Source organism: Orbicella faveolata, unplaced genomic scaffold (genome assembly GCF_042242905.1).
Source record: "Orbicella faveolata isolate gen_17 unplaced genomic scaffold, um_ofav_v1 contig_1, whole genome shotgun sequence".
NCBI classification, from domain to species: domain Eukaryota; kingdom Metazoa; phylum Cnidaria; class Anthozoa; order Scleractinia; family Merulinidae; genus Orbicella; species Orbicella faveolata.
The window spans coordinates 18,970,062-19,110,946 of record NW_028301536.1 but is presented as its reverse complement, the minus strand read 5'-3'; the positions used below and the strand labels follow the sequence as shown (position 1 = coordinate 19,110,946).

Below are 140,885 nucleotides of genomic sequence, written 5' to 3'. Positions count from 1 at the left end.
ATAATAAAATAGAAGTTGAACCGGGTTAAAAAAATTATTTTCAGCGCAAGTAGTATTCACTCTGGTAACGTAAACCTAAGCGCGTACATGTTTACATTTGTAATCTAATGAGAGTTCACGTCAGCAACTGGCATACGATGACGAAGATAAGCTGCGATTGGACTTTCCTTTCAAAGATCTAAAGAAACGGGAGAGCTGGGAAGAAATAATGGAACGGAATGGGGTGGGCAAGGTGGGTTGATTAAATCTGAGTTCCTAATTAAGAAAAACTAAAAATGGCGAGATTCTCTATGCTGTGCAAAAAAATGGACATCATATTCACTATCAAACAGTTTATTGTTAATTTAACAACAACAACCAGATTACAATGGTTTAGTTTCCGTAGGAAATCTTTCATAGTAGTTACAACATAATCAATGATCAGTAACAATTCTCATTATGGACTTGGTTTCTTCTCACAGAGGATAGTTAGGGTAGCTTAATAAATAAGTGTTAACTCTTTAGTGAACAAACTCGGACAGTAAATTGATACTTAAATATAATAAATAAGGTAGGTGTTCTCCTACAATACGAATTTTACACAAAACTTAATTAAAGTACAGTTAGACTTCTCTTTATCTTTCTTGTAATATTTCAAAATCGTCAATAAGTGGAAAACCTTTAGCTTGCTTCTACCGGAGAGCAATGCGACCTTGGGCAGATTAGATACTAATTACACACGTGTACACCTGGCTGATGGCGTCACGCAGTGAGTAGAGGATGACGTAGTTCCGATAGATCTTCACCACTTCATCAGTAATTACCAGACTCTATAAAAAGAAACAATATGATTCTCATCAACAGCAAGAAAACAACAGCAAAGCAACACTTTGTTTCTCCTTCTCAAAGGGATTTGTCACTTCTGGAAACAACATTAATTTCACTTACCACTAAATTATTATCGACGAGAGTTTGTAGATATTGACGAGTGTAATGATCCAGATCCGTTTCTGACACCTTTTGAACAGCGGGTGGTTGAAATTTGTTTTCCATGATCTTAAATTTGGCAAAAAGTAGAACAATTGAGCTTTACGTTGCTATTGCTACTTACGTTACAGCAGTCTGGGCACCTTTAAAAACTGTCACGGCATACTATTTCACATAAGGTTTAGTGATGTGTTGCGTTACTGATTGAGTTACTGCTAGACTTTGGTCGGATTTTGCGGTTTGCGACATTTGGAGGTCGCAGCAGTGAAGATGAATAAACATGCGTTAGAATGTATTCTTCAGTTTGCGACGAATCGTTGGCTAAACTTCCGTTATCCTTGTGTTGTGAACTAAGACTGTCATGCTACTCCTCCATATATCTCAAGGTATGCACGTACAGGTGCATAAATTAGTACTACTAACTGAAAATGCCGGGTATTCCACGTAGACGTAATAGTAAGAAGCCATAGCGGCTTCACGATGTAAAGTTATGTTTCATTGAATAAAAGCGATTGCTGCTAAATAAGTTATTTGACGATAAGAAATAAAAACGTGCTGGTCACTTACTTCGTGTAATAGAGTTGTAACGGTGCTGTTGAGATAAAAGCTTGTATCGTCAAGCAGATGCGCCAACTGAATGTGCTGAGGTCCTTGAATTTGTTCATACGAGTATGCCATGTATAGCGGACTGACAAAGTAAGACAGCTTCATGTAAGGGACAAAAAGTTTGTCTTTCAATGGCTGTGGAAGGAAAAGTAGAACAAAAAATTGAAATATTTATAGTTGTGTGTGACTTACAGACCCACAAGTACTGTCAATATCTATCTTTAATTTTTTTAGTGTAACCTTTACTAACATTAGAGCTGATAAATTAGCTTGATTTAAAAGATGAAGGAGCTCGTTGAAAATATAATCAGCTATTGTTCGTGAGAATCAAACAAAATCCTTTTGGGTTAGTGGTAGTTGTATTTACAGAGAGAAGTGCAAATTTTCAAGATAGTGAAGCATTCACGGAAAGGAGGCTTAAGGCGTGGGTCTACATGAAAGTCGCATTTTAGCTGGGTATTATGGTTTTAATGCAATTATCTCGTTCACGTTTCAAGCAGTCAAGAATCTCTCTGCTCATCCCAGGTATCTATTTTTTAAGCTGTTTTGTAAATTTTTTGTTGATTTTTAGGTATATTTGGAGATAAATAGAAAGAGATATTTTTCTTAGGATCCTTCACTCTTCTTAATCAACTGCTGAAGCAAAAACATTGTCAAAAAATACACAAAAGGTACCAGCAAATACCAGATTTATGGAGCATGCCGGTGTAACAACGGTTCCTAGAACTAGCATCGTGTTCTGGAGATTAGTGTTCGAAGTAATGAAGGGGTAGACGTTTTTCATCTGTAAAAATGACGATTTGGAAGAAATGAGCAGTTAGTGTACAAGACATCACGATGAAAATAAATTATCACCATCTCGGAGCCACGGCCTTCTCGCAGGCATAAACCTGACATTTTTAAATCATAGCGTTTCTTACCTCTTTAGTGGCGTTAGTGAGTTTTGGTGAAAGGCCAAGTCTGATGAGAATTTCAACTTTGCTTGGTGGTGAATTCAATGGAGCTGTACGAGCCACTGAGCTCAGTGTAACAACAAATATGGCTGCGAGTAGGATTTTGTAAACCTCCATTTCTAGTTAGAACAATTAGAAGTAAATTACAGTTAACAGTAAATTAGTAAGATAACGTTTCGTGGGTCAACGGGCATTGTTCGCTACAGAAGGAGTATAATCGCCTCCTATCGATCTTCTATTTTACTGAATGCTTAGTTTTCAAAGGAGTCTAAGTTCTTTTTAAAATATCAGCAATGACGTTAAAACTGAAACAAAAAGCGCTATTTAACTACAGAGAAACACATCATAATCGCTTCTTACCGTCTTCTTTCTTCTTTGTGGGTGAAGCTTTCTTAGTTGAAGTCGTCTTCGTGTTGCTTTGAAACTTTGACGACTGAGAGCATGTTGACTGTCTTATATATTACCACCAGAAGGGAAGTTAAAATTGTTCAAAAAGTTCCATGACTCATCTTCGAATTCCCTACGTGGAACACTCTCCGACAAAATCATTTTACATTCTAAGAAGATTTGTTAACTGTTCCTGCCGTTAGCTTGTCGTTGTATGTTGACGTTTTACGTGGCTGCAAGTACATGTGTTGGTATGCAATAATTTACCCCCCAAAAACAAACGTATTCGTACCCTATAAAGAAAGAAAACGCTCAAGTTCCACAATGGAGTTGGCATCCACTTGTCGTAGAAAAATGTGTTTCATTTTTTTAAAGGTTTTCACGGGAGCTCAGTTCATTTAGAGAACTTATCTTATCATCCCCATCTGATGATTGGCTCTTATCTGTTAAGAATAACCTGGCCATTCCAAAGAACGTAAGGAAAAAGTCATCCGGGGAAATTATATGGGAATCGGATATGATCGAGTTTTTTCCTTTAAGCCGCCAGTTCAAAGTTCCGATCATTCTTGACCCCGTAAACGTATTCTGATGTTTCTTGTTTCGTGACGTAAAGCCAAGGATCTATTGTTATTGAGTTCCTGGTTGCAGTTGGAAGGAACTTGTCCTTATTTGCAACTGACATCACGAACAGGGAACAGGATGTGTTTTACCCTAAGACAACCGGCTAAGATACGAGACTAGTCGAAGCGAAGAGTCGTCGACCCGAGAGATTTGCATTTCGCGGTATAACCCTTGCTTGCCGATATTCTAACATTCAAAGGGGCCTGCGAAATAAATTTAAACTAAATTGCTGTAGCTCAAACAACCAATTTTTAGAAAGTTGATCTTACTTGGATACATTTTAGAGGCACACAGGACTAAGGATTGTTCAGGGAGACATACGACACCTGGATTGTGGCATTACTGAATTATATAGTGCCGATTCCGCATAACAAAATATCGGTTTATACTTGCGCGTTAGTTATGAATTAATACCAGCACGAAAACACCTTCCTTCTATTCTTATTTTTAGCTGTTAATGTGGATGCCCAAGTCCGGCAAACATTCCCTTTCGTGCCATGCTTTTGAATTCAAACGAACTTCGTATCAAGCTGCTATTTGTAAATATAATGGCCGCGGCAAGAATGGCGACAAAACTGTCGCTGGTGTTCCTCGGAATATCTCCTTTTATAATTTACTTTCGGGTTTATTTCACCCGCAGTGTAAACAAGTAATTTCTAATAAACTGTAAAACCAATAGAGGGAGATTCCATGACCAACAAGTCTTCAAATAAAACTTTTAAGAAGGAATCTGTTAGAAGTTCGAGTAGCAAGTAGACAAAAACTTTGTACCGAGATTTTTTACATTGTATTGCAAACTTCTGTGCGACTGTTTTTTCAAAACATCTTCTCAAAAGAAATCATTTCTAACAACATCAAATGTCGAAAACAAATTCTGAAGTTCATGTAAGGCACTTGAAAGTAGCGGTGAAATGAAAGTGATGATGACATTTTACCTGTGAATTTGCACAAATTCTCTGAACTTTGAATTTTCTTTTCTCGAGTTTTCTTGGGAAATTGTTTTTGGTGTTATTTCAGGCAACTATTTATATCTTTAGCTTAAAGAAAATGTAAAAAGGACTGTAAAATACCTAAAATTATTCTGGTACAAGGTTTTTGCCCACTTAAAACTCGATTTCCTATCGTAAGGTTCAGAACAGGAGGGGGTGAAGAGTAAGGGAGGTTATCCTTCATACAGGATAATCACTCGGAGCCATTTTTAGATGAATCCCGGTTTCGGAAATCCCAGGGGAGGAAGGGGGCGGGGGGGAGGTACAAAAATAAACAACCCTGTGATGCAAACTTCGCTTTACGATTGTTTTCATCTCCTACGAAAACACTCACGCAACGCGCCTGGTAACATTATCCTTCGATGAACTGGGCAAAAATAGCTTGAAAGGGATTGCCGGAGATTAAAATGGTTGAAAAAATAAATAAATAAATAAAATAAAAATATCATCATTGGGGTTGAAAACTCTTGTCAACAGGTCATTTCACCCAGACATATATTTACGTACAGACTACGGTGAAAGCTACACCAGAAAACCCAGATGTTGGAATATTAAGGTTACCGTATGCCTTTAGAGCACCTTTAGAGGTGTGTCGCGTCCAAGCGATGCCGTAGCGCGGCCGGTATACAGGAAAGCATGCCGATGAAACTTCCCTTTTTAAAACATATCAAATACACAATGTTTAGAGAGAATAATTCTGCCTCTGGTCTAAGCTCTACTACGATCAGACAGATTTATAAAACTGTTTGTCTAGTTTGCAGAATTCAGAGGATGCAAGAGTACCTATTTAATTTATCGATGTTGCATTGATCTATAAAACCAGATAAAGTTAGAGGACGTTTGTACATGATCAGAATCGAAACTGGATTTGCTCCTTAACATGACTCCTTGCGTTTACAAACAAGTAAGAACTGTCTGTGACAATTTGATATAGTAAACAAATATGCTTTGCGCCGAGTACATGCTAAAGGCCTAACTCTTGTAACGCAGGTTCAAACAGTGTCTGCACATGTGAAACAAGTAATGTCCACTCTTGTAACGCAAGTACAAGCAATGTCCACTTTTGGATAGGAAGCACATGTAATGTTTACTCTACCAACGCAGCACAATAATCCTTCTTCTTGAAACGTAAAATGCTTATTCTGGTCACTGCAAAAACAGCAGTATAATAAAATAGAAGTTGAACCGGGTTAAAAAAATTATTTTCAGCGCAAGTAGTATTCACTCTGGCAACGTAAACCTTAGCGCATAGATGTTTACATTTGTTATCTAATGAGAGTTCATGTCAGCAACTGGCATACAATGACGAAGATAAGCTGCGATTGGACTTTCCTTTCAAAGATCTAAAGAAACGGGAGAGCTGGGAAGAAATAATGAAACGGAATGGGGTGGGCAAGGTGGGTTGATTAAATCTGAGTTCCTAATTAAGAAAAACTAAAAATGGCGAGATTCTATGCTGTGCAGAAAAATGGACATCATATTCACTATCAAACAGTTTATTGTTAATTTAACAACAACAGCCAGATTACAATGGTTTAGTTTCCGTAGGAAATCTTTCATAGTAGTTACAACATAATCAGTGATCAGTAACAATTCTCATTATGGACTTGGTTTCTTCTCACAGAGGATAGTCAGGGTAGCTTAATAAATAAGTGTTAACTCTTTAGGGAACAAACTCGGACAGTAAATTGATACTTAAATATAATAAATAAGGTAGGTGTTCTCCTACAATACGAATTTTACACAAAACTTAATTAAAGTACAGTTAGACTTCTCTTTATCTTTCTTGTAATATTTCAAAATCGTCAATAAGTGGAAAACCTTTAGCTTGCTTCTACCGGAGAGCAATGCGACCTTGGGCAGATTAGATACTAATTACACACGTGTACACCTGGCTGATGGCGTCACGCAGTGAGTAGAGGATGACGTAGTTCCGATAGATCTTCACCACTTCATCAGTAATTACCAGACTCTATAAAAAGAAACAATATGATTCTCATCAACAGCAAGAAAACAACAGCAAAGCAACACTTTGTTTCTCCTTCTCAAAGGGATTTGTCACTTCTGGAAACAACATTAATTTCACTTACCACTAAATTATTATCGACGAGAGTTTGTAGATATTGACGAGTGTAATGATCCAGATCCGTTTCTGACACCTTTTGAACAGCGGGTGGTTGAAACTTGTTTTCCATGATCTTAAATTTGGCAAAAAGTAGAACAATTGAGCTTTACGTTGCTATTGCTACTTACGTTACAGCAGTCTGGGCACCTTTAAAAACTGTCACGGCATACTATTTCACATAAGGTTTAGTGATGTGTTGCGTTACCGATTGAGTTACTGCTAGACTTTGGTCGGATTTTGCGGTTTGCGACATTTGGAGGTCGCAGCAGTGAAGATGAATAAACATGCGTTAGAATGTATTCTTCAGTTTGCGACGAATCGTTGGCTAAACTTCCGTTATCCTTGTGTTGTGAACTAAGACTGTCATGCTACTCCTCCATATATCTCAAGGTATGCACGTACAGGTGCATAAATTAGTACTACTAACTGAAAATGCCGGGTATTCCACGTAGACGTAATAGTAAGAAGCCATAGCGGCTTCCCGATGTAAAGTTATGTTTCATTGAATAAAAGCGATTGCTGCTAAATAAGTTATTTGACGATAAGAAATAAAAACGCGCTGGTTACTTACTTCGTGTCTTAGAGTTGTAACGGTGCTGTTGAGATAAAAGCTTGTATCGTCTAGCAGATACGCCAACTGAATGTGCTGAGGCCCTTGAATTTGTTCATACGAGTATGCCATGTATAGCGGACTGACAAAGTAAGACAGCTTCTTGTAAGGGACAAAAAGTTTGTCTTTCAATGGCTGTGGAAGGAAAAGTAGAACAAAAAATTGAAATATTTATAGTTGTGTGTGACTTACAGACCCACAAGTACTGTCAATATCTATCTTTAATTTTTTTAGTGTAAACTTTACAAACATTAGAGCTGATAAATTAGCTTGATTTAAAAGATGAAGGAGCTCGTTGAAAATATAATCAGCTATTGTTCGTGAGAATCAAACAAAATCCTTTTGGGTTAGTGGTAGTTGTATTTACAGAGAGAAGTGCAAATTTTCAAGATAGTGAAGCATTCACGGAAAGGAGGCTTAAGGCGTGGTTCTACATGAAAGTGGTATTTTAGCTGGGTATTATGGTTTTAATGCAATTATCTCGTTCACGTTTCAAGCAGTCAAGAATCTCTCTGCTCATCCCAGGTATCTATTTTTTAAGCTGTTTTGTAAATTTTTTTGTTGATTTTTAGGTATATTTGGAGATAAATAGAAAGAGATATTTTTCTTAGGATCCTTCACTCTTCTTAATCAACTGCTGAAGCAAAAACATTGTCAAAAAATACACAAAAGGTACCAGCACATACCAGATTTATGGAGCATGCCGGTGTAACAACGGTTCCTAGAACTAGCATCGTGTTCTGGAGATTAGTGTTCGAAGTAATGAAGGGGTAGACGTTTTTCATCTGTAAAAATGATGATTTGGAAGAAATGAGCAGTTAGTGTACAAGACATCACGATGAAAATAAATTATCACCATCTCAGAGCCATGGCCTTCTCGGAGACATAAACTTGACATTGTTAAATCACAGCGTTTCTTACCTCTTTAGTGGCGTTAGTGAGTTTTGGTGAAAGGCCAAGTCTGATGAGAATTTCAACTTTGCTTGGTGGTGAATTCAATGGAGCTGTACGAGCCACTGAGCTCAGTGTAACAACAAATATGGCTGCGAGTAGGATTTTGTAAACCTCCATTTCTAGTTAGAACAATTAGAAGTAAATTACAGTTAACAGTAAATTAGTAAGATAACGTTTCGTGGGTCAACGGGCATTGTTCGCTACAGAAGGAGTATAATCGCCTCCTATCGATCTTCTATTTTACTGAATGCTTAGTTTTCAAAGGAGTCTAAGTTCTTTTTAAAATATCAGCAATGACGTTAAAACTAAAACAAAAAGTGCTATTTAACTACAGAGAAACACATCATAATCGCTGCTTACCTTCTTCTTTATTCTTTGTGGGTGAAGCTTTCTTAGTTGAAGTTGTCTTCGTGTTGCTTTGAAACTTTGACGACTGAGAGCATCTTGTCTGTCTTATATATTACCACCAGAAGGGAAGTTAAAATTGTTCAAAAAGTTCCATGACTCATCTTCGAATTCCCTGCGTTGAACACTCTCCGAGAAAATCATTTTACATTCTAAGAAGATTTGTTAACTGTTCCTGCCGTTAGCTTGTCGTTGCATGTTGACGTTTTACGTGGCTGCAAGTACATGTGTTGGTATGCAATAATTTACCCCCCAAAAACAAACGTATTCGTACCCTATAAAGAAAGAAAACGCTCAAGTTCCACAATGGAGTTGGCATCCACCTGTCGTAGAAAAATGTGTTTCATTTTTTTAAAGGTTTTCATGGGAGCTTAGTTCATTTACAGAACTTATCTTATCATCCCCATCTGATGATTGGCTCTTATCTGTTAAGAATAACCTGGCCATTCCAAAGAGCGTAAGGAAAAAGTCATCCGGGGAAATTATATGGGAATCGGATATGATCGAGTTTTTTCCTTTAAGCCGCCAGTTCAAAGTTCCGATCATTCTTGACCCCGTAAACGTATTCTGATGTTTCTTGTTTCGTGACGTAAAGCCGAGGATCTATTGTTATTGAGTTCCTGGTTGCAGTTGGAAGGAACTTGTCCTTATTTGCAACTGACATCACGAACAGGGAACAGGATGTGTTTTACCCTAAGACAACCGGCTAAGATACGAGACTAGTCGAAGCGAAGAGTCGTCGACCCGAGAGATTTGCATTTCGCGGTATAACCCTTGCTTGCCGATATTCTAACATTCAAAGGGGCCTGCGAAATAAATTTAAACTAAATTGCTGTAGCTCAAACAACCAATTTTTAGAAAGTTGATCTTACTTGGATACATTTTAGAGGCACACAGGACTAAGGATTGTTCAGGGAGACCTACGACACCTGGATTGTGGCATTACTGAATTATATAGTGCCGATTCCGCATAACAAAATATCGGTTTATACTTGCGCGTTAGTTATGAATTAATACCAGCACGAAAACACCTTCCTTGTTGTCGATCTTCTATTCTCATTTTTAGCTGTTAATGTGGATGCCGAAGTCTTTTGAACTCAAACGAACTTCGTATCAGGCTGGTATTTTGTAAATATAATGGCCGTAGCAAGAATGGAGACAAAACTGTCGCTGGTGTTCCTCGGAATATCTCCTTTTATAATTTACTTTCGGATTTATTTCGCCCGCAGCGTGAACAAGTAATTTCTAATAAACTGTAAAACCAATAGAGGGAGATTCCATGACCAACAAGTCTTCAAATAAAACTTTTAAGAAGGAATCTGTTAGAAGTTCGAGTAGCAAGTAGACAAAAACTTTGTACCGAGATTATTCAGATTGTATTGCAAACTTCTGTGCGACTGTTTTTTCAAAACATCTTCTCAAAAGAAATCATTTCTAACAACACCAAATGTCGAAAACAAATTCTGAAGTTCATGTAAAGCAATTGAAAATAGCGGTGAAATGAAAGGAATGATGACATTTTACCTGTGAATTTGCATGAATTCTCTGAACTTTGAATTTTCTTTTCTCGAGTTTTCTTGGGAAATTGTTTTTGGTGTTATTTCAGGCAACTATTTATATCTTTAGCTTAAATAAAATGTACAAAGGACTGTAAAATACCTAAAATTATTCTGGTACAAGGTTTTTGCCCACTTAAAACTCGATTTCCTATCGTAAGGTTCAGAGCAGGAGGGGGTAAAGAGTAAGGGAGGTTATCCTTCATACAGGATAATCACTCGGAGCCATTTTTAGATGAATCCCGGTTTCGGAAATCCCAGGGGAGGGGAGGGAGGTACAAAAATAAACAACCCTGTGATGCAAAATTAGTTTACGATTACTTTCATCTCCTACGAAAACACTCACGCAACGCGCCTGGTAACATTATCCTTCGATGAACTGGGCAAAAATAGCTTGAAAAGGATTGCCGGAGATTAAAATGGTTGGAAAAAAAAAAAAAAAAAACTAACAAAAACAACAGCAACAACAAAAAAACAAGTGAAAGGAAAAAAGAAATAAAATAAAAATATCATCGTTAAGGTTGAAAACTCTTGTCAACAGGTCATTTCACCCCGACATATATTTACGTACAGACTAGGTTGAAAGCTAAACCAGAAAACCTAGATGTTGGAATATTAAGGTTATCGTATACCTTTAGAGCACCTTTAGAGGTGTGTCGCGTCCAAGCGATGCCGTAGCGCGGCCGGTATACAGGAAAACATGCCGATGAAACTTCCCTTTCGAAAACATATCAAACACACAATGTTTAGAGAGAATAATTCTGCCTCCGTTCTAAGCTCTACTACGATCAGACATATTTATAAAACTGTTTGTCTATTTAAAAATAATAATAATAATAATAATAATAATGACATTGACAATGATAATGATAATGATAATGATAATGATAATAATAATTAACGAATATTTATAAAGGATAGCCCTTCAGTGCAAGAGTACTGTTATCAAAGGGGTCCAGTCTAAATAACATAATATAAGGATAAAACTAAAATACGATAAGAATAACTTCGTAACTTATTTACTACACTATACAAAAAATTGATCTAAAGACTCCCTAAATAGTACCCGTCTGCTAATTTGCTTGATTTTTAAAGGTAAAGAATTAAAAGCTGAAGTGCCTAAAAAGTAAAAACTTCTCCCAGCACTTTCGGCAGAACAATGGTGGTCCCGCTGTTCCTCGTATGAAAATCGTGGGTTAAACATTTTGCAGAATTCAGAGGATGCAAGAGTACCTATTGAATTTATCGATGTTGCATTGATCTATAAAACCAGATAAATGTAGAAGACGTTTGTACATAATCAGATCAAAACTGGATTTGTTTTATGACTCCTTGCGTTTACAAACAAGTAAGAGCTGTCTGTGGCAATTTGATATAGTAAACAAATATGCTTTGCGCTGACTACATGCTAAAGGCCTAAGTCTTGTAACGCAGGCCCAAACTGTGTCTGGACATGTGAAACAAGTAATGTCCACTCTTGTAACGCAAGTACAAGCAATGTCCACTTTTGGAAAGGAAGCGCATGTAATGTTTACTCTACCAAAGCAGCACAATAATTCTTATTCTTGACTGAACGTAAAATGATTATTCTGGTCACTGCAAAAACAGCAGTATAATAAAATAGAAGTTGAACCGGGTTAAAAAAATTATTTTCAGCGCAAGTAGTATTCACTCTGGTAACGTAAACCTAAGCGCATAGATGTTTACATTTGTAATCTAATGAGAGTTCACGTCAGCAACTGGCATACAATGACGAAGCTAAGTTGCGATTGGACTTTCCTTTCAAAGATCTAGAGAAACGGGAGAGCTGGGAAGAAATAATGGAACGGAATGGGGTGGGTAAGGTGGGTTGATTAAATCTGAGTTCCTAATTAAGAAAAACTAAAAATGGCGAGACTCTCTATGCTGTGCAGAAAAATGGACATCATATTCACTATCAAACAGTTTATTGTTAATTTAACAACAACAACCAGATTACACTGGTTTAGTTTCCGTAGGAAATCTTTCATAGCAGTTACAACATAATCAGTGATCAGTAACAATTCTCATTATGGACTTGGTTTCTTCTCACAGAGGATAGTTAGGGTTGCTTAATAAATAAGTGTTAACTCTTTAGGGAACAAACTCGGACAGTAAATTGATACTTAAATATAATAAATAAGGTAGGTGTTCTCCTACAATACGAATTTTACACAAAACTTAATTAAAGTACAGTTAGACTTCTCTTTATCTTTCTTGTAATATTTCAAAATCGTCAATAAGTGGAAAACCTTTAGCTTGCTTCTACCGGAGAGCAATGCGACCTTGGGCAGATTAGATACTAATTACACACGTGTACACCTGGCTGATGGCGTCACGCAGTGAGTAGAGGATGACGTAGTTCCGATAGATCTTCACCACTTCATCAGTAATTACCAGACTCTATAAAAAGAAAAAATATGATTCTCATCAACAGCAAGAAAACAACAGCAAAGCAACACTTTGTTTCTCCTTCTCAAAGGGATTTGTCACTTCTGGAAACAAAATTAATTTCACTTACCACTAAATTATTATCGACGAGAGTTTGTAGATATTGACGAGTGTAATGATCCAGATCCGTTTCTGACACCTTTTGAACAGCGGGTGGTTGAAACTTGTTTTCCATGATCTTAAATTTGGCAAAAAGTAGAACAATTGAGCTTTACGTTGCTATTGCTACTTACGTTACAGCAGTCTGGGCACCTTAAAAACTGTCACGGCATACTATTTCACATAGGGTTTAGTGATGTGTTGCGTAACTGGTTGAGTTACTGCTAGACTTTGGTCGGATTTTGCGGTTTGCGACATTTGGAGGTCGCAGCAGTGAAGATGAATAAACATGCGTTAGAATGTATTCTTCAGTTTGCGACGAATCGTTGGCTAAACTTCCGTTATCCTTGTGTTGTGAACTAAGACTGTCATGCTACTCCTCCATATATCTCAAGGTATGCACGTACAGGTGCATAAATTAGTACTACTAACTGAAAATGCCGGGTATTCCACGTAGACGTAATAGTAAGAAGCCATAGCGGCTTCCCGATGTAAAGTTATGTTTCATTGAATAAAAGCGATTGCTGCTAAATAAGTTATTTGACGATAAGAAATAAAAACGCGCTGGTTACTTACTTCGTGTCTTAGAGTTGTAACGGTGCTGTTGAGATAAAAGCTTGTATCGTCTAGCAGATACGCCAACTGAATGTGCTGAGGTCCTTGAATTTGTTCATAGAAGTATGCCATGTATAGCGGACTGACAAAGTAAGACAGCTTCATGTAAGGGACAAAAAGTTTGTCTTTCAATGGCTGTGGAAGGAAAAGTAGAACAAAAAATTGAAATATTTATAGTTCCGTGTGACTTACAGACCCGCAAGTACTGTCAATATCTACCTTTAATTATTTTAGTGCAAAATTTACTAACATTAGAGCTGATAAATTAGCTTGATTTAAAAGATGAAGGAGCTCGTTGAAAATATAATCAGCTATTGTTCGTGAGAATCAAACAAAATCCTTTTGGGTTAGTGGTAGTTGTATTTACAGAGAGAAGTGCAAATTTTCAAGATAGTGAAGCATTCACGGAAAGGAGGCTTAAGGCGTGGGTCTACATGAAAGTGGTATTTTAGCTGGGTATTATGGTTTTAATGCAATTATCTCGTTCACGTTTCAAGCAGTCAAGAATCTCTCTGCTCATCCCAGGTATCTATTTTTTAAGCTGTTTTGTAAATTTTTTGTTGATATTTAGGTATATTTGGAGATAAATAGAAAGAGATATTTTTCTTAGGATCCTTCACTCTTCTTAATCAACTGCTGAAGCAAAAGCATTGTCAAAAAATACACAAAAGGTACCAGCACATACCAGATTTATGGAGCATGCCGGTGTAACAACGGTTCCTAGAAGCAGCATCGTGTTCTGGAGATTAGTGTTCGAAGTAATGAAGGGGTAGACGTTTTTCATCTGTAAAAATGACGATTTGGAAGAAATGAGCAGTTAGTGTACAAAACATCAAGGTGAAAATAAATTATCACCATCTCAGAGCCATGGCCTTCTCGGAGGCATAAAACTGAGACTGTTAAATCATAGCGTTTCTTACCTCTTTAGTGGCATTAGTGAGTTTTGGTGAAAGACCAAGTCTGATAAGAATTTCAACTTTGTTTGGTGGTTGATTCAATGGAGCTGTACGAACCACTGAGCTCAGTGTAACGGCCAATATGGCAGCGAGTAGGATTTTGGAAACCTTCATTTCTAGTTGGAACAATGAGAAATAAATTGCAGTTACAGTAAGTCAGAAAGGTTATGTTTCGTTAATCGACGGGCTATAAATTAAGGGAGAGTTGAATTGTTCGCTACTACTATTCTCAGTCGCAGACTTCTTGTAAAAGCAGAAGGAGTATAATCTTCTCCTATCGATCTTCTATTCTACTGAATGGTTAGTTTTCAAACGAATCTAAGTTCTTTTTAGAATATCAGCAATGGCGTTAAAACTAAAGGACAAAAAGCGCTATTTAACCACAGAGAAGCACATAATCGCTGCTTACCTTCTTTTTTCTTTGTGGGTGAAGCTTTCTTGGTTGAAGTTGTCTTCGTGTTGCTTTAAAACTTTTGATAACTGAGAGCATCTTGACGATCTTATATATTACTAGCAGAAGGGAAGTTGTTTAGCTGTTTGACATCATATTTTTGATTAAAATTGTTCAATAAGTGCCTGTTTTAAAGTATACGTTCCATGACTCATGTTCGAATTCCCTGCGTTGAACACTCTCCGACTAAATCATTTTACATTCTAAGAAAATTTGTTAACTGTTCCTGTCGTTAGCTTGTCGTTGCTTGTTGACCTTTTACGCGGCTGCAAGTACATGGGTCGGTATGCAATAAATAGCCCCCCCAAAAAACAAAGGTATTTGTACCCTATAAAGAGAGAAAACGCTGAAATTCCACAATGGAAGTGGCATCCACTTGTTGTAACAAAAATGTTTTTCATTTTCTTTAAAGTTTTTCACGGGAGCTCAGTTTATTTAGAGAACTTATCTTATCATCCCTATCTGATAATTGTCGCTTATCTGTTAAGAATAACGTAACCATTCTAAAAAGCGTTAAGGACAAAGTCATCCGGGGAAATTATATGGGAATCGGATATGATCGTTTTTTTCCTTTAAGCCGCCAGTTCAAAGTTCCGATCATTCTTGACCCCGTAAACGTTTTGTGATGTTTGTTGTTTCGTGACGCAAAGCCGCGTGTCTGTTGTTACTGAGTTCCTGGTTGCAGTTGGAAGGAACTTTTCCTCATTTACAACTTACACCGTGATCAGGGAACAGGATGTGTTTTACCCTAAGACAACCGGCTAAGCTATGAGACTACTAGTCGAAGCGAAGAGTCATCGACCCGAGAGATTTTGTATTTGGCGGTATAACTCTTGCCTGCCGATATTCTACCATTCAAAGTAGATTTAAACCAATTGCTGTAGCTCAGGCGACCAATTTTTAGACAGTTGACCTTACTTGAAAACATTTTTCAGACACAGAGGAAGACATATGACGCCTGGATTGTGGCATTACAGAATTATATAGTACCGATTCCGCATAACAAAATATTGTTTTATACTTGCGCGTTAGTTATGTATTAATACCAGCACGAAAACACCTTCCTTATTGTCGATCTTCTATTCTTATTTTTAGCTGTTAATGTGGATGCCCAAGTCCGGCAAACATTCCGTTTCGAGTCTTGCTTTTGAACTCAAACGAACTTCGTATCATGCTGGTATTTTGTAAATATAATGGCCGTAGCAAGAATGGAGACAAAACTGTCGCTGGTGTTCTTCGGAAAATCCCCTTTTATAATTTACTTTCGCGTTTATTTCGGCCGCAATGTGAACAAGTAATTTCTAATGAACTGTAAAACCAATAGAGGGAGATTCAGTGGCCAACAAGTCTTCAAATCAAATAAAACTTTTAAGAAGGAATCTACTCAGTAGAAGTTTGAGTAGCAAGTGTACAAAAACTTTGTACCGAGATTATTTACATTGTATTGCAAACTTCTGTGTGACTGTTTTTTTAAAACATCTCAAAAGAAATCATTTTTAACAACACTGAATGTCGAAAACAAATTCTAAAGTTCATGTAAAACACTTGAAAGTAGTGGTGAAATGCGGAAAGTGATGATGAAATTTTTCCTGTGAATTTGCACAAGTTCTCTGAACTTTGGATTTTATTTTCTCGAGTTTTCTTGGGAAATTGTTTTTGGTGTTATTTCAGGCAAAAAAAAGGACTGTAAAATACCTAAAATTTTTCTGGTAGAAGGTTTTTGCCCACTAAAAACTCGATTTCGTATCGTAAGGTTCAGAACAAGACGGGGTGAAGAGTAAGGGAGGTTATCCTTCATACAGGATATAATCCCTCAGAGCCATTTTTAGATGAATCCCGGTTTCGGAAATTCCAGGGAAAAGGAGGGAGGTATAAAAATAAACAACCCTGTGATGCAAAATTTATTTTCCGATTGTTCTCATCTACCACGAAAACATTCACGTAACGCGCCTGGTAACATTATCCGTCGATGAACTGGGCAAAAATAGCTTGAGAGGGATTACCGGAGGTTAAAATCGGGGAAAAAGAAAATGAAAGGAAAAAAAGAGAGAGAGAGAGAGAGAGAAGGAGAGAAGATCACTTAAAGCCCAGAATAAGACAAGATCAAGCCGATCGAAAGTTTGTCAGAAAACATGATTGACGCCACAGTTTGGCGCCATCTGTGATCTATTAATGAAAACACACTCGGCAACAAGGAATCTATTTGTTAAATACAGTAAAGGAACAAAAAAGATATTAATAACATCAACTATACGTCTGTACTATACGTCTGTCATTCAAAATGCGAGAATAATTTGATTTATTATGTAAAATGCTCTAACTCTATTGCAAAGGGGTGTTGAAAACTCTTCCAACAGGTCATTTCACCCTTACATATATTTACGTACAGACTACGGTGAAAGCTACACCAGAAAACCTAGATGTTGGAATATTAAGGTTACTGTATTCCTCTAGAACACCTTTAGAGGTGTGTCGTGTCCAAGCGAAAACAGTTGGGAGGAACATGCCGATTGAAAACTTGCCGATGAAACTTCCTTTTCGAAAACATATCAAATACACACTATGTTTTGAAAGAATAGTTCTGCCTCCGTTTTAAGCTCTACTACGATCAGACAGATTTATAAAACTGTTTGTCTATTTTGCAGAATTCAGAGGATGCAAAAGTACTTATTTAATTTATCGGTGTTGCATTGATCTATAAAACCAGATAAATGTAGAGGACGTTTGTACATAATCAGAATCGAAACTGGATTTGTTTCTTAACATGACTCCTTGCGTTTACAAACAAGTATGAGAACCCTCTATGAGCTGTCTGTGGCAATTTGATATAGTAAACAAATATGCTTTGGGCTGACTACATGCTAAAGGCCGAAGTCTTGTAACGCAGGTTCAAACAGTGTCTGTACATGTGAAACAAGTAATGTCCACTCTTGTAACGCAAGTACAAGCAATGTCCACTTTTGGAAAGGAAGCGCATGTAATGTTTACTCTGCCAAAGCAGCACAATAATTCTTATTCTTGACTGAACGTAAAATGATTATTCTGGTCACTGCAAAAACAGCAGTATAATAAAATAGAAGTTGAACCGGGTTAAAAAAATTATTTTCAGCGGAAGTAGTATTCACTCTGGTAACGTAAACCTAAGCGCATAGATGTTTACATTTGTAATCTAATGAGAGTTCACGTCAGCAACTGGCATACAATGACGAAGCTAAGTTGCGATTGGACTTCCCTTTCAAAGATCTAAAGAAACGGGAGAGCTGGGAAGAAATAATGGAACGGAATGGGGTGGGCAAGGTGGGTTGATTAAATCTGAGTTCCTAATTAAGAAAAACTAAAAATGGCGAGACTCGCTATGCTGTGCAAAAAAATGGACACCATATTCACTATCAAACAGTTTATTGTTAATTTAACAACAACAACCAGATTGCAATGGTTTAGTTTCCGTAGGAAATCTTTCATAGCAGTTACAACATAATCAGTGATCAGTAACAATTCTCATTATGGACTTGGTTTCTCCTCACAGAGGATAGTTAGGGTTGCTTAATAAATAAGTGTTAACTCTTTAGGGAACAAACTCGGACAGTAAATTGATACTTAAATATAATAAATAAGGTAGGTGTTCTCCTACAATACGAATTTTACACAAAACGTAATTAAAATACAGTTAGATTTCTCTTTATCTTTCTTGTAATATTTCAAAATCGTCAATAAGTGGAAAACCTTTAGCTTGCTTCTACCGGAGAGCAATGCGACCTTGGGCAGATTAGATACTAATTACACACGTGTACACCTGGCTGATGGCGTCACGCAGTGAGTAGAGGATGACGTAGTTCCGATAGATCTTCACCACTTCATCAGTAATTACCAGACTCTGAAAAGAAAAAAATATTATTTTGATCAACAGCAAGAAAATAAGCAATAGCAACAACAAAGTCAACACCGGTAACAAGATCAACAGCAACAGTACAACAACAACGCCAATATTACTCTTTGTTTCTCCTGCCCAATGGTTTCGTCACTTGTGGAAAAGAAATTAATCCAACTTACCACTAAATTATTATCGACGAGAGTTTGTAGATATTGACGAGTGTAATGATCCAGATCCGTCTCTGACACCTTTTGGACAGCGGGTGGTTGAAACTTGTTTTTCATGATCTGAAATTTGGCAAAAAGTAGAACAATTAAATAACTTAAAAACTGTCACGGCATACTATTTCACATTAGATTTAGCGATGTGCTGCGTTACTGATTGAGTTACTGCTAGAATTTGGTCGGATTATGCGGTTTACGACATTTGGAGGTCGCAGTAGTGAAGATAAATAAACATGTGTTAGAATGTATTCTTCAGTTTGCGATAAATCGTTGGCTAAACTTCCGTTATCCTTGTGTTGTGAACTAAGACAGTTACACAACTCCTTCTTATATCTCGAGATATGCACTTACAGGTGAATAAATTAGTACTACTAAATTAAAGAGGCAACCCTGACTGAAAATGCCGGGTGTTCCACGTAGACGTAATCGTAAGAAGCCATAGTGGCTTCACGATGTATACTTGTATGCTTCATTGAATAAAACCAATTTCCACTAAATAAGTTATTTGACGGTAAGAAATATAAACGTACTAGTTACTTACTTCGTGTCTTAGAGTTGTAACGGTACTGTTGAGATAAAAGCTTGTATCGTGAAGCAGATGAGTCAACTGAATGTGCTGAGGTCCTTGAATTTGTTCATACGAGTATGCCATGTATAGCGGGCTAACAAAGTAAGACAGCTTCATGTAAGGGACAGAAAGTTTGTCTTTCAATGGCTGTGGAAGGAAAAGTAGAACAAAAAATTAGAATATTTATAGTTGCGCGTGACTTACAGACCCGGAAGCACTGTCAATATCTATCTCTATTTTTTTTTAATTTAAAATTTACTAACATTAGAGCTGATTAATTGAGTTGATTTGAAAGATGAAGAAGTGCGTTGAAAATATAATCAAGTATTGTTCGTGAGAATCAAACAAAATCGTTTTGGGTTAGCGGTAGTTGTATTTACAGAGAGAAGTGCAAATTTTCAAGATAGTGAAGCATTCACGGAAAGGAGGCTTAATAAATGTTTTCCGGTGTACTTTATCTCTTCTGATCAGTTCCTTGCTGCAAATACAACAACTGGTGACAGACCAAAACTGGCCGTGACGATTTTGGTAATTGCAAGAAAGAGACTTATATTAGGATCCTTTACTCTTCTTAATCAACTGTTGAAGCAAAAATATTGTCAAAAAAAAAAAATGCACAAAAGGTACCAGCGCATACCAGATTTATGGAGCATGCCGGTGTAACAACGGCTCCTAGAAGCAGCATCGTGTTCTGGAGATTAGTGTTCGAAGTAATGAAGGGGTAGACGTTTTTCATCTGTAAAAATGATGATTTGGAAGAAATGAGCAGTTAGTGTACAAGACATCACGATGAAAATAAATTATCACCATCTCAGAGCCATGGCCTTCTCGGAGACATAAACTTGACATTGTTAAATCACAGCGTTTCTTACCTCTTTAGTGGCGTTAGTGAGTTTTGGTGAAAGGCCAAGTCTGATGAGAATTTCAACTTTGTTTGGTGGTGAATTCAATGAAGCTGTACGAGCCACTGAGCTCAGCGTAACAACAAATATGGCTGCGAGTAGGATTTTGCAAACCTCCATTTCTAGTTAGAACAATGAGAAGTAAATTACTGCTACAGTAAATCAGTAAGATAATCTTTCGTGGATCAACGGGCTATAAATCAAGGGAGAGTTGAATTGTTCGCTACTTGTATATCTCAGTTGCAGACTTCTAGTAAAAGCAGAAGGAGTATAATCGTCTCCTATCGATCTCCTATTCTACTGAATGGTTGGTTTCAAAGGAGTCTAAGTTCTTTGTAAAATATCAGCAATGGCGTTAAAACTAAAGGACAAAAAGTGCTATTCAACTACAGAGGAGCACATCATAATCCGGCGCTGCTTACCTTCTTCTTTCTTCTTTGTGGGTGAAGCTTTCTTAGTTGAAGTCGTCTTCGTGTCGCTCTGAAACTTTTGATGGCTGAGAGCATCTTGACTGCCTTATATATTATTACCAGAAGGGAAGATGTTTAGGTGTTTGACATCATATTTTCGATTAAAATTGTTCAAAAAGTGCCTGTTTTAAAGTATAGTTCCATGACTCATGTTCGAATTCCCTGCGTTGAACACTCTCCGACTAAATCATTTTACATTCTAAGAAAATTTGTTAACTGTTCCTGTCGTTAGCTTGTCGTTGCATGTTGACGTTTTATGTGGGTGAAAGTACATGTGTTGGTATGCAATAATTTATCCAAAAAAAAAACAAACGTATCTGTACCCTGAAAAGAAAAAAAACGCTCGAATTCCACAATGGAAGTGGCATCCACTTTTCGTAGCAAAAATGTGTCTCATTTTTTAAAAGTTTTTTACGGGAGCTCAGTTCATTTAGAGAACTTATCTTATCATCCCCATCTGATAATTGTCACTTATCTGTTAAGAATAACGTAGCCATTCAAAAGAGCGTAAGGAAAAAGTCATCGGGGGAAATTATATGGGAATCGGATATGATCGATTTTTTTCCTTTAAGCCGCCAGTTCAAAGTTCCCATCATTCTTGACCCCGTAAACGTGTTCTGATGTTTGTTGTTTCGTGACGTAAAGCCGAGGATCTATTGTTATTGAGTTCCTGATTGCAGCTGGAAAGAACTTTTCCTTATTTGCAACTGACATCACGAACAGGGAACAGGATGTGTTTTACCCTAAGACAACCGGCTAAGATACGAGATTAGTCGAAGCGAAGAGTCGTCCACCCGAGAGATTTGTATTCGACGGTATAATTCTTTCTTGCCGATATTGCAACATCCAAGGAGGCCTGCGCAATAGATTTAAACTAATTGCTGCAGCTCAGGCGACCCCCAATTTTAAGAGAATTGATCATACGTGGACACATTTTTCGAGTACATAGGACTAAGGATTATTTAGGTAGAACTATGATGCCTGGATTGTGGCATTTCTGAGTTATCTGACCGAACCCGCAGAACAAGCTGTCGGTTTATACTTGCGCCTTAGTTATGAATTAATACTAGCAACTGAATCACAAGGAAATCGTTGAATAAAAGTGTGGTTCTCGAAGCTTTGGTTTATCGAGAGGGCTGCTCTTAACTTCTTAGACAGTTGAATATGATTAAAAAAATTGCACGATCTTCTTAAAACAAAGAACCACTTTGTAAACCTCTGATCTTCTTGTGATCAAACATTGACCGCTACTGCTTTTCACTGGACGCTTTCTTCGTAAAAAAAAAAGAGACAATAGCAGCAGTTACCAAATAATTAAATTCGGCTGTTCGCGTAATCATGTCAGTGCTTCAAGTGGCGACGTATCTGTCAGCATGTTTCACTGAATTACACGATATAACGCATTTATTTTCTTCATTTGTGACCTTATGCACAATAATAAAATTATCACGTTGCTATTGCTCCTAAACACATTACAAGTATTTCATTCCCTTTGGTATATAAGAATGTGTTTCTTTATGTGTAAGATGATCAATTCCCTTCCATGGAGCTGTCTTTAATCGTACTTGTAAGAAGGAATATAATGATATTTAGGTTGATGACGAAAGGAAACGTAAAAAGACTTCATGTTAAAGTTAGTTACAGTATTGATGACAGCAAAAAAGTGTGAATGACGAAGGCAAAACGTGGCAAGTGAAAATGCTTTTTTTATAGTAATTAACTCTGAAATGGAAGCTAAAGATCCTCATTACCTCTTTAGTAAAAGCTCAGTTTGGTTAAGTTAAGACTCTTCCCCCCTTGCGTCATTTATTTTGAGCACCTTTAATTCTATTAATTATGGAAAGCAAAGTTCCTAGTATCATAGAATTCGAAATTGTGTCCGAATTTTGTCCCTAATCAACATACATATACATCCGTCTGAGAATTGTCCGTCTGACGATATATGTTACAAAAAAGTAAATAGTAGCCGTTCCTACATAACCTGAATGTAGACCCGTGCAACACGCGAAAGTTTACAATGTACTTGACATGACACGTTTATGATATCTACGTAACCTCATGCAAAACGACTGCACAATTAGTCCAAGAACGCGATGTGTGATCAAGAATTCCTAACTTCTGTTCTAAACAGGATAGAAAGTTAAGGAATTAATCAGTAAAACATTTCATGTATGTCGAACCACAGTGGGAGGGGGGCATACATAACAACTTTCAAATTCTGCTTCGTCGAGTGATGGTAACTTCGTCGAGTGATTGTATCAAAACTGTAATGCAAAACGCAAACGCGCAGGTATCAATCTCTCTTGTTATGTAGCCACAATCGAAATTACTTCTCGCCAACCAAAGGAAGCAATACTCATTGTTATTGTAATAAAAAAGCAAAACAGCAATGAAAGCGCAATGTTCACATTCATAACGCAGCACGGGCAACGTACGTTCACACTTGTAACGCAAGAACAAGAACGTTCATGGTTACAGCCCACAATTTATAGGGCACAGTGATGAAGCTAAAGAGCAGTGATGTTCCCTCCCAGGTCGAGGGAACAGGGCGGGGAGGAGAGTCCTGATTTTCTTTGATGCAATTAATTAGTAAAAGGAGAAGAGAAAAAAAAAAAAAAATGGAGTTTTGTGAACATAGAAAGCTAAACAAACTTCTCAATAGAAAGTGATTCAAACTCTGCACTGGGTAGGGGGAACGTGATAATTTTGCGAGCAGATCAACACTGTGAAAGAAATCATTACCATCAGAAAAACTCTCCAAACTCTACGTTGTCTAGTAGCACTCTCCATCAAAATATATTAAAAGGAACGTATTAAGCTTCTACGCTGTACAAAAAATAGACATCAAATTTACTCTCTTTTCAAACGGTTTATTGTTAATTTAACAACAACACGCGTACAATAGTTGATTATCAGAAGGAAATCTGTAACAGATTAACATATACACTGATCCTGATCAGTAACAAATAATAATCTCAATATGGATTTGATTTCCTCTATGAGGGTAGCTTAATAAATAACTTAAATCGTACACACTGTGTTTTTTGTAATCACAAAGCAATCGAGTTTTGAAAGAAAACAAACGGGAAAACGAAAAGTCTTGGTGATAATCAAGACTACCGGTAAACGTACGGTACGTGGATGTTCTACTTGAAATTGAGTGTTAACAAATTTAACACCAGTAAACCAGCTAATTACGATAAAATCATTCAATGAGGCAGTCCAATTTTACTACGAAGTGAGATCTAATGTTTTTAACTTACCAAATCAAAAAAAGGGAAAGCAAAATGTGGCTTTTTAATTTCCACCCATTCGTTATTTCAAAACATAAATTTGCTTATTATACGTTTGAATAGAATAAATAAAACTTTAAATTTTATCCTTACAATATTAGTTTGACCCGCAAGTTCTTTTGCCTAGAGTACACATACATATCGTTCTTCTAATACATAAATATCGGTAATAAACAGGAAAAAGCTTGCTTCTTGAGTAGAGCAACGTGGCCGTTGGGCAGATTAGATGCTTATTACACAGGTGTACACCTGACTGATTGCGTCACGCAGTGAGTAGAGGATGACGTAGTTTCGATAAATCTTCACCACATCATCAGTGATTACCAGGCTCTATAAAATAAAAAAAACCCGCATCATTGTTTAACATATTAGTAGTCTTTACTTCATTGTTATGGAATATCGCATTGTCAAAACGACTACATGTAGTACCACAATAGCATCAACATAATTACACTGTAACTAAAACAGCAAACAGCTTCATTTAGGCTTAAAATAATTTGCCATGAAATTTTGACATTCTGCCCATGTTCAAAGTCTTTCTTTTTCAGAAATTTTTTCTGAAGAAAATTCTTTAAGTTGCTTCTCGTTCTCATCATTTATGAAAAGAAAACTGCCACTTACCACTACTTTGTGATCGACAAGTCTTTGTAGATAATCACGAGTGTAGCGATCGAGATACTTTTCCGACACACTTTGACTGGTGGGTACAGGAAAACTGTTTTGCAGGATCTGAAATTTGAAAAAAGGTAGCAATTAATCATCGCTAAGTAATTTGCTGGTTTAATCATTTCGTGCATGAACGTAATTTGAAAATAAAATTGAGTGAACATGTTCAGTGACCGATCCAGACCTTGAGCTAAGGGGTGGCGGGGTGGGGAGGGGGAGAGGGGGTTGCTTGCCCTGCCGGCTTTTCTTCTTTCTGCGATTTTTGTCCCAAAATAAGCCCCCCCCCCCGGGCCTCTTCCCTAGATCCGCCACTGTTTTGGACGTACAAATGGTTTATCAATATTAAATTTCATTTCTCGTTCAATTTTAGGGTTTGGAGTCGCACAGCGTCGTCATTTTTAATTTTTGAGTGAAACCAACGGATGTTAAATTGGTTTTACTATGCATGGACGCAAATTAAAGCTCTCTAGTTTCTTACCTCATGTCTTAGAGTTGTAACTGTACTATTAAGGTAAAAGCTTGTGTCTTCAAGCAATTGAACCAACTGAATGTGCTGAGATCCTTGAGTTTCTTCATAAGAGTACGCCATGTACAGCGGACTGATAAAATAAGACAGCTTCATGTACGTTACAGAAAGTTTGTCTTTCAATGACTGTAGAAGGAAAAGTAGATATCTATGATCGCGTGTCACGTACAGACACACAAGTACTGCCAGTTAATGTAAGTTCAATTCATCATTTGTTTCTAGTTACCACTTTGGGAAAGTAGGAGGTTATTAGAGAGAAACTCAAAGTTTTAGTGAGGTTTTCAGATAGGGGTGGCATAGATCTTTAACTGTATGCTTTAGTTAACAATTCCGGTCTTGGTGAAAGTAATTAAACACAAGGGAATGTTTGGTTGTAACACGAAGTCACAACGTACGTAGAAGATTTTCAGTATCCTATAGAGTGTACACAAAATGACAAGAAAAGTTACAAACCAGTTTTGCGGAGCATGTTGGTGTGACAACAGTTCCAAGAAGTAGCATCGTGTTCTGGAGATCAGTGTTCGAGGCTATGAACGGGTAGACACTATTTATCTGTTAAAATAAAGTTTGAAAGAAAATAGTTTCTACGTTTAGAAGATAGGACGACAAAATACTTACGGCCCTCTCATAACCAACTGAATAAAACTCGCACTGGAAAATGATAGCGCTGGCGTTACTTACCTCTTTAGTGCCGGTAGTGAGTTTTGGTGAAAGACCAAGTCTGATGAGAATTTCAACTCTGTTTGGTGGTGAATTCAATGGAGCTGTACGAGCCACTGAGCTCAGTGTGACAACAAATATGGCAGCAAGTAGCATCTTGCAAGACTCCATGGTGCTTTCTAGCAGTGAAAAATGATGGATGGATAAAGAAAAGTTAAAAACTCGGTAACATTATGTCTCTTGACAAACAAACCTTAAATCAAAAGAGCTACTTGTCGTATGATATTTCATTTTTCATGGGTTTTCAAGTGTCAGTCAGTCAGTCAATCAGTCGGTCGGTCAGTCAGTCAGTCAGTCAGTCAGTCAGTCCGTCCGTCCCTCCGTCCGTCAGTCAATCAGTCAGTCAGTCATTCTCTGTATAACTTTTAAAATGTTTTTTTTTTTGGTTTCATGTCATAACGTTAGTTATGTTTTCCTTTTGTCAGTCGCTCTAGCACTGACTACAAATCCGTGAAGTAGAATGAAACGTCTACTGGAATCCTGTTGCTCGTTTTTGACTAATAAATCGATCAGTCGCTTGTTTTAAAAAATCGTGAAATTATTGATATTTATATTGAGAAATAAAGATGTTGTTGTTGTTGAAAAGAATTGAATGAGACAATTGTGTAGTTTGATACTTCGTAAATCGTTTGACATACTTATTGTCTAAGATATTTAGGATAAGTTAATAATTTATCCCTTACCTTTCCTCTTTGTTCTCTGTGGTTGAATTCTTCTGGGTTCAAATCTAGTTTGTGTTGCTTTCCAAAGCGTTTGTTAGTAGAGAGCATCTTGACTGCCTTTTATATAAAATGAAGGGGAAGTTTTTTTGCTGTTACATCATTTTGTGTTTAAAAAAACGAGTTTCTCCTTGAGGTGTAGCCCCATGACTCACGTTCCCTGTGCTGAACACTGTTAAATCAAGTCATGTGATATTCTCGGAAACTTCATCAGTTGTTCCTGCCGCGCCAGTTGACGTTTACATACGTTACAACTACGTGGTTTGGTGTAAAATAATTTTTTCAACAAGACAGATGCATTTGTATGCACGCTGTACGTCAAATAGTGTGTAAATGTAATTTACCCATTATGGAAAAAATAATTTGTAATGGGTTTTATACAGGGGGACAGTTTACTTATAAGTAGAAACGATACTTCACACCCGTTTAAAAATGCCCTTAGACAAACTAAACTGGGTGGGGAAATTAAATGACAATCGGAGATGATCGATAATTTCATTTACGCCACTGGTACAAAGTTACAACAGAAGCTTATAAACTTCTGGTTGCAGTTATCCTTGACCCGGCAATAGTATGCCGAGTTTCATTTTTCCGCAAAGCATCTCTTGTTAGTTCCTGCTTGCAATGCGAGGTAATGTTCCGTCGCTAGAAAAGGCGTTTCCTAATTTATAACTGATTTTGTAGATCGATGAAGACGTGTTCTTCCCGATGACAATGCGGCGACTGCATTGCGAGACCACACGAGTCGGACGTTTTCGCATTCCCCGATTAAACCCATATTCGATATTTGCGATATTCGATAACATTGAACTAAGTAACAGTACGCGATAGATCTGATATTACTGCTGTAGAAAAGACAGTCAGGATACTTAATCTTACTTGTACACATTTGTCATGTATATTGTTCAGTTAAAAATTTCATTATTTAGCCCGAGCTATTGTGCCTGAATTGTGGCATTGTTGTTTGACCTTTATGATAACAATGCTTAATAGTTTTAATTCAAGGTCATCCTACAATGATCTTGTTTAGTTGTTATGTGGGGTGCGTGCTATAACTCAGAAATTTTAGATTTTCTAGAACAGCTACATTGTAGAGGTGTCAGAAATGTCTCCGAAATAACTCCGCAAGAGAAAAAAAAAAATTTATTATAATTTCTTTTTCAGAAGAAAACATATATAATGAATGGGCTATCTAATGGTAGCTTTTTAAAATTTTGCAAAATACGATCCCGAAGAGGTTATCAGTAACCTTAATTTACCAAAACATCATGCTATCATGATCAGTTGAAGTTTTAGAATGTGTACAATGGTTAATTACCCGTTATTTCCGTGATAAACTTGCCGTTATTAAGCACGTGCACAAGGCATGCAACAACAGATTACCTAGGTCCTAGACTATTCATTACTGGCACCGCGTCTTAACACTCGCTGTATGAAAGAATCGTAGTCTACAGAAGTTCCGTGCTTTGGAACAGGCTGACTGGCGAACACGCTGTCTTCGTTAATGATATATGCCTCAAAGTTCTCGTCAGAGGCTAAAATCTTAGACACATTAAAATTTCGATTTTAATGTTAAGTCAGACCCGGTTACTACTTTTAGACTTGACAACTTAAATTGTAGAATAACTTCTCCAGTTGTATCCTTTCTATCCGCCTTTATTTCGATTTCGCAAATATTGACAGTTTTTGAATTTTTTGTATTTTTAATTTGTATTTTTACTTTTTAGCCATAAATCCCACAAGCTTGTAGCTTTTACAATTATCGTGTTAAAAGGTCAAAAAGGTTGTCTACTTATATCATCATACGTCAGAACCATTTACATAGCCCGATGCATGCGGAACTAAAACGACCAATTAGCGTGCGTTAAATGATCACACTTTATGAAGACTGATGTAAAAGGAAAGAGTGGAAGTTAGGAGGAATCAACATGTGCGGCGAATCTTAGGTGAGGGTACACATAACTACTTTGGAATTCTGCCAAACATCTCCTCGGTGTTTGCATGAAAACTGCAGCACAGATTTAAGCAGCGCCAACGTTTAGTGATGTAACGCAGTCTCAGGAATCGTCCACTATTGTGGCGGAAACGCAAAGCTGTATCACCCCTCCTCAATAAACAGAAGCAATGTTTATGTTTTAAATGGTAGAAAATCAAAATGTGTACTTTTATGGTAACAGCTTGAGAGCGTGCTATGCTCATTCTTCTAACCGGCGAACGTCAGCAATCTTATCGGTAACGTTTTCTTATGAAGAAAACACATTGTTCTCTCTTACAGCCGATCTTCACACTTGTAACACAAGCACACGGAATTTTCATGGTTGCAACGCACTAAGGCACAATGGTGAGGCTAATTAGAGAACGATCACACTCCCTTCCCAGATAGAAGAGGCAGAAAGCCATGCGGTATGAGAATCAGGGCGGGGCGGAAAGTCCCTTTGCAATTGTAACACAAGCATACGGAATTTTCGTGGGGCACTATATCGAAACTAATTAAAGGGCGATCACAATCCCTTCCCAGATAGAAGAGGTAGAAACCATGCGGGATAAAAAAATGAAAGAGAATCAGGGTGGAGCGGAAAGTCCCTTTGCACTTGTAACACAAGCATACGGAATTTTCGTGAGGCACTATATCGAAACTAATTAAAGAGCGATCACAATTCCTTCCCAGATAGAAGAGGCAGAAGCCATGCGGGATAAAAAATGAAAGAGAATCAGGGCGGAGCGGAAAGTCCCTTTGCACTCGTAACACAAGCGTACGGAATTTTCATGAGGCACTATATCAAAACTAATTAAAGAGCGATCACAATCCCTTCCCAGATAGAAGAGGCAGAAAGCCATGGGTGTTGGGAAAAGATTGAAGCAGGGCTCGGCGGAAAGTCCCTTGAATGACTGTAAAAGGTGAAAGAAAGAAAGCCGAGTTGTCGGGATACGTTTGGTTAGATACAGTTAGAAAGTAAAAGGCGCGTCACGATTACAGACCATCATAGGCACCTCACATTGGGTTGGGAAAACGCCAAAAATGTGCAAGAACATTTTTACAAGCGAGAACGATTAGAACAAAACCGCATATAGCGCAGATATTTTGGGGAGGACTGGCCCAATCCCCGACGCGGGGGTATGACTTGTAAGTTATAATTGTTATATTGTAGGCTAATGCACATGGACCAGTAAACAAAATGGCAATTGGCTGGTGTACAATTCATGTACACAACAGGGTGTGCTCTTAGGGTTTGAAAAGAAATTTGTTGATTCAGCGTTAATTGGAAACTAAAGAAACAAAGGTGACAATTCCTCTGCTTTCTTATTTGCCATACTCTTTAAGACAGAAATTTCCACCTCTTTCCACTGGTGAGAGACAAGAGGGAACCTATGCCCATCACCAGTTGTTTTCCTATTGTGTATGTGAGAATTATGTCATTCAGCATATGCTCTATCATACAAAATGTTCATGTGTGATCAAATTTTCAGCTATAAGCTGTACCTAGGTATATTTTTGCTTCAAACGCCAAATTAATTGAATTTCGACTTTTCTACTGTACAAACATACAAGTCTCACGCAGAAACTACAGAAATTGTATAAAGTTCTAGTAAATATTGCGGAACTAAATTAAAATTGACTTCATTCAAGACTACGCTATCTAGTACGTGCTTTGCAAATTGCAAACTACAGATAATTAAACTGTTATGGAATTTAAAATTTAATAACCTGCCTAGCAACACTTTTGTCATAATCTTTTGACATTGATTAGCTTGTAAAAGTGAATTAATGTACAGCTACAGTTGCTGGACCTGTACAAACAGCAAGTGATCAAGAAAGTACTTTGCAGCAGTAATTCATCAAACTGAAATTTTCAATTCTGAGTCCCATCTATGTGACAAACCCATGTCAGTGCAGCTCCAATTGCAATTTTGCAATCAACCACAGGGTAGTGGATATTGTGGGACGTCTCATATAAGGACAGTATTTGGTATCCTATCTGTCTGCATAACTTTTACACTGGTAAAAACTTGTCAAGTATGTTTAATTTATTTGTCCGTGATTGTGAACGGTATCTGGTCATGTGTCTGGTTAAATGAATGAGTGGTTATGATCAAACTTTCACTTTTGTCTCTCACCAAGCTGAAAGAAAAGGAAATCTCTCTCTGGCTGGGTATATTTGCCAAAGACCAAGGATAAAATTCCAGCAAGAGGTGTAAAAGTTTTAATTGATTTGTGTAAGCAGATCTGGCTGCACAGTGCAGTGTACATGGGTATAGGGTATATCAAACCCTCAGGAGGGGTCAGGTAGCAGTTCTCATAAGGTGTCACATGAATGCCTTCATACCCCTTGAGAGAACAATAGAGCAAACAACAGAAACAATGCCTCTAGCCTTAAAACAATAACAGCTACTAACAATGAAGAGAATAGGCCCTTTGCAGGATCCGGTCACATGGTGCGGAATTAATTACGCTGGGACGCAAGTTACGCAGTGGGACTTCCAAAACAAAGGAACTCGTACCAGTCCAGCCCGACTTTCCTTTGTTTTGGAAGTCCCACTGTGTAACTTGCGTCCCAGCGTAATTAATTCAGTACCATGTGACCGGATCCTGCAAAGGGTCTATTACAAGCATACGAGTACTCATAAGTACGGAATTTTCATAAGGCACTAGAGCGAAGCTAATTAAAGAACGATCACTATCCGTTCCCAGATAGAAGAGGCAGAAAATCATGGGTGAAAGAAAAAAAATGAAAGAGAATCAGGGCGGGACGGAAAGTCCCTTTGCACTTGTAACACAAGTGTACGAAATTTTCATGAGGCACTATAGCGAAGCTAATTTAAGACCAATCACACTCCCTTCCCAGATCCCAGATAGAAGAGGCAGAAAGCCAAGGGGAAAGGAAGAAATGAAAGAGAACCAGGGCGGGACGGAAATTCCCCTTAAGGAATTCGTAAAAGGTAAAAGAAAGAAAGCCAAGTTGTCGGAATACGTTTTTTGTTTCGTTGTATACAGTTCACAGATTTTTAGAAAGTTAAAAGGTGCGTCACGATCGCAGACCGTCACACACACCTCACACTGAGTTGGGAAAACGCGAACGTTATACATGAACATTTTGACACTGTGATGTAAACGAGAACACGATTGGAACTAAACCGATGTAATGCAGGACAAACGTAAAAGATATTCACAGAATGTTGAGTCGTGTCACATCTCTCGGGACTAGTCAAAGAAGTGATTTCTTCTAAGATCCGAGTACATCGTAAGAATGAAGAGTACGGTCAACACAATTCACTCTGAAAGACATCAGTATTATACATTTCTGACAGAAAGACCTTTTGAGACTGTACTTCGTCTAGTAGAGATCTTCTTTCGAAGTTAAGGTATAACACTGCTAGGTTGCACAGAAATAGACATCATATTCACTTCATTTTCAAACGCTTTATTGTTAATTTAACAACAACACGCTTACAATAGTGGATTATCAGAAGGAAATCTGTAACAGATTAACATATACACTGATCCTGATCAGTAACAAATAATAATCTCAATATGGATTTGATTTCCTCTATGAGGGTAGCTTGATAAAGAACTTATATCGTACACACTGTTTATTCTCTAAAATCTCTCAATCGAGTTATGAAAGAAGACGAGAGAAAACCTGAAAGCCTTGGGAAATTTAACACCAATAGACCAGCTGATGATGTTTATATTATTCAGCAAAAGAGTAAATTTGCATCAGAAAGTGAGATCAAAATGTTCCCCAAAATTTCCAAACTAACCTCTCTTAGTAACTAAATTTCAACAGATGGCTTGTTTGTTTTCCCATTTCTCCTTTAAATTAATTAAAAGATGTACTTGCTTATTTTACGCTTAACCTTAAATAATTATTATAAATAGTATTTTAAGTTTCCTGTTGTAATCTGATTTTTCACATAATTTCTTTCGCCGAAAAAAAACTTTATGTAACTTTCCTGTCATATGCCAATGTCGGTCTTAAATAGTAAATATTACAAATTGCATCTTGTTGGTCAGATTAGATGCTTATTACACAGACGTACACCTGGCTGATTGCGTCACGCAGCGAGTAGAGGATGACGTAGTTTCGATAAATCTTCACCACATCATCAGTGATTACCAGGCTCTACAAAATTAAAAAAAAAATCATATCATTGTTCAACATGTTAGTAGTTCAATTTTAGGGTGAAGAACATTGCAATGCAACAGCGGCAAGCATAATAATAGCAACAACATAATCAGTTGCAATAGCAAACAGCTTCATTTAATCTTAAATACTCTCTGCTTCACCTTAGAATTTGGACATTCTGCTCATGTTCAAAGTCTTTTTTCTTAGTTATTTCTTCCAAAGAAAATTCGTTAAGTTGTTTTCCGTTCTCGATGCAATGGTATTATTTATGGAAAAAAAGTACTACTTACCACTATTTTGTGATCGACAAGTCTTTGTAGATATTCACGAGTGCGATGGTCGAGAACTGCTTCCGACACATTTTGACTGGTGGGCAAGGGAAACTTGTTTTGCATGATCTGAAATTTGAAAAAAAGGTAACAATATCTTTAAGTAATTTGTTGTTTTTTTAATTTGACAATTAAATTGAATCAACATGTTGTTGGTAAAAAAGTGGCACAATCTGTCAGTCTCATGCACTGCTTAAGTTTGGAGTCGCACCGACAGAGACAAATCAATTTCCTCTGGAATGTATTCTTTTTTTTTTTCCTGAAGTAGATGTAAATGGCTTAACAAATATCGTCTTGTCCCCAGACATGTAAGTGGCTTAACAAATATCGCCCTGCCCCAGACCACTCCACTTTGCAAACTTCTGCGCCTTAGTCAGGAGTTTTAGTTTGTAGTGCTAAACTGAAGAGGCAAGCTGAAATAATGCAGATGCTAAATTAATTAGTTTTACTACCGGAGCTAATTAAGGCTCGCTAGTTACCTACCTCGCGTCTTAGAGTTGAAAATGTACTATTGAGATAAAAGCTTGTATCGTCAAGCATTTGAGCCAACTGAATGTGCTGAGGTCCTTGTTTTTCTTCATAAGCGTACACCATGTACAGCGGACTGACGAAGTAAGACAGCTTCATGTAGGGGACAGAAAGTTTGTCTTTCAATGTCTGCGGATAAAAACAGTAGAGTCGTCAAGGTTTTAAGGTAGTATACGACTCACAGACACACAAGTACTGCCAGTTAATTTACCTTCATATTCATTTTTATGCTAAGAATTTTTCCACATGAATATATTCCAGCTCATCTAGTTATCAGTTTATTAGTCGTTGTTTGCAGTTGAATGCAAATACCGAACCGTTCAAAACAGCAGCCATAGCACCGGTAATAACGAATACACGTTGTAAACAGACAAAGCCTTTGTTTTAGTATTGGTACTCTCCTCTTCATTTGCCTTTAGTTACCTCTTTTGGAAAGCAGGCGGCTTTTACAGAGAAACTTTGGGCTGTAACTGGGAGAATGCCAAAGAGGAATACCAGTGTTATAGACTTCTGATTGTATGCTTTAGTCATAAAAACTTTGTAATCAACTCCGGCCGTAGTGAAAATACGGCCAAAAAGACGGAACGATTAATTGTAATCCGAAAACATGACATACGTGTCAGAATTTTTACTAGGATCGTACACTGTTGTCAATCAGGTAGAGTAAAAAAGTTTTGTGACAAAATGCCAATAAAAGTTACAAACCAGGTTTGTAGAGCATGTTGGTGTGACAACGGGTCCAAAAAGTAGCATCGTGCTCTCGAGATCAGGAGAGGCTATGAACGGGTAGACGTTTTTCATCTGTAAAAATAATGGGTTTAAAAAAATGAGTGACTACGTCTAAAAGCCATGCGACAAAAATAACTTACGGTCCACTCAGGGCCAACTGAATAAAACTCGCATTGAAAAATGATAGCGTTCCTTACCTCTTTAGTGGCGTTAGCGAGTTTCGGTGAAAGACCAAGTCTGACGAGAATTTCTATTTTACTTGGTGGTGAGTTTAAGGGAGCTGTACGAGCCACTGTGCTTAGTGTAACAACAAATATGGCAGCGAGTAATATCTTGCAAGAATCCATGGTAGTTTCTAGTTTGAAAAGTGAAAGATAAAAAAAAAAAAACGGTTTAAAAATTTGGTGACATAATGTTTCGTGGGGGAACGGTTTATAAATCAAAATGGCTAATTGTATGTATATGATTTCTGAAATTTTAGGCTTTTGTATGTGCCAGTCTGTCACTGTATAACTCTTTTTTTTTTATCGTTTTTAGTCACTGTAGTGCATGGTACTTGGCCCCTCTCTACTTGCTGATTACTCAGTGATTTATAGAAGAAACACAGAATTCTCATCGCCTACCTTTTCTCTTCGTTCGTTGTGGCTGAATTTCTTTGAGTTGAGGTCTAGTTCGTGTTGCTTCTCAAAACGTTTGACAATTGAGGGCATTTTGAATGGCTTTTATGTAAAACGAAAGGGAAGTTGTTTTGCTGTTTTACACGATTTTTTTTCTATTAAAAACGAGTTTCTTCTTCTGTGGGGTGTAGTCCCGTGATTCATCTTCCCTGTGCTGAACTGTGTTAAAATCAAGTCATTTATATTCTCGGAAACTTTGTCAATTGTTCCTGCCGCCGCAGTTGACGATCTATAAATATTATATCTACAACTACACGATTTGGTATGCAATAATTTATTCAATAGGACAGACACATTTGCACGTAGGCTTGAGATCAAACAATGTGGACATGGAAACTTCTGATCGGGACAAAAATAGTTTGTTATAGGTTTTATGGAGGAGGTAAGTTGATTTAAACGATTCTTCAAGCTCCGTTGAAACATCCGGAGAAATTAAACGACGATCGGATATGATCGATATTTTCCTTAACGCCATTCGTACGCAGTTTTACGGCTACGTATTCGTGATGGTTTCCTTTCCTTTTGAAGAGTCTATTATTAGTTCCTGGTGGAGCTGTGTGTTAATTCCGTGTGTAGACAGACCGCTGTACCTGAGGTTCGTATCAGTACTACTACAATTGTCAAGAAAATCAAGTAAAAATCTATAAGAACTATTTAGTCCGAGTTCTAGCGAATTCGGATATCCTAAGACTGTACAAATCACTGTCGGCTTGCAGTTGCGCCTATTGAAATTTTTACCAGCATATGATATCAAGGGAAGCACCCCATTTTGGACTAACGGTTTCACTCTCTCTTAACTCGGGCGCCCGAAACCACTCTACTCGCCGCTCGTAGATCGTGCTTTCTGAACAGGCTTTACATCAAATACAAACTGTTGGGAGTCCTGTAAATTGTTTTAGTAAACTTCAGTTCTGGGCCATGGCTGCCAAAAACGACAGAAATTCTTGTGTAATAAACGATAGCAAATTTGTTTTGCCTTAATTTTTAAATAACCATATAGAATTCACGGTTCAAAATTTTACCACCGGCGTTTATTATGGGAGGTCCAAGCAATTCGAAAAATAAATATTTCTCTTTTGGGTATACATGCGATTTATATGGAGTTAATCTCATCGAAAACTATACTCAAGTGAACGTTTGACCTTGATTGGTATTTGAAAAGACAAGAGCATGTTATATCACTTAACAATACAATAGCTGATTAAGCACGCGTACGTTACAAAGATCGTGAAAGAACGTGCGGAGATTCTTAAATAAATCTATTATCCGTCGAAGCCCGTTAAATTTTTTTTTCCCTCTATCTAAAATTTAGTATTGTTCCTTAAACAACCAAGGGAAGTTGACCGACTGAGGATACCAATGTTCTGTGGTTGTGTTCTTTACTGAATTGTCTTTTCATAATATGTTTACCTATCAATTAATGACGTAGGAGCGGCAAAGTGTTCCTGTTATCATAACCCATTTCTGGGTAGGTTACTCAAGGGTCATCTTTACTGTTGTCAAAATGATAGTTTATATTGCAGCGATTCGTGCAAGAACTTACGGACAACAATATCAACACAGACAACTTCACACAACTTTCACTTCATATTTAACAGCAACGTATCCATCGAAGTAAGTGGCTGTATTGAAATAACAGTAAATTTTCACAGAGCCTCGAAGTACCGGCGAACTAACTATTATTTTTCATAAGTTGTCTTGCACACTCAGTTCAATTTTCAAATTAAATTATTGTCAGTAGAAGCGGCCTGGATAAGTAATTACAACATAAAGAATCTTGTGTATAACACGAAATGTACTTAAAATGCCCATGCATTCTTTTTTTACCAACAACAACAACAACAACAACAACGACAGCGACTAGCGGGCAAGAAATAAAGTTCCACCGAAGATTGAGGGCAAGGCTGAATGAACCGTAATTATTGGTACAACTGCAATGTTTCTTTTGGCGAGAGGTAATCAAGTCCTTTAAAAAATTAAGAAAACTTTTCCCTCACTTTGGTAGAAATTATTGTGTGTTATTGTATTATTTTTCTTTTATCCTAGATTTAGTGTGGTATTTCATTTCGGAGCTGGTATTGCTTAGTCAGGTTCTCTAAATGTTCATTAGTTTACAAACGTTTTACGACTTAATAGCGCGCGTGTTTACAAAACCTGATGTCAACACGAGATGAAGTTTACGCGAATTCGAAAGTTTAGATGCCAGCCACAGCATGCGAGTGATTACATACGTAATTTACTCAGACAAATAAATCCTTAATATTTTTAATTCAAGGTCATCCTACAACGGTCTTGCTTTATGTGGGGTGCGTGCTAAAAAAATTTAGATTTTCTTGAACAAGTACATTGCAGAGCTGCCAGAAATACTAGAAATGTCCAAGTTTAATTTACCAAAAGACAAAACTATCAGTTGAAGTTTTAGAACGTGTACAGAAGAGTCAACCATTTATTTCCATTATAGGTGATTAAAAAATTTCCGTTTTTAAGCACATGCACAAGGCACACAACGACAGATAACCTGCATTCCTAGGTAACTGTATCGCTAGGAAGCATGATCTTAGGCCATTCACCCGCTAAATGAAAGACACTGTACCCCAATAGAAGCTCCGTGCTTTGGAACATGCTGACTGGCGTACACACTGACTTGGTTAATGATATATGCCTCAAATGAAGAGGCCAGAGGCTTAAATCGTGAGACACTTTTAAAAATTTCAATTTTAATTTACATCAACCTCGTCTACTTTTAGATTCGACAACTTTAATTTTAGAATAACTTCTCCGGTTGTAAACTTTTTATCCGCCTCAATTCGATTCATATATTGACAGTTTCAGATTTGTTGTATTTTTAATTTGTATTTTTCATTTTTAGCCATAGATCTCTTTTCACGATCCGACAAGCTTTTATAGTTTTTATAATCGTCATGTTAAAAGGTCAAAAAGGGCATCTACTTATTTCATAACACGTCACAACCTATCGTTTACATAGCCCGAAACTAAAACGACCAATCCGCGTGCGTTAAATGATCACACTTTATAAAGTTTGATGTAAAAGGAAGGAGTGAAAGTTAGGAGGAATCAACATGCGCGACTCTAAGGTGAGGGTATACATGACTACTTTGGAATTCTGACAAACGTCTCCTCGGTGTTTGCATTAAAACTTGAACACGCGGGTAAGCAACGCTAGCGTTTAACGATGTAACGCCAACTCTTGTATCGTTCACTTTTGTAACGAAAGCGCAAAGCGGTATCACCCCTCTTCAATAAACGGAAGCAATCTTTATCATTTAAACGGCAGGAACTCATAATGTTTGCTATTATAATAAAGCATACGATTTTCACTCTTCTAACAGGTGAACGTCAGCAATCAGTAACGTTTTCCTATAAAGAGAACACATTATCAGTCTCTTTTACAGCTAACTTGTAACACAAGCACACCGAATTTTCACGGTTGCAACGCACTAAGGCACAACAAGTAAGCTAATTAAAGAGCGATCACTCCCTTCCCAGATAGAAGAAGCAGAAAATCATGGGGGAAAGGAGGGAATGAAAGAGAATCAGGGCGGCCGGAAAGTCCCTTTGCACTTGTAACACAAACGTACGGAATTTTTAGAGGCACTATAGCGAAGCTAATTCAAGATCAATCACACTCCCTTCCCAGATAGAAGAGGCAGAAAGCCATGGGTGATAGGAAAAAATGAAAGAGAATCGGGGCGGGACGGAAAGTCCCTTCGCACTTGTAACACAAGCGTAAGGAATTTTTACGAGGCACTATAGCGAAGTTAATTTAAGGCCAATCACACTCCAGGGGGAAAGGAAGAAATAAAAGAGAATCAAGGCGGGACGGAAAGTCCCTTTAAGGGATTCGTAAAAGGTAATAGAAAGAAAGCTAAATTGTGGAGGTATGTTTCTGTTTTTGGTTGCATACACTACAGCGAAGTTAATTTAAGAGCAATCACACTTTCTTCCCAGATAGAGGAGACAAAACCATGGGTGATAGGAAAAAATGAAAGAGAATCAGGGCGGGGCGGAAAGTCCCTTCGCACTTGTAACACAAGCGTACGGAATTTTCATGAGGTACTATAGCGAAGCTAATTTAAGACCAATCACACTCCCTTCCCAGATAGAAGAGGCAGAAAGCCAAGGGGAAAGAAAGAAATGAAAGAGAATCAGGGCGGAACGGAAAGTCCCTTTAAGGAATTCGTATAAGGTAAAAGAAAAAAAAAATAAGTTGTTGGAATACGTTTTCTGTTTGGTTGCATACATTTCACAGATTTGTAGAAAGTTAAAGGCGCGTCACGATCGCAGACCGTCATACACACCTCACAGTGAGTTGGGAAAACGCGAAAACTATGCACGAACATTTTTACACTGTAATGTAAACGAGACCACGATTGGAACGAAACCGCACAACGCAGGAAAAACGTAAAAAATATTCACGTTGAGTCGTGTCATGCTCGGAATTAGTCAAAGAAGTAATTTCTTTTAAGATCCGAGTATATCGTAAGAATGAAGAGTCCGGTCATTACAATGCACTTTGACAGACATCAGTATTATACCGATATATCTGACAGAAAGACCTTTTGAGACTGAACTTCGTCCAGTAGAGATCTTCTTTAGATGTTAAGGTGTAATACTGCTAGGCTGTACAGAAATAGACATCATATTCACTTCATTTTCAAACGCTTTATTGTTAATTTAACAACAACACGCTTACAATAGTGGATTATCAGAAGGAAATCTGTAACAGATTAACATATACACTGATCCTGATCAGTAACAAATAATAATCTCAATATGGATTTGATTTCCTCTATGAGGGTAGCTTGATAAAGAACTTATATCGTACACACTGTTTATTCTCTAAAATCTCTCAATCGAATTATGAAAGAAGACGAGAGAAAACCTGAAAGCCTTGGGAAATTTAACACCAATAGACCAGCTGATGATGTTTATATTATTCAGCAAAAGAGTAAATTTGCATCAGAAAGTGAGATCAAAATGTTCCCCAAAATTTCCAAACTAACCTCTCTTAGTAACTAAATTTCAACAGATGGCTTGTTTGTTTTCCCATTTCTCCTTTAAATTAATTAAAAGATGTACTTGCTTATTTTACGCTTAACCTTAAATAATTATTATAAATAGTATTTTAAGTTTCCTGTTGTAATCTGATTTTTCACATAATTTCTTTCGCCGAAAAAAAACTTTATGTAACTTTCCTGTCATATGCCAATGTCGGTCTTAAATAGTAAATATTACAAATTGCATCTTGTTGGTCAGATTAGATGCTTATTACACAGACGTACACCTGGCTGATTGCGTCACGCAGCGAGTAGAGGATGACGTAGTTTCGATAAATCTTCACCACATCATCAGTGATTACCAGGCTCTACAAAATTAAAAAAAAAATCATATCATTGTTCAACATGTTAGTAGTTCAATTTTAGGGTGAAGAACATTGCAATGCAACAGCGGCAAGCACCATAATAGCAACAACATAATCAGTTGCAATAGCAAACAGCTTCATTTAATCTTAAATACTCTCTGCTTCACCTTAGAATTTGGACATTCTGCTCATGTTCAAAGTCTTTTTTCTTAGTTATTTCTTCCAAAGAAAATTCGTTAAGTTGTTTTCCGTTCTCGATGCAATGGTATTATTTATGGAAAAAAAGTACTACTCACCACTATTTTGTGATCGACAAGTCTTTGTAGATATTCACGAGTGCGATGGTCGAGAACTGCTTCCGACACATTTTGACTGGTGGGCAAGGGAAACTTGTTTTGCATGATCTGAAATTTGAAAAAAAGGTAACAATATCTTTAAGTAATTTGCTGTTTTTTTAATTTGACAATTAAATTGAATCAACATGTTGTTGGTAAAAAAATGGCACAATCTGTCAGTCTCATGCACTGCTTAAGTTTGGAGTCGCACCGACAGAGACAAATCAATTTCCTCTGGAATGTATTCTTTTTTTTTTTCCTGAAGTAGATGTAAATGGCTTAACAAATATCGTCTTGTCCCCAGACATGTAAGTGGCTTAACAAATATCGCCCTGCCCCAGACCACTCCACTTTGCAAACTTCTGCGCCTTAGTCAGGAGTTTTAGTTTGTAGTGCTAAACTGAAGAGGCAAGCTGAAATAATGCAGATGCTAAATTAATTAGTTTTACTACCGGAGCTAATTAAGGCTCGCTAGTTACCTACCTCGCGTCTTAGAGTTGAAAATGTACTATTGAGATAAAAGCTTGTATCGTCAAGCATTTGAGCCAACTGAATGTGCTGAGGTCCTTGTTTTTCTTCATAAGCGTACACCATGTACAGCGGACTGACGAAGTAAGACAGCTTCATGTAGGGGACAGAAAGTTTGTCTTTCAATGTCTGCGGATAAAAACAGTAGAGTCGTCAAGGTTTTAAGGTAGTATACGACTCACAGACACACAAGTACTGCCAGTTAATTTACCTTCATATTCATTTTTATGCTAAGAATTTTTCCACATGAATATATTCCAGCTCATCTAGTTATCAGTTTATTAGTCGTTGTTTGCAGTTGAATGCAAATACCGAACCGTTCAAAACAGCAGCCATAGCACCGGTAATAACGAATACACGTTGTAAACAGACAAAGCCTTTGTTTTAGTATTGGTACTCTCCTCTTCATTTGCCTTTAGTTACCTCTTTTGGAAAGCAGGCGGCTTTTACAGAGAAACTTTGGGCTGTAACTGGGAGAATGCCAAAGAGGAATACCAGTGTTATAGACTTCTGATTGTATGCTTTAGTCATAAAAACTTTGTAATCAACTCCGGCCGTAGTGAAAATACGGCCAAAAAGACGGAACGATTAATTGTAATCCGAAAACATGACATACGTGTCAGAATTTTTACTAGGATCGTACACTGTTGTCAATCAGGTAGAGTAAAAAAGTTTTGTGACAAAATGCCAATAAAAGTTACAAACCAGGTTTGTAGAGCATGTTGGTGTGACAACGGGTCCAAAAAGTAGCATCGTGCTCTCGAGATCAGGAGAGGCTATGAACGGGTAGACGTTTTTCATCTGTAAAAATAATGGGTTTAAAAAAATGAGTGACTACGTCTAAAAGCCATGCGACAAAAATAACTTACGGTCCACTCAGGGCCAACTGAATAAAACTCGCATTGAAAAATGATAGCGTTCCTTACCTCTTTAGTGGCGTTAGCGAGTTTCGGTGAAAGACCAAGTCTGACGAGAATTTCTATTTTACTTGGTGGTGAGTTTAAGGGAGCTGTACGAGCCACTGTGCTTAGTGTAACAACAAATATGGCAGCGAGTAATATCTTGCAAGAATCCATGGTAGTTTCTAGTTTGAAAAGTGAAAGATAAAAAAAAAAAAACGGTTTAAAAATTTGGTGACATAATGTTTCGTGGGGGAACGGTTTATAAATCAAAATGGCTAATTGTATGTATATGATTTCTGAAATTTTAGGCTTTTGTATGTGCCAGTCTGTCACTGTATAACTCTTTTTTTTTTATCGTTTTTAGTCACTGTAGTGCATGGTACTTGGCCCCTCTCTACTTGCTGATTACTCAGTGATTTATAGAAGAAACACAGAATTCTCATCGCCTACCTTTTCTCTTCGTTCGTTGTGGCTGAATTTCTTTGAGTTGAGGTCTAGTTCGTGTTGCTTCTCAAAACGTTTGACAATTGAGGGCATTTTGAATGGCTTTTATGTAAAACGAAAGGGAAGTTGTTTTGCTGTTTTACACGATTTTTTTTCTATTAAAAACGAGTTTCTTCTTCTGTGGGGTGTAGTCCCGTGATTCATCTTCCCTGTGCTGAACTGTGTTAAAATCAAGTCATTTATATTCTCGGAAACTTTGTCAACTGTTCCTGCCGCCGCAGTTGACGATCTATAAATATTATATCTACAACTACACGATTTGGTATGCAATAATTTATTCAATAGGACAGACACATTTGCATGTAGGCTTGACATCAAACAATGTGGACATGGAAACTTCTGATCGGGACAAAAATAGTTTGTTATAGGTTTTATGGAGGAGGTAAGTTGATTTAAACGATTCTTCAAGCTCCCTTGAAACATCCGGGGAAATTAAACGACGATCGGATATGATCGATATTTTCCTTAACGCCATTCGTACGCAGTTTTACGGCTACGTATTCGTGGTGGTTTCCTTTCCTTTTGAAGAGTCTATTATTAGTTCCTGGTGGAGCTGTGTGTTAATTCCGTGTGTAGACAGACCGCTGTACCTAAGGTTCGTATCAGTACTACTACAATTGTCACGAAAATCAAGTAAGAATCTATAAGAACTATTTAGTCCGAGTTCTAGCGAATTCGGACATCCTAAGACTACAAATCACTGTCGGCTTGCAGTTGCGCCCAGTGAAATTTTTACCAGCAAATGAATTAGAACCTAAGCAAAAGGGTCCAAGGGTTCATGAACCTATGCCGTTCATTCTGTGCCGCAGCTCGTTAGATTTAATTTAAGGATAAACGAGTTTGGGTGTGTCTGCAGCTTTACAAACGATTTTCTTTTGCGGAAATATGTACCACCACTACTGTTAACTGAACTCAGTTGCTGTTTTTATGCAACGGCAACGAAAGCAACAGTTATCAACAGAAGCACGTCATGTGGACTGATGGTTTCAGTCTCTCTTAACTCGGGCGCCCGAAACCACTCTACTAGCCGCTCGTAGATCGTGCTTTCTAAACGGGTTTTACATAAAATACAAACTGCTGGGAGTCTTGTAAATTGTTTGAGTAAGCTTCAGTTCTGGGTCATGGCTGCCAAAAACGACAGAAATTCCTGAGTAATAAACGATGGCAAATTTGTGTTGACTTAATTTGTAAATAACCTTATAGAAATCAAGGTTAAAAATTTTACCACCGGCGTTGATTATGGGAGGTCCGAGCAATTCAAAGAATAAATATTTCTCTCTTGGGTATACATGCGATTCATATGGAGTTAATCTCATTGAAAAACTATACTAAAGTGAACGTTTGACCTTGATTGGTATTTGAAAAGACCGGAGCATATCATATCACTTAACAACACAATGGCCGAAGCTCTCGGAGGTTACGTATAAAAAGGCCGCAAATGAAAGAACGTGCGGAGATTCTAACTGAAAATAAAGCTATTATCCGTTGAAGCCCGTTAAATTGTTTTTCCCGTATCTACAATTTAGTATTGTTCCTTAAACCACCAAGAGAGGTTGACCGACTGAGGATACCAATGTCCTGTGGTTGTGTTCTGTAAATTGTCTTTTCATAATATGTTTACCTATCAATTAATGACGTAGGGGCGGCAAAGTGTTCCTGTTATCATAACCCATTTCTGGGTAGATTGCTCAAGGGTCATCTTTACTGTTGTCAAAATGATAGTTTATATTGCATCGATTCGTGCAAGAACTTACGGACAACAATATCAACACAGATAACTTCACACAACTTTCACTTCATATTTAACAGCAACGTATCCATCGAAGTGAGTGGCTGTAATGAAACAACACGGTGAATTTTTGCAGAGCCTCGAAGTACGGGCGAACTATCTTTTATTTTTCATTGTTGTCTTCCACACTCAGTTTAATTCTCGAATTAAATTACTGTCAGTAGAAGCGGCCTAGATAAGTAATTTATAACATAAACAATCTTGGTTCTTTTTAGACTGAAATATACGGTCGTAGCACACGTCGTAACACATGAAATGTACTTAAAATGCCCATACACTCTTTTATTACTATTTCCCCGGTCTACTAACAACAACAACAAAAACCACCAGCGGGCAAGAAATAAAGTTCAACCGAAGATTGAGTGCAAGGCTGAATGGACCGTAATTATCGGTACAACTGCAATACAAGTGTCTTGAGACGCTTGACCGTTTCGAATCGTTTTATGCACTGATTATGTTAAGTATGATTACATTATGACGACTAAATACTAGGGATGATCATTTAGTTTTAGTACCTACTTCAATCCATAATATTTTATGTTTCGTATTGTCTGGCTTAGAGCATTTAACTAAGCGATAGCCTTGTTAGCTAGCTATCCATATAAGCCCAAAATTGTTTGCCATAAATGCCTATTTATCTTCCGATAAATAGGCCTACCAAAAACGTCTTTTCAATGAATAGCACTCCAAATAACTGTGTAGGATTATTCATTGGGCAAGTAGTAAACTGCACTCTAATTTCACCGGAGAAAAGGAATCGAAGTTGCGATGCGTACGACTTAAGTTTGAGGTTTTGAAAGTTGAGCGGAATCCATGAGTCATAGAGGAGGTTTTCGTGAATCGCACAGTTCTTACGAAACGGAAAATTCTAGCATTGCGTGCAATGTATATCGGCAGTTCACATCAGACAGACTCAATATCGCGGCAATAACCTCCAAATAACTAGTTTCATTAGCCAATCTCAATACGACGATTTATTTTCAGCAGCGTGACTCAGTCTAAAGACGTAGCAGCAAGTTGAGTTCCGCAGGTTCCGCAACCGATGAATGCTCAGAAAGGCACCCGAATCTTTGATGATAAGACCATTTTTTCGGATATGATGCATGTTGATACTATTTCTACATCTAATATTCCTTATAGCACTCACTTTGGAGGGTATAATTCAAGTATGACAACAAAACGCTCACTGTCGATCGCCTCAAAATGTATTCACTGAAATACTTTTGGTATGTTGCGTGAATTAAGAGATGCAATTATAGATACAACGAGTTCCTCGTGAAGGCATGAACTTTGTTATCAGGCGTATCCTAAGCAACAAGCTAAGAAAAGAGAAGAACGAACTATGATAGAAGTTGCAGTGAAGTGAACATGGAAAGAAGTCGTTATGACTCAGAGCTTGGTACCAGTGCGCTATCAGCCATCATAAACCTCATCGCCGTCGGAGGACTGGATGGAGTTTTTTCCGCAACTTAGATAACTCAGATCGCATTTCACAAAGAAACTGAAAATTTTGCAGCCGGTTCAACCTATTCGATTCATATAAGAAACTTACCATAAGATTTTAATAAGGTCTTCAAATTCTTAAAGAAATCGCCCAGTTATAAAAATAGTTTGCTTTCAATTCAAACCCCAAGTCTATTTTGAGTGAGGGATTGACAGAGCTATATATATAGAGAGGGGTGTTTGAAGACAGGAAGCTCTTATTTTGAATCATAAGTGAGCGTACATAAATCAGGGAGGGGCGCTTGCTGGAGACAAACTGAGCGCTTAACAAGCTATCCCGACTTCTGCTGTTGATGATGTGTAAATATTGCAAATGAATATATGAAAGATCATATATTCTGTTGCCTTTCTTTTGTGGTAGGTGTGTTTAAACACAAGATGGCGAAATGGCGAAATGGCACTACGGTTAGCCTAAATAGCACTGACTCGGCGGTGATTAACTTTCAGTATAATTAAGGGTTACCCTTTCAGACACCCGTCTCCCACGTTCACTCTTACTCGTAGTGCCATTTCGTTATTTCGCCATCTCGTGTTTTGAACACGACCTTTTGTTGTATAAAGGATTTATTTTGGACATCAGTCCCACCGCCACGCCGCCACATTGGTGCCTCCAAACAAGCGCTAGAGAATTTCTTTCCTTTAAGAAGTGATTTTTTTCTTACGCAAACATTTTACAATTATAGGACGAGGTTAAGCAAAATATCTTGATTTGTCAGTGGCGAACAGATCAACTATTTGCCAACTGGCCGAAGGCTGAGGCAGATAATTGATCTGCGAGACACAATATTTTGCTATAACCGAGTTCAATAATTGTTTCATTATTCGATCAACAAGTTTTTCCCAATTTAAATCAATCTCTGACAGCTCAGGTTAGCGATATGCCGTTTTCTACCCGAAAGCGTAGTTTCAATTACGCATGAGCAGAATATTATTTGCAGCAAAATACATTTGGGCGGTACTACGCATGAGCAGGCGATTATTTGGAGGCAGTTATTTGCAGGTCTTGTGGGGAACTCTCGGCCAATGAAAAGGAATAAAACAGTGTATCGAATGATAATTCTTAATGCTTAGGAACACCAACTGGGCCTCCATGAAAACCTTCTATCTTTTTCAGATCTGCTGATATATGTTTCTTTCTGCAGTGAATTATGAATGAAATATGTACCGCTCAATAGCTTTTAAGATACGCTTCTGTACCTAGGAACTCTCAGTCACACGTCACTAAAACACTTCACTTTATTACTAGAAAAATTGACTATTTTAAAATTTTTCTTCAGAAAGTAAACTGCTCTAGCCATCCTCCTTCCCTAACCGAAGCGTTACATTCAAAGAAGTACGTAAGCGAGCGAGAGCTCTTTGTCAATACCTAAAGAAGACATTATACACGCTGATCGATATCATATTGTAGTTAGGGTTTGTTGAAAAATTAATGAGGCAGTATGCAACATATTTCTATGGTTCGGTCGGCTCAATTAACCACGCAGTTTTTTTAGCCATGACTTTGAGCATTCGTGTCGATCACTTGTGATTTGCCGTCATCTCAAGTCCTCTTCCGTCATCCCGTTGGGTTAAGCTCTATTATTGTGATGAAATACTTAAGACTCTTCCATTGTTGTTTACTGATAAAAACTAAAATTTAAAAGCTATTGACTTATAACGACAGCGAGGAACATGTTCAGTTATTGTCGAAACTGCTTTTTTTTTCCCGACTACGTCTTGCTTCCTTGTAAAAACTGATTATTATAGCTACACAACGATACAGTCTATGGTATTTGTTACACTAAGAGAAGATTGGATACTGGCGCTAATGTAACCGTGACGTAAGCATCTGCCAGTCTCTCCAGCTTTCGCGCCAGCTAAAAACAAGGACCAATTTCTTTGATGACGTCGTAAAGCGTGTAAATAATGACGTAGTTGCGGAATCTCTTCACCACATCATTTGTGATCGTCAAAGTCTATAAGAAAAGAAATGAAAAAAGTGTTAAATACTTGTATTTTATATTCAGGAGGTTACCATCAACCATCAGGAGGTTACCTTCATTCTCAACCAATGAACCAGTCAGAACCTGGTACCTGAAGCTTCCCCTGACTGCGGTCTCTGTCCCAGGGCCTCTCATCTTCCCTACCTCCCGGAACGAGAAAGGAGAGACCCTGGGAACCAGGTTGCCCCTTACTGAATTATAAAAGCTGTTCACAATAGTCCATGGGCCAGGACCCTGGAAAGAGCCATTTGGTACCAAAACGAGGGACAAATTCTAACACTTATTTTTAACAACATTGATTCCTCTAGGTTATTTTGGTGTATGATAACCATGCCAAATGAGTAGCTTTACTAGGATTATCACGTGTTTAAATGACGTCACTCGGTTTGGCTGAATAAGCAGAACTGGTAAAAAGATGCCTAATAACAGTGAAATGCAAACCTGAAAATGTTACGTACATTGATTTATGGTTATTGCAAACTTCAAACGCAGTTTTCAGACCTAATTCCAATAACTTATAGATGACTTATAGGTATTATCCCTGAATGGTTTCCATGGCAACACTTGTCAAATTATAAACATGAACAATAAGACGGAAAATGTGAAAAAAAAGAAAGTGCTCGTGTAAATTGCATTAGTTACTTTCGATCGCTCGTTCTAAACTACATTGACTCCTCTTGCTTAGTTTGGTATATGATAACCATGTCAAATGAGTAACTATACCAGGTGATCAATTGCAAATGACTGGGTTTGGCTGAACAGATAGAACTGGTACAAATGTGATTACTACGGTAAAATACAAACATCTGGTAAGCTTCTGACTTGAGATTAGCACACTCATCTTCTACCGATTCGCCACAGCCAACGGAAGCCCCAGTGGGACTTGCCTCGGCCCTACTATAGCCCTCGTAGCATGTCCTGTGGTAACAAGCTTCAGCTGCTACGATTTCACGCGACGCAATTGCGAGAATCCCGCTGTCCTTCTTTTCCATGGCTGATTTCCTAATTGAGTGATCTGCACGCAAACCTCTGCATTGTTCCAAGGGTTCCCGATTTCTTGTTCCCTTAAGATATTGACTCTTCTTTTCACAGAATATGCAGACATGTTTGTAGGTCGTGCTGGTGGTAGGGGACTATCGGATCGAGGTCCTCTTAGCTGCCGTTGGTTGTTGGTTGTCAGTTTAGCTTGTTGCTTTGAAATTATTTCCAAGAGCTTTTTCATGGTAAACACGCCACGACATTTTCTGTGATAGTTAATGTTAGGATTTGTCCTTCATTTAATGTCTCAGCAATATCAAGGTGTTTGTGCTTACGAACAGCAGCTGCTCGCCTCTTACACGTGTACTCCACGACTCCTAATCTTTTGGTCTAACTAGTTCCGTATCATCGTCAGTGCAGTGAATAGTACATGCACAACTGGACTGTTCTGAACATGATCGCTTTTGATCGATGTTTTGTTTTTCAGGCCTGACACTTCCTCTTTTTGTACATACATACATACATACACTTTATTTCAACTCGAATTATCAGAGTAGCTCTATTGAGCTAATATCTTCGAGAAAGAAAAAAAAATACATAAATCAATTAAATTATTAAAATACAGTAATTAAAACTACTACTAATATTATAATTTATAACTATTACTAAAAGTTCATTTTATTTATAACTGTCTTACCTATTCAGTCATGCAAGGTTCTACGTCAATATTAAGACTTAAAGGTTTTAAACAGCCATTTTTAACCCATTTAATTTAAGCGCCGAAGTTTGTATTTATTTATCCAGGTGTTCGTTCTTCACCAAAAGTGATTTTATATAAACAACAGAAGTAGCACAAAAGACCATCCCCACTGGTCATTGTAAATTAGCTTAGTCACTATATATGAATGAAATCATCTTTAGCAATGTATGGAATGACCCTCATATCAAAGGAAAACTATCATTTAATATCATTTTCCTTTTAATGCATTTCAAACTCTATATTTTTCCAATCTCTCATTATGTCATCTACTGCTACACCTTTCATATAAAATAACGAATGATATATACTCGAACGCCTATTTCGAGGATCTGTAAGTTTTTTTGTCAAAAATCGAGACTATCAGCTTAATATTTAGTTAATTGATTTCTCTAAATGTTTATCTAGATGCTCACTGTTTAGTTATCCCCTGAAAACATTTCTCGTTTCTACAAGCAACCGAAATTTTTGCACAAATTAGCCCTACACACCCATGATGCAATGTAAATGACACCGTTGGTTGTTTTTTAGATTTCCGTGTAATCCTGCAACAAATTTTCTACTTCTAACAACTTCGAGGAGAAATACAAATGTTTTCCTTTTTTTTCAAATATCTAAAGTACTGATAAAACGTTCGTGACCATATATTTAGAGGAGCTTCTTCTGAGCCTCGTTTCCATGCTGAAACCATTTTTTTTTTGCGAAATTTTAAATTAAAAAATCTCGCACAAAGCTACTCATTCAGAGAGGTTTCATACAAATTTGAAAACAATTTATGCAGTAGTATCAGCTGATACTGGACTACTAGTAAGATTAATTTGTTGCTACTTTCTTCAGTGCATTTTACCATTGGATCTTTCTGGATTACCTCTGCTATTTCCTACACTTTATTTAGCTGCGCACCAGTCTTTATGTGATTGAAACAGGTATGTCTGTGCATAACTTACCACCAGATTCCTACGCACCAGAGCATTCAGGTAAACACGAGTCAGCTCATCAAGCTTTGCTTCTGAAATCGTGGGATAATCAGGAAGTGACCATCCTTTGCCTTTTATCTACAAAACAAAATGCGTAAAAAATAAATCTTATAAACACTTTTAAACATAACTATCCAGAAGGGAAACTGAGTTTTGCTTGCCACGAATCTCGTTTTTACGATAACTGCAGAAATTGTCGCGCGCTCATTGGCTAATAATCATGACACATGATTTTATAATTTATGCTATGCGTCAACGAGCGAGAGCCGACAATATAACAATTCGTTATCGTAAAAAGCAAATTGACATCTGTTTTTCATGCGTCTGTCCTGTTATTGACCATGAATTTCGTCATAACATTGTCAAAGTAGTCTGCGGATCCACTCGGCTATCGCCTGGTGGATCCACAGCTACTTTGACAATGTTATGACAGAATTCATGATCAATAACAGGACAGAAGCATGAAAAACTGACGTCAGTTTATTAAGCTCCGAAGGGCTCGTCTACAAAAAAAAAAAAAAAAAAATCGAGATTCAATTTTCATTTGTGTTCGAAGGAAACTTGCCTTCACCAAGACTGAGTATTTCGTTTGTGCGAAGAGAGCGCGCAGCTGTCATTAATATAAGCAAGGTTAATAACCCACCTCTTCTTAAACTCTGACCATATGAAGAACAGTTCACTCTTACCCCTCGACGTTTTAATTTTCAAGCAGTGTAGGCCGATCAAATTTTATCAGATCGCGAGTAGTTCTTATTGTTACCGTTCATGTGCCAGCTGAAAAGCTGTTAATCTGTTCAGAAGCTAACTTTGTTCATCACTATGTCAACTGTTAGTTTTAGTTTGTCTTGTGTTAGTTTCGTGATCATCGATGGTTCAGTGTCTAACAGCTGAGAACGGCCCACACGCATCTTTCCTTGAACGTAATTTTGTTATTCGGTCATTAAACCCAAACATGTCTACAACTTAGGTATTTAGCTGGAAACCTTTGAGTTTGTTTTAGTTAGTACAGTCAGTAGAATCAGCTGTAGTAGTAGAAACAGCAGTAGCAGTGGAAACAGAATTAAAAACTCAAGATATTGTAACGGCAGCAGTTTCTAGAATAGATGGCATTGAAGTCCTAATACTAGAGACTCTCCAATGTAAGAGTCTACACTTTCATGACGCGGTACAACTTGAGTCAATATGGTGAGTGGAGGAATTGAGACCCCCACATCGGTTGTGGTAAGCAAGGCACAACGGCTACTCAGTAGCCCAAGTCCCTACTATGGATTCAACAATCAAGTAGATCAGGCCTGCTGGCTAGGTGAAAGTAACTGGTCTAAGAGAAAGCTACTACAAATTCAAACCCAGGCTATGGCAGTGGTACGCTAAGGAGTTTAGCTGGCCGTCAGTGGACTAACAAACCACTCTGTTGCTTCTACTTTCTTACTGGAGCGAGCAGAACCGAAAAAGGCTTACATCTACCCTGTAGTACACCAACAGCACGTGTTAAAAATTGAACGTAAGATATCGCTCTGATGAGGAAGTTGCCTCATTGAAATCTAAAAATAGGAGGCGGCAAAGTTTGCACGCGCTATACGCTGAGACGGCCAGGAAAGCTGAAATAGCTGTGCAACGAAGCCTCCAAATACCGCAGCTGAGTAGCACAGTGGGTGTTCAGGACAGCAGATGGAAAAGTGAAGGCCAGCTAGTGAAATCTGATAGATGATCATTCATGAACACATCATGCAGGGCTCTTGTTTTCCTGAGCGGTTGCAAGACCTCCGGAGTTTGCTGTCTTTTGGAGCGTCTTACTGTGAGGATTAGTTGTATTAGAATCCACCAATGACAACGCGCAGCGCGGGTTATCAGACACATTTATCTCCGAAAACTGCCATTGGAGGGAGGCTGTTGGCACATTATTTGATTCCCAAGTACATCGGGTCTCGTGATGCTTGTTTGGTGGATTGTGGCAGGGATCATTGTTGGAATACCCAACTTAACGATGGGCAAACATTGTTAGCTTGATGCAGGTAAGCTTAGATTCAAGCTGCCCCGAAGAAACAATATTTTAAGGCAAGCAGACTGAGACTAGAGAAGCTGAAAAATATGTAGCAACCAGAAAGTTATAGCATACACAGAAGAAGTGCCCAGAGAACGTTAATAGATCCTTTGCATTAATGGCGTCTAAATTTGAATAACAATAGTTTATACATCCTTAGCCTCGTACTCATGTTTGAAGACAAAGGATTTTTTTTTACATGAATGTGAGGCTAAGGGTGTATTATTATTGTTATTCAAATATAGGCGCCATTTATGCAAAGGGTATATTGAGGAAGGCATAGCGTGTTATACAAGGGAAGAGATCTTGGAGTGATGCGGTGAAAAGTCCTGCAGGTGCTACTACTGGTCCAAGAAGGTGACGAAAGTGGTGGAGGGAGGAAGACAGCCAAAGCAGCTAGTGGTCTATTTGGAAGTTTAAGCAGGCAAGGAGAAAGAGTACATTAAATAGACAGCTAAAGACAGGTGAAGCATGGTCAATGGAAGACAAATGGAAGCGGATGGCTACATAGTCGCTGACATGGAAGAAGCAACTAAGGAGGGGATAAATAGGCAACTGTATCAGTAAGTGAAGCGGTTAGGCAAGGCTAGTAAACCCTCCAAAGATACAGCGAGTGAACGCAATGAAGCTGGCTATTTCGATGAAGTCTTGAACCGTACTCACCACAGACGATGCTACAAGAATTGACCCTTTTGGGACACTCCTTGAGTTTCAGGAAATCCACCATCCAGAAAAGAGCAGGAGAAAACAATTCAGAAACCTAGGAACAATAAGTTCCCTGGAATAGCTTGAAGATGGGTGTGGCACTTTGGACAGCTATAGCGTATACCCGGTGGTTGGTTTCCACTGCTCTAATGATAACTGCCCTTTGCAAGAGATTCCACGAATAATTTGCAGGTATAGGCAGACGCACTGTTTTGGCCATCGAGCAAGCATGGGAACTGACTGACCTAGACTACGCTGGCAATGCTACATGATTCCGGGATGTGGTAATAAAAGTTGTCAGCAGTTCCTGCTCTTATTGCAGAGCGCTGAGGAAGAAGTCTGCCACATTGTCCTAAAGGTAAGACCAGGGCCATGGCCATGTGGAGAAACTGAAGCAAATGTAAACCTAGTGGAGGAGTCGACGGCGGATTGAAAAAGAAACTGAATGTCAGGCCATTCAGCGACATGCTGAAAGCTTTTTAGAACTTCGATGAGCAAAGATATCTTCAAGAACAAACGCTGCATTTATCATGTCAGGGACTTGAGCGGCCATTGCCACTACCTTTTGATTCTCTCTGAAACAACTGCCACCACTGCATGTCATGCATAAAGAGATTTGGCCGCGTCTCTCGTATGGGTCGGTGAAGGCTTTGAAGCCGCAACGCAGGTCTAAACCGCAAAGCAGTGTGGCCATTACGTTCAAATGCTTAAAATTTGCAAGCTTACCGTCTTAACTGATGTGATGTGTTTGACATGTAGTCGAAACATCATTGGATTTCGGTTAGAAGTTTTCGGAAATTTTGCATTTAATTTTTCAAAATTCTTCCTTCATGTTCACGAAATGTTTGGATCCGCCGAAATCTTCACCCGACCTTGTAAAGAACTATGTTAACTTGGGTCGTCGCTCGGTGGGTTAATAAATGGCCTAGCTTGCCGTAAGTCTCCTGTAGCTAAGTGAGTTTGGGCATCCCACCGGTGTGCAGAAGGTCACGGGCTCGTTATTTCCCTTACTTGTGACAACTGAATTTACATCTTTCTCAAAAATGTAGCTTTTAACAATAAGATACGATTAAGCTTTTTTGAAGGCTCATATTATTATCTCGTTACACTAACCTTGCGCCTGATGTAAGAGACTGTGTCATTCAAATAGAAACTTGTCATCTCAAGAACGTATACCAAACGACTATGGCTGGGTCCTTGATCGTGTTCGTACATGAAGGCAAAATTCAAAGGACGAATAAACACAGCCATCTGCGAAAACAATGCGCCGAGCTTGTCATTTGCCTGAAAATAAAAAAAAAGTTCATGACGGGAAGTTATCATCATCCTTGACTGTATTAAGGAGAACAACGAAGACGATGTTGGAATCCACGTTTCTGAACGTTTGCAAAAGAGGTTATGTTCTAGTGTGTTCCAAAGTATGCTAGGTTCTTGAAACGATCCATACTTAAATTCCTTGCATAACTTTGTTTATGCGATTTCTAGTGATATATATATTTATTTATTTATTTATTTATTTAAGTCTAACATTGCACTGATAAAAACCTTTCCCAGCCATGTACCTGCTTTAATCTGCTTTATGAAAGTCAGACGTCCTCAGGAACACTGTGTACTACTAGTCTTCTTTCAGAAAACAGATTGAAATTTTGTCCACTGAAGTAAATAAAAGTAGATTGACACGAAGAAGACAGCAATATGATCCTTAAAAGAGCAAAGGGCGCAACTGAATGTCCGCATACTGATTTTCAAGATTCGTTTCGTGAAGGGATTATGCTCAGTAATCCGAGTGCATCTCAACTTAAAACTTGCAAAATCTTTTCATTTGGGACAAATCAGTATTGCATAACTTTCTGGTGCTGTCTGGCTATTCCATGTATTCCAAATCAATCATGGTTAAACGCACGTCACAAATAAAACACATGGTAAACGATGCAGATAAAGGCATTGTAAGTTAATATTCTTAGACGTTTCTAAGGTTTTAAAGTATTTGTGCCCAACCCTGACCTTTTTGTTCGATATATTTGGTCTTCATGCATATTCTCCGTTGTTCTTAGTTGTGACAGTGATCAAATGCTTATTCTGAATATCTTATAGGAATAGATAATTGATCAGCCAGAGTAAGGAACTACTATGTCTTGGCACCGACTTTTTAACTGCAAGGTCAAAGGATTTGTTCTAGCCAGTATTGAAAATTTTCTTGGTTGTTTAAACATGATTAGCGATAAAAAAAAAATACGTTACTACAAATAGAAGATTAAAGTTACTACAATACAAGTAGCATGCACAAAAAATGTACTTAAAATAGCAGCAACTAATTTTGCAAATATACCTGATAGGTTTTGAAGAGAATGGCCTTCAACTTAACATGGAAACTTTTTCGAACAAAAGGACGCCGATTGCATAAGATTAATTCGAATTTACCGTGACTTTTACTAGTAACTAACTTTAAGTGAAAAGGCGTTATCATGTTTATTTTACAGCGCAATTGACATAAATAACTTGAACTAAAATTCACAGAATAAGGTAAACGGGCCACGTTAGATGAAAAAGAAAAAAAAGCGGCAGGTCATTTTCTAGGCAAATTCTGCATTGCAAAAAAAACAAAAAAATTCTTTTTACCTGCAGCTGTTGGCCGATACAGTCCTTGTTAAGATCAAGCCCAAGAGTAATGGGAGGCTCATAAAGATAGTCCGAGGAAGTAATGAAAGGGTAGAACGTCTTCATCTGTAACAACAACAGCAAAAAATACTTTGTGTAAACTTCGTTTTGCACCTGTCATATACAAATTACTCAATAACAATTTTACCCACAAATTGGGGATCAACTTTTAAAGTGTTTCTGTTTGGTTCCTCTTTTCATTTGATCCAAGTATAGCAACAGAGAAAGAAAAGTCTGATTAAAAGAATTACTTCTAGTCAGTATGTAACCTGCGCAGTGACGTTAATAACTCTCGGAGCAATCAGCAGTGTGACCATAATCTCTGTTTGGCTCATTGAAGTGCTTGTTGAAGATGAATTCGTTGCGGTAGTGGCCGACGTTGTGCTCAGCAAGACAACAACCAGGGCAACAAACAAGTTCTTCGTCAACTCCATTTCTGAAAAAACAAAGAATAAAGAAATATTGATTTGTTACATTCTTGGAGGAACATTTTAATATGAAATATGAACACATTTCCAGTATATGGAAAAGGTAGGCAGGTACATCCGCTGGACACTTATTTTTCATTTGTTGTTGCATAATTTAGTTTTTGCGTTCCATTCTTATCTTTTCCCATCCCACCCTTTGTTCGTCTTTTGTCATATTAACCGACACCTATCATTCTACTCCAGGCGTAATGCTAAATGCAAACTTCGCTTTCCAAGTAAAACACTTTGTTAGGCCTTATATGCAGAAAAAGTATTTCAGTTGTTTGCAATGAATAAATTGATCGTACGATGTATCTAAGAGACCTAAATCTATATTACGAGATAGAGCGCAGTATAGCAATTTGGACCACTGTCATGGCTTGCGTCACCGTGTAAAGCGTTTGCATAGAAGCGCCGTTAACCATAATACACACAAATCAAAGATATTCTTTTGTCTGAAGTGTTCACTAAAGTGAAAAATTCATTAATCGACTCTGAGAAAGCTGAACTGAGCAGTATTACTCAACTAAATTGCTTTTCATTTCTCCTTTTCTGTCCATAACAATTCAACATGCCATTGCGTTTGTTTACTTCATGAATCGATGCCAAATTTGTAGATGTAAGGGGATTTATTTCCTCGTTCTTTTTGCCAATGAAGTATTTCCTGGTACACATTGTCTGTGTGTTGATTTTATGTGCGCGTGCTACTTACCTTTGGCAGATTAACGTTGGAAGAACGCTTCTGTTATTTGCGTGTTGCTTTGATCTGGGGCAAGGCTGAAAACTGAGATTGCGCGGTTACTGTATGTCTCAACTCCCATGTTCCTTTGATCACTTGGAAAATTGTAGAACTCAAATATGAGTTGGGCCATGGGGATCGCAATCTTCAATAACCTTTTCTGTTTGCTGGAAAGATAATAAATGTTCTGTGGTTGCTTGGGTATAGAACAATTAGAAAAATAGAAATATGGTGAACAAAGGTCAATTTGGGAAAAAAGTAGCACTCTTCCTCGAGCCAAGGCATTTTGTGTGCTACAACGACCAACGAAACTATTGCATGGCTTTGTTTAAATGGTGGTAATGTTATGTTAGCATTTGAATAATAAAAAAAAGGTTACTATTTTTTCATTTTCTTAGTCTCTTTACTCGCTCTGCAAATTTTAGACTTTCTGGTGACCAAAAAGCATTTCTTGGGGGTTAATACAATTCCACTAAAATGTGGTACGACTTTGTAGTCCTTTGCTGTTTCTGATAGTTTTTTTTTCGTGATTTTATATAATTCTAAAACAGATCCACCTACCTCTCAATAGCTTGTACTTGCTAGATTTATAACTTCAAAAATAATCTTAACCCCAAGTCTTTCAGTCCATTCTCCCTAACTGTTGTCAATTATTACCGTCATCGTGAATGGCATGGCAAGGTTTCTTGGTTTCTGTGTTGCTCATGAATACTTCGGGTTTTAGTTCTGTATTCGCCTGGTTCAAAGTTGTACCACTCAAATGTTAACCTTAGGTTTGAGGAAATCTTGTTAGTCTTACAAATTTGAAAGTAATATCAGTTGAATTAAACACTTTATAAACACTTTAAATGATTGTGCTTGGCACACGTTTTACTTAGCAGCTATCGAGAATAAATGCCAAGGTCTTACTTGGACGAATTTTTCCTTTGTCGTTTTCTTTGTTCCTTTTTTGACAACACGAAGGTTGTAATTCTTTACTTCTTTTGAACCCATTTTTTGACAATATATCAATACGGTGTTTAAAGTTTTGATAGATATAAAAAGGAAAAGTTATCTCAAAGAAATAATAATGTTTTTGAAGTTACCTTTCTCCCTTCTATAGTCAGTGTTGTGCTGGCGTTTCTATTGTTATCACTATGCTCTCATTTTCGCCACTGAACAGTTTCTCTGTACTGAACATCTCTTTTGGCGTCATGGATGTTTTCTTTCGCCGTGACTGTTATTTTGTGTACATTGTACTCGACACCTTTCCTTCAAGGACACGTGGATCAAGACTAGAAAGATAAATAATGTGTTATAAATTAGGGTGTGCAATGTGGAAGAGGAGCAAAAACTAGGGCATCAATTTAGAAAAATGTTTGTGAACTTGGCTATGTTTGCAATCAATCATTATCTTGTTAGCTAATATGAGAGTCTTTGTCTCTATCACGTTGCTGCACAGAAGTGAATATTTATCATATCTGAGTTACCCAAAGATTCAACTGTTTCTTACTAGGAAACTGGCAATCAGTAACAATCATTTTGCTTTTAAGGATAATTGTTTACAAATTTAACACTATGATTATTGCTGTCAATGATTTAACAGCCTAATCTACCTAATCTACCTTAGTGGTTCATAATTTAGTAGCCTTTTTAGCTGTTTAAGTTGTTTGTAGACTTCTTAGTAGTTTAACGTTTATTGCACAAACTTTGGACTACCCTTAACAAGCTTTAAATGACCTCAAGCAGTTTTAACAGTACATAGCTCAAGAAACTTAAAGTAATAACTCAACTAAATGTATTCTATAATACCATGTATTAGTGCCATGCATGTTAACAGTGTTTATATTTAAATTTAAATCTAAAGTTCTAACTGTTTAGAATTCTTAGAAATTATTTAATTATCCAAAAACAAATTAACAATTTGTTACAATTAAAGACATCATAAACTTGAACCATCTAAAAATTGCATAGAAAAGTAAGTAATGCTTTTTTCCAGGAGCAGTTTGCTCTCATTAGTCCTCGATCTGTGAAGACCTTTAGTAATTGGTATCTAATTAAATGATTGTCTTTGCTTATTTGAAACAAATTAGATGGTAATTACTTCAACATTTTGCTATTATTCTTAGGATAACACTGTTTACAAGGTATGGTTCAGAGAAACAAATATTCTATTCAAATTACACCAAGGAATGCAACAATATGTTTAAACACCAACTTGACCTGGACACTCCCCACTTCAACTAAAGAATTATAATGTTATTATCTACTTTAGGAAGATACGACCATTAAAAGGTCTGTATTATTGAAAATATATAAATGTGTGTGTATATCAATTAGACTGCATAATAGATTATGCTGGAGATGTAGAGGTATATTCTGACAAAAAATTATTCTTAATTACATGATTTCAAATACGTGGCGTAAGTGGAAAGAAAGGTTAAGCCGGATGGCAATTGATTGGTATGAAATCAAAACAAACATATTATATCATTCACTCCCTTTATTCCTCCATCGTCTAACTGATCACGTCTTCTGATAGACCGTGGACGTTTTGCAGTGCCAAACAATCCCATGCCAGTTTCAAAGTTGTTTTTGCTCTGTACAAAAAATATTGTAAATATGTACTCAGCCAAATCAGCAGTTACAAGCTAAATTGAAAGAAGGATCTGTAACATTGTTTTCCGATGCAATGTTTTGTTCCATTTCAAAACCAAGTCAATGCACAACAAACGAATACTTAATGTAAATAAGTATACAGAAAATTTGTGTATGATTTCTTTGTAGTTGTTGTATTAAATGTCGTGTCCTTGAAGTTATGACATTTAGTAGTTTATTACATTACGAGGAAAAAATCTATGTTTAGTTTTATTTTTTAACAGCCTGTTTGACGGAGCTGTTTTGTCATTTTTAAAGCATTTTTCAGAATTACCACAGAGAGAAAAAGACTTTATTGAACTCTTCCCTGAGCTGCTTTTCGGTTATCAATACAAATTATGTTAAAAAACTGAAATAAATTAATGTATATATAAAAACGATGCATAAAAGCATATGTAATTCTTTATCACAACTCTGTATTTAAACGTAGGATACAGCCTCCCATAAATATACACAAGGCATGTCCTTATGAGTTTGTTACCTGCCCTTCCTTTTAGTAGTTTTGCTCAATTAAATGGCTCTTCACATTTCAATTTCGCACTAACCATGGTACATGTACCAACCTGCCGTTTTTTCTGGTTAAAGTTTTTGGCAGGACTCTTATGGCAACCATGCTTTTAACAGGTACGAGTTCACTAGGATTGGCTGCAAGATATTTTGCAGTTCATAGCCTGTAAATACATTATCGTTGGCTATAGTTTTGCAGGCAATATAAGCCACTTTATTATGTCAGATTTCTTAGTAATATTTCTAATCCACTCCACAAATGAATTCCTGCGACTGACCACTCTGATAGGCATGAATATGGTCTAATGCAATAACAAATTAAGTAAACTCAGTTTATAACATGCCGCTCGAGCATCTAATTAATTGCGATCTAGGTCGTATCGATCTCGACATGAAAATAGAATAGGATAAAATAAAATAAGTAAAAAGCATTGCCCTTTAGATGAAGGTGTAATAACTTGATTACAGCTGGCTAAATTGAACAAGCAACGTTTTTTGTATGTTGTCTTTCTCTGAATAGAAGAGGTCAGAATAATAAGACCTTCAATCCTTAGCAATGTCCTTGCTCTAATTGATATAAACTAGTAGCTTCACTGTTTAAATGTTTTTAATGCACCATTTATTTCTATTACTTACCTCTGTAACTCGCACGTTGAACTGAGACCACTGTATTATAGTCTTCCAACCAATGTACCTGTTTCATTGTCACGGCGTTCTCCCGTTTGCTTGTTATTGGTTATAATGTTACTTGACTCTTGAACACTGTTGTGTATCTTAAGTTTCCTGGTGTATACCTCTTTAAGTTGTTGTGAGTTACAAATTATAATATTTGCTTGGAAGAAATCCTCCTCGATCGTTAATGCACTCCTCCGTTGTTGTTTTGAAGTGAAAAGGGGATTTTCGGAGAGCGAGCTTTAATAGTCTTTGTGATTCTTCGAAACATGGGAAGTTTGTTTAAAAACAATGACATTATTCAGGGAAACATTTTTGAAAATCTATTTAGTACTACATTTGACTACAATTTTTTCGTTCAAGGAGGATTCATAGATGTTGAGTTTCACTAGAATAAGCGTTGTATTTAAAATAATTTTGATGGAAATTGTAGTTAGGCTCTCGTTCATAGCATGCAGTAACGAGTACGTACAAACATCTTCTAATATCTGAAATGAGTTCGCTCCCTTGTTTTGTCGTTTTAGAGTTATTTATCTTAAAATAAATTTACTCGCGTTTATTGTCTCTACGCTTTTATAATTGGGGGCTACAAGAAACCCAGAAACGCCTCGCAAATACGAGTGAGGTCGTTCACTTGTTCAACCTTGTCCGCCTAATTCTTTAGTCTGCAATACCGTTCAACTCCTATCTCTTTTAATCTGCAGTACTGTTCAACCCCCTTTACTTCTCTTTAGCTTTGTCAAAGAAAATTTGATCGTGAGAAATGAGAATGAAGTAAAACCCAAATTCTCCTAAAGGATCAACAGAAAAACAGAAAATCTATTTACAGGCAGTAAGGACAATTTCTATAGGCGAATCTTTGCTGACGTCGTTGTTTACATTTTTCCTCATTAACACACGACTTTGCGCATAGAAGGCATCATGCTAGACACGGTTTTACTAGAAAAACGTAAAGAACTTGTGAAACTTAGTAAGTGGTGAAATTTTTGGCTCTTTGGGTGCAATATTCGAGGAGAAATTGGCTTTCAAAAACATCAAAATTTCTGTGTGGCAAAAGCGCAAATGAGCTGATACATTCTTTGTAAAATGTCGAGCTTTTAAACCCTCGTCACACAAAAAGTACTCAATACATCGCGCTCAAGTTCCTTGGAACAGTTAATAGTCCTGTGCGCTTTCAATATTCAGTATTAATCTCTTTGTAGCTCCATCTGAAACTGTATCGCTTATGGTAATGAGGCAAATATTGTAAACAAAGATTCTCCTACTGTGACCTTAGGTCCGATGGACTTAAAGGGTTAAATATTCACATCCTGAAAGTTGTTCTCCATCATCATTGTCACTTTATTTTATTTTAGAATTTCAATCTTAATTTTTTTCAAGCCAGTGTTAAAACCAATTTTGTTTAATCAATCCCATCATGTTATCACACAGCCCATAAATGCATGTGTTAAAAAAACAATCACTTGATTTATTATTCATTTCCTTCTATTTGGCATTCACTATCGATTCAAACTTTAATTTCAAACCTGAAATCGCAAATCTTATTCTTTTATCTTAAAAAAAATACGTTATTACTTTTCAAAAAGTATTTTTGTTTTTATTTTGTTGGTCATGTTAAGCTTTTCTTAGAGTTCTTTGACATTCTAAGTTCTAGGTTCATATTTCACTTCTTTTGTCATGTAATAACATAGCATTGTTTTGAGTAATTCTTTTCTCAGAAAACTCCAAAACGTTTCTCAGAAATCATTTATTTTGTTAAATGTTGATCTGAGATAAAATAGCTAGGACGACGCTCCTCCCACTTTAAAACCACAAAGTAACGCAAGGCAGCAAACATTGCCATTATATGCAAGTCACTTCTACTTTAAAATGCAGAAACTAAATTATCATAAATGTGTTTAACTTAAGCTTAGGAGTGATATTAAAGCAATGCATGAATTTGCATGAGAATTATAAAGGGGATTCGTCAAATTCTTGAAGAATTAAGTTAATGCTGTAAACACTGAAATACCGCAGATATTAAGGTGTGGCAAATATGAATCGATACGTCCATAGTCTCGATTTATTTGAGAAATCAGGATGAAATAGCGGGCAATTCGGGATGTAAAGTTATGTAGAAGTATATTTCAACTCTATATTAGGTTCTTCAGTAAGAAAATACAATTCAACTGTAAATAGTTTACCGGCTCAAACTGTGATGAATACATTCTCATGGAGTTGATTGTCAGTAATAAATTATGCTACCAAAGACTCATAAAATAAAACGAATGACTTGGGTGAGGCAAGAACCTGCATACTTTAGTACTGCGTTTGCAGTCCTTCATAAATATCCAAAGGATACTAACCTGGCGCTGCCCTAATCCGTATTATCTGCCTGGTCCTAAGAAATGCCGTCTTAACTCGAAGGCGTCGAATATCTATTGCTTGTAGCAGAAAAATCATGATGACTCGTGTGACACTGGAATATATGCAGTAGTCTTCTAAAATGAACCAAACTCAATAAATGATTGCAACTGGTCCATCCACTACAGAGTAGGGCTTGCATACCAAAAATGTGAGTTGTAGTAATATGCTCAAAGGCTTTTGTTAGTGAAAACCTAATTCCACGAATTCAGAGCGTCAATTTGACTTTCCTGTTTCTAGGAAATCAAACGATTGCGACATATTGAGCAATGCGGTTTTATTAAGGCCTTAAATAACACCGGAACTGTAGTCGGAGTTGACAGGATCAAAAATATATAAAATAAAATTATCTTAATTACTTATCACTCTTCAGGGAGTCTATGTCTTCGTGTTACCCTGACTAAAAGAACTAAAACTAAATCACGATCATGATTTTGCGGTTGGAGGTATATTGAATTCTCGTTGCTAGGTTTGTTTATACAACACTGAAAGTGCGTCATTACGAAGTTTCCTAGAAAACTGAGAAACCCGAGAGGGTCGACCTTTCCTTAATATTGTGTCCACTGGCGGAAAGCCCAAGATCTCGCAAATCAGTAGAGACCGGGAAAAAGTGAAATCTTAGAAAGCAGAGAGCTTAGCACTGAAGACCTAGTAAACGTAGCCTTCAAGAAAGTAATATATATGGATATTTTGAGAAATGTTCTTTTTTAGGAAAAAATCATCTCATTAAAAATGTGGGGTTGTTGTGGTTGGCTCGCAAGTCTGCAGCGTGATACTTAACTTCGCAAGCTTTAGCCTCTGGTTCCAGTTAGAACCTCCAGATGCTTTCATTTACTTACCTAATGAAAAATCATAGTTCTTGGTTTCAAATCTATTCTCATTCCATTCTTTGCTCGGAACTGAGAAAGTAATGATCTAGCTTCTTCGACGGAAATTGTTAAATAAAACTGCGATATTCTCCATAGGAAAGAAGGTTGCTCAGCAAAACTAACAACTAGTTTTAAAAGAAAGTTGGTGTAAGATAGCATGAAGAAAGAAAAAGGCTCTTTTGCTTCTACTTCAAGCTCACGCGGCGGGCAGCTTGAAATGGTCACATTAATTTTGGGAACTATAAAATCTGTATATTACTTATTCATTTGGTTCACGAGAGATGTACACCCAGATTCTGTTGAGCGAATGTATAAGAGGAGCGAATGAATCACACGTAAAACCGGCTGATTTAATTACTCTTGCTCCTCAAATTTACAGGGATCGGAACACCGCCGCTGCAAGTACTGCTGAGCGAATGAATGAACTATATGAAATATTTGTTAGTCATAAAGAGTGACAATTTATACACATATTCCAAGAAAGAATCTCGATGAGCTTTAAACTGTCTTATTATATCAGCCCGTTTGTATAGGTTTGCTATTTCGCTGAACTCTATTAGGAATACACTAATAATTCATGATTCCTTCCATGAATGTCAAATGATCCGTCGTAAACAAGCGACTTAGAGAATCTAATCCACATACCCCTTACCACTCTTTCTCGACAGGAAAATATTCGACATTCCGTTCATTTTTTACGCACCCGTCCAGCGGTGCACGATCTGCGAACTGAAATCGTCATGTAAGCTGATCATGAATAGTGATATGTTTGACCTTACTTACTTGAGCGAATGAATAATTTATATAAAATATTGGGTTAGTCATAAAGAGTGACAATTTATGCTTGTATTCCAAGAAAGAGTCTCGATGAGCTTTAAACTTTCTTATTATATCAGCCCGTTTGTATAGGTTTGCTATTCCGCTGAACTCTATTTAGGAATACACTTATAATTCATGATTCCTTCCATGAATGTCAAATGATCCTTTCTAAACAAGCGACTTAGGGAATCTAATCCACATACCCCTTACCACTCTTTCTCAACAGGAAAGTATTTGACATTCTGTCCATTTTCTGTGCAACCGTCCAGCGGTGCACTATCTGTGAATTGAAATCGTCATGTAAGCTGATCATGAATAGTGATATGTTTGACCTTACTTGGGCGGTGCAAGCAAATCAGGTCTGAATTTTGTTTGGGAAGACCATTGGTGTAAAAGTAGCAGAGATTGTGGGCTAAAAAAAAAAATATATTCATTCAATAGGAATATTCCTGAAGCTCTTCGTTTTCATCAGAGCATTGCTGCCACAGACCTTTTGAAAGTAAAATAGTGAATTCGACAAAACTATAGAGAACGATTTAAAACCAAACGTGGATGACAGTGAAGAGGAATGACAAAATACAACAGCAACATGTACACTTAAAAATGTTACTTTATTTGAAGCGCGTGCATTCTATCTTTCACGTTTATCTTGAATTAACTCTAAAACTTCGCTGGGCTCAAAGAAGTTGCCCTTTTGCGCTGTAAATTCTACTGTTTTGGTTTTACATTTGATTCAAACAAATTAACAACGTTTCCGGCTGGTTTATATCTTGCCACCACGTACACGTTAGTGTTGTCTCTGGTTTTCGCCTTTGCCATTCCAATTTCATTAGTGGCACCCCAAACCAACTGCAAAGGAAACGGAATAAACCAGAGGGCTTAAAATCATCATGTATTGTTAAGTATTAAAGTTAAAACCAAGATATTATTATTATAGATATTCATATCTGGCCACTGATGTAAGACATTTTTCAATTCATACATTCGTTCATTTCAAGGTTGCGCTGTCGACCGAATGCCATTAATTCCATTCTGTCGGCTCTGATTCCGACTCTGATTCCAATTCTACACAAGATAGTTTTAACAGACGAGTATATCCTGATCGTATGAAGGCTCAAAGCTTAGGACAGTACGTGATAACTGTTTTAGGTTTATGTTAAAGCAATCGTGTTCTTACCTGTGAATAGTGGCCGGTGTCTGTGGAGAACTTGGGATCTTCATAGTTGTACAGAGACACTTCATTATACCATGCATCAATAGCTCGCAGTAGGGCCTTGTCTTCACTTCCTACCTCAGCCAGATTTTCGCCGTAATCAGTCGAACTTTCGTTCTCATGTACAAGTCTCTGTTCTTTGGCTAATTTGTCGGCCCAGTCTTGTGCTTTAGCAGCTATCTCCTTGTTCCAGGTTACTGGTGGAGCCTGATGCATAGCTCTGTACATGTTTGTTAGCATCAATGCGTCTTTACTTTCGTCAGCATTTGGACCTAACCGCGACCAAATGATAAATACACAACGTTTAGGTAGAATTGTCAAGTCTGCGCGACTAGTCTGAAAGAAGTTACTTTTTCCCTTTCAAGAAACATTTAAACAGACATCGAATTTTCCAATTCTACCACAACCTACAAGAAGTAAAAATTTCAAGGATAAAATGCTAGCTTGGCTATTTCTTTTAATCCTGCCGTTTTGTGAAATTCTAGTGAACTAAGACAACCATTCGTTTCCGTATTTTATGTGTGACGCTCCTATCCGATAACTTCATTTCAAACAAGCTCTCTTACCCCTTTCTTCACACAGTTCTCCCCAGTATCCATCGGGACAGGAACAGGTAAATTTCCCCTCCTGAGCTTCACAGGTGCCTCCGTTCTTACATGGGTTTGGCTCACACGGGTTTGGAGGAGCAGGTGTCGTAGGAGGCATCGAAGGCGTTGGTGGCGTCGTTACTACAAGTTAAAAAAGAAATATTTTATAGAACTTTTCTGGACCAAAATTATAGCAGAATAGACCACTCAAATATCCATAGAAATGTTCTCTTACATGCATCAAGGTTATAGGGTCTAAAACCTACTGACTAAGAAATTAATGTCACAGTTAACAGTCAATTTATATTGTTTACTTATTTTATGTTACACACGCATTGTCATGATTCAGGTATTGCACTAGTTTCAACCAAGGATGATATACTTTATTTATTTTGTTTGTTTGTTTGGCGAAATATTATTGTGGTATATGGACCACCGTGAAATTACTGAAATAGATACTCCACATGGATGGGTTTGTTTGAGGCTGGTCACTTTTCGGTAGTACATTAAAGACCATTAAACTAATATAGAAGTTGTAACGAAAGTAAACTACAATCTTCGAGTTAGAAGAGGAACCGAACAAGATTGCCAAATTAAGTGCGTGGGAAGTCGTCTATATCTTTTATTGGCAAATTTCACAGTTAACCGTTATCATGATTTGTAAATGTTATCATGGTTAGTAGGAAACGATTGAAATGTATATCCAAAGTAGGCGAGATGAGGACTGGGTAGCCTGGTACCCACTTGTTTTGTGGATAATCATTTGCAGCCACATCGCTAGTGCTTAATTTAACTTCCATCTGCTGATCCACGGGCATGTCCCCTCTGTATCAATCTTACAGCGGTAGCTGTTAAGTGTACTTAAGTGTTATTTTTGTTAAGCTGCTGTTAGATCTATAACAGAGAAAGAAAAATAAGAAAACAGACAGGTTTCTTGTCAGCTCAAAGAAATTAAAACTAAATAAATTAGGACAAATTTTCAATAAACTGTACTTCGTGACGGTAAGGGCGCGTTCATACGAATTGTGCAAGTCTTTTTTTTTGAAGGTTTAAATAAAATGTATTAATTCGGCTGATAGGAAATACTCAAACTAACGAATCGGAAACGGTGGTCACATATTCCATCTATTTCGCGTTTCTGTACTTGCTGCATTGGAAAATTGCCTCATCTAAAAAAGCCTAACGAAAACTGTCGGGGAACAAGTGCCGTTTTGGGAAATCCTCGTTCAGTCATGAACCCGACATTTCTCCGATTACTATTCATAACCAATCAGATATAAGCTCCAGCTGTTCGAAAGATGTCCATCACATCTTTTTCCGGCAACATCCCTGCCCAAAAACGATCGGGGTTTAAGTTGATTCTCTGAGACGCGATTCCAACCGAAAACGGTACTTGTTTCCCTCGAGTGAATACTTGAATCATGCCGTTAGTGCTTTTGAACGCACCCTTTCCGCCTCCAGTCTCGCATTGGCATTCTGTACCTGTTGTGGGAGTTGTTTGGGTGGTTGGTTCTGTTGTGACATTAGTTATTCCTGGTTTTGTTGTTGGCTTAGTTGTTTCCTGTCCCGGCGTAGTCGTTGGTGTAATGGTCGTCGATTCTGTAGTTACTGTCGTTGACTGTTCTGGCTGGCCTGTTGTAATTGTAGTTGTCGCTCCTGTACTCGCTGTACTTTGAGTAGTCAGAGTTGTTAGTTGTGGCTGTACCGTAGTCGAGGTTGTCAACGTTGTTGGTGTTGTCTCAGGTGTCGCAGGGGTTGGAGATGTCAGTGCTGGATTGACAGTAGTTACTGTTGTTGGAGTAGTGAGCTCTGGTTTTGTTGTTGGAGTCGATTCCTCTGTGCTTATAGTAGTAGAAGTTGTCGGTGTTGTCTCAGGTGTCGCAGGGGTTGGAGATGTCAGTGCTGGATTGACAGTAGTTGCTGTTGTTGGAGTAGTGAGCTCTGGTTTTGTTGTTGGAGTCGATTCCTCTGTGCTTATAGTAGTAGAAGTTGTCGGTGTTGTCTCAGGTGTCGCAGGGGTTGGAGATGTCAGTGCTGGATTGACAGTAGTTGCTGTTGTTGGAGTAGTGAGCTCTGGTTTTGTTGTTGGAGTCGATTCCTCTGTGCTTATAGTAGTAAAAGTTGTCGGTGTTGTGAGTTCCGGGGCTATTGTAGATTCTGTGGTCACACTGGATTCTGGAGTTCCCGTTGTTCCCGTTGTTTGTCCTGGAATTAACGTTGTCGGAGTTGAGTGTGTATCCGGACTTAGTGTCGTCAAAGATGTTGGTGATGTTTCCCCTGCACTAATCGTGGTTTCAGTTGTTGGTAATGTTTGTGGAGTGGTAATCTCTGGTTTTATTGTAGTTACAGACGTTGGAGTTGTTTGTCCAGGTGTTGTTGGAGATTGCTGTGGTGGTGGCGTAGTTGTAGGTGTTAATGTTGTTATCTCTGGATTCACTGTAGTAATTGTACTCGAAGTAGTTTCTTCTGGATTTACTGTAGACGAAGACTCTGGCTTTGTTATAGTTGCTGTAGTCGGTGTTGTCTGTCCGGGAGCTTGTGTAAGAGGCGTAGTTGTTTCTTCTGGGCTTACTGTAGAAGAAGACTCTGGCTTTGTCGTAGTCGCTGTGGTCGGTGTTGTCTGTCCGGGAAATTGTTGAGGTGGGGGCGTAGTTGTAGGTGTTAATGTCGTAAGTTCTGGATTTGCCGTAGTTATCGTGCTTGAAGTAGTCTCTTCTGGATTTACTGTAGAAGAAGACCCTGGCTTTGTTGTCGTTGCTGTGGTCGGTGTTGTCTGTCCAGGAAATTGTTGTGGGGGAGAAGAAGTTCCAGGTGTTAATGTTGTTAGTTCTGGATTAGTTGTAGTTGCTGTACTTGAAGTCGTTTCTTGCGGATTTATTGTTAATGAAGTTGTAGATTGTGGTTTTGTTGTAGTTGCACTTGTCGGCGTTGTTTGTCCTGGTGTTGTTTGTGATTGCTGCGGAGGAGGCGTAGTTGGAGGTGTTGATGTTGTAAGCTCTGGATTCGCTGTAGTTAGTGTACTTGAAGTTGTTTCTGAAGTGGTTAGGGAAGTTAGCTCAGGGTTTATTGTAGTTATGGTTGTCTGTGTTGTTGACTCTGGGCCTACAGTAGTGACTGTAGTTTGTGTTGTTGTTATTTCTGGGTTAACAGTTGTTGGAGTCGTTAATTCTGGTTTTAATGTGGTGACGGTCGTTCCCGTAGTGGACTCTGGACCTACTGTGGTTGGTGTTGTTATTGTTTCTGGTTTCGGTGTTGTTGGAGTTGTTTGTGTCGTTGTTGTAGACTGTTCAGGTTTTAGGGTTGTCATATTTCCTGGTAATGTCAAAGAGAGCGGCGGGTTGAACAGTTTAAAGGTGTACTTGTTAAAATCACTTGGCTTTTTACAAACGCATCTGCTTTAAAAAGCGCGCATGCCAAAAGAGGAATCTGTTCACTCCTTCAAGAAAAATTTATCAAAAAAGTATCGCTGAATATAACTGAATTTAAGTCAAACTTGGATCCGAAGAGAACAATCGGACTTATAATCAGGATAATTACTGATTGTCATTTTTAGATGTCATGTGTTAAAATTGTAGTGATTACTTTGGTTGCAAAAATTCTTATTTGGTGAAAAAATGCAGTCACTGCGTACAGAAAAGGATTCGGGAGACAAGCTCGACCTGATTGTAAGAACAAGAGGGGCATAATTTACGTGCAATTTGAAATGTACAAAGTTCTCACCTGAACAATATCACCATCGCTATCCATTGTGTTGAACAAATTCTGTATAATTTGACGTTTGGTTATTGGTTATCATGTTTACTGTTAAACAGATACTATATTTTGTCAACGACAAAACTCGGTTAATTTATCACAAACTAATTCATTACTACGATAATTAATTCAATTAAAACAGTATGGATAATTAAAATAACCTTAGAAATTATCATTGTTACAAAGTGCTGCATTTGAATAGTTTAACGTAAAATTTCTCTATAAGCCGTTCACTCATGGGTACAATAATCCTTTGCATTTTTATAAGAGCCTGACATCTTTTCGTACAACCATTCTTCTTCAACACTGGTCAAAACTGACGAAATGGCATACTGCTGACTTCGCTTACAGGGATTTGTGTTGTGTTTGCAGGGATGTATGCTGCGGGCAAAATTTCAAAACGGAGTGAAACCTAATCCGATAAACGACATGAATCTCTGGAGAAGGAGGATCGCAGAAAGAATGTAACACCCGACAGGAAGGGTGCCTTACTCATGGTAGACTTGTATAAAACTAGGCAAATCAAAGAGGGGGTGTCTTGAATTTCTTCCCTAGACAAATCATGAAACGACTCTAGCCATCGAAACGAAACCCATCCATGAAAGTTGCCAATATATCCTAATCAGGCCTCAGTTTACAATAAAGTGAAGAGCGTCAACAATTTAGTAGTAAACATCATCGTGCACTGATTTGTCCAATTGCGCATTTGTATCGTAATGCTTCGACTCGGTTAAATACATAGCATGATAGCATGAAACAGAGCATGATATTACACCCGTTACTTATCGTAATACAAAAAGTTGCAGTTGTTATACAATCTTCATTCCATTAGATGTGCTATAAACTATTCATGCCAAATTATAGGTATGTTCTTACAAAAACAAATAAACAAACAAACAAACAAACGAACAAACAAACAGACAAACAAATGAATAAAGACAACAACAACAACAACAACAAAAACAAACAAGGATTAAATGTTAGGTGTTGAGTCTTCCAGGGAATTAAGAGTAGTAAAATCTTTCATGTGACTTTCTCATTGCGTGCTTGGAATGTACTAACGCCTTTCGATGGCATTACCATATCAATGTGTTAATTTCTGATCAATGAGCGTTTTTAAACTGGCTTTATGAGTGGTGATAAGAGTTTGACCATGACTAATTCTTGACTAACATGTAGTGTAAGACAGTTGTATGCTTAAACAGCGTGTCTCGTATCGTGTGGACTGGAGCAAGCAACAGCATGGAGGCTTGTTGTTCATTTAGCATGCTGTTACCTGTTACGTTTACAACTGCTCTTGTTGTTGTCGGGCGAGTGCTACCTAAAGAGATACAACTCTAAGGCATTTCAAGGAAGCCGAAGTTACTATTCAGAAATAACGGGTACGTTTCCAAGGTTGTTGTCAATGGACTGCCGTGATCTTACACATTACTAAGAAGAGCTGGGAAGACAATACACATTAGAAACAACTAGCCCCTTTGACAAAACGTAGATGCTTAATCGCTATACATTTATATATCAACGTCTATTCAGTTTAAGATTGGGCTTTTGCAAAGTAGCGTTACAAGTTTTGCTCTTAGTTATAATTTATTGTAGAGGGTTGGGCAAGTAGCAGCATGCAGGCTTGTTGTTCATTAAGCATGCTGTTACCTGCTTCGGTCTTAGGTGGTCCTGTTTTTGTACGGCGAGCGCCACCTAGCAAAACACAAGCCTAGCGTTTGTAAAGTAAACCGATGGCTTCTAAATTACAAAGTGATCAAAAATAGTTAAATACAAGACGATAAATAACCAGCGAGGGGCGTAGCGTCTAGATGGTTGCAATCATCCCGAATTCATCAAAAGCTAATGGGATACATACATACCTACCTACCTACCTACCTACCTACCTACCTACCTACCTACCTACCTACCTACCTACATACATAAACAATCCTTTTGTTAAGAGCTTCTATTTTGTCCCTGTTGTTTGCACTGCAAAAGTGCCAAACTGTTGAGCAATAGTCAAAATGAGGGAGTATGTAGGCCTTATACAGTTTCACTAAAATGTCTCTGGAAATAAGGTTTCTGAACCTAAGCATTACATTGAACTGGTTGTTGACTTTTTTGCAAATAAGAGATATGTAATTGTGAAAATTTAAATTGTTATCAATGTTCATTCCCAAAATGTCAATTGAGTCCTTTGTAGGAAACGAGAAGGTGTGTTCCGATTTTCCCACGATCAAAGCCTGATGTTTGCTTTCATTGGCCAACATTCCATTTTGCCGGTACCACCGGTTTGCTGTCTCGACTGCGTTACGCATGCACCCATCTAGCGCAACAGGATCACTGTCCGACGAATATATTTGGTGATCGTCTGCATAAGCATTTAACTTAACATCCCCGCAAAACAAGAAAATGTCATTTATGAAAATATTGAAAAACACGGGACCGAGGACGCTTGTTTTATTCAATTATCCACTTATTAGCTGGATAATGTAGAACTTTAAGTTTGATCTGAACGAAGCAATTGTATGGACAGGATGCAAAACCTACGACATGAAGTTTACCGTATGCTACACAGATATAGAGAGTATTAGATTGAAATCACTCTCCGCCTCACTCCGATTGGGCTGTGCTGGTTTGAAACTGAGGTCACACCGGTGCTTTAGAATTGACAAGTCTTGCTGGATAATGACCTTCACCGAACTGCTAATCCTAATTCTATGGCGAAATTGTGTGTCGTCATCCTGAACGAAATTATCGGCTTTCGGATCTTTCTTAGTAAAATTTTTTGATGTCATACTTACGTAGTTGAGTTAATTGTGAAATTATGCACTGACAGATGAGAGAACGCTCTAGATTTCGTAACAAACATGACAAATTGTATGAGATAATTAATAACTGGGGTTAGTAGTTAGGGTTATGCACTGCATGGAATCTATTTTAAAATACACTATACTGAGACGGACGGGATACCCGATAGGCACTGGAGATGACTATCTCCTCATGACGAACAGGATGCTGATAATTGGTTAGCTCCTTTAAAAGCAACAAAAAGCTGAAGACAATTCCAAGCTGTCCCCTTTTTAATACGCGAACATCCTGCTGGGTGATTTCGAAGGGCACAGAACAAGATGTTAATAAACTTAGCCTATCATGTGCCATGTAAACAAATTCACGCATGCGCCTCCATTTATTATACGCGTGGTTATATATAGAGATAAATATATATCTCTTTCTACGTTTGATCTAATGAATTCCTCTTTTATGCACATTTGCTATAATTCAATTTTTTTTCCTTCGTGTTGTACATTGTACATTGTTCAAGCTTTATTAATATCTTACCTTGTGGAATTAAAGTGACATTGGGTTTGCCAGGACATTCTGAAAAGCAATAATGATAATAATATTACGATTGTTTATTGACATAATGTTATTCTAATTTGTCTGCGTAAAGATCATGTGTTTAAATTACATCACAAATAGCTGATCGCCAGAGAAAAAAAAATAATTAAGTTTAAATTGCTAGCTTATATTAATCGATTTTATATTCAAAAAGCATCGAGGTTGCGATTTGATGGGTATTTTTTTTAAAAAAATCTTTATTATAATTAGAAATAAATATTTTTCCAGAAAGAAATGCTTCACATCTTTTATAATTACTTGAAAATCTCATTTTAGGCATGAACGAATCTTTAGAAAATTCTGAACGGTATACTCTAGATCTCTTTTAAATCTGTACACTGTCTTACTTTGTACAATGGCGTAAGTATACGTCGTACTGTTGACCACAAAATACTGACACTTTGAGTCGTTCTTCGGAGGACCTGCATGATATGAAAATAAATTGTCATCAATTTACTGTTTTTTGGTATAGGCACAGCATAGATGCAACAGTAAGATTGTTCGAGTCAATAACAAATTCTTATTTGTTATTTTTTTTTGCGCTGCTCTATTTGTCAAGTAACTGATGAACAATCACGTTGGTGTCGAATTGCAACTGTCCAGTTACAATTGTTTCTAATTAAATCGCCGTCATCTCTCACTTACGCTACTTATAAAACAATAGTCTCTATCTGACTGGTCGAGTGTCGGTCCAAATAGTTAAAAAAAAGTGAAAAATAAGAGAGCAAAAACTTGAACGTTTAATGCGCTAAGATAAAAATCGTCGTCGAAAAAACGCATGTGTTTTTTTTTTTTATTTCACTGCCAAACTAGTTAAGAGAGTTAACTAAAGTAACATAACAAGACTCTTCGGCGGGTGTAAAAAGTTTTCGAAAAATATTACATACCGAGTGGGCGTAAAGTGGATGGGGCGGCAGTAGTGGTGAGACTCGCGGGTGACCCAGTATTTGGTGAAGTGGCAGACGGTAGCGGGGTGGGGCTGCTTTCTGTGGACGAAGAAGTTATTATTAACTGTATATACAATAACTGCAAACGATTTTTATCCAATTACTGGAGAGTCAAATCGAGTAATAGCAAAAGTCTTGCCTTAGAATTACACTGTAGCATAATTGATTTGCATTTTGTATTTATTCACAAATACAAGACAAGATTTTGCGTCCAGAAAATAGTGTCTTCTAAATCAATCAATCAATCAATCAATCAATCAATCGATCGATCGATCGATCGATCGATCGATCGATCAATCAATCGAGCAATCGATCGATCGATCGATCAGTCAATCAATCAATCATTTATTTTAACACGTTTCGTCGAGGAGCTAAGAACTCGTTCATCATACGAAAGTGTATAAATGAAGCCATCATATATGAAGCCATTATATACCTAGCTATTTTTTTTCATCAAGTGGGTGGGAGAAGTATTCGTAGCAGCATGCAGGCTCGTTGTTTAATTAGCATGCTGTTACCTGCTGCAGTCGTAGATGGTCCTGCTAATGGAGGGCTAGAACTACCTAACAAGATACAATCCTGGCGTCGGTAAAGTGCAATGAGGGCTTTAAAATTGGCATGTGTATACGATAACTGCGAACGATTTTTTTTCCAGATTCGAGAAAGTTAAATCGAATGTGCCCAAAATGTTTCAGTCGGTAGTATTGTAATAGTATTACATTGTATTAAATTAATTTACATTTTGTTTTCCCTCATGTCAGAGCAATGTTTGACTCACAAATAGAAGATTTTGTCCAGAAAACAGTGCCCCCCTAAATGTAGCCATTATATAATTAGCTGCTGTTTTTTTTCGAAATGGCTTGGGCGGGGGAGTTGGCGAGTAGCAGCATGCTGACTCGTTTATTTAGCATGCCTTTGCCTGCTTCGGCCGCAGATGGTCCTGTTGCTGTCGGACGAGAACTAACGTCGGCACGCTCCGCGTGGGCTTTGTAATTACAAAATAACTGAGAACTTGTTGTAATCATCTCCAATCCATCAAAGGCTAGGCTGCGAACGGGAGCCTGTTCGCAAGCTAATCAAAGGGTAATGGGTTAATTGTCTCTTTAAATTCTTCACTAACTGACCTTGGTATCATTTCATCGGTTTTCTTAAATTGTAAATCGACTGGATGATGTGGAAGTTTAAATTTGATCTAATTGAAGCAATGGTACAGAAAGACTGCAAAAGTTCATTGTCAGCATTGTTTGATTCACAAAGACAAGATTTTGTCCAGGAAATAATGCCCCTCAGATGGAGCCATTATATCCCTAGCTGTTTTTTTCCTGGGATGGGGGGAGGGGGGGGGGAGGGGGGTGGTGGCAAGTGGCAGCATACAGGCTCGTTGTTTATTTAGCATGCTGTTACCTGCTGCGGTCGTAGATGGTCCTGTTGTTATAGGGCGAGAACTACCTAACAAGATACAAGCCTTGCGTCTGTAGAGTACACCATGGGCTTTATAATTACTGTACATAATAACTAAGAGCTGCTTGTAATCATATCGAATCCATCAAGGACTAATAGGTTAATTGTTTCAATAAATTCTTCACTGACTAGTTTTGGTATCATTTTGCCGGTTTTCTAAACTGATAAATCGACTGGATTATGTGGAAGTTAGTTTGATGTAATCGAAGCAATAGCATGCATGGAAAGAGTCCAAATCTAATGGCACAAAGTTCATTGTCGGCCTTGTTTGATTCACGTAGACGAGATTTTGTGTCCACAAAATAGAGCCCCCAAATGTAGCCATGATATACCTGGCTGTTTTATTCTTTAGGGGCAGGGCAAGTTGCAGCATGCAGGCTCGTTGTTTATTTAGCATGCTGTTACCTGCTGCAGTCGTAGATGGTCCTGTTGTTGTAGGGGGAGAACTACCTAATATGACACAAGGCGCGAAGTTCACTGTCAGTAGTGTTTGATACACAAAGACAAAATTTGTGTCCAGAACATAGTGGCTCTGAAATGTAACCACGATGTAACAGCGCTAGCGTTTATAATTGCTCAATTTAAGTGTGCGGTAAATTTTGTGTTTTGATCAGGCTTTGTGCATGCTATGATACAGCTACGCCTGTAACGGATGACGTATCATTTGCTTTCCAAACGCTGCTAATAGACATATGACAATATGTACATGCATTAGAATCTAAAAGAACCGTGAAGTACACACGTAATATCTACAGCAAGCCTCTCAAACGCCATTAAGGGTTACTTAATTATAATTTATTGGGTGAGGTCACCTCCTTACGGGAAGAATACCTGGAAAGGGAAAGGGGAAAGGGAAATAGAAAAAACGCGTATTCAATCTGTTACTAAGGTTGTCTTTCTTACCTGGCGCTGTAGCAGGTTCAGTCGTGTTGGCTAGTGGAGGTAATCCCGTGACGGTGGCATTGACGCCAATGCTGAAGTTGGTAGCTGTAGGGGAACCTGGGACGGTGGAAGTTGTAAGAGGGGGTGTCGAGGGTTGAGAAGTAGTGCCAACAGAGGGTGTTGGGTCAGAAATAGTCCCTGATAACAAAGATATATTTCATGTGGTGTTAAAATATTCGACCAAAACAAAAAACAAAACAAAACAAAACAAAAGAAAAGAAGAGAAAAGCAAAAAAACAAAAACAAAAACAAACAAACAAAAAAAACCACGCGTATTGTCGATTCTGAAATAGAAATAAATTTTAGCATTTTGTGTTTATTATACTCCCTCCTCTGCAACAAAGCAACTGAAATGGTGCAGTACTACAAGTAAGTGAACAGACAACACTCATGCATGTGAATATTTGAACTGCGGAGAAAGATATGAAGACATGATTGATCATCGCAGTCATACATAACTTAGGCAGTTGTGAAATTAAAGTCGAAAAAAAAAAAAAAAACCAGACCTGAACGGGATTCGAACCCATGACCTCTGCGATACCTGTGCAGTGCTTTTGAATACCGGTAAATTTTTTTTTCCAGGCTTTAATTTCAAAACTGCGTAAGTTGTTATAATTGCGATGATCAATCACCATGATGTCTTCATAGACAACACTTAGCATAATCTTGAAGGTTTCTTAGGGAACCTCCGCTAATTGAAACATTTCATCTGTGGAGACCGACAAAATATTTAAATTTGTCAACCTTGAAGTATTAAACCAAGTTAAAGGAACATTCAGTCCACTTACGTTTCTATAATATAAAGCTATCATGGGCATTTTCATATACCAAGAGACTATGATCATAGTCCTATATACCTACATACACCTACCCCTTACACTCCCGTCCTTTTAACTTGGTAATATTATCAATGAACAAGTTAATTAAAGTAAAAAACTGCAAAAATTTTAACCTTCGAAATTAATGGAGAGCTTTTATCTGTCAGTTAATTTATTAACAAATGTATACCTGGAGGGAAAACATTGTCTTTGAAGATCGCTGGACCGCCTCTGTTTCCACGAGGACTGTATCGTGCCACTGCAATGAAGCCATACTTGTTGCTTTTAGCAGTTCCAATTCCGAACTGCCGAGAGTTTTTCCAGACTTCCTAGATTTGATGAAAACCGCAGACATAACTCAATATCTCTTTTTCAGTTGGTCCCAGATGTTGGGAACACGATCAAGCTAGTCTAAAAAAGTCTAAGGCCCCATTTATATGGTCTCGGTTACCGGAGACAACCCTCCCCCAAGTTACTCTAGCCGAGTTAACTTTTCACTTATTTCTTTACAAACTTCAGCCAACCGTTTAGAAGAGGATCGCGAACCCGTCTTGGGGGGCGAGACAATTCGGGTGGGCGAGTGTCACGAAATGTCTAGATCTAGGATTTAAAGCAGGAATTCGTATCAAAGAAGTGAAGTTTATCTCCGCAAAACCCACTTTGATCCAATGACGGAGGAAAACTCAAAGAAAGAGGGATAATTGCACATTTGATTATTCAATAAGGGTTATGAATAATCATGCAGGGTTAACTTTGATTCGGCCTACAGGGACTACGTTTTCAGACATAAACGCTCGACAAAGCTGCCTGAGGCCTAGGGAGAGGGTTGTCTCGGGTACGCGAGACCATATAACTGGGGCCTAAGGTTGACGTAAATTGTGATATTGTGTCTATATCTTTTGTCCGTTAGCTTTGAGTTTGACTGATGTCAAATGATCAGGAGAGAAACTTGTATACATGATAAAATAACATGCCGATAATTTTTTTTGATTTTAGCGTCATTGGAACAAACAGGCGGGAAAGGGACAGTTATTAGGAAAGTAACATAAGCTTTTATCGCTTGTGGTCGAGTTTGAGAAGTGAATGTCATTTTAAATGTATTGTTCGAGTAAGTTCCCATCTAAACAACTGGTACTTGCCTGTGTGAAATGCATGACCACTCCCCCGGGTGTTTTGGGTTTTCCCATTCCAAAGTCATAATTCTTGACCTCATCGTACCAACCCTCGATAATCTCTCGACACTGTACACAATCATCCCTCTTAGGACCCTGACATTTCTCCTTGAAAGGCTTGAAGAAGGCAAGGTTTTCTCCTTGGCTTTTTACTTGCATGCTGTTATAGTCGTGTTCAAACGTGTTGCTCTGGGCTAAAGTGTGAGCCCAAGCTCGAGCATCCGCCGCGAGGGTTTCCGACCAAGTGAGGTCTGGAACGCCATGTCGCCTTCTCAATAGGTTGGTTGCCATTAAACAATTTTTGTCAAAGCCGTCAAGTGACGAACCTGAGAAAAAAAAAAAAAATAGCAGACCATTTTATCATTTTTTCGGCTAGACGTATTCGCGGCATTAATGTTTTGCTTCAAGGAAAAATAAATTAACTCAGTGCTGCTAAATAACGATGAGATTCGCAATTCTTTTTTCAATAAAACAATAGAACAATCCATAGTAACAGCTACTGCTCAGATTGTGTTAATGCCAATTGCAGTTTTCTGAAGCGTGGTAACGCTTACAACTGTAATGATGCGAATTATTGCTCTCCCATTTTAATTAGCCTTCAGCACAGCTCAGTAAAACACTTTCTCTTTCAAAGAAAATACAATGAAATGAAATTGATAGAAGGAAGCCTAAGGAAGAAGTTTTGTATACCATACCTAGTGAAAACAGGACTTGAAAGACAAGAAATCCAAGCATGGTGTACGTCTGGTGTTGACCTCGCACTTTACCTGCTAACTGATATTTGATCACTCTCGAAGGGAATGCCCAACCTGAACTACAAGACTGCAAATCAATAAAAAGGAAATACTTTATGTATGCCTTACTAAGTTAAGAACTCGGCTGAAAATGCCATGACGCAATTATTACCAGTTCTTTATGTTGTTTTGGTAGGATTCATGTAAATCAAATTTATTCCCATTTTATTGAATAATTGTCGGAACTGCAATGACAGTATATCGTGGTGTTTCACTTGAAACAAGGAAAAACGACTCGGTAATAAAACCATTTCTAATATCTCTGATCAGTACAAGCTAGTACAATAAGGAAAAATATGAGCAGCAGCTCTTCATACGTCGAGCCATCAATTTAACTAAACAGAACAGGTGTACGGTACTTCACATAGTGATATATTTACTTTTCTTTTAAGAATTGCATTAGTTCATGTTTGAAAGGTGCGAAACCGAAGCGCACAATCCAAAACACGGGTTTAAATAGAATGCAACAGTCTCTTTTATGGCAAACGTTTGCTTTAAAGAGCCAACGTACCAAAATTAAATACGGTTTATAAGTATTCACAGTGAAGACAAAGGGTTACCCTCGTAGTTGAATTTAAGTACAAAACAACATTTATGTTAAGGTAAACGGTTATATATTGAATAATAAACTCCCAGTGTTTGCTTACCGGTACACGTTGTCTCCGAGAAACTAGCGAGACATTTTTCAATATATAACACTTGATGTCAAATTTAAGCTTTCGTTTCAACACATTACTTTTCTTTAGTCGAATATAGTTTGGAGCTTATTTATTATTGAAAATGGAGGCTTGCCTTGTGCCACAAGATGAATACAGCTTCACAGGTGGGCGACTGAGAAGCTTGTTTAACTTGTCTTTTTCAGAATTATTTAGTGATCAGATTTGCATTATCTTTTTCAGGGTAATTTTCCCCACTTTGTCACTTTGTGTGTTATTTAAGGAAACTCGACAAACAAAGAGCTCACTTGTTTAGTATCTCCAGCAGTTTAGTCATTGTAACTTTATGATCGGATTCATATTTCGTAGTGCTACTTCGCTACAGCCCTCTCATATGTCACGCTATAGGCGATTCTGTGGCATTAACCTGGCGTTGAAATCCCAATAAAACTCAGAGTTTTCGACGATTGATGTGCAAACACAACGAAAATCAAAACAGGAGAGCCGGAGGGAGTTGTCGTGGTCAAATTCCCACTATATATACTGATCTGACAAAAATCAAGGTTAGGTCGCTTTGTGAAGAATAAAATTTACTTAGCCAAGAAGTTTCGATCATTAAATAAATATTAGTTTTTGGTTCGAAGTTCATAGATCTTAACTGAAGAAGGCAAATATGGTCTCATTGGTAGTGGTAAAAATACATTTGCACGAAAAAAAAGGTGGGACTTACGTCCTCTCTTGCCCCTTGCAGTCATTAGTTTCTCGTTTTGTTCCCCAATGTCCTTTGTTTCCCCTGAAACAATAGAACCCCGTTGTCATTACTATTCCCTCTCCCAGTTTGCGTTCTTCCCTTTAGCTTTGTAATGATTTTCTAATTCCTCTAAACTAGCTTGGACGTGATTGCTATTGCTTATCCCTGAACCATGATGTGGTTTAATAGTTATCATTATTCCTCAGGTTTCCTGGTCTATGCCTACAAGTGATTTTATAATTTCTCCTCCCCTGACCCTCAAAGCTATTGGTTTACCCTGAGCCTCGAAGTGATTCGCGTAGTTCTCTCTGGCCTAGTAGCGATTTTTCAGTTTGCCCTAAGCCTGCTACTGATTTACGTAGCTCTCTTGAGCCTCGTGATGATTTTAAAGTCACCCTGAGCCTCGTAGTGATTCCCACAGCTCTCGTGAGCCTCGTTATGATTTTAAAGTTACCCTGAGCCTCGAAGTGGTTCCCATAGCTCTCTTGCTCTATCCCGGTTTCAGCCTCGTAGTGAAGTTTACGGTTTCGCCTGAGCCTCGTATTGATTTCTATACGGCTCTCTTAAGCCTCGTAATGATTAACAGTTCCTCTGAACCTTCTAGCCATTTCTACGGGTGCGTTCTTTCGATGTGTTCTGGATCAGAGTCGGTTATCGAAAATCACTCGGACCATAGTGAATCAAAGGAACGATAAATCCAGTCTGGTCACGGTTTCATCGGCCGAGTGATCTCGCATCATTGATCCTGACCCGGAAATGAACGCACCCTATAGCTCTCTAGTTATTTTATAGTTTTCTCCCAGCCTCGTCGTTATTTAATAGTTTTTCCTGAGTCTCGTAGTTATTTTTATCACTTCCCCTGTGGTTTAGTGATTGCTATTTTCATGGTTTCCCATCATGCGGCCACCCTCATGGTTTCCGTTGCTTGCTCAGAACCTTATAGCGATTGTTTTCTACCGTCGTTGTGATTTCTATTTCTCCAGGTGGTGAATTCCTTTGTTGTCTTTTCCGTCGAAGTGGTTCCCGTTGTTTTCCCTGAGCATACATGAAGTAATGACTTCTTTTGTTTGCTCTTTTCCTCGTAGTAATTTGCGCCGTTTCCCCCAAGCCTCGGCTTTTTGTTAATAAATCCGTATCATGAGCCCTATCGGCCTGTAAAGGAAACAGTTATAAAGATAGCTCATAGAATTAAAGGTATTTTTTTAGTAATGAAGAGAAAGCGTGTTAAAGGTTCTTTTAGGTTCACTCGTATGATTCACAAATATGACGCTTCAATTGGGCATTGTTTAACTTGCTCTTTAATCAATTTCTGTTCAGAGAAAGCTGTTATTAATTTTACAAACAACTGACCTCCTACAAACTATAGCTTGGGGTCACAATAAGTCAGTACCTATTCATTTTCTTTCATAGTATTGTCCACCCACTCGTTTAGTTCCTGCACTTTTGCGTAGACACCATAAGCATTTGGTTGAGCGCATCCAACCCCCCAGCTTACAACCCCGGTCAGATACCAGCGCCCCTCGTACAAACAGCTCAGCGGTCCACCACTGTCTCCTTGACATGCGTCTATTCCTCCTTTGGGAAACCCTGCGCAGATCATACGGTCTGTTATCTTCTCTTTTCCATACGCCGCCTCGCATGTTTCTTTGCTTACAAGCGGTACCTTGGCCATACGCAGCATTCCCGCTAGCTCTCCGCCCTGCTGTGTTCTTCCGAAACCAGTGACATAACATGTCGATCGTTCGTCAAACTTCGTGTAGCTGCCTGGTAAACAGACCGGGCGAATGTACACGTTGAAGTCAAGTGGTGCCTCCAGTTTTAGGAGGGCGATATCATAATCTAAACTTTGGGGGTCGTATTGTGGATGCATTATTATCTTCTTCGTTCTGATCGAGACTTCTTGCTCTTCTTTGTTGGCTTTGTCAAACTCACCCAATACAGCAATCAGCACGGTGTCGCTGTTCACCCTGAGCATGTCGTAAACGCAATGAGACGCCGTAACAACCCATTCTTTGTTTATAAGGGATCCCCCGCAAAAGATGATGTCGCTTGGAGTACGCTTTAGTCCTGTTTGCCAAGGCCAGGCACCAGGATATGCCACCTCGCCTCCAACAATGCGGCTTGGTTTTCTCACCCCACAAGTCAGGGAAGACCCTGTTCGTTCAGGGACTGTCGGTGGAGCTTCAGTCGGAGATGATGAAGGAGGAGTGGGAGAAGGCAGGCCTAGAGGCAATTCAAACATATACAAGTATGACTGAGGTCAAATTAGAATAATAATAATAATAATAATAATAATAATAGTAATAATAATAATAATTATTATAAAATAGTAGTAATAATAATGACAAATAATTTTTAATGAGGAAGCCTACGTCACAAAGTGGTTTACAGATTAAGATTAAAGAAAAGCAAATCTAGGAAGAATGACCTGGATTTTAAAAGAAACTAATATATAACTATATAACTATACGAAACCAGGAATGTAAAAGTATTAATAGATGAGAACAAAAGGAGACAATATCTTGACTGGGTTGAATTCATTGCAAAAGCAAACTACAACGTAACTCTGTTTAGAAATAGTCTTAAGAAACACGATCTTAGCCACTTGCGCAATGAAAGACACTACTTTGCTTTCTTTACCGACAACATACAAATAGAAAGCAGAGCTAAATGGCAGGTGTACTTATAATAATACGATGAATTAGCTATTCCAGACCCGAATGGATGAGATGATTCTCTAAGGAAACAAAGTACAGCGATCAATGGTGGGTTCCTATTTGCTATTATATATTGTGGTATATTTTTGTGGCCAATCAGAGACAAGGATTCTACTGGATCGGGGAATTGATTGGCGGTAAAGAGTAGCTCTCTAGCTCTCTCGTTCGCTCTTGCTAACTTTAATTTGTTCACACTGCTTAAATTCCTTTCGCTTGACTTCCTCCTGACTTCCTCCTGACCCCCTTATGTAAGTTATGTACCCTGGGTCTCCGAGGATGGGGTTCCAGTATTCCAGTAAATCGTTCACAGTTTGGTGCAGAAGCTTGAAACGACCACTTATCTATAGAGGGGAACTAACTCACAATAATTCCAGAAGTAGCAAATAGGATTTTCAGGTCAATTGGCCACATGCAGCCCGAATCTATGCCACGTTATGTTACTACAACTTTTGACGGTAAAGAGGGGCACTCGACTTTCCAGGAACACAGGGCAACAAAGGCCAAGCTTGATTTATCGAGCCTGTGCGAGGGAAAATTCAGTGCGATCTGGCCATGGAATCCATTTTGCCCTGAACGCGTTTGATAAACAAAGTATCCGACCTGGCGAAGCTGCAGGTGGTGCAGCCTTTGCTCCCATACCTGTCTCTCCTGATCCGTTTGTTGCCGGACTCACCGCTTGTGGGAGCTCTACGAAAATAAAGTTCCAACGAATTTTCTACTGAAATTACATTGCGGTATCTTACAAAACTAGAAAAGCTGCTAGTGTATTGCTTGTAGAGTTAGCTATCAACCTTTTACAGGGTCAGAATGAGAGTGCGACGTAAAATTAACCCGCCAAAATTTGGATCAACTCTAGCACACAGGAACTTGGCGTCCATATTTATATCCTGATAAGTAAGCTGTTGTTATCTCTGACTAACATGCTCTAATACCTGCATGGCCTATTTTTTTGATGGGTCTGATACAGTCTTTTATTGTCTGCATACTGTTTTACGACGGCATACTTGGTGTCGGTTACATGCAAACGCAATATTGCTCTCCTGCGTTTTCTCATAGACCGGATACGACATTTACTTCACTGCAGAGGAACTCACATTCTTTTGCGACTGAACTTTACAATATTGATGTTTGTCTAACTGTTATATCTCCGTCCTCAGTAGGGGAAAGAGTCGCAATCATTTGATGTCTTTTTCACAGGGGAATTTTAGGTCCAAGGAACGTCTTCATAAAATTTAACCGCTCGTGAGCACCGTCGTGATCAAACATTACCCAAACATCGAAACAGAATGCGTTCTAAATATCATATCACATCAAAGGAGAAAAGAAAAGAATATTCATTTACTTTGCACAACTTTAGTGATCTTTATTATTGTTGTCTCTCCTGCGTTCGGTTTTTGACCTGTACGAAAAAGAAAGAAAATGATAAAGAAATACGGTGTGTTACTGTATTAAGCGGACCCCATATTAAGAGGACACTAGCTTGAGTCCCAAAATTTTCTTCCTACATTTATTGTAAAATAAACCTGCATTCAGCGGACACCTCTGTTAAGCGAACGCGGACACCCGTATGAAGCCATTTTGTTGCACAAAACCTGCAGTAAGCGGACACTTCAAGGGCTTCTTACTTCTGAAAGCTCAGCTGAGACTCCTTTAACATTGTTCAGCGAAGTCGTTTTAAAGCTAAGTAGATTATTCCACATTCAGATGCATTGAATGACTGGACATTGTGCTATGAGCAGTCTTTGATCTTACACTGTGTTACACCGTGTTACGAAAGGGTTAATAATTAACTATTATTGCACAATATCTTAGAACCTGCTTAGAGCGGACACCCTGTATTAAGCGGACACTAGTGAGGGTCCCAAGGGTGTCTGGTTAATACAGGTTTCACTGTAGATATACATTGAACACTTTTGCAATTACATATTTCGGAAGTCTTAATCAGTTTAGACTTATTAAACTGAAACAACATTAAACATTCACGCGTTTTTAGGTTTTTAGATGAGCTCAGTTTTATATTACAGGGTTCTCATGCCCAAGAATTCTTTTCCACAAAGACAGCTTCCTTGCGTCTACGCCCTTTTAATTTGATGTTAAACTAGCTTCCTTAAACAACATAACGTCATCCTCAATATTTACCTTCTGCATCCAGTGACGAGTTTCCATAGCCTGAAAGTATGAGTTGAAATCGAAGTAAATAACATAGCTATTACATGAGAGATAACAAACGATTCTTCAAATGATATAGAAAATTTAATTTACTGCCAAATGTATGACACTTATAAAGTGGCAAAGATTTTTATGAACCAACCAAAAATAATCGTAACGTGCTTGGAAATTTGAAATGAAGGAATAGATCTTGCAAAATGTTGTCAGGTTACAACTTTCGAAGAAACAGGTCGAGAGCGCAATCACAATGTTTTTTTTTTGTGGCTGGGAGATAATGGGATTTGTTATAATGTGGCAGGCTACGCAGGTTTAAGTTTTATTGATAAACAATGCCTGGAAAGGAACATTAATTTGTTAATTAAACTCTGCATGGAATTTCATTGGAGAATTTTGAGGAAAGCCCTCAACGCTATCAGTCTAATATAAGCAACGGATTTACCTGTTAAATCCATTGACGTGTTTTTACCTAAAAATAGGTTAACACTTATCATCAGAAGCTAAACAACCCTTCTGTTTTTTTTACTAACATATATACTTCAAATGTTTTAGCCAATCCTGACTAATTTTATTTAATACTCATAATACTGATTGATTTACTTTTCAATTGAAATTGAAGAATGATTGTTTCAAGGATAACTTACTTGGTGGACTCACGTTCTGAAGAAAGGCCGCAGGTCCTCCTGTACTTCCCATGGGACTATATCGTGCTACCACTATCAGGCCATGTTGATCGCTGCGCGCACTACCCACACCTAGTTCTGCTGTGGATTTCCATACAATCTAGAATTAAAAGAAATGGGACAGCTATGTTGGCAACCCAACATTTGGCACCTTAGCGCACTATGAATTCGACCTAATCGATACCTAAATTTAAACCAATAGATAATGAATTGGGCCTGCAGCCTGAAATTTTAGCTAACTAAATTCCATGGAACCGGCTCGGAGAATCATGAAATGCAATAAGTTTGCCTTTACTCCAGTTTTAGCCATAGGGATATAATAGGAGGCAGTCGCTGGACATGGTTCGTGACTCAGCGCGTAGGTTGGGAACATTTCCTATGGTGACTGACTAACCCGATCCTTGAACGACAGTCACGGCCAAAGACCCCACAGACATGATGATACCGGTGCTGATGCTGCTACCTTTGCAGTAGCCTTTCCCTTCGCATCTCTTTGCATCGGGTTCCGCATTCAGCCACAGGGAAGACAACAAGACTGCAAACAAAAAGAAAAAAAATTATGGCTCTTTTACCTGATTGAAGTGACGGATGGGCTGTCCTACAGCAATTGCAGCTGCCTTCTGAAAGTCGTAGTTTTTCTCTTCGCTGTACCACTTCTTCACTATATCTCCGCAAGTTATACATCCTGGATTTTTAACGGCTCCATGGCACTTATCGACTGCCTTGGCCATCCAAGCAATATTCTCTCCTTGTCCCTTAGTGATGAGGTCCTGGTAATCGTGCTCCGCTCGGTCCCTGTACGCCAAGCTTTCTGCCCATTTTTGTGCGTCCCTGGCCAAGGACTCTGACCAACATAGAGCCGATGCATTGTGCAGGGCTCTTAACTGATTATGGACTCGTACGCATTCTTTGTCGAAGTCATCATAAGCTTTCCCTGTTTAAAAAGAATCATACTTCACTTAAATTACATGTAACTAGATTATCTTTTGTTTGCATTTGAAGTTCAGAGATGGTATTGATAGGTTGATATGATATTGTAACACTAGTTACCGACTTCCTCGAGAATTTTTTGAGTTTATTACAGTGTAGTTAGTTTCACCCCTACCACTGGCTAAACCATCCAAGATATTCTCATAAATTTATAAAATACATGGAAAAAAGTTAGGAAGGGGTAAAAAAGCCAAACGTCCTGACAAAATAAGGAAAAGTCGAGACGATTTCTTTATTAAGTCATTTTACTTTTTGCTTTAAAACTTTTTTAAGTCACTAAACAATCAACACTGCTTGCACTAGTCGGTCAAAATGTCACCATGGTTCTTTTGACTGATAACGTTTTTGGCGCGAGTGCTTTTCCTCACCTTCAGTGACGAGAGTGATTAACAGCACAACGATCTTTAGAATACCAAAGCTTATAACGTCCATGTCCTGAAACAAAACGCCCAAACCAATAAACATTAATTCAGAGTATATACCCTGAAATCCACACGCCGCCCTTCGCTAAAAACGTGTAGGAAAAGAGAGGAATAAGCTTGGCAAGATACCATCAAAGTAATAATTTTGGATTCAGTTGCCTGTTTAAATTATTTCCCGAATTAAAGCAATAAACATTGTACATTACTGTTAGTAGGTGAGCAACCAAATTGAAATGATTGTTTTAAGTAAAATCGTCGTAATTTCAGAAATCGGGAGTTTTCACTACGAATTCCTGATTCACTCTCTATATGTTTGGGCAAAACCGGGTTACGCGATATTCAATATATATCGGCAAAATGCCTCCCTTTCGGTGAATGCAAAGGTACAAGAAAGAAAAATTTTATCACCTGCATAAAGGATTTGTCCTTTTCTCTTTCCAGTGAAGTAGTGTATGTCTGCTATCTAGTTTTGCGAATTTTTGAACTTCTTTACAAACAGGTGGTTGTACACTTTGGGCGGGGCTAGGGACAACTTTTTTACGGATAAGTGTGTTTCCCTTTCCAGTAAAGACATTAATGTTTTTACTTTTTTAAACGAGCCTTTGACCTTGTTGACTAGCAGGTGATAGTGCACTATGGGCGGGATCAGGGGCAGTGTTTGGACGGAATTCCCTGATACTCTTGTCATGTTTCCCATAAAAAATTGAAATTCGTGGAATGGTGAACAAATCGCTGATCTAAATTGGATCCTTAATTTGAATTTTATACAAATTGCAGAAATTTTAGTTCGAAACTGTTACGATTGATCTGTTATGATTGAGTTCAATTCTGACAAACATGAATTCTAAGGCCATTTGGTTCGTGTACAGCCTTCACCTGCTGCTCTTCCAGTGCTACACAGAATATTCAAACGATATAATCTTTCAGTTAGTGTTTTCACTCAACTGTCTACGGAGGGGTCTTAGAGCAGGGTATTAAAGAACTGATTCGGTTTGGGGCGATACAAAACAAAACTCTTTCTGAAGTTCTTTTACGCAACGTCATATGTTGGCTCTACCAAGTCTGAGAGTATCAAGTCCTTCATTTTTTTTTATTTCGCGAAACAGAATTGGGAACCAGTGAACCAGTGAACCAGTGAATTATCATAATCACCTATTTTGGCAATAGTTTTATCATAAAACATCCAAAGTGTTCCCTAGGCCTACAAATCAGTTAAAAAACAAATTTTAAGTGCTGCTGGAGTTGCATTAGTGGCTCTCCAATGACTGACCTGCTAGACTAACAGCTAATTACGTTATCGTTTAAAAGCTCGAAGGATTGAAAACAGGGGGGGGGGGGGGGGGAGAGATATATAGAATAAAACAAAGTCCGTAGAAAATATAATATACTCAGTAAACGGTGAAAATCATTTTACAATACTGCAGTGGGATTTTAATAAAATCAAATATTGTTTCTAATACACGCAACGTATACTTCATTTCAAAAGGCACTTGATTATACTTTATTTGAAATGTCTTTTATTGATTTCTTCTCATCATTCTAAAGTTAAATACAGCCCTTTATCATCGTCCATTCAGCTCAAGTTGGTCTCTGTCGTTTCGCTCTTCACGATATTGCGAATCCACGGCAAGAAGTCTTTCACGTTCGAATAGACTCCATACGCACCAGGCCTAGCGCAACCAACTCCCCAGCTTACTATCCCTTTCAATAACCACTTGCCATCGCGCATACAAACCAGCGGTCCTCCACTATCCCCTTGACAAGCATCGATGCCTCCCTTAGCAAAACCCGCGCAGAACATGCGTGGTGTTATCTTCTTTGCTTGGTAAGCTGCTTGGCACTTTTCTTGAGGTACTAGTGGTACATTGGCTTCTTGGAGTGTGGAAGCCACGTCCCCACCCTGCTCAGTGACACCGAACCCAGTGACGTAGCAGTTTGTTCCAGGTTTGAAGTCGACGCTCTCCTCAGGGAGACAGACAGGCTTCACTATCTTAGACAATTTGACAGGATCTTTTAGTTTAAGCAGCGCAATATCATAGTCTAGAGTTTCTGGGTCGTACTGACCATGTAGAAACAATTTTGACACGTTTGCTGTCACTTCTTTTTGGTCTTTCTTTTCCTGGTCGAACTCTCCCAGCACCACTTCAATATGCGGTGTTTTTCCAGGTGCGGAGTATTTTGACATTTCGTATAAACAGTGGGAAGCAGTCGCCACCCACTGGGGATCAATCAGTGAGCCACCACAGAAGATTTTTTCTGTCGCAGATCGCTTCAGACCTGCCTGCCACGGCCATTGGCCCCTTGTTGCTTCAATGCCTCCCACAATGTGACTTGGCTGTGACTGCCAAGCTGGGGTTGATGTTTTAACTGGATAACCTAGAACATAAATAAAATTAAAGATATAATGACCTTTTGCTGAACTTATTGGTTATGCCAGTTTAATTTGTGATACAGTCCTCTTTTACTCAGTAATTATTGGTTCCAAATCTAACAATAACAATGTACTTACTTCTGAATTTGTCGGCTTAATTTTTAAATGAAGACCAGCTAGTATCCCTTAAAATAAGGAGATCTTACCACTTTCAGTCCTACCCAACAGTTTACCTTTACATGGCGCCTGAACTGGCGGCATTGGTGGCCAAGGAACATGCGGAGGCGTTCCGTTACAGGCTGAATCAGAAAGAATGTTAAGAAGGATAAAATACAAACACAGTCACTTTGATAATAAAATTAAATAGAAGATGAATACAAAAAAAAAAAAAAAAAAGACAAAAAAACAAAAAAACAGAGCGAAAAACAAGTTCGAACAATACCTCCGAAAATCGTGAGTTTTTCTTGTGTGATGAGGTTTATAGCTTTGTAAGAGCATTGTTGTATTTTACCAGTGCTGTTGGCAATGGTAAGGTTGTTTGGAACAGTACCTTCAAATACGAATGAAATTTTAACATTTTTAATAATCATATTCTGTGAAGACAAGCGACTTTTTTTATCTTACAATAAACGATGCAGCGAACGAAATGGTATAGCAAGCGTCATTTTTCGAAAGTTGAAATCTCAAACCGCTGTAGTGTTAAAGAGCTATTGCAGCTTATCTACGGACTGAATTTTAAAATAGGATTCTAAACTATCTAATTTTCAAATCGAATTATGTTTGGAGTACTTGATTTCAGCGTTTTTTATTGCATTTAATTTGAAATCGGGCTATAAGCATCGTAATTAAAATAGAAATTACCTGAAGCAATGTGAGGGAAAAGGACCACAAAAGACAGGATCAAGAACGGAAACATTTTCCATCTAAACTCCCAGTACGTCTACTCTTATTTGATATCAAGGGCGTGTCTTACTTCATAAAACGACAAGTCTTCACAGGTTGTTTCCCCGATGCAATTTCAACTCCACACGTAATGTAGTCATATATCAATTGAAAATAAAAAAAAAATAAAAATAAAACCAACGAAAACTGACCATTTACAGCACGTAAGCGTCATTTGTTGAAATTTATGAAAACTTTATTATACCGGGAAAATATATACATTCACTTATTGTCATTAAGAATAATATTTTAATGGTGCAAAACGGCAAGACGTCCGCAGCAAAGTGAAAAATCACATAAAAATACTAGGGCATGAAAATTTGATTAGGTAATTGACCTCCAATTCGATAGTTAAAAAATCTGGCGTTTTTAGCCTAAGCTCCGCGTGGGATACGCACAGTTAGATTTATGTATGAGTGTCATGATTAACTCTAGAAGTGTTTAAATGCTGATATTTAAAGCCATTTTGTTTATATATAGATAATATTGATTTCCTTTTGTACAAGAGGGTATATTGAGGCGCAAGTTCATGTAAGTTGCGATTTAAATTCTGTTCGAAGTTGTAAAAACGATTTCCGGCTGTAGCCTGTTCCAAATCATTCTGCTGAAAGTCCCGTTATTCCGTCTATCCATTTCATGACCGATTTGACGTTTGCATACACTCCATAGCTGCCAGGTACAGCGCACCCTCGTCCCCAGCTCACCAGTCCTTTTAAATACCAGCTGGAGCCATCCTTGCAGACCAGCGGCCCTCCTCCATCTCCCTGACAAGCATCCGCTCCTCCTTCCTCGAAACCCGCACAGAACATTCTTGCTGTAATCTTGCGATCTTCATAAACCTTCTTACAGGCATCTTTGCTTGCAATCGGCACTTGAACGATCATCAGCTTCGCGAACGAGTTATTTCCGGGTTCCGGTGCTCCGTAGCCGGAAACGAAGCAGACCGTTCCTGATTCAAAGTCCGTATCTTCCTCGGGTAGCTTCACGGGACGGATGTACATCAGTGGACTTTGTTCTACAGGATCGGCTAGCTGCAGCATTGCAAAGTCATAGTCTTGAGTGTGGGGATCGTATAACTTATGAACAAATACTTCAGTTGCGTTAGTTAGCACTCCATCTTTGTTCCGAAGATCTTTCTCGCCAATGATGACCTCAATCACTGGTGTTGGCTTTAGGTTCCTCATATAGTAAACGCAGTGCGCAGCTGTAAGAACCCAGGCGCGGCCGATTAGCACACCGCAACAAAACAGGTTTGGTTCATTAGGTCGTCTGAGTCCTACCTGCCAAGTCCAGCTCTCGGGGGTTCCTTGACTGACGGCCTCCATCAAAGCTGACTCTTGCATGTACAGCAACTGATCTATGCGTCCACCTGAAAAGTTAATGGAGCTCAGTGACGGTACCTTGGCCACGTACAAAATTACCTTCAAATTGAAGGAAACCTGAAAATAGTACTTCACTAAGAAGGGAAAACATCACAGAGATATTAATAAACTATAAAGGAACAAAGATGGTTAAGGATGGAGAAGATTGACACCGATTACAAACGACGAACTTGAAAACTTTAGGTGCGCAAACCGTGGAGTAGCTCCTTTGATTGAATCGGAAAACAGTTTCGGAACATTTAAATCTTTATGCATGGAGAACCAGAAACATTATTAGATACATGAAAATTTAAAAGGAAAAGTTGTAGATCAAAGGAAATATTTTAGCGTGGTCCTGTAAAAAAAGGATAATAAAGTGGATGATTAGAAACGATGTGGTTTTTATCGTTTCCTAAGAATTACCGGAATTAACTTAAACGTTCAAAATTATTTATCGCTACCACACATGAATAAAGACATTAAAGAGAAAACCTGAAATACTCTTTATCTGTTGGAAACAACTGTAATCAGTGAAATGCGAGCATAATAAGATAACTAGGTTTGGATAAATATCTACCTGATCTTACTGAAGTGATGAATGACCAGAAAACAAGAATAATATAATACATTTTCAGAGAATACGACAGAAACCCCGGTAACATTATTTGTTCATGGCCAAGTGAAAAAACTGCAGGTGATACCTCGAGGTTATTCGCTCGTAGCTGGTGTAAACGACGCCCACGAATCAATTTATTGTGGATTTGACATATTCAGTAAAGGGAAACTCGCGTTCTCTTTAACAGGAATCTCGTTTATTCGCAGAACAGCTGTGGAAAAGAATGGCGTCAAAATGCTTCTGAGATCGTAATACACTTATCTAACAGCGTTGGAGTCTCTCTTGGGTCTTAAATTCCTAATTTCCTGTATCGGCTTTTAGTCATGAAGAATGCAACCTATCAGAAGGCATGTCTTAATATGTTAACTACCCGGAATCAGGAAAAGTAATGACTATCCACATTCTTGTCACAAAGCTGTTTGACCATGTATCGATATTGTAATGAGAATTTAGAAAAACATCATTCTTAGGGTTAAACAAAAGGTTAAATGTCTCAATTTACCCTTTCCAGGCGTTTCAGTCATTTTAATGGCGGGTGGCTTTATTTTTTCTTTTGAAAGTACCACCACGGTCAAGCTCTAATGAATCGTTAATTGATCAAACATGGCGGCTAACTTGTAGACTGAATTTGTAACAGGGACAAAGAAAATTCGCCATCCTTCAGGTAAATACACTTCTTGACATTGAACGATTTAATGGATTTCATCCTTGTTCATAAACCGATGGATTGCCTTAATGACTGTCTACAATTGTGTAAACAACTTGTAAACTAAGCCACAAGCGCATCCGTATTTCTGTGGTAAAATTCAGGTTTCGTTTTAGATTCGGGAAATATGTAAACAGTTTTAATCTATTCTTTTAAAATAGTGATTTTAATAGTATAATATGATTATATGTGTTCCTCGACATTTCTTCCAGTAATTATCGCAAAATTGGAATGGAAGTCTGAAGACATAACTATAATCCGACTAATTGTTTAGACAAATATTGAACCATAACAGGGCAGATCTAAATGGTTTGTAATACCGAGTACTTTTAATTTAGATGAAGATGTGAAGGAAGAGTAACTCCATCGATGGCACTCGACTTCTTCCATGTCCTTTTTGTTTGTTGTCTGGTATTCCGCGCAGGTGAGGGCAACTTTCAGCTTCAAAATGTCATATCCACATCAGTGCAGCCACCGCCTTGCTCAGAACATTATAGTCTACAGATTGTTTGCTCAACGTCTTAGTGAAATGGGCAAAACTCATTAATAAAATCTAAAGTTATAACAGCTAGAATGCTCAAACTCGTATTACCATGGTTATTGCAACGTCAAGTATAGCTTCTAGATGGCATGAGCTTTTTTGAGGAAATACTTTTTTTTGGTACAGGGCCGGAGTAGGTTTTATGCGCCATCTTTGCTTTCAATTAAATGTTATTTCAGCTAGAAGTTGTGGCTACTAGAGTTTGTTATGTTTAACTAGTTAATGTGTTCTTTCCACTATCGAGGCAAACAACCGTCAAGCGAAAGCTCTTGTTCCAGGATTCTTCATCTGCAGTCAGATTCATGTGTGCGAGGACCAACCTCTCGCGACAACAACTTGTTCTCACGTAATTAACTTGCCTAGTTGTCCTTGTTCTATAAAACCCAGGTTTTATTTCCTATGACAGCAAATAAGTTATATATTTTCCTCTCAGGCAACGCTTATGATTTGTTCGACCGCGACTGTGTAACCGAGCATAACAAATTGAGAAGGCTGCATGGTGCCCAGCCCCTCTCATGGTCCGAGTCACTCGCCGAGGACGCACAGAAATGGGCGGAGTATCTTGCAATAAACGACAGGATCGAACACGATGGGGACACTTTAGCCGAAAAGGACGAGGGAGAAAACATAGCCTGGTTCGTACCACCTCAGCCAAAATGTCAAGGGGCTTGGAAACCAAACTGTGTCACTTGCGGGGAGGTGGTACAAAATTGGTATGACGAGTCAGAAAACTACAATTACCAGACTGGGGCTGCAAAGAAACCTGACTTGCCAGTGAAGCACTTTGCACAGGTTTGATAAGTTCTATTGTAATTGCTCTTCTAACCGAGTCAGTATCATTTTGGAAGCTTCTGACTTTAGTTAAAACTCACAATCCATGTTGTTTTTCCATGGAACTTTAAATAATGCACTGCGGTTTGCCATTGCTATTATGAGAACTGATATATCAATGTTTGAGCAGCATATTGCTGTAGATAAAGAAAGGTGAACGAACTCGACTTTTAATCTGACGGGCCTGTTTAGGAACTCACCTAAAAAATGCTGCTGTGATAGACTTATTTAACAGGAACTTACTAAACACAAATTACCAGATTATTACAGTATTGTCGAAAAGTAATGGAAATTTGGTGCACTTTCTCCCGAAATGTCGCCGATATTTCGTCGAAGTTTTAGGGTCGGACGATAATGACACCTTGCTAAAATGTTGACAAAATATCGGCGTTTGGTTTGTCAGTAGATCTTCAAAAAACGCGTCCCTGCCCCCACCCTGATCGAATGTACTTCAACGCGTTTTCCGCGACTGGCACCCGTGGCTCAGTTCTGTAATTTTTCAGCACTGTACTGAAAAGAATGATTTGTCTTCTTAAGGTCGTGTGGAATGGCTCCATGGAGATTGGTGTTGGCAGCGCAATCTCCAAGACTTATGGTTTTATTTCTGTGGCACGGTATTCTCCAAAGGGAGGAGAAGGTGGACCGCAAGCTTTCAGGAAAAATGTTTTCGCTAAAGGTATTATCAGGTGTTGTTAATTTAATTTCCGTTAGCTGGGATCACACATTGCTTCTCCGAAATATGCACTGAAGTTGAGCACTTAAGGCAAGCTCAATACCCTACCTTTCTGTAAAGCGGACAGACGGTTGGCACTGCATGGTTCTGACAGAGAGTTGACTGTACTTATAGTGTTATGACACGAAGGCTGACGATTAAGAGCTCATTCTGTCATCATTGAGAGCGATGCAAAATTTATCTTGCAGTTTGGCACCCTTAGCTAATCCCTATCTACGGAAATATTTAAAGTTTGTCTCTGTATTGATCAAACAGGCATATTGCATATACCTACCGCACGAACAGGAGATGCGACGCCGATTTCTCCCTCTGATCCGACCACATCAGGTACGCTTTCCGACATATATCCTTATTCCTTCCTCTTTAGGATTATGCCATATGTGAAACCTATGAGACAAAGTTGACCTACTGACTAAGAAGATAAACCCTTTGCCCATGGTACCTTTGCATATTTTTAAACTTATCATAAACACGCATTCATAGTTATCTCCTCTAGCTTTCTGATTTGCTCAACATCCACTTTTTGTCACCACCTTAACCTTTTAATTTAAAATGGAATTGCAGGCTGCTTTAAATCACCAAAAAAAATCAATTTAACGAGCAATGCAGGAGAAAAAAAAATTAAATGTAGTGTTGATATTAGTGCAAAAGCCGAATTAAAGGATAGGACAACCTTGATTACCTCTTAAAGGCTGATTTAAAATGAACATAACAAAGGGAACTCGCCCTTGAAAACAACTTTGCAATATTTTTGTTATGTCCGAAGAAGAAGATGGAAACCCAACAGCCATAAGCGAAGGTTCACCTATGGATACTGACGAAGGTAAGATGATGAATTCACAACAATCGGTTTGTACATTTTTGGAATTGATTATAAAAAGTTTGAATCTGGCAATGATTTTTTACTCATATCAAAACATAATTTTCGTAACTGCCTAGCTCCAAGGGTGTGCCTCACAGACAATATCTCGTCAATTCCATATGCATTTTGTCATAAAGTAATTAAAGTTATGTTTTCTTTTTCATACGATCATAGCTTATCAGCGTACAAAAAAAAAAAAACGCTTCCGTACATAGTATTAGCCTTTCAAAAAGTGAAAACGTAACGATAAAAGAACGTCAGAGTCAGTCAGCCAAACAAGATTTCAAGGGAAATTAATCAAGAGTTTATAATTCGGTGTTAGCTTTGGGAAGCATGCGCGCGAGCGGCAAAGCCGCTCCCTCAGGCCTTTCAGTAGCAGACTCCTTCCCGCCGGATGGTTGCGCCCTCCTCTTTGCTCGCGCGTGTGACTCGAGGGTTAGCCTGCCCGTAGGTTAGTGAATGGTTGAAAATATCAGCTCTGCCATGATTGGTTAGATGTTGCACCATTTCGTGAAAGCATTTACAAGCATTTACAAGCATTTCCAAGCTACGAAAATTGAAGATATATCGAGTAATTAGTTTTATAAGCAAGTATGTGGAGGTTTAGTGGGCATAGGTACTTGCGGCAAAACCCGACGCCCTTAATCTAGATCTTGGTCAAGCGTTGGTCGGGGTTCCGCTAGGTTATTTTTACTGTAGGTTTCTGTAACTTATAATAAATGCATGCAATTTTTCGCGCTAACACGTTGGTTCTCGTGGCGACAATTTTCAGAAATGACCAACCAAGAGTTGGAACAACAGCCTATGGAAGATATCACATGTGGAATAGTCAAAAGAAGAGGCCCTACTGGTAACGAACCTGTTAAGCCTGGAGAATTCCCTTGGCAAGTTGGCTTCAGATATCAGAACCGATTAGGCAAGTCAAACGTGTTTTGTCGCGGCTCCTTATTGGACAGGGAGTGGATTTTGACAGCTGCACATTGCTTTGTACTGCGGGTTAATCCGAAATTTAAGTTGAAAGTCATCCTGGGCGAATTCGATAATCAAAACAGGGATGGTCAGGAGGTTGTAGCCGAAGCTTCTGAAGTGATTAGACATCCCCTTCACAGGAAGAACACTAAAGATTACAACATTGCGCTTGTCAAGTTAAAAACGCCGCTTAAGGAGTACAATGACTTCATGAGACCGATATGTTTGCCGGACGAAACAGTGTCATTTTCAGGGGGAGAAATTTGCACTGTAACCGGTTCCGGCCTTGGTTATACGGCGGAAAACCTCGACAAGACACTTCGTGGAATCGATGTTCCTATATTGTCCCCCGAGGAGTGTAGAAGAAACGTTCATTGGTTAACAGATAGAATGTTATGCTCAGGGTATACCGAGAGAATTCTTGACACCTGTAAAGGCGATAGCGGTGGACCCCTGGCTTGTTATAATAAAGGGAAGTTTTACCTGGGGGGAATAGTCAGTCACGGCAAAAGATGTTCAAGGGTTCGTTCGCCAAATATTTACACAAATGTAAAATATCTTAAACCGTGGATTGTTCATGTAACTAAAACCTATTAGCTGCCTTAACTCTGGTGCCAGTTATACTGAAATATAACGGTTTAGTCTCTTCGTAGTCTTTGTGGCTTATTTTGTTTTATAGGCTGACACACCTTGCACTTAAAGAAAGTGCACTCTCGACAAGACACTTCGTGGAAGGGATGTTCCTATATTGTCCTTCGAAGAGTGCAGAAGAAACGTTCATTGGTTAACAGATAGAATGTTATGCTCAGGATATACTGAGAGAATTCCTGACACCCGTACAGGCGATAGCGGTGGACCCCTTGCTTGATATACTAAGTGTAGATGTAGATAGGCTTTTTCACGTAAGCATTAAAACTCGGAATAGCGCTGAACTCTCCAGTACTCCCAGAGAACAGAAGAATCCATCCTTCTGACCATTACACCCACTTTCATTTGGCTCAGCTTAAGGCACGGTCATTCGTTTTGTTACCTGAGAACCCCTTTACAAGCGACCGCTTTCGAACCAGTGAAGAATGGTGCAGTTTATTTTGGGGGCCCACTGGTGGTCGAGATTGACTGACCCAAAAATTAGAATTGTTAACCTGTTTAATTTAGAACGGCCTTACGCAGGAAAACAAGACTAGACTAAAAGCCCTAGGATTCAGATGCCATTGAATTTATAAACACTGTAGGTGAAGACTAAACCGACCCCATCACTATCCTACTTATCCCACTTTATCTTTACAGTATCAAATTGTGGGAATATTAAAAAAAAAGATAAAATTGATCTTTTCGTTTACCATAATTCACGATCTTTGGTATCTTCTAAAACGTCCAACACACTCAGCTGTGGCAAATATAAATATTTCTTTTAGATGCCATTTTAAAATTTATTTTTAGCTTTACACCTGTCTTGTGCATTGCTTAACCACTTATCCGTTCCTTGCTTTCAATCTATGTTTTTGAAGTCGTCAGCGTACTTATGCCTCCATATGTTTAATCCTGGAGAAACAATTAGAAAGACAGCTGATGTTTTTCTTTCTTAAAAAAAAACATTTTTTGCACCTGCTCAAAACGAATTTCAGGGAATTTTCAAAGGAGTGGTCGGATCACGGGAGAGGAGGAGACAGATGAAAGGTATTCTTGTGGTTGGAACACCCTCTTTGACAGCTAGCTTGCCTTCTATTTCCGGCCACTGTGAAGAAAGAAAATAAGAAATTATTATCGACCACCAAAGCTATAAAGTTTAAAAATATATCGGGGTTTGATAGAAGCGTTTTACATATTTAATCTTATTGTGGAGTACAAGGCGAATGTAAATTTGATTTTTTCCAGAAGTAGTATTTTTGGCTAATAATCCGACTGAAATGTGTCCAAGCCTATAGCTTAAACTTTTTGCTATGCCTTCCTCGCGCCACACAGGCAGTCTTTGTCTGTAGTCTGCTTCTGCTTTAACACCTCTAGAGGAAGGACAAACTTGAAACTTGATACCTACATTGTAAATCGGCTCCACGCAACGGTTTCGAAGGATCTCTCAAACGGCAGTTGTCCAATAAAGACGAAAGGCAATAAAAGCGATGGAGGTGAACGATTCTATTCTTGTCTCCTGTAGAAGTACCCAGTAATTTCGGAAACTGGAAAATTCTTTATCCATGGAAGGCTATTTTCTAAGGGCGACTCTGGCACTAGCTACCAGGGGCCAGGTTTTTCATTTCCGCCCACGCGTCGATCTATACACTTACTGTCTGAAACCTGACTTTCAACGGCGAAGTTATTATCCTAAAAACTCTCGAAAACGGGCCATCAATTTTGTGTTCAGGTTGGTCATTTATGAGAGTTTCAACTTAGAAAAACGACAACGATTTTGAGTCTTAAAGACATTTTTCGACAGAAACGTCCGTCACTGTTAGCCGATGCAAACTTAAATTTGTTCGCTTTACGTACAACTGTATCTTAACTGAAAGAGACAGAAATGAGAATAGCTTAGACGTGATTAGCCGCGCGATTTTATAATCGTTTAGTATCTTTTTTAATGATTTCTTTCGGCTGAATTCCATGACTAAACTGTTTTTGTTTTTCGCCGGTGCTGTGAGACCATTAAATCTAGTTTTGTTCATGATAACTCTGACTTAGAGAGAGGTAGAGCTACACTTAATGACCTAATGCTTGTTACTCTGGGACTGAAATGATTAAAGAACGAAGTTCGATTCATTCTTCGTAGAACGTAATAGTAAGTTTTTGATTTATATTTTTGCAAAGGAGGGGAATATTTGCTTGTGGCTGGAACACCCCTTGCTTACCAGTTTATTTTTTAGGAGCAGACTGAAAACAAAACTGAATTGGTCAGACTGATCGGTAGTCATCTTAGCTTGCAAATATTACTGTCATCTATGAAACAGGCGGTGAAGTGGCAAGTAGTGCTCTGTGACAAATTTTTAAAATAGGTTCAAATTTAGGTATTTTACATTTCGGTAAATTTTTTTTACTTGTCTTAATGATTTTTGACTTTACTGTTTTTAACTATTAATAAAAAGGGGTGTGCCTCAAACTGAAAGGTGTATAATCTTTCTAAGTAAAACCGGTCAGAATGACAACTACAGAACTGAATAATGGATGATAATATTTGCTCATCTATACAAGAGCAGACTTAATGCTTGAGTTTATTGCTGAATCAACTTGAAGAAGAAAGAAACACAGTAGTACTGCCAACTGAAGTGATTGACAATGAAAATGAATTCATCACGGTTTGGCGTTTTTATACTGTATACTTCTCTGCTTTATGCAGGTAAGGTTAAACCTGAAAAGAAAAGAGTTTGTTGAACATGAAAATATATTTACGTTAATGAAAGGCCAAGTAAATACTGAAGTTAAGTCTCAAAAGAAGGACGTTTTTGATCATGGGAAAAGAAAGACGTGAGTCATTTTCTCCAAACGATCTTGACATCAGCCTTTTTACGTTTGTGAAGGAGTTACCGCGTACGACGAGTTTCACAAAGCATGTGTGGTAGCACACAACAAATTGAGAAAGCTTCATGGTGCCCAGTCTGTTGCATGGTCGGAAGAGCTTGGTGACGGGGCGCAAAAGTGGTGTGAAGAACTGGCTTTAAAAGACGTCCTCGCACACGACAACAAGACCATGGACACAGAAAACCAAGGGGAAAATCTTGCGGCTATGGCTGTGGCTGATCCCAAAAGTGAAGGTGCTACTCCTGAACAGTGCACCTTGGCTGTTCAAAAGTGGTACATGGAGGAAGGGAATTACAACTATCAGACAGGACTGCCTAAAGGTCCTGGAATGCCAATCAAACATTTTGCGCAGGTGCAGTTATGTATTCATGGTTTAGTCACATACGTACTTTCTTTGATAAATACAGGTCCTAAGTAGTGACATTCAAAGAACTGACTTGAATCTACTATTAAACTACAAATACCTGTCAGCCTAGCAAACCTAGCAGCAAACCTAGCAGCAATTTAACAATCTCACGCCGCACACCGTCTATAACACTCCTCGTCCGAGTCCTATTTCTATTTATGATCGTAATGTTCAATGGGAGTCTCGTTACACCCGTGAGCTGTTTTTATACTGGGTGACTTCTGTAATCTTAATTAATCTAAAACTGTAGCGTTCTCAATTACCCTTTAATCGGTCACGACTGCTTACTGGCATGATGATCATTATAGCTTACTGAACCCAACCGTTTGATTTTTAACTACTACGGTGGTGCATGTTGTTCCGGAAGTGTTGTCTTTTCTCATAAAAGGTTGTCTGGAACGATACATTTGAAATTGGAGCTGGGACCGCTCGTTCCACGGTTCATGGTGACATCATCTGCGTTCGTTACAGTCCCCGAGGAGCTGAGGGCGGCCCGAGCGACTTTAAGAAAAACATACTTCCTAATACAGGTATGTTTAAAAGAACGGAGTCTGTCGAAAGGGGCATGAACTCAAGTATTGGTGCCCAAGAGAGACTGGAGGGCAGTACCAGCGCCCTAGACAGTCAGACGGAGGGCAAAAGCAAAAAACATTAATGATGTAAGTTTAAAACGATGCACCAACTTGCCCCAAATGTACTTACTGAACAGCTTGTCATTCTGCGTCACAGAATAAGATCCTAGAAATGTTGCAGGTTAACTCGCCTTTACGGCAGAAACAAATTAAAACAAAGTAATTAAAACAATTGCAAAGTTTCAGATACAGTAGGGCCCTTTTATAGAATATTGTACCCCACAAATTCGGAAACCTGAGCTCTACAGACCAGTTAAAACGAAAAATCAGCAAAATTCCTAGTATGTGGGATCCCCACGCGGTAATTACTACTGAAGAAAAACAGGCTCTAAACTTAACGGAGCTTTCACTGTGTTTAAATGAGGACTTGAGTATGTATGCGTGTATGTATGTATGTATGTATGTATGTATGAAGACGCCTTTATGTATACAACATTAAATGCAGCAGCATCTGTCTTTATGACTGTTTAAAAAATCTATTTCTTTTTCAGGCTCTGTGCTAAGTAACTTCTCTCAGGGAGGTAATAGAAAACGTACTTTGCTACAGGCAGCTATATTGCTATAGTCAAAATTTACTACTATTAATTTTTAGCGTTTACGCACGGTTTACCTGTATTCTATATATTGTGCATGAATGTTACATTAGCTCGGTAACAAGTTAGTTTATATCTTTGATTTCTTAAGGGATCAAACTGTTTTGCTGAATAGTGGTTTTTGCTTTGTAGAGCGCTTGCTTCAGCTGTCTTCGTTTAGTTTAATATGTTCAGTTAATTCATGATCAAAACCCTCGCTGCCGCTCAACTAAGCGGGGGTGTGGCCCTTTACTCTAACACTCAACATAAAAGAAATAAAAAATAACTCTTACTATCTAAAAAAAAAGATAATTACTATTATTCTTTTGAGCTTTTTTGAAAGCGGAAATAGCATTCTCTGATTTGGTAGAAATTGCGAGCGATTTAAGAGTCGGCAATAGTAGATCAAAGAGGTCGTCATTCATTTCATTACTAAATATATTGACGTACATATCAATTTTCAACTCCGCTGTAGATTTCAATGTAAAGAATGGCCAAGGATTCAAGTGCAAATATGGTGATCCTCAAGGGTGCAGTCAGGAAGGAGGGAATTATGGCGGAAGCTTAAGCTGCGGTGTTGGCAAAAAGTCTCGCATTGTTGGTGGAAAGCAAGCGAGGCCATCAGAGTTTCCCTGGCAGGTGGGCTTCAGATGGCAGACGCGGAACAGTAGAACTAACATCTTCTGTGGTGGATCTCTTATCGATAAAAAATGGGTGGTGTCGGCTGCTCATTGTTTCCAAAACTTGAGGCGACCTATAAACGAACTCAAGATTGTGCTTGGGGAATTTGACGTCAATAATGAAGAAGGAAATGAAGTGGTAATTGCCGCAAGAAAGGTATCGGAAAAGGTTTAATTTACGTTATGTACCTTATGTCGTGTCTTGGTGGTATGACGGGCCGATATGCTAGGGTTCGAACCTGTCGGAGCCGGTACTTTTCTTATATAACTCTCTACACCCAGGTGTACACCACTGTGCAAAAGCATTTTTCTCCCAAAACGTGGCCGACATTTAGTTTTACTTTCTCCTCGGATGAATGATAAAGAAAGCTAGCGCCACAATGTCATAAAAATCTCGCCAAGTCAAACTAAATTTCGTGCAAAGTATGAATCAACGCATTTAGGGCAGACGAATTTTCGCAGATGCAACTCAAATCTCGCTGAAATCACGCATGCGCGAAATGACACCTAAAGACATAGCAACAAGACAAATCGAGGCCTTTTCAAAACGCACATCACCATCAAATCTGCTTTCGGGTTTAACCTATTTTGGTCTTTTTTATTTGCATAACATATGATCCAACGAGAATTTGGCAGCCAATATCAGACACGTCAGATTATATTAGTTGTATCACAACAGAAAACTGTAACCGGGCGTGAAGGGTTAAGCGGTTTTATTTCGTTTTTATGTTCTGTTAGATCGAGAATTCAAACGAAAACTTCCAAGGAAACTTCATGCGATATTGAACAATTTTTATCTCCGCCTCCCAAACTTCTTGCATTTAGATTGGCCAGTTGAAACAGAAGCCATCAGACAGTTGCAAAAAAATTACTAAGAAGTTAATCAAGTCACCCTGGGAATACACGTCACAAGAGACGATGTTTGATCGTTGTCTCTTGGAATACATGCAATTTGATTATCCTTTATCACACGCGAAGTCCTGTTATAACTGAATTTTACTAAAACACTGACAAATGCTTGACCCGAATACAAATTAACACTAAAACTCTTTCCTCCTTTCCCCTCCCCCTCCTACCCCGTAGGACGCCTTTTCGTCTCTCCCCAAGCCTATTTCGAGTGTTAATCCGCCAAGATGGCGCTCGCCTTATAAAAATGCAGTCATTCGCCAAAATACGCCTGTAGTGCAGGCTACGTGCTAGTATGAACACCTAGGCCTTTTCAGCACCAAACTTAACTATTTCACCTTTGTTGAGTGGCCGCGGTCACCTTTTGGTCGTCCCGACGAGGATTAAACTATTGTGTTTACCTGTAGGGTTGTTTCAAACATCTGTATTCTTTTATCATCCTTTCAATCTCTTAAGTACGGTCAAACCCCTATTAAGCGGCCACCCTCATTGAGGTGATTTCTCAGTATTGCATTGCGCATCCCTACTACTCATCCCTACATTATCGCGTGCACACACAAAACGTAAGAGATTTCCATCACGCTAAGCTCGACAGTAAAATAAATGTTTGTTTCCACTTAAACAAGCACCGTAAGATACCTTTTTTTATTGCATTAAATTAGTCTATAATTCATTGCCTTTCCACTGAATGAGTAAGAAAAATAATTTAACGTCAGGTAAAAACTTTACTGCCAAAAATGTTTACTTACCCTTTCACTCGTGACCTGAAATTTAACACCCCTAGAAGACGCACGCTAGAAAGATGTTTAGTCAACTCTGATCCAAGATGTACATTTTTGCCAAGAAGCACATATCAAATTGTTCCTTTCAGACGATGCAATGCATCTTTTGAGACTTTTTAACATTAACTCCATGTGTTTGGCCATAGATTCTCCGAAACGTAGCGGCATTCAGAAAAAGAAAAACGCACTTAATGGGTACCATTGCTCGGATTTTTGACGCACCTTTGACGAGTTATGACTCTTAAACGAGCACCGTACCATATGTTTTTTACCGCACATTTCGAATCTCTGTATTATGGGGAACAACTACAAAAAATTTGAAAAAAATCTAACGTCAAGTGTTATTTTGATCTAGGGAATCACCTTAAGCGGTCAGTTATCGAAGTCCTGAAATAATTGTGAGTAATATACTGCAAACAAAACCCCTGTCAACGGGTCACCTTTATCGTGACCGCGACCACCTTTTTGTCGTCCCGACGAGGGTTATTCTGTTGTGTTTACTCGTTTTAAACGGCCACCAAAATGTAAATACGGAAAAGGCGATAACCGGATAAGAGCCCCAAGTAGAAAGGGACGCCAGATAAAAGCATTCAAACACACGTTTATCGACCTTTATCATGATTGTCTTGATGTGAACGTGATTCCATGCTTTAGGCAGTTAACCTGATGGTAAAAAATGTTCAATATACACCAACCCCTATTTAGCGACCAACCCCAATTAAGCGGCCACCTATCATTCCCCCGAGGTTAACCGCTTAATAGGGGTTCGACTGTATTTAGTTAGCCCCGTTACTGGACTGTGTTAACGAGGCAACTGCAAATTTAAATGTAAGCTTAAGGTCTCCAGTGGAATCAAGTAGTTTTAATGGTACTTCCGTTTCACGTCTCAGCTGGGATGCATCAGTGTGGTTCTAGCAGTGATCACTCTAACGAAAGGTTCACTCCATGAATGAATCACGTTAGACACAGGTTAAATCTGTTGCTGATTAATTGACTGATTAATTCATTGCTACAGGTAACCAACCACCCTCGATATAATTCGAACTCAATGGACAACGACATAGCGATTGTGGAGCTAGACAGTGAAGTGTCCTTCAATGATAACATGAAACCAGTCTGTCTGCCTTCACGAGGAATGAAATTCCGATCTAACACTATGTGTACTGTAACTGGGTTCGGGGCGATCAGAGAGGGAGGACCACAGGCCACGACACTGATGAAAGCAGATGTTCCCTTAGTTGACAACCAGAAGTGTTCAGAGTATTATAGGTCGCCCATCTCAGATCTCAAGATATGCGCTGGATACGATAAAGGAAAGATCGATTCTTGTCAAGGGGATAGTGGAGGCCCTTTGGTGTGCCCACAGAACGGGAAGGCTTACCTGGCAGGAGTGGTAAGTTACGGTATCGGATGCGCTAGACCAAAGTTACCCGGAGTGTACGCCAACGTGAAAAATTTGTTGGACTTTATCGAGGATATAAAGGGTAGTGCCTAATAAAGAAGTTAGCCTATGAGCAGAATTAAACATCAGAGTTAAGTGAAAAAAAAGGAAGGGTAGTGCCAATCAAAGAAGCTAGCCTGTGGCACTCACGAGCAGAATTAAACATTACCTCCTCTTTTGTGATCGTCCGGGCGAGGTTATTCGAGAAAGGGACTACTATTGGTGGCTCGCTCCTCAACGACCTGCGTGGAAATCATCATCACAGTCAAATGACAGAATGTTTCTCAGTAGATTAGTCCTCAAAAACTAATTGGGCAGGTTTGCCCTGAAGTTATTGGCCGTGACACTCGCATAGAGTTAGTTATTGAGAATCTGTTATCAGTTTCGATTCGTGTATTGTTATTCTATGCATTACGCTGTACGCTGTGTAACATTTACCAGAGTTCAGTTGATTCTATGCAGCGGTAGTTAAGCTTAGTTAGGCGATGGTGTTCAAAAGCGTAACTGTCTCTAGTCCTTTTGAGGACTACCTACAACTGGCGATCACATTAGACGGTCAACTGTTACTCCTGGGCTGTAACCATTAACTTTGAAGTAAATCAGTATTATTTTAAAGCAGAGGTGGAATAAAGCCTGAAATCTGAAGCCAAATTATTGTTCTGTATGGTACAGGACCCCAAAGAACTGGTTACTTATTTACAAAACTAGTAATAGTTCTCACTAAAGCTGCTCCCGCTTTGTTTTCTGATTGAACACGTACATCTAAACATTTTGCATGTTCTGAAACTTTCATTTCTTTTTCTGTGAACTATATCACTCATACTGACCATAGTGTTCCTTGTCGATTTATCATGAATATAACATCCAAACAATCAACTAAGGACACTAAACCAACGCAACACATGCTTTTTAACTCATTTAAGAACTTCGTTTTAACGGGTAAAACAAATGCAAGTCGTTGAGGAAAGGCAGTATCATGATGCACTTCAGGCGAGAATCATGTAAAAAGAACAAGAACTAAAACAAAAAGCAAGTTGAAAACGTTGATCTCATGAAGACAGACCACGATGATTAGAGGGTTCCACTAACAAAATGTCCCTTTCCTCTCAATTAACGCGTCCTTTCGACGTTAAAACCTACAGTTATTGTTATAAAGGTAAACAGTGGCAAGACATAAATAACCTATATATTCGTGTACTGATATATACATCTATAATCTATGCCCTCCTTCTTCGTGCAACAATAAAGTAATGCTATCTTACTTACGTTATATTTACTAGGCGAAAACTTTCGCATCATTTGACTGTTGGACTAAAATGGCCACAAGTAATGGTTTATAGCGCTTCTATAAGGGAAGTAGCTATTATTTAATTCCAAGGCAATTGCCACATGATGTAGCCCCTCAAATGCGAGGGGTAAAAGGATGTTTGGAAAACCCGAATAGTGAATAGCGAAAAGTCGCGAATAGCGAGTAGTCCCGAATAGTGCGAATAGTCTCGAATAGTGCGAATAGTGGCGAACAGTCGCGAATAGTGCGAATAGTCGCGAATAGTGGCGAATAGTCGTCAATATAGTCACCGCTTTAGTGCAGCACTGATTTAGATTCGTTGAAATTGAGCACGTGGAACAACTGAGCGTTTATCCGCGGACGCTGACAGATTCGACCAAGCACGTTCTGTGAAAAAGCAATAAAATACATGTGGGGCAAGTGGTCTGTGATTAGTTCATCAACTGATAAGACACAAAAGAGCTGCTCTGACAACCGGTTATAAAATCATCTAAGCTATATCTTGAATTTATTACCTTCTCTCCTCAGGACTCAGGCTAGGGCTGTCCATCGCCGACATTAAGAAAACAGAAAACACAATGATAACCTAATAAAGATGTATTTACGCTTTTGCAACGGTGAAAACAAAAGAAATTACGTTTGGAAACACCTTTTGTCCTTAGAAGCGTCTATGCTTTTTAGCAGGAAAATCCCCTCCCACGTTGCTGAGAGGTTGACTGCGAGTTACTGGGTACCAAATTCCTGTCATTCGTCACTATATCTCCCCCTATTTGCCACTATTCGCGAATATTCGCCACTGTTCGCCACTATTCGCACTATTCGTACCATTCGCTATTCGTCATTCGGGACCATTCGCTATTCGTTATTCGGGACTATTCGCTATTCGCTATTCGGGTTTCAGACACCCAGGGCTCGAAACCATCAGGATGAAAATGAAAACTACACTGCATATTCTAAGGAGGGAAGGAAAGAACGGCGCATATAGGTAAAGTTCCGGTAATGCTATAATTCATGTTCAAACCTGTGTGTCCTCAAAAATATGATGATAATACTAGTATGACCCGTGTAACAGTTTTCTTTGAAAAACTTCTCTAAATCCAGAGGTTAGCCCAGGGGAGGATTGATCAGTAGAGGTAGAGTAGAGGCAAGTAGAGGTAGGGATAAACCAAATGACCTCGGCTATGACCACTGAGACACTCTCCGAAAGAAACTAAATGCAAAACTGGTGATTTAGGAATCTCGCCCGACAGGAGTCAACAGCTGATTCCTGCAAACGCGCGAAAATCTCGGATTTGACACTGGTTCCTGGCTTTGAGACCGAAATTTCACCACGGATGGCGAGTGATGCTGTTTCGACACATGTAGGTAGGAGGCCCATTACCCGAATCCAACACCCACCTTACAGATGTGGCTAACGTCTCACAAGTGCTTGGTTCGTGGGTCTGGGAGGATTCTGAAACAAGATAGAAAAAAGAAAGATAATTACGTCTATTATCTAATGTCTTGTATGAGAACAAGGCAAACGCAAGGAATTCCTTTGTTCTCTAGAACACCAGTGGTACGAGGTCAGTCGTGGCTATCAAAAACAAATTGAGCACCAGGAGAACAAGGCCATGGTTGTCAAGACAAAAGATACCAAACGTAAAACAATAGTTAATATTCTTACAATCCCCTACTCGAATAAAACGCGAAGGTCTCAAAAGAACTCAAACTAGAACGTGATACGGTGCGATACGTAATGCCAATTCGTACCACGAAAGCTTGGTACAATTTTAACACGGAAGATAGTGACCAAGGGAAGCGCCAGGCTCATTAAGAGGAACAATGTTTAATTTTTAGGAACAGGTGCCACGTGGAAAAATTTAAAACACACCGAGCTCCTGTAAAGCAAATGAATCGAGGGAGCTGAATAAAGTGAACGAACATGTTGATCTCCGAACCCACAACTTTTAGTTGTTACGCGCACAAATATTGACGACTCTTTGGATACGATTACATGCAGTTGGACGGCGAAGTTGAATTATATTCCGCACAGGGCAAAATTCGTTGGCAAATTAAAAATGAATGGTAGTAAATGACTGACTTTTAAGTTATAATCAAGCACAATTTTTCTTACATCGCTTACACTACCCGCGAGCGAATTGTCAACGGTTAAATCTTTCGCAGTCAAACTCGCTGCAATAGAAAAAAACGGTTTAAAGTAAAAAACAGACCCACTAGAAAATATGGACTTGAATTTGTTTAACTAGCACACTGATCAAAGTAAAAACTATCAAAGAGGAGCTATTACAGCCATGAAAAAAGCAAGCTTATCTCATGTATTAAACTGAACAGGTTTTAAAGCATTGGCGGTGTTATTGACATAGTCCTGTCATTTGCCAGTGTTTGCTGGAAATTCTTTAGTGATCCACCAGCTCTGTTTGTCAGACTGCGAACAAGAGGATGTGAACTCGTAAACTGAATATTCTCAAATTGGTTCGCAAAATCTATTCAGTTTGAGTCAGAGAAACTCTGGAAAGAAGTAGAAAACTAAGAAGGCGGCAATCATTCAATGCGTGCATTTTACAGTCGAGCCTTCAATTATTAGAGACTTAAAGATATGGTACGGCTAGGCTGTCATACTGCGGCAGATAGTGAAGATCGCTTCCGGTGACGTCATGACGCGCGTACCGATACGGCTTTCCGCCGTAGCCTTGCTTTCTACTACGGGAAAGTGACTGGTTTCACGTACTCCTCACTACGTGACGTCTATAAGCCTGCAATTTACTTCTCATTTTAACGCTTTTTTTCACTGTTTGAACAGCCTAGTTTGAAGATGAAGTTCTCAATCACAAAAACCAGTTCTTAGATCATTGTTTTTTGGTCATTTGAACAGAAAATTTGAACGATTTTAACACCTACCGCGAGATGATCAATTCAGTCATATTAGAATCGGGCCGAACAGCCGTAGATAAGAAAGCTTCGTATGTACTAATCTGAGCTATATTTGTTTATTACTGTTCAAAATGTATTTTATTATAATTGAAAGTTTTGTATTTGTGGGCTTATCATGTAATCGTTGTACGAACAACCTGTCCGTGTTGAAATCGAGCTTTTTTTTATATCAGAGTTTATATTTTGTTTCGTGGTTAGAACTACTGGCGGTTCTATCAAGTTCTAAAAGACAAATCTGAGATCTGGGAGATGTAAGACGGATACAGGAGAAGGAAATCATTGTCATTAATCAAGCCTATTTCTTATGAAAGTAAAACAATCTCTGGTTTCCTTGAAAGTAGTCATTTTTGTAAAGACACTTAGAGACTGCACAAACCGTTACCGTACAGTAAAATCTTAATCATTTGTGTTTGGCGGGTAAAACAACGTTGTCAACCTAGTCCCTCACGGCCAAAGTAGCCATAGTAGCACCTCGCCGTAGCGTTTCTGAAAGTCCTCATTGTCGACTGGGCTAAGGACGGTCTTTGGGACTTGGCTCAGCTCCAAAGCTAGGTAAGTATAACGCGGTAGTATGCTATTTACATTGCAACTAAATTGACCATCCTTAAAAGTGCCATTTCCCTAAACCGGCGAATTCTGTATCTATGGTGGTCGTGGTGTAGAAAGGTTCACCTGTATGCTAGTTTAAAGAGACGGAAATAAAACTGACGCTTTGGTAAGTCAGACTCTACTCACTCACACAATCCTCTTCGTTCCTGATGGAACATGAGCTGACCTCCTCCAACTCTGCCATTCTTGTGCGCCTCCAGGTGTGCTGAGGTCTGCCTCTCTTGTGCTTCCTCTGTGGGTTCCACTCTATGACCCTCTTGGCTATGTATTTGTCTGGTCTCCTCAGCGTGTACGCATGTGGCCAATCCAACCCCAAGCTCTTTGTATTATCTCCTGCTCTGCCGGTCACTGCCTTGCTTGTCTCCAAAGCTCCTGATTGCGTATTCGTCTAGGCCATCAAATCCACAGGATGCTCGTCAGGCTCTTACTGATGAACACTTGCAGCTTCTGCTTTAATTTCTAGGTCAGCCGCCAAGTTTCAGAAGTCAGAAGCTAAGTCCAATATTCCAATTGCAACGTATCCGTGAACATCATCTAATACATTCTTTTCTCACCGGCACCGTACCCGAAGTTAATTAACTAGATCGTGCGTTTTTCAACTAAAAGTGAGGTCCAAATATTTTAGACTTTGAAAAGGTGAATTTTGTCTCCCGCTATGTAAACTATAGATAAAGTCACTGTGGAAATTGAATGACACCTTGAGAGTTGAATAATGAATCTATTCCTTTACGTTTCTAAATAGACCTTTTTAGCTTGGGCGGTTTGTTGCCCCATTTCAGACGATGTGATGATACTCTTGAGAATTCTTGCTTTCAAATTTTCAAATAGTCGTACGTGTATGATTGAATAATTTTAAGGTGGATACAAAAACAATTCTCTAGAGAATGTCGCGTGGTCTGTGATGGGAAAACAGACCGCCCAAGCTAAAAAGGTCTATTTGAAACCCCGCTAGCGCTTAAAATGACATGCATGGGCACTCGTGGTCATTCGTGTTTATTCGTCAATTTGTCGTATCTTCGTGCGGAGCTGAAATACGGCATGAGCCTCTTGGAAAAGTTGCGACTAGTTTAGAAGTTGTTGAGGTGCTTTGAAAAGTCTCTGATGCAGTTTTTTTAAGTCCCTAACGCGCTTTAAAAAGTTGGTACTTTAAAATGTTGCAGTAACAGTAAGATGTCTCTAATACATGCCACTGTACGATGACCTCCCTTTGAAGAAAAGTTTTGTCTTGTCAAAAAGAAGTAGTTCTGAAGAGCTATATCTTGAATAAGGAGATCGTGATTAGTACGTTTTGAAAGTTTGACAGCGATGTCGAACAACCCTCCTTTTAATCAATAATTATATTTACAGTAAATGTGTGAAGTTGTTTTCCAAACGGGGGCAGTCAGCTCGGCCGCCTGAAATAGCGAGTTCAGACAGTGAAGCCGGCTGATGAGCGGTGAAAAGTGGGGATGGTGAGACTCAAACCGAGACGAAAGAACGTTGACAGGCCCGTCTGTAAACTGAGCCACATGGCTTTTTGTTTGTACTTTACTAGGTGGAGTTAGATCTGATAACGTCCTTCATTCTAAGAAAGATCAGACTGACCGGGAAGACAAACTCTTGCATAGACAATTGCACATCTTACGCAAAAATATTTTTGCGAAGTAACCCTCTTTCTACCACGAACCATCCTGTTCCCTGCTGCCTCGGGATCACAATGGCCTTTTAGGGTTTCCATCACTCAAACAACTCTCGCGCTGTTGCAAAGTATAATTTGACATTAGAAATCTGATTTTGCATGCAACTATGTACCCTCAAACTTGGCCAGCTAGCAATGTATGTTTGATTGTTAATAACCTCTTTAGTCGAAATTTAATTTTTAACTGTAGAACTCAATCTTCTCTCGGTCATAGGTTTTCAATGACTCGAAGAAGTCTCTATCTCAGTAGCACGCACTATACTCTCCTTAAATAGAAAGCTGATTTTACGTGCAAGTAAACTTAGCTTTCAACGCACTGTTATTTTATATGGGAGTAAATGTAGCCATCAAACTCAGCCAACACTGTAATTACCTGTAAAGGCGATATTTAGTTTTGATCTCTAGATCTCGATTATCCGTTGGCGATAGTTGATACCTACATTACGTATTGATACCTACGTTATAATATTTCTACAATTACGGGAACCTTTGCTTTGCGGTAAGCGCCATGGTTAGCTACTGATTTACGTGCGACGTAATCCTTGCTGGGTAAGGACCATACAACTTTCCGCCAATCAAGATGTGTGTTTTTACAAACACACCAAGACCCAGCCAGCTTCCAGTCGCAACCTTTCCATGACGTGTCATCTTTAGTATTAGCGTATGCAGTTTCCTTAGTTACACCTGTGTCTTGTTCCTCTTTCTTGTGAAGACACATGGTGGGCCTCGACAGGAACACCAAATTGGTTTGTAATGGCAGTCGTCGTCGCTGTGGCAACCCTCTTTAGCGAGAGTACATTCGAACTCTGGATACATATCGTTGGACCTCTCGGTGTAGTCGAATTTCTGTATTTGAACTTTGTTATTTCCTTTTCCACCTGGTACGTATGAACAACCATAATTCAGGAAGCTGAGGCAGTAGTACTGCAGGTTTAGTCCTCTGACGTAGTTCGGTGATCCTGATGGAAAACGGCTTTGTAGAATTTTCCAAATGGCTCTGAAGGTGTGCTGAATGGATGAATGTGTGTCTCCGGCTTCATTCATTAGCTGTTGAATCAGTTCATTAGACCTGTCATGTAACAGCTTGCTACGGGTTTCCCTGCTTCCTCCTCTAATGAAAAGTTTATCAGTCGTGCTGATATCGGTGGCATTACTTGATTCACTTTCATTCACATTTGCACATGCAGAGACACCGACCTTTCCAACGGATGTGGGGCCTGCTAACGAGATGCAGCTTCTAACTTGAGCTTGTCCTCTTTGTAACACTATTGAGTGTGGCGCTCAGGGAATAGGCTGACTCCAGTCAGGCATCTAATCCAGCTTGGTTGGCCAATTTTGAGTAAAAAGACTTAGTACTTTGATAATATTCAAAGTGACTTCTTGTGGAGTTTAGTTTTTCCTTTTTGAAGCATTTTGAAGGGAAAGACTCGAAAATGCTTGCTTCGCGTTCCTTAAAATCTTCCAATAAGCTGACTTTTTGGAGGTTAATGGATTTTCCGGGCTCTACTAATTCGCTGGCCGTCAGAGTTTCTTCGCTTCCCATTGTCCTGGGCATAGATATGGCTTTCAAGTATATGACTAGCATTAAGGAGGAAAACATGGCTCCTCGCCGGGTGTATCTAGTATAACGCACTCTGAGTACAGAGTCAATTCACACAATTGATTAACTATGGGTCGGGAATACGTTTACATGGGAGCACTGGTACATCATAGATTGTTGGTTCTGTAGTACTGTTAAGCTACGTTCCCATGTTGTGCCATTATTCTTGGCTAATTTTAAACTAGTATTTTTGGCCGGATTATTACTGATTTAGTCGTGTAATGAACGACAAACTTCATCCGAGTAAGTAAGTTGTTTTTTTTTTCAGCGGTTAATAAATGATCATCCAAAGCGTTTAAAAGCCAATTCGTTAGAAAATAACTTCTTTGACTCATTTGTAGTTGCAGGCATAGTTTGGCTCTCTCAACTGTCGCATTATTCACTTTCTCTAAAACGACTCGCGAGAAATCAAAATAACTTGAACGTATTTGTCATAAACAGTGTTTTAAAGAGTCAAAGAGTAGTCCACCTTGACTCTCTTGTTTCGTAATCTTAAAAACACTGTTGCGAATTTCTTTAAAAAATTTAAAACCCTAACCGAACTCGAAAACAAAAATATTCTCATATTGCTTCGCAAAATCTATTCGGTTCGATTCAAAGAAACTCTTAAATGAAGTGGAAAGCTAAGGAGGTGGGAATCATTCAATGCGTGCATTGTTTTACAATGGAACCTTATTAATGGCCAACTGCCCTAAGAACGGTCCTTTACGTACTTGGCGTTTGCTCAGCGCCAAAGCCAGGTATCATTGATATAACGATAGGGTGCCACTTACATTGCAAGTAAATTGACCATCCTTAAAACCGCCGACTGGCTGTGCCCAAGGCGGTCGTAGTGTAAAATGTTTCACCTGCATGTTAGCTCCAAAATACGGAAATAGAACTAACGTTTGGTTATGTCAGATGTCAAGTCTTGCAATATTTCAATTGTATCGTATCCGATGCGGGAATATTTAACAATTATTCGTCAAAGGCAAAGTGAACGTTGGTGAATATTCACCGAGACGAAGCCGAGAGGTGAATATTCACCAATGTTCACTGAGCCTGAAGTGAATAATTGTTTTAGTATAATTTTCAGAGGTGGATATTAAGGACTATCAAAAAAACGGACCAAAACATAAAAACAGTCGCAATTGTTCGTGTGCATACACGTATGCAGCCGTAGTTTTAATAAGCTTACATGTACATCGATTGCCAATCAAATTACTCATCGAGTTCGGCAGTAAATTAACAACCGAGCGAAACACTACGAAAAAATAAATTCATCCGGTACCTTTGTTTTATCGTTGTTGACTTCATTCACAGTCGTCAACATCGTCTAAAAATGAGTAGCTTTAGTTTGAAGAAAAATAAATTTCGGTCAATCGATCTGACCTACTGGCGTCGACGCAACCACTGCATTAACTATTCTTTAGAGCCTTGAATACGAGTTCTTGAAAAGATTTTTGGTCCAAGGGCGACAGGAGTCATTTTTAAAATTCTCCATCGTTTCAAATATCCTGTACTTGGAGTGATGTCTTTCGAATAAATGAAAACTTCATTCAGCAACTGTCCGCCATGTTTACTTGCCGAGATGGCAAAGATGGCGAGCTTAGTAACCAAGCTCTAGCGTCATATGATGAGCTTTTCGACCGATCAGAATGTCCAATTCTTATATTCACCTCTGGAAATTATGCTTACATCTGATTTATTCGCCTCTCACCGGCACCGGAAGCTAACAAGGTCGTGTGTTTTTCAAGTAATGTATCAAAGACGACAGACCGTGTTTGACTACATTTCCAAACATCGAGAAGAGAGTTGAAAATACGACGCCGCAGCGGAGTATTTTTGACGAAAGTTCGAGGTGTTTGGAAATGCGGTCAAATACTGTCTTGAGTGTTTGATATATCTTCTCAATCAAAACTAAAACCTAAGGACAGAGAAATAAAATCGTAAAAATCAATGCAAATTAAGATTAGATATCCAAACACCGTCACGGTCATGATTTCTTTTGTTCAAACTTGATGAATTATTAATGAATTTGAGAACTGAAAGTAAAGGTCAAATATTTTAGGCTTTAAAATTCGAATTTTGTCTCATGCCATGTATACTTTAAATAAACCACTGTGGAATTGGATGGCACATGAGGGTTGAATATTGAATTTTTCCCTACTAAATTTGGCACCCTACTAGCTCGCGAAACTACATGGATCTACACCTAAACTTCTTTGTAGAGGAGACTTACCAAAAAAAGTGAAACCGTCCATGTTTCACAGTGCTCTCACATTAAATTTTATAATATATCTAGATCAACATTTCGTCTCTGGGTCAGATGAACAGACTGTTAAATAAAGTTAGCCATTTCAATCGATCTTACCTTCAGGCGACAACAGGCCTGAAACTTTGAACTACATTAGTTGACTACAAATTTAACGTTCTAGGAGAGAAATAATAAAAAGAAATAGGCCAGAGTCATTATTGTATTTCCAAGAAATGTTTATGAAATGCTTCCCTGTGGCTGGAACAACCCTACCTTGACGGCGGGAGGAGATTAAAAAGAAGAGTTTGGCAGATCTTCGTCAGTTGCCACTGGCTGAAAGTATCGCTGGCATAAATTATAAGTTATGATGAAACAGACGCACAGCCATGGCAAGTAATGTTATTGTAAAATGATCGGGCGAGGTCAAAATTCGTTCATTTTACAGCGATAAATATTATTCTAGCTTTTTTTATTTTTAATTTGACTGTTTTAATCTCTTATCATTGAGAAATATGGGGTGTGTCTCATGTTAAAAGGCATGCAACTTTATTGTGTAATACCAGTTAGAATGACATCACGGGGATTGAATAATGAATGATCGCTTTCTCATATATACAATAGATATACAGTTCTTTTCATTCGAGCTTATCGCTAGATTAGAACGAAATTCAGGACCACTGAGAAAGCGGTTCAAAAGATGATTCCATTCCAGTTTTGTGCTTTCTTGATATACACTTCTCAACTTTATGCAGGTAAGATGAGACTAATTTTAATGCATATTGTAACGCGCGCGGGCGACAACAACTTCCAGTCAAGGAGTCCAACAGCCAACGGTTTAATTACTCGACTCTCAACGTTTAGCTTACTTGTACATGGCAAGTCTACTAACACACACAGGCCACTCCATAACGTGAGTCCCTTATATACGCTGTATTATAATAAAGTTTCCATATAACGCGCGCTCTGATTGGCTGAAAGTGCGTGCTTTATCAGAGAACAGAGCACGGGTTGATGACGGTAAGTTGGCTTTCAAATTTTTGCGTCGGAATTTTGACAAATTTGCGCCAAATTAAACATCCCCTGTGATTCAGACAAACGCAGTGGAAACGAGCTATTTGTCTGTAGTAAATATGGCTTCCAGAGACCATTGTTAAAACTGTACTAAAATAACAAGTTTTGCTAGATTCCCGCCGACAAAACACGTAACGAAATAAACAAATTCTCAACCTAAACAGTGCTTCGATAAAAGACATTATATTTGTTACGAAGGCAGAAATTATACTTAAGAAGTAAAACAATGATAGAAAACAACAATTGAAGTGTCTCTGTTTATGATGAGAAGCTTTATTTGTGTAAAAATGCTCAATTGCTCAAACAACACTTACATGCAGTGTAGTAACGCTCGTTGTCCGGTCATCTCAGCGAAGTGAACCGACGAGTGCTCAGTGCAAAGCTTGCTCTGATATTCTCTTCTGTGCTCGGAGTAGAACCAGTGGGAGCCGTTTAGTCTTTCTAACTTTTACGCTAGTTCGGGCAATCTTGCTGCATGCGGCTACAAGCCGTAAATAACTGTAGCTCCTTTCAAATTCAACTCGGCATTTCGCATTTTCATCCACAAGCTTTGAGCTCCGCGTTTCGTAATTTCCACTGGAAAAGTGCACGTTTCCATGGGCCACGATACGGCCGGATTCCTCTGGAATATAAACCTTCACCTGCCTTTAGATCCGTATTTAAAAATTAACTTCAAAGCGAACTTTGAAAGCATCGTTCTTCTCTCAAAAGCCGCTCAAACTACTCGAAACTGAAAGCTTAGCTGAAGTCCAGTTAGTGATTGGCAGCTGTCGCTTCGTTAGCCAATCAAATTATTTGAACAATTCTAACAAGGATTGTGATTGGCTTATTTTAGCGTGCTTTATCAGAGAACAGTGCACGGGTGACGCCACTTTTGTTCGTTTGGAAAATAAAGTTTGGTTTGAAAATTCAGCCAAATGCGTGGGGAAATGATTAGATTCTTTATCATAAAACAAATAAAGAAGCCTCGAGTGTGCTCTGTTCTGCTGTAAAGCACTTAGGAAGCGGTCGAGCACTCAAGAAGTGGGGAAAAACACTCGACTTCGTCTCGTGTTTTCCCCTACACTTCTTTCGTGCTCTACCGCTTCCTGCGTGCTTTACAACAGAACAGAGCACAGTCGAGGCTTCTTTATTTGTTAATTACGAGTACATTGCGCATCCCGTACTCGCCATATAACCGTCTCTTAGTCTTAGAACTCTTACGAGTATACATTCAAATACAACCGTTATACATCTTAGCACGAGCATCATAGCTCGTGCAATCACTATATCAGTTTCATTACAATATAAATGTTTTTGACGACCTACTAACACTAAATAGTATTACTAATTAAACTTAAAATGCTTCTTGGTCCTCGGCTGCGGTTGAATCGATAAACTATTAAAATCAACTATTTTTTAATTTTTTAATCTTGTTTTGTATTAGAGAGTCAGCAATTGATTGAAATTATTGGTGTATTAGTCCGATGCTTTCAGCACCGCACAGTCCCCCTAGCTCGCGTGATATGATCTGTTCACTTTTTTCTTAAAGGCATATTTGATATAGGGTCATGTGTTTTGTTGTTAAATATTCTACAAAACATGTCAACTGATCAAATTTTGCTTGACATATAAAAGATGAATCCCTGGTTACATCTAAAATGAAGGCAAAAATGGATCTGGAACATGAAAAGCTATTTCTCCTATGAGTCTCGACCATGAATACTATTGCGGTGAGGTTCTAGCTCTGTCTATAATGCCCTGCAATATTCTATGGTAAATCCGTTTTTACCAGTCCTAACCAATTTCTGTTTCGCGTAATCTCAGTAAATCTTTTACTGTGTTGGTAATGAGGGGCAAGATTAAATTGCTATTTATTATTTTTATTGAATTAGTTTCGCCCAATGATCATAAAAAATGGTATTCTACGTTTATTGAAGGCGTCTTCGCATACGACGAATTTCATAAAGCATGCGTGATGACCCACAATAAACTGAGAAAGCTTCACGGTGCTCAGGCTTTGGCGTATTCAGAAGAGTTGGGCGTAGAGGCTCAAAAGTGGTGTGAGGAACTCGCAATAAAAGACGAGCTTTCACACGACAACAGGACCATGGACACAAAAGGCGAGGGAGAAAATCTTGCAGCTACACCTGTGACTGGTGCCAAAAGTGAAGGTGCTACTCCTGATCTATGCACCTTGGCTGTTCAAAAGTGGTACGCGGAAGAGCCGAATTATAACTATCAGACAGGACTGCCTAAAGCTCCTGGAATGCCAATCAAACACTTTGCTCAGGTAAACCAGGAAAAGGATTTTATGGCAAATATTCTTGTTTCATACGCATACTTTCAAAGTCTGGTTTTAAATGTTGCGCTTATTCATGTTTTGAGTTTGCTCATCAGGTACTAATCTCCTTCTCCTTCGTTATCTGTGTCTTTACGCAAGGCTTCTCTCTTCTTAGTGGGAACAAGCTTTAGTTACTAAAGGAGCTTATATCGAAGCGCTCGTATGACTGGTAATGACTAGACCAAAACTGAATGTGTCTCTTTAGAGTTAAAAGTTGTTGAGTTCGGAAGACAGGGGAACTGAAATCGGGTGGGGCGGGAAGCGGGGGGACTGTAGCCAGAATCACGCTCTCTCTTCGTTGTCATTCGCCCGATCCGCCAACTAATCAATTGACTAGTCATTCGATCAATCGATAATAAAACCTTTAGTCTCGTCACCAGACTTGACTTGACTTACTCCTTTTCGTTCCCTCAGAAACATAGGACCTTGACTACGAGCCTTCATCTTTCCCGATCTTGAGCTATCTTCTTTGCCTTCTCCCAGGTCATGCTGATGATCTTTATCTCTGCTTGCAGAGTTCTTTTTCATGTCAGGGCTGGTGTTCCTCTTTTCCGTTTCCCCTGAGGGTTCCAATCCAAGATTGGCGGGTGATGCTGGTCTTCTCTCTGCGTAGGTTATGCCCGATTGTCACCAGACTTAGGGGCTTAAAACTATGCAAGCAGGACATGACAACACAGCGCTGGAGGCCGGTTCTAATTTTGAATTCGCTAAAAAGTCAATTAGAGCAGACTCAGGATCTTTGTTATTTTTGCAAATGATTATAAGATTAAGAACACTTCAAGTGACTCTTTCTCCACTCGAGGCAGAATCGAGAAATAACATTAGCTTAGTAAAACTGACTTTCTAGTAAATTACTTTTAACAACCAATGTTGTAAAAATTATTATCGTGCTCCTCAATTGACGTCCCTTCTCATAAAAGGTTGTCTGGAACAATACATTTCAAATTGGAGTGGGGACTGCTCGTTCCACCGTTCATGGTGACATCATCTGTGTTCGCTACAGTCCTCGTGGAGCTGAAGGCGGCCCGGACGAGTTTATGAACAATGTTTTTCCTAAAGGTAGGTTAAAAAGATCGTAGTTCGTCAAACTGAAACATCGCGGGAGCTTGAGCGCCTTCGAGAGACAGAGTCAATATATCAGTCTGAAAGTCTTACCTAAGATGTCTTGTTCCCTAGATAGAAACAGATTAGCTGCTAAGTACACACTAATTCTTAAAATTAGTGTGTAGTACTGTAGGAGTTAAAATAACTCCTACAGAAGGGTTAAATTTACACCCTAAGGTGGAGTTATTTTTGGAGGAGTTAGAATAACTTCAAAAGGGAGTTATTTTTACTCGTCGTGGAGTTAATCTAACTCCGCATAGTGGAGTTATTTTTTGTGCAGTAATTTTCACTCTAAATGAGAGTTAAATATAACTCCCACTGGGAGTTAAATTTTAGGAAGAAGTTATTTCAACTCTCTATAGGGAGTTAATATAACTCGCTTTTGGAGTTATCTTGTAGGGGTTATTTCAACTCTGACTGAAGAGTTAGAATAATTTAACTAATTTAACTCGTTTTCGGGTGTTATCTTGTGGGGATTATTTTAACTCTGGTAGGAGAGTTAAAGTAACTTTTTACTGAGGGATTACTTTAACTCGCGTTTAGCTGCGTTTAGAGTAGTTTTGTAGGGGTTATTTAACTATTGTTGAAGAGTTAAAATAACTTTTTTACTGGGGATTAACTTTGATTGAAGAGTTCTGATAACCCACCTCTGCATGTTATACAATGGCTACACAAATTAGTAGCACAAGACAGAATTAAGTTATCACTATGGGAAAAAAATGTCCTTAAAACTGTTTTATAGAGTAAAAGCTACCATTAGCCCAGTGAAAGTTGCACAATGCAAGCTACGCTCACTTGAGTCTCGATTTCTAAACTACGTAAGAGAGAGAGAGAGAGAGAGAGAGAGAGAGAGAGAGAGAGAGAGAGAGAGAGAGAGAGAGAGAGAGAGAGAGCAAGCGAAGAAAAGAAAATATAATCAGAATTTTTTACTTTTTCTCTGTATGAGCTATGAGGGTTTTTTCTCATGCCACTTTACTGTCCGAGCGTTGCCAATCTTGCTCAATCTGTCATTTCAATTTAACATTAAAATTTATTTGTGATCCCAATTATGGAAATATACTGTGGTATGGGAGATTATCGCTGAATTGAAGGAAACAGTAAGTGTTACACCAGGGAAATTGTAAACTTGACTCATATTTAGACTGGTTTTAATTAAATTCGCTCAAATTGGAACGCTGTTCGAGATAGACGATGGAAACATAATAAAGAATTTTTGATTATGTTTTGTCTGACAAGGGCTCTTTTTTCATTTAATGTCATTGCTTTGCTAATTTTGTCATTTTTACTATTTTTATGTCTAATACCCCATTCACACCAACTAAACCAGGTTTAATTAAACGAAGTTTCATAAAACTCAGTTTTACAAAACATGTTTAATTGAAGAACTGTTCACACCAAAGACGCGTGTACGTTCTGCGTAGCCTCATTTTGATGTTAAATGTTGCCAATTGAAATTTGTAAACAAAATGGCGGTCAATGGTTTGATCGCAGTGTTCTCTCTTCATTATGGCAGTCACGGCTAAAGGAAACCCGCAAAATTACTCAAAACCAAGAACGGATTGCACAGAGACGACTTCGTCGTTATCTTCGTCACAGACGTCTCGTTTCCTCCTTGTTTTTTCTGTTTCTCACTCGATATGTTTTCACGCATTTACCTGTTCGGCGTGTCTGGACCAAACCAAGGTCGAAGTTGTTTTGGGAAGAGACGTGCCAGGGTTGGAATGAACGAGACTGGGTGGAGAATTTCCGAATGTCCAAAGAAGCATTCAATCGTCTGTGTGTGGAACTTTCCCCACATATTTTGAAAAGGGACACAAACTTTAGAAAAGCCATTGCAGTGCGTCATCGAGTGGCGATAACATTATATTGGCTTGCGGACACTGCACAGTATAGAACGATCGCAAACCTATTTGGTGTCGGGAAATCCACTGTTTGTGGTATTGTAAAGCAGGTATGTGAGGTGATTGTGAGAATTCTTCTCCCCAGATATATTTATGTTCCCCGAAGTCGACAGGAGGTACAAGAAAAGATCGATGGCTTTGAAAGTCGCGCGGGGTTTCCGCAGGTAGTTGGCGCAGTCCATGGTTGCCATGTCCCCATAATTGGCCCTGAGCAAAGTCCGGATGACTATATTAATCAGAAAGGATTCCATTCGTTAATCCTTCAAGGCCTAGTGGATTTTGATTATCGTTTTCTGGATATTTGACCCTGTGGAAATTTGACCCCGGATGAAAGCACTTTCAATATCAAGCATAGTACGACGAGAGTGGTAGTTGAAAATGCCTTTGGTCGACTGAAGGGGAGGTTCAGGAGTATCAGTAGGAGACTAGACTTAAATGTTGAAAACTCCTGCAATGTTATTGCCGCTTGCTGTGTTTTGCACAATTATTGTGAGAACCTGCATGAGTTTTTCGATGACCAGTGGCTCAATGGTGTCAATATTCATGTTGGAGTTTTCCCGGGTGATCCAGACCAAAGGCAGAATATTAACGCCATAGCAATAAGAGATGCTATTAAGAGCTTTTTTTAATACAAGCTGAAAAACTTTATGAAAAATTTCACGCCTATTTTGTGCCAGGTATAATGCACCCCTCAAAAGCAAATAATCTATCACAAAGCTTACATCTCAAACACACACAAGTGATGTACATGCTTCCTTTTCCCCTTATGTATATAGTGTAAATAGTTACGTAAATATTGTAAGTAAAGATTTTTGTCTAGGCAATCCTCCACCAGGGTCATGTACTGTCCCATTTGTAATTAGGTTTGTTTCATAAAAATCAGGTGTCTGTTCCCAAAATTTGGTACCTTAATAATATCAACATACATGTATACACCTTCAAGGATGTCACAATGCACATATAATAAAAACAAGATTTAGACTTTTTTGGACTGCATCAGCCAGATGGGCTGCTAAGTTCAAACAGGAACTGTAGCTTTTTTAAGTCTGTACGTTATAAATAATCTCAGAAATACCTTTGAAGCCAATGTATAATTATTTGCTTAAGAAGCAGCAGAAAATGAAATTACACCCTTTATTGTCACTGATTGTAAAGCTGAAAGCCATTTGATAAATATTAAAATACCTTGTACTTTTTAAGGTGAAATTTGTTTCACTTCTTGTAATCTATTACTGTGATACCATGGGTGACAAATTACTCCTTAATTTTGATGCAAAATATCAGCATAAATTTATAATTTTACATCTAATATTGCACTCTTGATCATATAAACAAGTGAAAAACACTATGATTGTAATTTGTCATCCCTGATATTAGAAGGTAATCAAAAGGTTAATACACATGAAATTAGGAAATAATTTCAACTGAACTAATAAAATGCCTGTAGATTTAGTTAATTTTACTTGTTATTATTTGATTACACATGTCAATTTGGCCATACCTACCACATGTTCTCATAGGATAAATTTAAGCGTTAGTTGTTTTCCTAGTTATTTTGTTAGTAAATTTAAGTGCTAGTTATTTTCCTATCTGAGCATTAGCTGTAAAATGATACAAGCTTACTGAAGGAAAGAGAAAAAAAATATCACAACTTTTTAACTTAGGGGTTCAGTTTGGATTACCAAGAGGATCTACACGTAATCACTTAACAACATCATTGGCTTCCACTGGCATTAATGTCATTAATTTCATTCAACTTGTTCACCTGATGAGTGACAAGTGAAAAGAAAGTTCATACTTTTGTTTAGACCTTTTAAAATAAACCCCAAAGTTCACTATTATACATGTAGTTGAATCACTGAGGCTACAAAATTATTCACACATTGTTCGTACTTGTTTTCAGAAACCAATTTGCAGGACTTTTCCAGAACTCAGATTGATTTTTCCAGAACTCCAAAATTCACATCAATTTAAGATCTCAACACTGCAGACAACTATTTTCTGTTTTGCATTTTTACTAGTTGAGTTTAATAAATTATCAGACTTTTCCAGGACCAGTAGTCTTTTTCCAAGACTTTCCAGTCCCGAAAAATGCCACAGAATTCCAGGACTTTCCTGGTTTTCCAGAACCTGTACAAATCCCTCTTCATACTTCTTGCTTTGGACAACTGGATGAACCACAGAAACAAATTTGATTTATTTTGAGTTAAATATTAAATTATTTTTTCCATGAGATCCTTGTTCCTTGAATTTTACACTAGCAAAGTGAGAGTGGTTTTGAAGTTTGCGAGGCAAAAATCTATCCAGTAGCAAGTATTAATTTCTACATAACAATTACTGATTATGAAAGAAAAAAACAACAAGGAGTCTTGGTTAATTTAGAAAGAGACAACATCAATAACCACTGTTGCGTTTTGGGTACTGTGGGTGCACAAGAAATTTATACTTACTGCTACAGCATACATGTATTGTTAAATATGATTTTCACCCCAGCTTGAAGCAAAACAGAAATGTAAGTTCATTCCATAATCATTTTGCATATATTTATTTCAATCTGTGTTTCCTCAATTTTCCCTTGCATGTTTGATTTCATTATGCCTCATATTCTCAAGCCCAGACACAAGGTAAAACATGTCAGATTGTGACCATTTCAGCTATTAATTGAACTTCACGTGACCTCAGAACAATTCTAGCTTTATATAATATTTCTCAAGCAATTTAAAAATAAAAAGAGAAAATCATTGCTTGATTAACAAACTTTTATTTATTCAGCTGTCAATTCTTTAATACACACTGGAATAAATTATTTTAAAAAAAGGGCCTCAAATTATGTCATCAAATCAATTTACTTCGAATTTCCTGATAGCAAAAATATGCTAATATCTCTGAAGAAAATAAATTCATAAAGTTAAAAACTACGAAATACTCATTATAGGTAAATTCATCAAAATTGGTCAACAAATGATTTAGGAAATAGACAAGAATAAACAAGTAAAAATGTACAGCATAAAAGCTTACATAAGAAATTTAACCGGGTAACCATCAGAATTAATACATGTTGCCTGATGATGATCTGATGTTGATATGAAGTTCAAGTCCTTAGGCTTTAACACAAATGACGCCGAAAAAATAACTGATAACGGATAGAAGATCTAGCTGAAAGTGACGCAGGCACGAGTACAAAAACGTATTGAATCTACTTTTGAAGTACCTGCGCCAGTTTTAACAGAAACTCCTGATCTTCTTTCCTTCTCTTCTCCTCCCTTTCTTCATCTCTTCTTTCACGTGCCTTCTCTGCCTCCATAAATCTCCTATCAGCTGTTTGCTGATAGGACACAAACGCCTCTAAAGCTTTGTCGACTTTGGCAAATGCGTCAGTTGTTGACAACTTTCGTTTTTTTGTGCCACTTTTACATACAGGTACTGGCTTCTCATCTTCCGTTGTTGTTGTTTCTGAAAAGGAACACAACAAATCTTACGCTTAAATGTGGGGATCCAAGTCGGAAATTAATGATGTTAGCAGCTGCTTTATGTTTTACTTATCTCTTGCAATACATGATTCCATCTGTCTTGGAAGTATATTTGCAAAAATAAACCCATCAACTTTTTCGACAGTGCAAGGCGCCCATGGTCTGTTACGTGCGACAATTGTCTGGCCCTCCAATAGGCGATAGTGTTTTTTTGAAAGCTCACCTGTACATGTCACACAAGCATCTTTTTTTGGTTCCGGGCATTTGCTGACTTTGTTGTTGTTGTCGCTGCTGCTGCTGGAAGTTAAATTTGGCGCAACGTTTTCGACATTTCCTTTGCTTTCTTCTTCACAGACCTGTGTACCATCCCCAATGACAATTTGGGAAGAAGTAACGACACTCTTTGGCTTCGTGCAGGGCTTTGCTGATAAGAATTCATCGACTTCATCGAAGAACGCCGGCTTCTTCTTCGGAGTTCCGTTTCCTGTCTTCCTGCATTCATCTTTGTAGGAACCATACGCGCTTACCAAATTGTGTATTCTTGTTTTACAGGCGTCTTCGTCCCTGTCCTCGTAGCCCGCCGCCCGTAGAAATGCGCTGATTTCTTGCCATATAGGCTTCTTTCTGGTACAGGACAATAGTTTTGTTTGTATGTTTTCGTCCCCCCACTTCTGAAGTAACAACATGGTCTCTCTGTTCTCCCAAACTCTTCCGCGAGGTTTTTTAACGGCCGCCATTTTGGATGTGTTTAATAAAACACAAAAGTTAAACTACCTCGTCAAGGTAGTTTTATAAAACACGGTTCTAGACATGTTTTGTTGAACGCGCCCGCGATGTGAACGGGCAGTTTAGTAAAACAAGTTTATTAAAACACGATTTAAACATGTTTAAGCTTTGGTGTGAACGGGGTATAAGTTGCATCTGCTAGTTGCATGGAGTGCAACTGGCTATAACTTTGCTCAAAATTCTGTTTCTTTTTCAGTCTCCATGTCAAGTAACTCCTCAGTAAAAGGTAAATCAGAGCGAGATGAATGTTTCCTCAGCGCATTTTCTGGTTACCGCAATAATGCGACTTCACCCTCGGGGCATTTATTATCATTCGAGAGTTGGAGGGAGGGAGGGAGCTAGTTAGGGACGGGGCATTTACCTCTTTTGGTAGTTAACACTCAAAAGTTTAAGATGGAAGAAGAATCTTGCGCTTGAAGGAATTCTGCCCCCCTCATGAAAATGACATTCGAGACAGTTGTTTTGTAACGGTCTGATGTGAACTGTTCAGAAGATGAACTACGGACAAATGATCTTCATGTACTCTGATGGCGCGGAAATTGATCGTTTAAAGGAATAGGTAGCTCACTAATAGGTGGCGCTTAATTATGTAGGAGACACAAGTGGCAATAGGGACGCTTTTTGACAGAAACTCGGTGTCTCTGAGAAAAAAAAGAATCACTTAAGTTTGCGAGTTAACTTACTCAAGTTTAAGCTGCATGTAAAACCAAGGTAACGAATGACCTGAAAAACCTGTTTTAGACCCTCTGACCCTTCTCCCAAAGGCTTTCAGTTCACGGATCCGCAAACAATTTTAGAAGAAGAAGTGAAAGTACTCCAACTTGAGCGGCCATTTGACCTGTCCAAATCGGTGTCAAACTGGACGAATTTGAACTAAAATAAAGGAGGTTTTCGCTCTACTTGAATATCTTAGTAAAATTGTGATCAGAGCACTACACAAAGAGCACGGGCCCATTTTTTTGTGCCGTTCGTGATACGACCTTTGAAGGCCTTCAAACACAGTGCGTAATCGTAATTCCATAAATTGAATTTTGACTCATTAAATCGAAAGGCTTTGGTATTTCAAGCAAACGGAAGATGGGATCTTTTCTACAAAAAAACTGAGCTATTTAAAAACAAGCGAAGACCGTTTGTATAGATTTTGCTTATTTTTAAAAGGAAAGCAATTTTCTTTGGTAGTGACGAAGGCTTTCTTGACCTAAGAGAGATCATATGAACCATTATCCATTCCATTAATATTGTTTTAACATACATATGTTCATGCAAACTTTGTTTCAGATTTGAATATCCCAGGATACATTTCTAGCTCTAATGATCCTCAGGGTCAAGCAGGCGGAAGTTTTAAGGGAAGCATGAGCTGCGGTGTTGGCAAGAAGTCCCGCATTGTTGGTGGGCAAGAAGCGAAGCCAGCAGAGTTTCCTTGGCAGGTGGCCTTCAGATGGGAAAGCTACTACGGCTATACCAACCTCTTCTGCGGTGGATCTCTCATCGATAAAAAGTGGGTGGTGTCAGCTGCTCATTGCTTCCAAAGAATGAAACGTCCACCATTTGAACTTAAGGTTGTTCTTGGAGAATTCGACGTCAATAACGATGATGGCAATGAGGTCATAATTGGTGCGAAACAGGTAGAGAAGTCCGAATGGAATCCAAACTATTTGGTCTCGATAATTTACCGTTGCTGACCGCCACTCGGTTAACTCAATTGACAAAGCAAAAACAAGTTTTGTTTACTATTTAAGCAATAGAGCACTTTTTCCGTGTTTGCATAGCCTCATCTAAACACGAGGAGGGTTGGGAGAATTTGAGACAGTTATGCAAAACCGAGACGTAGTCTGCCAGCCCCCCGAGTGTTTATATGAGGCTGTGTGAACACGGAAAAAAAGCTCTATTACTTTTACAAAATATTTCTCAAAAATACGCGCGAATCTAAAAGGTCACAGTCGTGTTTACATAATCCCATCTTAACACACCTGTCGACCAATGAAAGCGCGCATAGTATCTCAGTTATTTTATATAAAGCGCTGGATGTCTAGTCGACGCAAGTAGTTCAGTGGCGCCCCCGTTTCAAATCTGGGAATATTTCAATCCTTAATTCTGGCACTAATCACCTTCAGTTGAAGGTTTTCTCCATAATATAACTCGATAATTGTAAGCACATTTATACTCAGGTGTAACATTATAGTGCTATACTGAAAAGGCTGTTGTTGATCGATTGATTGTTGCAGGTGATCAACCATCCTCGTTATAACGACGGTACAAAAGACTACGACATATCTCTCGTGGAACTGAAGTCCGAAGCACCTTTCAGTGATTACGTGAAACCAGTATGTCTACCTACGTCAAGCTCCAATTTTCCACCTGGAAAAATGTGCACTGTCACCGGGTTTGGGTTGCTCAGAGAGGGTGGACAACAGGCCACGAAACTGATGAAAGCTGATGTTCCCATAATCGACAACAAAAAGTGTTCAGACAGCTATGGTGAGGTTTCAGAACTCAAGTTATGTGCTGGATATGATCAAGGAAGAATCGATGCTTGTCAGGGGGATAGCGGAGGACCTTTGGTGTGCTCGGAGAATGGTAAGGCTTACCTCGCGGGGGTGGTAAGCTACGGTATTGGATGCGCTCGACCCAATTATCCGGGGGTGTACGCCAACGTGAAGTCTTTGATGAACTGGATTGAAACGACAAAGGGTAGCTAAATGGCAATAAAGTTAAGAAGTTATAACCCTCAGCAGAAATATTGTTACAAAGCATAACGCCAATAAAGTCTGAACTAGTAATCAGAAAAAATGCCTGTTCTGTACAATACTGGCTTGAACCTAGACAATCAAAATGACTCCCAAAAACCAACGATACTTTTAACCAGTGATATTTTAAATAGAAGGGAGTGTGAATTGAACAACAGATACAGTATAAAATAGAGTCTTAGGACAACCTAGTTTATTTCTCAACTTAATTTTGGTTGATTTAGATTTTCCGAGAATGCTGAACGATGTTCCACTTAAGTACAAAGGAAAGGTTCATTGTTTATTTGTTGTTGTTTGAGGGGAAGGCTCGTTGATAGACGGAATTTACTGCGAGATTTGTGATGGGAAGAGATGAAAGGTAAAGCGAATACTGGTAGAACTGCATTTCTTTGCTTGGCCTTGCAAATCTACATGAGTAGTGCAAAGACGAGATGGCTTTTGCGGCAGTGCTTCTGGTCAGCTGTAGCCTATAGGGCGTTTTCACATGACGTCATGGCAGCCGTATTGGTGTTCCAAAACAATGAAACGGCGGGCATGTTGCTGTACCAAATCAGTCCTGAGGGAGTTGAACTCTTTTCTTATGCAAACACTTCCATTTGTTCCAATAAATTTGCATGTGTGCTGGCCACGTGACTGAAAACGCTCTACACAAAACAAAGTGTAAGTTTTAATTGGCTGGTGATAAAAGACTACGTCGATTTGGTCACTAAGGGCATGAGAACTTCCAATATTCAGTAGGAAACCACATCACAAGTAAGGTAATTTTTTAAGGTGCGTAGTGTTGCGAAAAGTTTCCGAAAACAATCGCTGTGTTCAGAAAAGAAAATGAACGTTTATACACGACTAACAGTTTATTGGATGTTGAAGAATGTGCATTTAGAGGAAACACTTTCTGAAGAGTTCTTTTACTCTAAAATGTAAACGTATTTACCGAGTAATTCTTTAATTGGCGAAAATATTGTAAAAACGGCAAAGGTGCTCTGCAAAGAACTATACGAGCCAGTTACCATAATATCATATAACGTTTTTTTAAGTAGACTTCTACTAGCATACTGTTTGCAAATATTGCAATCCGATTGATTGAGATAACATTCACTTAAGCCATTAGTGTGCAGTGGCTGAAGGTCGTCTACATAATGGCACCTTTTTCTCGTTTCTCCAGAATTTCAGAGGAAGAATTTATGGAGGTATCATTTCAATCAAATCAAATTTCCGAGAAGACTATAAAGAGCCGCACTTGTAGGCTGCTGCTAGTTTTCAAAAGACAATTCGGTCCGCTCGCTATTTTACTAAAACGTAAAGTTGGTCGAGAAACAATTGGAAATCATTCAGTGGAGGTAATTTATTAATTAGAATTCCATTAGAACAATCAAATTATTCGCTTTCGATTTCTACGAGCTAGAGGATTGTTGATTCGGCCTCATCGATTAACACAGAAATCAATTTAGAAATCTCGAGCTCATATCTAATTGGTAAATAGTCTTAGATTCTGAGAATGACTCTAAGGGAAACAGTGAGGTACGATTCGAGAGAGACCATGGAGGGTCTTGGAGACACAAAGGCCACTATGCCCTTGAGGCGAGCCATCAGTGCTTTGTAAGCTCCTTTTTCTGATATAAGATGTTTCTAAAATGTATTAAAAACGAATTCATTTTATAACTGAAATATCGTTGACAAATTCGACTCTATAAACGGTATCAATTTCAATCACAAGGGATAAACTTAAGCTTTCTCTTCGCAAACTGAGTTTTAAAGTGCAATTAAAGTTTTAAGGATGCAACGTGGCCGAGTGGTCAGCGTGTCAGATATGATTCGCAATCCACGGCGGTCTAGGGTTGAGTTAAGTCCCGCTCTGAGCACTGCCTTGATTTGTTTCTCGGTGGCCCCGAGTGCAAATCCTCGGCCACGCCAACTGGTTTGCCTCCGGCCAGTTGGTATTCTTAACAATGTTGTGTTTAATTTCAATTATTTGTTTCAGTTGTTTGCTCGGTCCCACTAACATTTGTGCTATAAACATTGCCGAAGGTAAATAAAGGTCACATATATTTTTTTCTATTTTGAAGAATTCGAAAAGTTTTGGAAACACTCGCCTGCAGCTGGTGATTCCACAACAATTCTCTTCTCTTACTCGAGAGAAGCAGGGAAAATGTTTTCTATTTCTTAATGAAAGATTCCCAGATGACTAGTCTTCTCATTCTGTCAGAGCATGCTGGACTAAGCTTAAATTAAAAGTTATATTGCCTATAAAGTCAATGGTTTTTTTTTGGGCTAAACACCAAAATGAAAGGAGTACAATTGGAAACGCATGCACCTTTCAGTGGGTCAGTCGTGCTCAATCCAGTGGGTTATCAGCCAACATCCGCGGGGTTACTACTCTCACGTATACGTAGTCTGCACTCATGTAAAACTGGTTCCTCTCTACTCTAAAGCTCTCGTAAGTGACCACCTCGGAAATTAAAAAATGTGGCATAACTGGAGCTGATTGCTTAGTAACCATTTCGGTAACGAGCTCTCGTCAGAAACCCGGCACTGAAACAAATGAGCCGGGTCGCATACCAGCGCTTTTATTTAGCAGAAAGGCTTCTTCCTCAGTACTCTTTCTTAAGTCGCAAATCATTTTCTACATTTAATTCAAATCTCTTTAAACGAACATTATTAGCCAATGTTATAGTATTACGGGAAAGTGAAATCAAAGAAATAGTCCGGCAGGTAATTTATACCGGTGGCCTACTACGAGGGCAGTCGCAATGAAAACCGCGCGTGGCTTTAATTAAAATTAAAAGCAAACAAGGGGTGTGAAAAATCATTACCACGTTTTAAAAGTAACCATTTTCCGTGTCCCTATAGAAAAAAAGAGTACCTAACGAAGAAAAGAGACTAATTATCTTAATGGATACATGTTGTAATCCCTTACATTGTACTGGCTTACATTTAGCTTAACGTAGGTTTGAAAAACCTAAAAGGATAATAGCTAGCTCTCTTTACTGGCGATATCAAATTTAGGATTTTGTCTATCTCCTTTAGTCGATTAAAGCCGCTACAATTTGGCAAAACAACAAGTGCCAATTAATTTGTTCAGCTAACAACAAACTGTTCGCGCACATTAGCATTCTTGTTGTATTGTATTGTAAGCAGAGTTCAGTAATTAAGTTACTTCCAAAATTAGTTTATGTCAATACAAGCGAAAAAGGTTTTTAGCAGATATACTTTTCTTTGACGAAACTGGACGCACTGCGAAACAGTCCGGGAAGACTCTGCTCAACACGGTATAGCGTGCCAAGATGCCAATTGATTACTGTAAAAACATCAGGGAAATTGAATCGCCGGTTATTTCAAGAAGTTCAGTTCTGCTTCATGCCTCAGTGTCCTCAGTTATAGCAGATTGAGGCTTTGTCTCTCAGCATGCGGACTTAAGAAAGGAAGCAAAGTTTCTTAAGAACAGCTATTACAAATTCGTACTTTCATCAGACGTTTGTTTTTCATTTTTTCAACCGCTTAATGAGAAGGGTACAATTTTGATTGTTTCTGATTTTATTAACATCCAGTAAACATCCTTCCACTCTTTCAATTGTCAGCAGCTGGCATTTCTGTGAGCGCTAAACGCTAAGGAAAAAGGAAAGCACTTAGGAGAAAGGAAAGGAAAGAAGGATTTTAATTTCTTTTCGAGAGCCCGGCATTTCTGAAACGACTTTTGTCAATTAACTTTGCAGCCATGGATAGCGGTCGTGCAATGTCATTCTGAGTATTGGTGGAGGGGAGGGGGGGGGGGGGAGCACTGTTCAATTTGTTGTAACGTTTTTATCAACAAAACTAACATAGATATCAACTCCTCCATGCATAAAATTTTACTAATTTAAGTTTCAACGAAGGGATTTTACGCAAAACGAGTGTTTTTTGCAACCGCTGAAACGTCCCTCATGCTGAACATCCTGTGATTAGCACCTTTTGAAAAGAATCAGTCACCCAGACTGACTATCGAAGCCATGTCATGTCGTTAATGAGTAGACCGTTTAACCTAAGTGATAAAAAATTCTGACAGCTTATGAGCTTCTTTGCAAAGATTATAGGATCCATTGATGGAGATATTACAACGGTCTCTCTGGTGTTTGTCTTCAACATTAAAATTCACAGCTGCAACTTCGAATGAACTTCGCAATTACTGAGTTTCAAGTTCATTGAAACATTTTAAGACGGCTTTTAGCTTGTTGCACTGATTTTCACGCTTGTGTTCTCTTATCGGGGACGTGTTTGGAGAGAGTTGAATTTTGCATAAAACGAGATCTGTTGTCTGATCACCCTGCAGCAAAACGAAAACAAAACAATTTCTGAACAACTGAATACAAGCAAAAAAACCCAGACATATAGAGGCGGGCAATTTCTCGTTTATTGAGCAGACATTAACGTCCCTAGCATGTCGAAGCCTAGCTTAATACAACTTATGTCTAAAACATGGATAAACAGGAAAAAAAGATAACTAAAGTGAAGTTGCTATCTTGCAATAACAAGTGAACGTGAAAATAAATAAAATTATTTAAATTGAATCAAATAGAATTATTTAAACAGACAGTAGGAGTATCAAGCCCTCTCCCTATGGCATGAAATGAACAAAAATCGTCAGCATGGAATTATTTACAGGAACCTTTAAAATCAACCATACGTATGACGCTACAAATAAATCATCTCCTTAATATGCCTTATCTTTTAGGAACATTCGGCTATCTGATTGCTTTGCTCAATGATTTGGACTACTAGGCTGCTTGGTGTGGTTCTCCAATTTGCCGGGCAACGTTTGAGTACATCAGCGTCTACATGCGAGTCACGTGATCAATGTCTTACTGAAAGTTCCGCGCTGTACAAAGCGCTTGTTGGATTCACTTACCGGACCCTAGAGAAATTGAAGCCTCTTGAATGTCATCAACCATGTAATGCAGACTTCCTTTGCCAAAGTTTTAATTACGTCATGTTGAAAGAAACTTGTGAACTCAACAACAGGACGAAAGATGCGAGGCCTGGGCATTTCCTACCAGATAAAGACAGGGTTTACTTGAAGCGAATCACAAATCGAGGTACATATGCACTGTTTAACAAATTGACGTCAGTTTTTTCTGCGTCTGTCCTGTTATTGATCATGAATTTCGTCATAACACTGTCAAAGTGGATCAACACACGAATTTACCTGCAACGCTAAAATGGATTTTCAGTACACGTGAAAACCGTTTTCCTAAATACTTTTCGTACAAATTAAACAAGGCTTAAAATTGATCGAGGATTATCCTTTTATGAAACCTTGCAATTGCAAATGGAAGTAAAAGAAAAAAAAAAAAAACGTATGAGTTACGCCTAACTTAAACATCAGTATTGCTTTAAAGCCCGCCATGGTTGGGCAGTGATTACCTCAGGCTGGATTGCACCTTCCACCTCATAGATATGCGTGTTTTTTTTTTTTTTATGTTATCAGTTAAACTTGGATCAGTTCGAGAACTGGCCGCATTCTCTTGTCATGAAATATGCTGAGAGCGACAGCGAGAATATTGCCAGCGGTAACTATTGGCTGAAACCCATCAATTCTATGGCGCCACCATCTCTGGTTTACTGCGCCATAACACCAGAAGGTGAGATTTCAAAATTATAGCTCTCGTTTATAGTGTCCAGAAACTTAGCCAAGTGGGGGTTGTTTTTGCGACAGAAAAATAGAACTTAGAATGATGGTTGCACGCAAGTGCTACTGTTTGATCTAAAGTGTCGAAACGATTCAACTTGTCTCCAAAAAAGCAAAATTTTAGAAACCGCATTGCAAGTTTTAACATGTTTAGTTCGTTTCTTGACTGACTGCAGTCTCTCTTTTGGTTTTAAAATCCGAGGGAAGAACGCTTAACCTGAGTGAACAGACACGACTCTGGGAGGGGGGCGGGGGGCGGGGGCCGGGAGTGGTTAGAAAATCATGCTCCTTTGTTCTGTTTTTCATGTTTCATCGCAGATGTTAGGGAAAAAGAGATACTGCTGGCAGTTAAGTGTGCGCTTTTATCATAGTAAGTCTTCACCATGTAAAACAATGGTAGATTAAACTGTCGGCACTGTTTGATCAGGTCTTTCGAGATCACGAACATGACATCACTCAAAACATAGCTTTCTATAGATCTAGAAATGATTGTTGAAAAAAGAGTTAATTTTTAGGAAGTTTTAAATATGGCTGTGTTCAATTAAGGCTTCCAATGTAAATTGAGAATCGTGTCGAGTTTCACACAGGGTTTCAATTCTTCCTGGCTAAGGACCTTCTAAGGGCCCTCCAAGGTCTAATTACCAATTGGACCCGTAGCCCTCAAGGGTTACGGGTCAATAGCCTACGAGGCGAAGACGAATGGGCTATTGACCCGCGGCCCTTGAGGTTGAAGGGTCTAATTGTTTTAGTATCACCCAACTAGTCGGACAGAAAAGACAATAATAAAGTTAGCAAATGCAAGTGAAGAAATATTTATTTGGGAATAAAACGAAAGAATCACTTCACGCTCGATTGCGCAAATTTCGCTACTCGGGGACTATTACTAATAGTCCTCTAGTAGCGTAGCCTACTAAAATGCAGGATTTGCATTAGTCCACTAGTTGGGTGATAAAGAGAATATGAGGCGAGTATTAATCATATACAGCCCTAAACAGAGCGTGCGAGCACAGTGTTCTGGCAGAAGTTCGACTACGGGGGAAGGGGGGAGGGCGTTCTCTTATCCTCCACCCGTACATCTAAGAGCTGCCGAGAACCTCACTGGCTACTTTCAATCTTTCAACGTAACTGCACTGTTTGAAAATTAGTTTCAACTTTCTTACCCGACAGAATTGGAACATTTTGTGTTTAAGAACGTTTATATCATTATAAATCGTTTATGTAACATTTCATTTCAACAGGGAGCAATAGAAGACTTGGCATCCTTCAAGTGTTTTTAGTTCCCAACACCTCTAATTATTCTATCACAGTGTCCGGGGCCCGAGGCGGCACACATAGCTATAATTATGGTTTCCGTCCTGGGACATATTACGGTGTTAAAGGTGCAAAGATACAAGGGATATTTCACCTAAGCAAAGGAACCGTGCTTAATGTAGTAGTGGGAAAAAGAGGAAGAAAGTCAGTGGAAATAGAAGGAGGACAACGCACCACCAAGACGGCGGCCGAACTGGGAATGTCAGTAGAAGATAACGCCGGAACAGGGGGTGAAAGAGGGAGTTTTGTGTATGATATAAATAACAGCCTTTTAATTGCATCCGGAGGGGAGGCGGTGCATCCGGAGGCGTGCATGGAAAAGATGGTCAGGCTGGAAGAGATGGCACCAGTAGCGCGACTCCATTGGGCCACTATTGGAGATATGTTAGAAAAGGAGGGAAGCAGGGTAATCCCGGTCAGTGCAATACTCAAAACGGGAATTATCATGGCGGAGTGGGTGAGGGCTGGTTGGATAAAGGTTGTGCACGATCTGGAACATCCCACGGTGAGACTGGAGGATCACGTCTTCAGGGTTGGGTCGGAGGATTGGCAGGCAGGATGAACAGCGGAAATAACGGAGGACCCTCTCCAGGTGCAGTCGGTGGGTTTGGTGGTTGGGGTGGAGGCGCCGAAGATAACGGAGCATCTGGTGGCGGTGAGGGATTTTCTGGGGGTGGGAGTGGTGTAAGAGGTTACGTCGCCAGAGGTGGTGGTTCTCATTGTGGGGGTGAAAGTTGTTCAGGAGTCACGTGTGGGAATCCGTTTGATTACGGAATGGTAATTATTCAAGAAGAGCCTTAAAATAGCAAGTAAAACGCTGAACACAAAAGCGTACCCCATTTGAGGTCATTGCTGGTTTTATGTATCAGAACGCCATTTTGCAACGCCCGACATTTTCTTTAGGGAGAAAAATTCAAAATTTGTATGGGCTATCAAATGGTGAGGAGTGAAATAAGGAAATTAAATCATTTAACGAGTTTACCATTTGATTACTACTGAACTGTAGTGGAGGCGCGTTAGCCTTATCGTTAGTGCGTTCGCCTACCAATATAAATCGGGTTGCGATTTACAGGCGATCGACATGGTTTATATTAAATAGTTGCCAAACTTTCAGCGAACGGCCAAGTCGATGTATGTACGTGCATCATTTCAGTTGTCACTTAAAATAACAATATGTGTGGAAGATGTGTGGTTCTTCGTTTCCTTTTGGTTTCCTAGAGCTGGATCCTTTGCCTCATGATGACCGCTATGGGTTAGTGCTTGTAACCGCTATGGGTTAGTGCTTTATGTGCCGCGACATCCCTTATGTGCATAGGCCACGTACACACCCGCCGATTATGAGTTTTGTTATGTAAATCACAATAAGGTCAGCGACTCTCCATTTGCAACCATCCCATCCCCAATCTTTAACTTAATATTGTTGCGCAGTTGTTTTTGGGCCATCGTTGTCTAGCTTCATAGACTTGTGGGTAACACAGGAGTCTCCATAGTAAGAAAACCAAATATGTTTGTAATCACGGAAATTGTTTTCGCTGTGACACTGACCCTGTTTGAGTAGCAATAGAACACTCAAATTGAGTTGAACTTTTAGTGTGGTTCAATTTCTGAATTTGAACTCCTCCGCGTGTAACGTAGGGGCAACCATAATACAAGAAGCCAAAAAATAGACCAGGTTTAAACCTCAAACTTGGTTGAGTGTTCCAGTTTCCTAAACAATTTTTAAAATAACTCAAGAAAAGTGTGTTAGATAGATGAGGCTGACTCCTTGGTTTCATTCAAGAGTTTTTGAATTTCTTTGGCCGATCTTGTCTCTGTCCAACAGCTTGCTTAGGGTACAGAGGCTTCGTCCTAAAACGAACACTTTATTACTCGCGCTCATTTTGCTTGCTGTAGATTTTTCATTTAGACTTATGTCTGCAACTTTGAAATCGACCTCTCCTGGGGATGTGAGACTAGCTAATGAGAAACACCTCAAAATCTCATCCAGATGTAATCTACAAATGGGTGGGTAACGCTGCCGGATGGATTGACATCCCATTCAGCGGGGGGAAGGGGGAGTAGAAATACTCCCAGACGCTTAATTCCACAGAAACGGTATAAAGTATGTTGTTGTTGTTGTTGTTGTTGTTGTTGTTGTTGTATAAGCTCGGGCAGTGTGGCCACTAGCCTGACGCAGACTTTGGCTTACTTTCAGAACATTGGTACTCGGAGTATCTATTTATTGTATTTCTCATATGGGGTGTCAGGGCAAAGAAATTTTAGAAAGTCATCGATAAATTTTCGGAGTTCCTCGTAAGTTATCAGATGACATAGTGAAAACATAGTGAAGACCTTACTTCTGATATCAAAGGCGCCAGCCATTCTTTTATAAAAATCAATGTTTGTTAGATGACGCCAGCAACATATTTTAATTTATTTTTACTCGTGGTCACTCATGTTTACTTATGGGCACTCGTGGTCATTCCTGTTTATTCGTCAATTTGTCGTATCTTCGTACAGAGCTGAGGTAACACAAGAGCCACGTGAGAAAGTCGCGACTAGTTTAGAAGTTGTTGCAGCGCTATCAAAATTTTCCGCCGCGATTTAAAAA

At 38.7% G+C, this 140,885-nt stretch overlaps 12 protein-coding genes and 2 pseudogenes across 15 annotated transcripts; 4 read left to right on the top strand and 10 right to left on the bottom strand.

Annotated features, from left to right (window-relative positions):
* Positions 1-6,167: 6,167 nt before the first annotated feature.
* On the bottom strand, positions 6,168-8,328 carry LOC149118330 (uncharacterized). Its single transcript, XM_089285026.1, has 5 exons — positions 8,179-8,328; positions 7,887-8,042; positions 7,204-7,392; positions 6,613-6,720; positions 6,168-6,494 (listed from the first exon to the last, which is right to left on the bottom strand). Exons 1-5 carry the CDS (start codon positions 8,326-8,328, stop codon positions 6,387-6,389), a joined length of 711 nt encoding a protein of 236 aa, XP_089141152.1. The 3' UTR covers positions 6,168-6,386.
* A 31,466-nt stretch (positions 8,329-39,794) lies between these two features.
* Positions 39,795-42,794, bottom strand: LOC149118329 (uncharacterized). The gene is made up of 5 exons (XM_089284970.1): positions 42,708-42,794; positions 42,221-42,605; positions 41,311-41,510; positions 40,789-40,896; positions 39,795-40,495 (listed from the first exon to the last, which is right to left on the bottom strand). The coding sequence occupies exons 1-5, from the start codon at positions 42,792-42,794 to the stop codon at positions 40,388-40,390; spliced, it is 888 nt and encodes a 295-aa protein (XP_089141096.1). The 3' UTR covers positions 39,795-40,387.
* A 4,477-nt stretch (positions 42,795-47,271) lies between these two features.
* LOC110056996 (uncharacterized) lies at positions 47,272-63,840 on the bottom strand. Of its 3 annotated transcripts, XM_089293885.1 has the most exons (9): positions 63,519-63,840; positions 58,443-58,631; positions 57,919-58,125; positions 57,331-57,524; positions 56,421-56,587; positions 56,113-56,217; positions 54,607-54,777; positions 50,718-50,825; positions 47,272-48,008 (listed from the first exon to the last, which is right to left on the bottom strand). In XM_089293885.1, the coding sequence occupies exons 5-9, from the start codon at positions 56,583-56,585 to the stop codon at positions 47,910-47,912; spliced, it is 648 nt and encodes a 215-aa protein (XP_089150011.1). In that variant the 5' UTR covers positions 56,586-56,587; positions 57,331-57,524; positions 57,919-58,125; positions 58,443-58,631; positions 63,519-63,840; the 3' UTR covers positions 47,272-47,909. The 3 variants fall into 3 exon arrangements, with proteins under 3 accessions (XP_089150011.1, XP_020619225.1, XP_020619226.1); XM_020763566.2 differs by having other exon boundaries at positions 57,331-58,125; XM_020763567.2 differs by lacking the exon at positions 57,919-58,125.
* Positions 63,841-65,856: 2,016 nt separating this feature from the next.
* Positions 65,857-79,459, bottom strand: LOC110066492 (uncharacterized). Its single transcript, XM_089284922.1, has 13 exons — positions 79,382-79,459; positions 78,560-78,698; positions 77,513-77,689; positions 77,015-77,059; positions 76,553-76,597; positions 75,667-75,711; positions 75,089-75,187; positions 74,549-74,623; positions 74,142-74,180; positions 72,468-72,512; positions 67,044-67,205; positions 66,442-66,749; positions 65,857-66,113 (listed from the first exon to the last, which is right to left on the bottom strand). Exons 1-13 carry the CDS (start codon positions 79,457-79,459, stop codon positions 65,973-65,975), a joined length of 1,398 nt encoding a protein of 465 aa, XP_089141048.1. The 3' UTR covers positions 65,857-65,972.
* On the bottom strand, positions 79,368-81,097 carry LOC110056993 (ectin-like). Its single transcript, XM_020763563.2, has 3 exons — positions 80,983-81,097; positions 80,237-80,363; positions 79,368-79,867 (listed from the first exon to the last, which is right to left on the bottom strand). Exons 2-3 carry the CDS (start codon positions 80,274-80,276, stop codon positions 79,461-79,463), a joined length of 447 nt encoding a protein of 148 aa, XP_020619222.2. The 5' UTR covers positions 80,277-80,363; positions 80,983-81,097; the 3' UTR covers positions 79,368-79,460.
* A 1,927-nt stretch (positions 81,098-83,024) lies between these two features.
* LOC110056994 (uncharacterized) lies at positions 83,025-89,275 on the bottom strand. 2 transcript variants are annotated; one of them, XM_089293859.1, is made up of 9 exons: positions 89,129-89,275; positions 88,667-88,733; positions 87,881-88,242; positions 87,270-87,408; positions 87,068-87,094; positions 86,599-86,628; positions 85,802-85,858; positions 85,099-85,146; positions 83,025-83,965 (listed from the first exon to the last, which is right to left on the bottom strand). In XM_089293859.1, exons 1-9 carry the CDS (start codon positions 89,132-89,134, stop codon positions 83,133-83,135), a joined length of 1,569 nt encoding a protein of 522 aa, XP_089149985.1. In that variant the 5' UTR covers positions 89,135-89,275; the 3' UTR covers positions 83,025-83,132. The 2 variants fall into 2 exon arrangements, with proteins under 2 accessions (XP_089149985.1, XP_020619223.2); XM_020763564.2 differs by lacking the exons at positions 87,068-87,094; positions 89,129-89,275 and having other exon boundaries at positions 88,667-88,778.
* Positions 89,276-90,214: 939 nt separating this feature from the next.
* Positions 90,215-92,185, bottom strand: LOC110056971 (chymotrypsinogen A-like). The gene is made up of 4 exons (XM_020763538.2): positions 91,953-92,185; positions 91,534-91,641; positions 91,325-91,390; positions 90,215-91,096 (listed from the first exon to the last, which is right to left on the bottom strand). The coding sequence occupies exons 1-4, from the start codon at positions 92,005-92,007 to the stop codon at positions 90,294-90,296; spliced, it is 1,032 nt and encodes a 343-aa protein (XP_020619197.2). The 5' UTR covers positions 92,008-92,185; the 3' UTR covers positions 90,215-90,293.
* Positions 92,186-92,207: 22 nt separating this feature from the next.
* Positions 92,208-94,077, bottom strand: LOC110056916 (trypsin-7-like). Its single transcript, XM_089293851.1, has 2 exons — positions 93,972-94,077; positions 92,208-93,402 (listed from the first exon to the last, which is right to left on the bottom strand). Exons 1-2 carry the CDS (start codon positions 94,054-94,056, stop codon positions 92,630-92,632), a joined length of 858 nt encoding a protein of 285 aa, XP_089149977.1. The 5' UTR covers positions 94,057-94,077; the 3' UTR covers positions 92,208-92,629.
* A 398-nt stretch (positions 94,078-94,475) lies between these two features.
* Positions 94,476-99,304, top strand: LOC110056942 (plasma kallikrein-like). The gene is made up of 7 exons (XM_020763502.2): positions 94,476-94,674; positions 95,055-95,140; positions 95,691-96,049; positions 96,626-96,764; positions 97,077-97,148; positions 97,588-97,644; positions 98,456-99,304. The coding sequence occupies exons 2-7, from the start codon at positions 95,086-95,088 to the stop codon at positions 99,247-99,249; spliced, it is 1,476 nt and encodes a 491-aa protein (XP_020619161.1). The 5' UTR covers positions 94,476-94,674; positions 95,055-95,085; the 3' UTR covers positions 99,250-99,304.
* Positions 99,305-101,847: 2,543 nt separating this feature from the next.
* LOC110056927 (transmembrane protease serine 6-like) lies at positions 101,848-108,229 on the top strand. The gene is made up of 6 exons (XM_020763486.2): positions 101,848-101,977; positions 102,159-102,511; positions 102,954-103,095; positions 103,689-103,718; positions 104,245-104,606; positions 107,153-108,229. Exons 1-6 carry the CDS (start codon positions 101,917-101,919, stop codon positions 107,630-107,632), a joined length of 1,428 nt encoding a protein of 475 aa, XP_020619145.1. The 5' UTR covers positions 101,848-101,916; the 3' UTR covers positions 107,633-108,229.
* Positions 108,230-114,547: 6,318 nt separating this feature from the next.
* On the bottom strand, positions 114,548-115,630 carry LOC110056970 (DELTA-alicitoxin-Pse2a-like; annotated as a pseudogene).
* Positions 115,631-118,397: 2,767 nt separating this feature from the next.
* On the top strand, positions 118,398-131,368 carry LOC110056925 (serine protease 33-like). Its single transcript, XM_020763483.2, has 6 exons — positions 118,398-118,675; positions 120,914-121,266; positions 122,238-122,376; positions 128,775-128,804; positions 129,857-130,203; positions 130,804-131,368. The coding sequence occupies exons 1-6, from the start codon at positions 118,621-118,623 to the stop codon at positions 131,275-131,277; spliced, it is 1,398 nt and encodes a 465-aa protein (XP_020619142.2). The 5' UTR covers positions 118,398-118,620; the 3' UTR covers positions 131,278-131,368.
* Positions 127,281-128,725, bottom strand: LOC149118328 (uncharacterized). Its single transcript, XM_089293827.1, has 2 exons — positions 128,016-128,725; positions 127,281-127,775 (listed from the first exon to the last, which is right to left on the bottom strand). The coding sequence occupies exons 1-2, from the start codon at positions 128,527-128,529 to the stop codon at positions 127,519-127,521; spliced, it is 771 nt and encodes a 256-aa protein (XP_089149953.1). The 5' UTR covers positions 128,530-128,725; the 3' UTR covers positions 127,281-127,518.
* Positions 131,369-136,285: 4,917 nt separating the features above from the next.
* Positions 136,286-139,193, top strand: LOC110056969 (uncharacterized; annotated as a pseudogene).
* The last annotated feature ends 1,692 nt before the right edge of the window (positions 139,194-140,885 follow it).

Excerpts from the sequence above, each read along its gene's own strand:
- LOC149118330 (XM_089285026.1), bottom strand. The coding sequence starts at position 8,328 with ATGGAGGTTTACAAAATCCTACTCGCAGCCATATTTGTTGTTACACTG. Across the intron at positions 7,393-7,886 it reads TTTTTGCTTCAGCAGTTGAT|CCATTGAAAGACAAACTTTT; the intron begins TAAGAAGAGTGA and ends TTCCTTCCACAG. Across the intron at positions 6,721-7,203 it reads ACGAAGTAAGTAACCAGCGC|ATCATGGAAAACAAGTTTCA; the intron begins GTTTTTATTTCT and ends GCCAAATTTAAG.
- LOC110056916 (XM_089293851.1), bottom strand. The coding sequence starts at position 94,056 with ATGTTACCGGGGTTTCTGTCGTATTCTCTGAAAATGTATTATATTATT. Across the intron at positions 93,403-93,971 it reads CATCACTTCAGTAAGATCAG|GTGGACGCATAGATCAGTTG; the intron begins GTAGATATTTAT and ends TTAACTTTTCAG.
- LOC149118329 (XM_089284970.1), bottom strand. The coding sequence starts at position 42,794 with ATGCCCTCAATTGTCAAACGTTTTGAGAAGCAACACGAACTAGACCTC. Across the intron at positions 41,511-42,220 it reads TGGCCCTGAGTGGACCGTAA|GACGACTCTACTGTTTTTAT; the intron begins GTTATTTTTGTC and ends CCTTAAAACCTT. Across the intron at positions 40,496-40,788 it reads TTGTCGATCACAAAATAGTG|AGCCTGGTAATCACTGATGA; the intron begins GTGAGTAGTACT and ends TTAATTTTGTAG.
- LOC110056942 (XM_020763502.2), top strand. The coding sequence starts at position 95,086 with ATGGCACTCGACTTCTTCCATGTCCTTTTTGTTTGTTGTCTGGTATTC. Across the intron at positions 95,141-95,690 it reads TTGTCTGGTATTCCGCGCAG|GCAACGCTTATGATTTGTTC; the intron begins GTGAGGGCAACT and ends TTTTCCTCTCAG. Across the intron at positions 96,050-96,625 it reads CAGTGAAGCACTTTGCACAG|GTCGTGTGGAATGGCTCCAT; the intron begins GTTTGATAAGTT and ends TGTCTTCTTAAG.
- LOC110066492 (XM_089284922.1), bottom strand. The coding sequence starts at position 79,459 with ATGACATTCACTTCTCAAACTCGACCACAAGCGATAAAAGCTTATGTT. Across the intron at positions 67,206-72,467 it reads ACCACCTAAGACCGAAGCAG|TAACGACGCCACCAACGCCT; the intron begins GTAACAGCATGC and ends TTTAACTTGTAG. Across the intron at positions 66,750-67,043 it reads AGAACTGTGTGAAGAAAGGG|GTCCAAATGCTGACGAAAGT; the intron begins GTAAGAGAGCTT and ends GGTCGCGGTTAG.
- LOC110056994 (XM_089293859.1), bottom strand. Across the intron at positions 88,243-88,666 it reads AATCACTCTCGTCACTGAAG|GGAAAGCTTATGATGACTTC; the intron begins GTGAGGAAAAGC and ends CTTTTTAAACAG. Across the intron at positions 85,147-85,801 it reads GATCACTAAAGTTGTGCAAA|AGCTCCCACAAGCGGTGAGT; the intron begins GTAAATGAATAT and ends TTATTTTCGTAG.
- LOC110056971 (XM_020763538.2), bottom strand. The coding sequence starts at position 92,007 with ATGTTTCCGTTCTTGATCCTGTCTTTTGTGGTCCTTTTCCCTCACATT. Across the intron at positions 91,391-91,533 it reads AAAACTCACGATTTTCGGAG|CCTGTAACGGAACGCCTCCG; the intron begins GTATTGTTCGAA and ends TTTCTGATTCAG. Across the intron at positions 91,097-91,324 it reads AGTTCAGGCGCCATGTAAAG|GTTATCCAGTTAAAACATCA; the intron begins GTAAACTGTTGG and ends TTTATGTTCTAG.
- LOC110056925 (XM_020763483.2), top strand. The coding sequence starts at position 118,621 with ATGATTCCATTCCAGTTTTGTGCTTTCTTGATATACACTTCTCAACTT. Across the intron at positions 122,377-128,774 it reads GAACAATGTTTTTCCTAAAG|TCTCCATGTCAAGTAACTCC; the intron begins GTAGGTTAAAAA and ends TTTCTTTTTCAG. Across the intron at positions 128,805-129,856 it reads AAGTAACTCCTCAGTAAAAG|ATTTGAATATCCCAGGATAC; the intron begins GTAAATCAGAGC and ends ACTTTGTTTCAG.
- LOC110056993 (XM_020763563.2), bottom strand. The coding sequence starts at position 80,276 with ATGCTTGGATTTCTTGTCTTTCAAGTCCTGTTTTCACTAG. Across the intron at positions 79,868-80,236 it reads TCAAGTCCTGTTTTCACTAG|GTTCGTCACTTGACGGCTTT; the intron begins GTATGGTATACA and ends TTTTTTTCTCAG.
- LOC110056927 (XM_020763486.2), top strand. The coding sequence starts at position 101,917 with ATGAAAATGAATTCATCACGGTTTGGCGTTTTTATACTGTATACTTCT. Across the intron at positions 103,719-104,244 it reads AAGTAACTTCTCTCAGGGAG|ATTTCAATGTAAAGAATGGC; the intron begins GTAATAGAAAAC and ends ACTCCGCTGTAG. Across the intron at positions 104,607-107,152 it reads TGGTAATTGCCGCAAGAAAG|GTAACCAACCACCCTCGATA; the intron begins GTATCGGAAAAG and ends TCATTGCTACAG.
- LOC149118328 (XM_089293827.1), bottom strand. The coding sequence starts at position 128,529 with ATGGCGGCCGTTAAAAAACCTCGCGGAAGAGTTTGGGAGAACAGAGAG. Across the intron at positions 127,776-128,015 it reads TGCTTGTGTGACATGTACAG|AAACAACAACAACGGAAGAT; the intron begins GTGAGCTTTCAA and ends GTTCCTTTTCAG.
- LOC110056996 (XM_020763566.2), bottom strand. The coding sequence starts at position 56,585 with ATGGAGTTGACGAAGAACTTGTTTGTTGCCCTGGTTGTTGTCTTGCTG. Across the intron at positions 56,218-56,420 it reads TTATTAACGTCACTGCGCAG|ATGAAGACGTTCTACCCTTT; the intron begins GTTACATACTGA and ends TTGTTGTTACAG. Across the intron at positions 50,826-54,606 it reads TCTCTTACATCAGGCGCAAG|ATAAAAGGCAAAGGATGGTC; the intron begins GTTAGTGTAACG and ends TTTGTTTTGTAG.